The sequence below is a fragment of the Lactuca serriola genome, chromosome 4 (assembly GCF_051521515.1).
Source record: "Lactuca serriola cultivar US96UC23 chromosome 4, Lser_US96UC23_V15, whole genome shotgun sequence".
Taxonomy (NCBI): domain Eukaryota; kingdom Viridiplantae; phylum Streptophyta; class Magnoliopsida; order Asterales; family Asteraceae; genus Lactuca; species Lactuca serriola.
Window position 1 is genome coordinate 112,661,598 of NC_136411.1, and position 144,179 is coordinate 112,805,776.

The window sequence follows — 144,179 nt, forward strand, 5'->3', positions numbered from 1 at the left end:
TAGTGAAGCTTCGGTCAGTAACAAGGAGAAAAAGAAGAAGAAGATTAGGGTGGATGACACAGACAATGAAGATGATGTCTATGCTGAGAATCCTGAAAAGCCTTTTTAGAAGGCAAAGCCCTCTGAGAAAGAGCTGGAAGAAAAATACAAGAAACAACAGGCTGAGCTCAAGCGAAAGCAAAAGGAGGCAGAGCTCCTAGAAAATAAGTCCATGTTTCCTGTCTGGACTATAGATTCGCTTCAAAGGTGTGCTATTGATGAGCCCAGCATACTTTGGCTTGAGCATGTAATGTCATTTGGGCTCGAGAACTCCAAGGATGCACAGATTGACATGCCGATCACACGAAAGGCATTCATCTTTCATTGCTTTAGTTCAACTGCTGCCATTCCTTCTCCAGACCCAAAGGTAGATAGGGATCTGATGGAGTTCTACTTGGAATTTCCTCAACCCCAGTACTTGACCTGGAGTTCGAAGAAGATTACTACTGTCAAGGTTTTGAATCCCTACTCAGCGGGGAAGTTTATTAATGTTAAATTCAAAGTGACTCGAGGCACCGAAGGCTCAGTTCACAACTTCACCCTTGCTGATCTACCGAACCTTAATCCCCACGACTGGATACTCCTCAACAACATTCTTCTGTCAAATCCACGAGAGTACCAACCAATAATTGACCATGTTAAGAGAATGCTTGTGTGCTACTTTCACGAGGTAGTGAAAATGGACCAAGAGATTGCTTCTGCCATTCACAAGCAAACCACGATCAAGACTATGGGCAAAGAAGGAAATGTCAACACTATGGTCAAAGGGAAGATTGATTCGAAGTACCACACTGTTATGTTCATCAAAGGCGAAGGTCAGAAATGCCTGTTCGCTCTCGTTGACAAACACCTCTTCTCAACTTCTTGCCTGGAGCATATCTTGGAGATCATTCAGAGGTGTGATCAGAACAGTGCAGCTGACAAGAAGTTGTTCACTGATATGATGAGGTGGTATATCTAGTTTCGGCAGACACTTCTTGCAATAATTCCTCGTCTGTTCAAAGTAATAAAGACCGTGAAGCCAACACAGAAGAAATAATCTCTCGCCTCATTTGACGCAAAGGGGGAGATTGTTGGGATTATTATGTTGCGTCATGGGCTCGATCCTTAGCCCAGTTTTGATTGTCGGTTTTGGGCCTGTCCAACCGTGCAAGTTTTTGTTCTAGGGTTTAGTATATAAGCTGCATGCATGCAGTCTTAGAGGTTAACGCTTTTGATTATTTTTCTCACTGAGTTTTGTAAATCCTAGCTCACCTCTACAGTGGAAGTTCTTTGTCGAGCTCTGCTGAGGTGTGACTTTGTTGAATCATAAGCACATATTTGATTCTATTCTGTGTTCATACTCTTACTGTGTTTGTCTTGTTTGATTTTCATATACTTATCTGTGAAATATCTAATCGATCTAGAGTTTTAATTCTCTTCAGTCTTCAATGGTTTCTTACCTCCCTCAATATGCATGCTTTCATAGCTGGTTTTTGTTTTACTTATTTTGGTCATAGGTTCATTTATTTAACAACAATAATCACTACCTTTATTGCGGACAACCCCAATTTCTAACATATGATGAGTTAAATCACCTTATTATTGTTATCTACTTATCTTCATATCTGTTTCCACTATGGGGATATTTGATTACTCATAAATGAAATTGATTTTTTCCTTTTAGACAATTCACAGGTAAACTACATCTTGAACCTCTCTTCTATATCCTACTCCTATTTCCAAAGTCAAACATTATAATTTTTTTTATCTATATGTGTTTGTTGATTTTTTGACCAATTGTTTTCTAACAGGGGCATAACCACGCCTAGGTAGATGGTATTTTGGAGATTTTTTTAGAACACCATTAATCAAATGAACTCAAACCTAAGTTGGAGGCAAAGCTAAGCAGATCAAAGACACAAGCAACTACCATATTACAATGAAATATGTAAGACTAAAATTATGGCCTAAATCCAATTTAATATTTTTACATAGATATTTTTCTAGTTTTTTTTTTAGTTTTTGAGCGTAATATCTTCTTCAGTTCTTCTGTTCTTAAAGTTTTTTTATATAACTGGTTGCAATTGTTTGTGTTGGTATATAGGCTAAGGAGGATCTTAATCATATTTTGAGCAAAACACCAAATCAACATGCTTGTTATTCGAGGAAGGATTATGTAGTGCTTGGTTTAGATACAAGGTAACTCTTTTAGTTTAGTTAACATAGTAGCTAGCTTTGGAATTATTATGGATTTTCTATATAAGTGTACATCACAGGTTTTCTATACAAGTGTACATCACAGGTTGAAGATTAGGATGAGAAAAATGTTGAAAGTATGATAATAGACTGTGGTTGTAATATATTAACATGATACAGATGGTTCTGGTGTACAAAAAACCAACATTTTTATAAATAATAAATATCATACCTAAAATGTTTTGCCAAAAACATCAATCATGACCGGATATCATATGATTTAGTCAAATATACACCTTAAATGTATAAAAATGATTTATTTTTCATTTTTGACTTGGTTAACGATCTCATTTCCACAAGAAAATCAAGAAGTTTTTACCACAAATTTTAATAATATGTTATAATTCACCAATAAATAAAATATTGGTTTCTAATTAAATCATTTTTGGGGTAAAATGCAAGGAATTGTGGGTTACTTTTATCGATATTTATGACGTCCTACTTCAAATATAAACGACTTATGTGAATATGTGATTAGAATCTTAATAGGGTCTATGCTTTTTCTAAGTGTTAGTTTCAATTTTTTTAATTACAGTATACGTCCGTTTTGTCGATTAACCAATCTTTTTTATTGTTTTCACATTCATCAAACACCCTTTCAACTTGGTAATTTTACATGCTTCCATTTCTTGCTCAAATCCGTTTATCTTCATGGTTATTTTCACATTAAATACTTTTGTTGGCAGCGAATTTGATATTCTTGTAAAGAAAATGCCAGCTTCTGCTCTTACTGATGTGAATCTGGTATAAGATGGGACAAAACTTGAAGGACAACATGGTGGAAAGAAATACGGACTGCAAGCTTAATAGTGACAATTTTTACAGTTTTCACTCATGATTGTGCAGTACATGCCTATTTAAAACAGTTCATCAAACAATTATTATTTATTGATAAATCAGATATATCTGGTGGTTTGATTGCGACTCCTGATTGGCAAATCAAGTTATACATATAAGCTAACAGTAAAGCTCTGGTTCGAGCCCGGTTAATTAGTGAACCAAGAGGCAAATAGTCTCTGGTAGGTGTGTTTGCATTGTTCGCTTTGGATTCTGTAAAAAAAAGGTTTTGGAAACTATAGGATTTAGAGTTTGAATGATTTGAAATCCATCATATGTGTTTATTTGGTAAGATTTGAAATGAACTGAAGATGTATTTTATAAGGGTTAAAATGCATGAAACAACAATACACTTTCTTTCCTTAGTATCGATAGAAAATCATGTTAGAATATGTAAAGTAACCGACAAAATGTGGCACCCTTATGAGTTTATATGTAAAACAAAGTTTTCGCCGCCCGTCGCATAGCATGGGAGACGGCTAGTGTGTGTGTGTGTATATATATATATATATATATATATATATATATATATATATATATATTAAAGAACTCAGCTCTTATGAATAGTAAACCTGGTGGTTTTTTTGCCATATTTGGTCCATATGTTTACATATTTTTGTTTTATACCCTGGTTTTCATATTTTAAAAATATCATTGGTTGGAGAGTCATGTCTTGACATATTTGGACCAACACTTTGAGGGTTTGTAACTTTAGCCCCGTCACATGTGTCCGCTTACAGGATATCCAGTGGCTATGTGTTTTGGGGTTAACTAATACACCGCCTCAAATAAAGACACCACCTCGAAGCTGCTCACTCCACCGCCAATCTTCTACTACCTTATATCTCAACTCTTCTTTACCTACTTCCTTTACCGCCTTCTTTTTGCTTCCCACTCCCATTTCTAATACTAAAGGCAAAAGTGTACTTTTCAGGGGGTTAGTTTCATCAACCCAAGTTAAATCCACTCATCCATTACCCCTCCTAAAATTCAAGATATGACTAATATGCTTTATAATATAGTATTTTTTATATATATATATACACACACACACACACATATATATATATATATATATATATATATATATATATATATATATATATATATATATTATAAAGCATATTAGTCATATCTTGAATTTTAAGAGGTATAAGATACAAAAAATTTTGTACAAATTATTTATGTAAAAACAAATCATTAATATTTGCCAAATTTTTGAATATTGGAATTAAGGAAGGTTGTTAAGAAATTAGTTTGGAGCAAAATAACAATTTTAAAATATTTAAGTCATCTATATAAATTAATTAACATTTCTTAAACTAGACACCAAAAAAATTAATATACATAAAATGTGTAAACAGGAAATATAATATAAATTCTAAACATAAATATTTTATTTGAAAGTGGTAATTTTTTTATTACATAATAAGTAAGAATAAAATCTAATAATTATTTTCCCGTAAAAAACTATTCGCCAAAAGAGCTATTTATCGACGCTGCTTTGCGCGGGCGTACACATCTAACATATATATATATATATATATATATATATATATATATATATATATATATATATATATATATATATATATATATATATAGACACACACACACACTAGATATGAAACTCATGTATTACACGGGTTTATTAAAAAAAACTTTGGTAACCACAAAGATCATGTTCATAAAAAAATTAGTAACGATTGAGTTTATGACTTTTTGTTAAACCGCATGGACTATTTATGTAATTTGGTCCTAATTAATCTATACTAATAAAATTAATTAATATTAATTCACAAATGAAATATACTATCTACATTAATATACATATACTTTAATTAATATATTAATAGAAAGAGGAATGCAAAAATAGAAACTTATTATGTACATTAGTTAATATATTTATAAAATTAATTAATATGAGGTGGCATTTAATAGGTAAGATTTAAATAAAAAAGAAAAAACTATAAAAATGACAAGTGGATATTAAATAATTCAAAAAAATCTAGAAAATGAAAAGCATCAAAATGAAGGAGAAAATGACTTGTGGCAAAATCATTCTTATTTATTAGGGTACTAGGTGTAAGACTCGTGTATTACACGAGTTTATTAAAACTAAAATTTTAACATCAGTATATAAATATGAAATATTTTATCATGTAATACTTTACATAACATAATGTAATCTTCTGAGAATTTGCAAAAGAAACTAAATTATTTGAAATATTTATGAGAATTTATTACCAAATTAATATGATGATTTTATTTCCTTATAGAACTCATTACAATTTTATGGAATTTTATTTTATGAAAATGGAAATCCTTAAAAAAAGACAAGTGGAAAATAAAATTTCTAAAATTCTCACAAAATGAGAAGTGTCAAAATGAAGGAGAAGATAACATGTGGCAAAAAAATCTTCATTTATTAAAGAGAATATATATATATATATATATATATATATATATATATATATATATTAACTAATATATATATATATATATATATATATATATATATATATATATATATATATATATATATATATATGTGTGTGTGTGTGTGTGTGTGTGTGTGTGTGTACTAGTATGTAACCCGTGAGAACCACAGTTATAAAATTAATTACACTTTCATATTAAAAAATCAAAATTACTAATCAATTATTTTAAAGAAATTATTAATTTAGAAATATTTTTTAGTTATATAAAATTATAATCGTTAATTTAAATAAATTCGTGAAGTTATATCACCTTATAATTTATATTAATTTTATTTTATTTTTTAATATAATATTATTAATCTAATTTAATTAAAGTGAAAAAATTTTAATTTTGAAATTTAAAATTTAATGTAATTAGGATGGGAAATTTAAATTTTGAAATGAATAACTAATATGTTGAAATGTAGCGTGATAGGGACATATAATATTAATGAGGATTCTAATATAATGACATTTGTCAATAGAAAAATAAACCTATTCATTTATTAGAATAAGGATTTATATATAAATATATATATATATATATATATATATATATATATATATATCCGTATGTCTTTGTACGTATGTATGTATGTGTATGTATGTATGCGCTTATATATATGTATGTGTGTAGGTATGTATGTATGCGCTTATGTATATGTATGTGTGTAGGTATGTATGTATGTATATGTGTATGTATATGTATGTGTGTATATGTATGTATGTGTATGTGTGTATATATATGTGTGTATGTGTATGTGTATCTATTTGAATGTGTGTGTATGCATTTGAATGTGTATGTATGTGTGTATGTGTATGTATGTGTGTATGTGTCTATATGTATGCGTATTGAAAATCAAAAGCATTAATAGACATTACAATGTTAAACAATGAAATTAGTAATGAATCTTGAAGGTGCACACGACTTTATAAACGATATTAATAGTTATAAGCTGGTGAAAGTATAAATAATCACGTATACTAGAGGTGTAGAAAAACGAAGCGGAAAAAATAACATTCGGCAGTTGAAAAATAAAAAATAAGAAAAATCCGTAGGAAATTACCACTGGATTTGCGACGGAATTCTGAAGGAAAGCATGTTCCGTAGGCAATCCTTAGGTAAATTTCTACAGATTACCTACGTAATATGCTTTCGTTCATAAATCTGTAGGTAGTCCGTAGGTAATTACCTATGGATTTTTTTTATTTTTGTTTTTTCGGGACCCAAACATCGTTTTTTCCATTTCTTTTTTACACCTCTTACATGATTATTTACACTTTCTCTAACTTATAGTTATTTATATCATTCATAAAGTCGTGTGCACATTCGGGATCCATTACTCGTTTCATGGTTTAACACTATAATGCCTATAATTTCACCAACTTGTGATGAATTATGTTTGTATATGTATATTTATATACATTAATGAGTTGTGGTATATGTGTACGTGTATATGTGTATGTATATTTGTTTGTGAGTATTTATATGTGAATGTACATGACTTTATGGACGATATTAATAGTTATAAGTTTGTAAAAGTATATATAATCATGTATAATAAAGGTGTGAAAAAAAGAAGCAGAAAAACGATATTTGGGCCTCGAAAAAAACAAAAATAAGAACAATCTGTAGCTAATCCTTAGGTAATTACCTCCGAATTTCTAACGGAAAGCATATTCTGTAGGTAATTATGTAACATCTTAAAACTTAAGATAACATTCTTAAATTAATTAAAATATTTAAATAAAGGAGGATTTACATAATTAAATCATTTAAATGATAATCATTACATTAGTCGAGATGAAGTTTGCAAAGTTAAAGGTTGAGATGTTAACATTTAAAAGTTAAGGGACCTAAAGTGTAAATTTAGAAAAAATACGATTGACCAAGGGTTGACTCGCCAAGGTTAAATGATGACGAATGTTAATGATTGGATGGTAAAGGACTCATTATGTCAACCTTTTAAGCAAATGTGAAAAGGAATGGATAAATGGTAAATTTGGCAAAAGATGTAAACTAGAAGGACCAAATATGACAAATCCAAAAATAAGAATGTTTCATCTTCATTTCAGCCAAATAAGAATGATGGTAGGAGAAGATAGGAGTTTGAATGGTGATTCAAGCTCAATAGAAACCCTAGGGGTCGATCTCAATCCTTATTGGTTCATTTGGTGCAAGTTGTAAAGAAATCAAGTGGTTCAAGGTATAATTTCTTCTCATTCAACCTAGAAATTCAAATTTATGAAGTTGGTTGAACCCCAATGTCGAATTTGGTCTTAAATGATGATTAGGGTTGTCCCTTGAGTTGTTTTGATGATACCAATCTCAATCCATTCATCTCATTGATGGATTTAAGGATTTGGGTGAAAACCCTCATGAACCCTAGAAATTCAAATTGGAGATTTCATATTTATATGTTTAGAAGCAATGAATCCAACTGTAATGCTCAAACACATCTATGATAGGAAAATGTTGCATAAACATGGAATTTAGATGGTTTTCTAGAAATTATGATGAAACAATGGAATCCATTGAATATGAGCATTTGATAAGTATATGATACTCATAATCATGAGTTGATACTAACAACATGATTTGAATGCAAAAACTTGGAGACTTGAATGATATCTTGTTGAATTTCTGGAGTATTTGGCCATAAGGGCATTTTGGGAAACTTAGGGATAACTACATGGTGATTGACATCTAAGAGGTGAATGACATTCATGGATATGAATTGAAACTTTAGAGATGGAATTGGAACATAAACATGAAAGATATATTTATCTATAAGTGGTTCTAGTGATTTTTTTAGCCTAAAGGGCAATTTGGGAAACATGGAATGGAATTCAGAATTCCATGGTTAGTTTAAGTACTTGCAATGAGATTAATGGTGGTTTTATCTACTTGACAACACCCAATGATGTATTAAATGATTTAGGAATAAGTCATATTGGTTAAAGAGTGTTTTTGGTCAATTTGAACTCTTAACTATTTCATTTGAGTGTTTGTAAGCATTATGAACTTAGCATTTTGATTGAGGACTTAATGAATTAAGTTGAATGTTTTGACATGATAAAACATTCTCTAGTAGTGCTTGAAGACCTTTATAGATGTTCAAAATGGTTACCTAAAAGACCAAAACCATCTAAGCAAGTTTAAGAGAAAGGTGAGCTTTTGAGGGTGTTTGGGCTGCTACGGGACGTGAACCGCGTGGTCAGGCTCGCGGCCCGTGCACAGACATCAGAGTGCCCGACTAGAGGAAAAATCTGAACATTAGTATTTTCCTCATAACTTTTGCATACGGATTCGGATTTATGCACGGTTTTCGCCTACATTCATATTTTTTCATGAGGAATAATATTAAGCTATAAAATTTAGTATTTGAACCTTTGAGTGGTATTTTGGTCATTTAATGACTTACGTCCATATATGTTGTAGGTAGTGTTTGAAGATGATTACTCTAGGGAAAGGAACTAGAAGAACACTAGCTAACCTACATGTGATTAAGGTGAATACTTGTTGGAATTTTCCCACTTTAAGGTACATGGCAAAAATGTTTTTATGATTATGAAACACTAATGTTGATCTATGAAATGTTTTTAAATGGAAGTGTCAAATGTTTTTGGAAAGGATAATTTGAAAGAATGCCATGAAGGCAAGAATCTTTTTTAAAGAAAAGAATGTTTTCAAAGATCGAATGTTTTAAAAGGGTGTTTGAAATGTTTTGAAACATAGATGCTTTACTTTTGAAATGAGTATTTTGATACTAACATATGAAATGTGTAAAGCTCAAGAAATGAAAAGAATTGAAAAGTAATTGTAACATCCGTAAAAATTCATAAAATATAAACTTTTCAAAACAACCCTTTTTATAAAGAAGTATTTACAAAACCCTTGTTTCCAAAACATTACTTTAAAAATCAGAGCCGCTTTCAACATAGTTTTCAAAACATTCACATTATTAGAGTTTACCAGAAATCATAAGCACAAAAGGCGAAGATGTGTACGGTCACACCTTTGCCTTGACTCGATCCTCAGAAGCACCTGAAACCATAAACCAAAACTGTAAGCACGAAGCTTAGTGAGTTCCCCCAAAATACCAACACACCATAGATAATATATACAACAAACAACATGCATACAGAGCCTTCAACATGTCTGGTCCGCCTCATAGGCCTTCAGTCTATCCGGGCTGCCAAGGGTCTCTTAGCCTTCAGCACTAAGCAAGACCGCCTCATCCCAACCATACACACAAACCATGTCAACAGATAAGCATACATATAACATATCGGTATGAATATCACCGGTTTTGTTGACTGACCGCACAAATCAGTACAGTCTTAACCAAACCACAATACATCACCACATAAGACTGGTAAACATATAGCCGAAACAAATTATAGGCAAATATAACAGATCCCAAAGCATAGAATCAACTTATCTACCAGGATACAGATCTAATAGATAACCATAGTACTCAATCATATGATAAACAAGGATAACAATCCAAAGGGCTGACATTGGTGCCTTCGACTCGAACAACACTGAAAACCTCCGAATGTTGGCTCACGAAGAATCCTGAACTATCACAACAAAACAAACATCCAATTAACATATGGATTATCATCCTTGACTAATGATCCATACTTAGGGTAAATACCCATTTTACCCTTTTCCCCAATTGGCCAAGACCCAAGTCTAACTATTGATCCAAAAGGCCCAAATACCTCAAGGCCTACCATTGGCCCAATTTTCCAAATTGGGTCCAAACTCGTTATTGGGCCTTATCCAAAGGTCCAATCCTCTAATTAGCCTAAAACATACATATCCAGATAGTCCATTAGGGCCCAAGAACTAAAGCCCAAAAGATGGCCCAAAATACGAAGTCCAAATGCAAAAACCGAACAGATGGCGTATGATGGGCGTACCCCAAAGGTATGCAGGGCATACGCAAGCCTCGCATTGACTGCATACAAGGACGCTAACTAAGTATGCGGGGCATACTACTTCCTATGTGGGGCGTACCCTCACAATGCTTAAAACTTCCATAAGTGCTTAATAGATTAAGCACTTAAGCTCAAACTTTAGATCCATAACCCAATAGCACTCTAGAACCATAAATTCTCAAACTTTAATACTTTTGTCATCCAAAAAGGATTAATACATGGTCTTAATCCATTAAGACATCCTACAAAGAACAGGGGACCAAACTAGCTTAAGGGACCACATTTTTATGCCTTAGGATCCATCCTAGGGTCCGAAAGGACAACCCAACATGACCAACACAGAGTGTGACATCCCCAAGTTCACGGCTAGAAAAGAACGATTTGATTATGCTTATTTAAATCTGAGAATTCTTTTCAAAATAGTAATAATGCGGAATTTGTTCACAAAAATATGACAATATCATTATCAAAGCATTTCCGAGGAAATGTATTTCATTTATATTTAAAAACCTTGGCATGTCATGGTCAATATAGCAAGATAAGCATAAACGTAATATTACAGACCTTACAATAGTTTATTATTCTATTGGCCTATTCTCCTTTAAATCTCACTCCAGATTTAAACTCATGACACTTGTGCTCTTATGTCGCTACCTATGAAACAAAGAAACTGAGTGGGTTAGGCTTGGGAAAGCCTGGGGAGCATATAGGGGTTTCAACCCACAATAATTAAATTTATTAATTTCATCAATCAATCAACCCGGTTACCCGTTCCCGTTATCCTAACTTATTGTCCTTAAAGCATCTAAATTAAAGGAGCTAGCCTAAGGATTTTTCATCAGGGTGACAACACCATGTAAGGTATTCCTCAACAATATATTTCAAAATGCAACCATGGGGGGATTGAGTATATCTAGTGAACACTTAGTTCAAAAACACCTACAGGTTGCGAGCCTGACAGTGTTCCACTAGACTGTCTAGAATAGATCGTGGTCGTCAACTATACTTCGCTAGATGACATGATCATCTTAAACATCGAGGCATCTCATCATTTATTTTGTCATCTATATCATCTACCCATCTTTACCCATCATATTTATAGGTACAAAATACATATACAGTTTAAATCGAATAAAACATGTCTATTTGTTCATCCAATATAGATATCAAGAACACAGATAATATGCACACATAGCACGTAAGATTTATTAAATACTTCATATCTATGTGTAAGATGATAGTAACTATGCACTCACTTGACTAGTTAGTGGTTACTAACTATTTTCGTAATCGTCACTATATCACACTTTCTTTATCTGTGACTCCTTGCTCGAAACTTCTAAACTCTAATTTCAAAATTTATGGACCTTCTTTATATTGTTTATATCTTTGGCTATTATCGTTTTCTATCATAAGAATTGCTCAAAGGATACCTCTATTTATGTAAAGGATTTTTTGAATCGCTCGTACAATATCAAAAGATTAGTTACCCACAAAAATTACACGTATAACTTTAATTAATTAGATGTGTACGGACATACTTGAAAGGTTAACATGTATTATTCTTATATTGACTCTAAATTAGAAGGTGTACTATTACTTCTCTTTTATTAACACGTATCATTTTAATTAAAAAAAATATGTACGACCTTTCTTATATTCTTTTTCTTATATTTCTTACACGTATGTTGGTTTGCAATTTACAAATCAGTTATAATTACATTTATGGTCACTCAATTATTCTTGTATTAACATGTACAATATATCTTTCAAGTTATACTATAGTCCCTTAATTATTTATTAATAAAATCATTATACTCCTTATAATAAAATCTTATCCAAATCATTTATAAACAATAGCTAACGTCTTAAAAAGTACTTAATCAATTATTATCAAAAGTGTATAACGGAAAAATTATCAGTTCACTACTTGGGTTCACCCTTAAATGTATTTAGACCAAATACATCTTATAACATATAATTTGTATAGGTTCATTACAATTTTCGTTAAGATTATTTATCCTAAATAATCTTTTTATTTTTAATGTTTGTTTTAGCCATATTTAGAATTTGTTTTACACAAATATTATATTCACATAATTTTTGTCAAATATCCACACATATAACATATACTCGAATAATTATCTTTCACTTATTCTTAAAAGGTTACAATCGTCGACCGACGTAAATTCATATTTTATAAATACACCAAGTAGGAAACACGGACGTTATAATTATCTCCCCCTTAGGATGATTTCGTCCCGGAATCATGCTTCAACAAACAGATGTGGATAACGACTTCTCATGTCACTTTCTGTCTCCCAAGTGAGGTTTGGCCCATTCGTATGATTCCATCGCACCAACACTAATTCGACCATCTTATGTCACAACTTTTTCGTCTTACGGTCAACAATTGCGTCCACCTCCTCAACCAACCTCTTGTTTTCATCATTCCTTAACTCTGAAAGTGGGATCATATCGGGTGCTTCTCCCAAGAACTTTCTCAAATAACAAACATGAAATGTATTATGGATACCTTCCAGTTAAGCTGGCATATCCAACTTATAAGCTTGATTTCCAACTCTATGAAGCACTTTAAATGGTCTAATGAATATTGGAGTCAACTTCCCTTGTTTTCAAAATCTAATTACTCCCTTCCACGGAGAGACTTTGAACAATAACAAATCTCCAACTTCGAAAGTTATTGGTCGTCACTTCTTATCTGCATAGCTCTTTTGATGATTTTGAGGTGCTAACATTTTGTCTCTGATCACCTTCAATTTCTCAGCAGTCTGATGGACAATCTTAGGACCCATAAAATGTTTTTCTCCAGCTTCAAGCCAACAAGATGGCGTACGATACTTCTGTCCATTCAACGCATCATAAGGTGCCATCTTAATGATCGAATGATAACTGTTGTAAGAAAATTCCACTAGTGGTAAGTGCTCATCCCAGTTACCTGGAAATTCCAAAGTACATGCTCGTAACATATCCTCCAATGTTTGAATCGTCATTTCACTCTGACCTTCAGTCTGGGGATGGTAAGCGGTACTTAAACACAGTTTTGTACCCATTTCCTCTTGTATACTTTTCCAAAATCTTGATGTGAAACGACTGTCACGATCCAATACAATCGTTAATGGTACACCATGAAGTCTTACTATCTACTTCACGTAAGCATTTACAAGCTTATCCATAGACCATTTCTCATTGGCTGCTATGAAGTGTGCACTCTTTGTGAAACGATCCATGACTACCCAAATCATGTCGTGACCATTTTCATTCTGGACAGTTTAGTCACAAAATCCATGGTGATGTCTTCCCATTTACCCATGGGTACAGGTAAAGGTTCTAAACACCCATATGCTTTCTGATGTTTTGCTTTAACTCTCGCACATGTTACACACTCGACCATATACTTTGCAACTTCGAGCTTCATCGTCGGCCACCAATTGTAAGGTTTCACATCCCTATACATCTTAGTAGTGCCGGGATGAATTTAGTACATGGTATTGTGAGCTTCTTCCATCAAAAGATCCCTTATTCCTCCCATCTTAGGCACCCAAATCCTATCTTGGAATACCTTCAGTCCTTGATTGTTTGTACCGAACACCAACTTTTTGCCTAAACATTCTTCCTTTCGGTCATTTTTCTCCGACACTTCTTCCTGAGATTTCTTAATGCTTTCCACAATCATTGAGACAACTTCAATTCTTAACGCTCTTGCCATTTTTCTTTCCAAGTTTACCCTTCGACTTAGAGCATTAACTACAATATTTGCTTTACTAGGAAGGTAAAGTATCTCACAGTCGTAATCCTTGAGTAACTGTAGTGAACGTCGTTGTCTCATATTCAATTCCTTTTGATTACAGAGATACTGGAGACTCTTATGGTCAGTAGAAAGTTTACACTCCGTGCCATAAAGATAGTGCCTCCATATCTTTAGTGCGAAAACTACTAGTGCCAACTCCAAGTCATGAGTGGGGTAGTTTAATTCATGGACTTTCAGTTGTCGAGATGCATATGATATTACTTTATCTCTTTGGTTCAGAACACAACCTAGCCCAACTCTAGATGCATCACTATAAACTGCGAAGTCTTCCACTCCATTGGGTAAAGAAATAATTGGTGCTTCACATAACTTCTTCTTTAGCTTCATAAAAGCTTCTTCATGCTTCTCGCTCCATGTGTAGGTAGCTCCTTTATGGGTCAAAGCTATCAATGGGGAAGCTATTGAAGAAAAGCCTTGGATAAACCTTTGGTAATATCCATATAATCCTAGAAAGATTCGAATCTCAGTGGGACTTTTTGGTCGTTCCCATTTCATCACAACTTCAGTCGTTGCTGGATCAACCATAATCCTTCCTGGTTAACCACGTGACCCAAGAATTGGACTTATCTAATCCAAAAATCACATTTTGAGAACTTCGCATACAGTTTCTCGTTCTTCAAAACTTCTAATACTTCTCGATCGCAGGTGCTTGTCATGCTCCTGCTGGCTCTTTGAATAAATCAGAATGTCATCTATGAATATTATCATGGATTTATCGAGGAATGGTTTACAAACCCTGTTCATCAAATCCATAAATGTTGTTGGAGCATTGGTCAGTCCAAACGCCATAACCAAAAACTCATAGTATCCATATCTCGTCCTAAAGGCCGTCTTTTCAGTATCTTGCTCTCTCACCTTCAAATGATGGTACACTGACCTAAGATCAATCTTCGAAAAGTATCTTGCACCTTGAAGCTGATCGAATAGGTCATCAATCCTTGGCAATGGGTATTTATTCTTTATCGTTGATTTGTTCAACTCTCTATAATCTATGCACATCCTTATACTCCCTTCCTTCTTCTTTACGAATAACACCGAAGCTCACCAGGGTGATGAACTAGGTTTAATGAAACCTTTGTCTAACAATTCATGAAGTTACATCATAAGATCCTTCATCTCTGTTGGTGCTAGTCGGTATGGTGCTTTTTCTATTGGTGTGGTTCCTAACAACAAGTCGATACATAATTCTACTTTTCTATTAGGGGGTCGTCCAGGAAGATCTTCTGGAAATACTTCCAGAAAGTCACACATCACTGGTATCTTCTTCACTTCCTTCTTCTCCTTCTTTGCATCGATCACGAATGCCATATATGATGTGCATCTGTTGGACAAACATTTTCTGGCTTTCATCAGGGAAATGATTCCAGAATTTAGTCTATGTTTGTCCCTATACACCATAAATGACTTATTTCCAAGTAGGTTTACTCTCACCATCTTCTTCTTGCATAGTATCTCAGCATCGTTCGCACTAAGCCAATCCATTCCCAGTATGATGTCGAAACTGTTCAACTCAATGGGCAACAACTCCTTGTGGAATTTATTCTCGATCAAGTCAGTGACGATATTTTTAATGCAACCGCTAACACACATGAATTTGCCACTAGCAACTTCTGCAACTAGAGCATTATCAAGTTTATCTATAGTCAATGCTAGTCTTCCACCAAATTTATGTGATATAAAGGAGTAATTTTCTCCAGAATCAAATAGTATATTAGCGGGCAATCCATTTACAAGAAAGGTACCTGAAGCGACATCTGATGCATCCTTTCCTGCTTCTAGGGTCATCTGGAATGCTCTTTCCTTTGGCCTCGGTGGAACAGTAGGACTTGCTGCCTCTTTGTTCTTCGGGCAGTCCTTCACCATATGCCCTTCTTCATTACAACCATAACGCACCCTCTTGCTAGATGTGCACTTATTGGGGTAATGCCCAGTCTTCCCACACGTTTAACAAGTCACTTCCCCGTCACATTTTCCTAAGTGCTTCTTTTTGCAGTTTTTACACCATCTTGCTTCACCTCTTCCTCCTCCAAGTTTCTTGGAACCGGGATTTGAGAATTTGCTTTTCTTGTTGGACCTTAAAGATCCGTCAAACTTCATTTTCTCTCCAACCTTAGCTCTCTCCAGACCCTTTTCCCTTATTTGGGTCTCAACATTCTTAGTTATCCAAATGGCGTCTTTCAAAGTGGTTGCTTGCTTGACCATCGGACCAAAGTCGGCTAGAAATCCATTGGCAAGCGTGTTGACCATGGAGAGTTAAGTTGGAACTAGGTAAGGAACAAGCTTCATCTTCGCCGTAAAACTTTCAGCATACTCGGTGACGCTCATTCTTCCCTTCTTTAGGTTCTGAAATTCGTTGTTGATCTCCAGTAGATCTTGCTCAGAGAAGTACTGCATTTTCAGTTGCACTAAAAAGTCTTATCAATACATCTTGTTAGCTTCTCCCTTGGCCATGGTATCAGCTAGTAGCTGAAGGGTTTTGAGCATTCTAACACTCCTATGGTGTACATGCAACCCTATAAACCTTGGATCTATATTTTCTCTATTATACAGGCAAATATTCTATATTCCAAGGTTTTATCCTAACTAGCATAATATGAAGTAACTATACTACAAGAAACTAGTAGAATGACATACCTTTCGATGGAGCTTGAAGTCTTGAACCTTTAAGAGCCTAGTGCCTCAAGTGTTGCACCTCAAATCGTTCACACAACACCAAGAACCCTTGGAATAACTTGAGAATAAGGATACTTAGGTTCACACTCATGAAATCGGTTTGCCCTCTTTGTGTACACACACTCTAGTGCCTAGCACTTAGCCCCATTTCATGAACCATAGACCTCTTTATATAGTGTGGAGGATTAGGGTTACATTCATCTAAACCCTAATACCCATGACCTTTCATTTCCATAGGATCCATGGGTTAAACACTCCATGGACTATCCATGAAAGCTTATCCCAACCTAAATGAACTTGGCCCACCATATATATATAAGAGTCCATATTTAATTAGTCCCTTTTGGTCACTAATTTAATTCTAAATTAATTCTTGATCAATACTAATTAAATAATATGATTTCATATTAATATATTAAAACTTATAATATATTAATATAAATCACTAGTATCCTTTTTTCTCATTTTGTCTATCCAATTGTTCTGATGCCACGCAACCAAAATGGACCATGCCAAATCGGTTCAAGTACATACCAATTATAGTTATGGACTTAGAGACTAATCCAACAGTCTCCCACTTGGATAAATCTAAAACTATTGTTGCGTATGACTCCAAAACCCGGCTAACAATCATAGCTCTTAAAGCCGTTGTCGAACTTTGACCTAGTCAATAACTTGTCCATTAGATAAGGGATCGTATATTCCTCCATTCTAGATATCATACGGACCGAGACATAGATTATAGTCATTCTCTCTGTCTATTTGTTGTTTCCCGATTTACGATTTATGACGACCGACTAATTGAACAAATCAAATAAGTCCAGGCTTGGCCAAGCACTTAGGGGTGTCATCACTAAATCATCGAGGGGCCCACATATATCACTTTTATCCCTCCAATGGTAAAAGGAATGGATAAACTTCGACTCATATGCTTGTTCTACTACTTGTTGAATCATACACAAAGGCACGTTTTATAACATCAAGTTACCAATGCGTTGGTGTCATCATTAAATCATCGAGGGGCCCACATATATCACATTTATCCCTCCAAGGATAAAAGGAATGGATAAACTTCGACTCATATGCTTGTTCTACTACTTTTTGAATCATACACAAAGGCATGTTTTATAACATCAAGTTACCAATGCATTTTCGTACAATCAATGTATAACCAACTCATAGTCAACAACTCATATCTCTAGGTTTGAAGAATATAAGATATTATCGTCTCATGATCACTCATGATAAAATCCATGAATTGATTCAAATGAGCATAGGTTTAATCCAATACTCAGAACTTATGAGCACTCATGAATATTGTAGTAACTCTTGCTATGTCCAACACCTTAGACATCTACAAGCTAATTTCATGACAGTCTTGCCTTAATACCTAGTTATTCTGGAAGTCAAAACATGCAAAGTGAAACACAAGAATAATACTAATTTAATATGGCCCCAAGCACCTTTGAGAGTAAATAGAACACCTTTTATTTAAACACCATATTGATTACTCATTATTCATTGTATAATGTTTCAAATTTATCAACTTAATACTTGAATTAAAACAATAGTCGTCCCATGCTCCAAACATGTACACTATGTTTTCTAACCAATAGTTATGCCATACACCAAGTATGCACATTATGTTTGTCTATGATCTTTACTTTGTGAAATAGACCAATTGAACATGATTCCAATGATGCTCGTTTCACAGACCCAAATCCTTACCGTAAATGTAAGAATTCCAAATTCCTTCCATTTACTGAAATTTGTTAGATTCTAAACTTATATGCATTGATCCTTTCATAATGACTATGCACAAAGTCACAAAGACTTGTCATCAGACATTACAGAGTATTCCAACGGAGATCATTCCATGGAAACGAAGTTTCAAATTCAAAGTACATTGCTTTGAACATCCTTCTTGCATTAAGTTTCCTAATCTTACACAGATTTAATGAATAACTTCCACCTATGGGAACATTTCCATATCCCATTTTGACTATCACTTCTGAACAAGAGTTGCCTCTTTTCAGGATACGTCAATATGGTTCTCTCCAAAAATTTAATTACACCATACTTCCAACTGTCCCTGAGTAACCAATCTTTGGTAAACCTTAGATTGTCCTTGACAGTTGCTTAATCACTTTAGTCAAATCCGGTTCTAGTACTTTTTCCCTCTTAATGCTATAGGCATTTGGAAAATTTAGAAAGGATAAATATTATAGAACATGTAATCGATCCTATACCCGAAGCATATGCGACACGATTTATGATGTCTCACATAAATACATGATACTAGATCAGTCTTTTGCTGTAATATTTTTATTTGCCATGTTTTCATAATTCGACTATAAAGAGGGATGTCGTAATCATAATCGAATTTTGAGAACGCAATATATATAGAATTTCCTTTAGTTGAACTATTCCAACATAAAATTCATATATATATATATATATATATATATATATATATATATATATATATATATATATATATATGTCCTTGACTAAAGATGATTAAAATCTCAATCTAAGCTTTTAGATGAGAAATGAAGTATAATTTCCTCTTCCTTAATTATAGCAAAAAACCTTTTTCCCAATTGGTACTTTTGTTTTCTATAATTAACATTGCTAACTTGCAACACTTACCATAATTATCATGTTCCCACTAACATGATGATTACTAGCGTAACACTTATGCTCCCACTAGCTTTGACATTTACTCAGAAATCAGTTGGACTTCTAGAAATCAATACTTTATTGACTTTCTTACCAAAGTTCAAATTTCTGATACGAGATGCTTTGATAAAACTTTGTCAAAATCATACACCTTTCCTTAGATAGCTCACATGTGTGTCTAAACAATTTCCAGAACTATGAAAAGGGATGTCGTAATCATAGTCTCACTTCTTTAGACCTTTGACATTTCTCACAAGTCCATGTTAGTGTGCCGGTTAATCACACATGCTCCACTAACGACTTTGAGAATGCAAATATTATAGTTGCTATCCACTTAAACTCTACTTAGTGAAAGCGTTTCTTCACCATCATTTTTATGAATCAGAGAGAAATCTTATGAAACTTAGATTGTATGGAGTATGTGTTCCTATCCATGTGAATTTATCAACACCTTAATCACAAGACATGGTTAGTGACAAATCCAAACTCATATGGACTGAACTTGTGCAATCTTAAATGCTTCCCACCTGGCAGCACAAGGACCTGCCATTGCTTCCAAGTAATTATGCAACCAATTGAGAACTCTCAAAACTCATATGCAAAGCCAACTTTAACTGGAATGGATACAGAAATAGGAATATATCAACACGATAGGTTATAAACCTCAAGTCGTGTGCTAGTGATAAACTATATGTTTTATTCTTGATTGGATCTTGAAACTCTTTCAGGAAATTTTTTAGACTCCCACTGTCTTCTTGACACTTAAGACTCTCTTGCTAAGACCCATTCCATGACAAACAAATATTCAAGAGATGGTGCGGATTCTTATCTAGACAAACACTTCACATAATTGGCCATAGTTGGTCTTTGTTTTATCCAAAACATCACAACTTACCAATTTCAAATGTAGAATGGTAGAACACATTTTACTCTTACATTTGACATGTGTTATAAACCTTCTTTAAGATATGTCACTCAAGTTACAATCTTGGAATATGAATCTAAGAATTGTTTTGGAACGAAGTATGACTCATCTTCTTGATTTAACCATTTCAACAATTCATGATTCCTCTTCTCAGCCATAGGAATGCACTAAGATTTCCTTAGAGGACCAATTGTGATATGGTCTCTTAATCCTTAAGATAATCACAAAACATTGATACTAAAGTACTCTCCTATCTTTTCAGATTTGAGAAACTTTTATCTTTCTGCCTAATTTGATCCTTCTCATTCGTTCCGCCATACATCGAAACTTTTCCAATGTTTCAGAATTATACTTAAACTTGTAAGTATTACCATATTTACTAAACTTTAGTAAATCATGACGAATAGTCTTAACGATCTTTTATGGTGGACCTGACCAGCACACAATCAAGTGTACCCGATCCCTTTGTCCTTCACTTGACTCACATATACACGTGAACAAGGAATTAGTCTTAATTTTCCAAAGATGAAAATTCTCATTCATCATACAACTTGCATGATTCCAAGTTTAGGTCGAATTGAAAACTTGGGCGATGAGAATCTTTCCTTATTTGGTAAATTTAGACACTACCACAAATGAAAGAATCAAATTCATATTTCCATTATTGCTAGAAACGTACAAACATCAATTTTCCATAAATGTCATTGCAAGGAGATATAAAATAAAGTAAAACAAAATTTTATTTATTTATAGATGCGGAAAAAACTTTTTCCTTACAATGCAACTTTAAATGAAAACTATGTTATTACATATTTTCTAACAATCTATCATAACTCCTAAGTAGTAGCTCAAGAATCCGATCTTTGAAATCCATCTTCGTGATTAGATTCAACATACTCTTCCTTTAAGTTTCCTTCCCTTTGCTTGATCCTGCCAAACATCAAAATGTAACCGAGTCACATTTTGTATTAAGAATCATCAATTAGGAATTTAACAGAGTTAGATAGTGGATTTACCTGAAGCAGAGTCAAACTTTCTGATTCTTCCTTCTCTCAGATCTTTCAGGTAGCCAGGGCAGCTTCGCAACCAATTCCCCTTCCTTTTGCAATATAATCATATGGACTCTTTGGTAATGGTACATGGGACTATCTCAGACTTAGCCTTTCTCTTTACCATTTGGTCAACCGAGTTGACTATGGTCGATCCCTTTCCATTAGGAAGTGAAAGCTTTTCTGGATATCCAATGTTACCATTGTCAATGTCCATGGAAGTTTGGGAAGTTGATGTTCTAATTAAATTTGCTTTACCAGTGCTCCAAATCATTGCTGATTCAGCAACATCAAGCAAATAAGTAAGATCATTAAGGGTCATGTCATAGTCTATTACATAGTATTCCTTAAAGAACTCACTATGTGACATAGAAAGTGATTGAAGAACCTAGTCAACAACCAACTTCCTCAATACTTTGACACCCAACTCTCCTGGCTTGTCAATATGTGACTTTATCTCCAAGATGTGAGCACACATAGACCTTGCTTTCCAGTAGGGCTTGAGTGACCTTGAACTATTCAAAAACCTGTGGGTTAGGGAGAATAATTGGAGGAGGTGGAGGTATTGAAGTATGATTTCCAAGATCCAACCACGGGACATCATCTTCATTAGGAAAGCTTGTTCTAAGAGATTTGGGAAGATCATAGTTGTCTGAACCAAACATCTATAATGGGAGAAATTCAAGTTAGTTGATTTAAAGTCCTTAATATAACACCCAATATGAAATATTAAGGCTAGGACCCAACACAATATTTTATAACTTGGAAGAGGGGTGCCGTAATCCAAGATGTAAAATATTTGAAGGTAGGCGAATGACGATTCACCAATTTCCACAATGAAAAACGAAATAGAAATTAGGTTTTAATTGGATTTGAAACTCCTAGATCTTTTGAGATTCATTGAACTTTTCAATGGCATGTTTCAAACTCGATTGTTCCCTTTCAAGCTTCGTGACTGGGATGCCGAGGATCACAAAAAAGGTGTGAATAACCATGCAAATATACTTGGTACCCTTAATATTTATCACTTAATCGATGTGCCAGTTAACCACACGCGCTCCACCGGTCCTATGATAAACATTAAGTTGCCCTTTGTCTACCTTGTTAAATCTAGGCTAGTATGCTGCTTAACCACATGCGCTCTACTACTGACTTAAACAAAGTGCAAAGTGTAATTTCATGGGTTAGAACCAAATTCACATTTTCCTAAAGTAACTAAGATTGGGAATTTATAAAAGGTTTAGTTACTTTATATTTATCATTATACTTATAATGAAGGGAGAATTGTAGTCATGTCCTACCCGTTCGGCTAACGAACCTCCACCAGTCAAGGAAGCAATGGCAGAGAGTGGACACCCATTAAACTGTCATTTTATAAGTAGTAACCTTATACCCCCCTTATAGATCGGCTTCGTGAATGAGACCTACTAACGGTAAGACTGACTTTTTTCTTATACATACATATATATATATATATATATATATATATATATATATATATATATATATATATAATTAACTTATAATACTATAAAGTATTAGAGTTAAATTTGAACTTTTAAAATTCTAAGGGTTTAACTTGGAATTAAAGTATTCATGAGGGGAAACTTTACAGATTCCAAAACTTGAGGGAAAGTTTTGAACTATTCAAAAACTTTTGGATTTTCATAAATTATGAGTTTAATTAATATTTTAACAACTTTAATGAAGAGACTCTTGAACATCCATAACTTGATGACAAGTTATGGAGTTCATTAGACAAAAAGACTCTTCAATTTTGTAACCAATGAATTTTAATGGATCTTTAAAAGAAATGACTTTGGTAATCCATAACTTGAGGACAAATTATGGACTCCATTAAAATACAATTAGATCAAGAATTAACTAACAACCAATTTGCAAATAATTCCTATGATCTACCAAAACTCATAAGTGTATGAACAATCATATCAACAATTTCAAGAATTACCTAAACACACATAAGACTTGAAATTTTGATAAAAACCTTGAAATTGGTTTACCATAATCATTACCACATCAAAAACAAGTTTTATAAGTCCAAAACAGTTTAAGGTAATGATTCTAGACCAATTCCAACCTTAAAACTCGAAGATATGCTGTCAGGGGGTCCAAGGAGTGAATGTAGCCTGATCAACTACATTCTCTCCAAAGTAAAACTAACACACGTCTTGATGAGATCGGGATAGCTAGGGAACCTAAAACTATACCCTTTATCACCAACAAGAGAACGTTTGCTTGGTCTGTACAATAGTCATAGCACCTAGGAATAATGTTAGCATATTTACGTACTCGCGCAGACAGCATGGCTGGTTTTCATCACCCTGGAGACCCCTATTTCCCTAATCAGGGAAACAACGGGTGGCTAGAGGAGGAGGAGCCTGAGGAAGAGCAGCAGGGTATCCAGCTTCATCCGGTCCTAGTAGCTCACGGGATATTTGGGGAGGAACCGGGGGAGAATCCGGGGGAAGCACACGGCGTCAGACCCGACGAATATGTAGACACTGACTACGAATTTGGAGAGATCGACGACGACGACGAGGAAGGTTAGGTCGGGGATCAGGACCCCGTCCCACCATGTGAGAACGAGGCACAGCCAGATCACCCCACTCCGCCAGTGAATCCCCCAAGAGAGAACCGTTCTCTCGAAGCGGAGATCGCCGCACTGCGGCAACAGCTGTATGCTATGGAAGCTCGGGCGGTGCGAGCAGAGCATGAGAGGGACGAGGTTATTGGAGACATGGCAGAGATGGCGCAGCTACTGGCGCAACATTTCGGCATATGACCTCGGCACCACCTCCAGACGCAGCTAATCGCGATTAGGGATGGACTTATCATGGTAGGTCATTAGGAACTATGTTATGTACGTCGGCTCTATGTTTAAGTGACTACACTACTCATGGAGCCGTTATGCTGTCAGATTAGTGTCACTTATGTATGCTCTTATGAGCAAAATTTTCTTGTATTAAACGCGGATGATATTAATAAACTTTTATGTGTTTTGCTATGATATTACAAGTTGTTATGTGTTGAGAAGTTATGGTTGTATGCTTGATGGTAGTAATGTTTAGGTTCGTACCATACATCTAGTTAGTAGGATCACGACCTCACAGAGACCACATACACTCAACATCTCTCCGTTTCATGACAGAAAGATGCCTCGCCGAGCTACTCGCGGAAATCCCGAGCCAACTTCGCCCGAAGTCGACACCACTGCTTTCCAGGCAGCCGTGTCCGCTGCGGTCACCGTAGCTATGGCACAACTTCACCGAGGGAACAACGGAGGAGGCAATGGGCAAGGCTCCGTAAGTTCGAACAACGGGACGAATCAAGGACCCACTAAAACGTGCACCTACAAGGACTTTGCGAACGCTAAACCCCGGACTTTCAACGGCACTGGAGGGGTGATTACCTTGAAGCGATGGATCGAGAAGGTAGAGTCGGTGTTCGAGATATGCGATTGCCCCGAGCAGATGAAGGTGAAGTTCGCGGCCTGCACTTTTGTGGACCAAGCTCTCACTTGGTGGAACGGACACGTGGAAGCTATGACGCTCCCTGTCGCCAACTCTATCCCATGGGCAGAAATGAAAGAAATGTTAATGGCTGAGTACTGCCCCCGAGGCGAAATACAAAAGATGGAGCAGGAACTATGGAACCTCACGGTGCAGAATGCGAACATCGATGCCTACATCTCGAGATTCAGCGAATTATCTCTGTTGTGCCCGGGTATGATCACGTCAGAAGGAAAGAAGGTTGAACGATTCATCTGGGGACTGACATCCCCCATTCAAGGGAATGTGATAGCTGCGAACCCTGAAACGTTTGACAGTGCGAAGAGATTGGCCAAGAGGTTGTACGATCATAACAACAAAAGGGGCGAGAAGCCAGTAGAGACTGAGAAGAAAAAGGAGGGTGATGGCAGGAGAGGGAAGAACCCCAAGAGGAAGGGGCGTCAGGGCCCCGAGACCTCTAAAAAGCAGCAAACAGTGGCAGTTAACGCTGTCACCGCACCGGTTCCAGCCACACCACATGCTCCAGCCTCAGCTGCTTCAAATGCTTCAAGACCCTACTCCGGTAATCTTCCCAGTTGCAATAAGTGTGGCCTCCACCATCACGGCGAATGCAGGGAACTCCATTGCACCAGTTGCAACCGAAGGGGACACACTGCAAGGTTCTGCAGAACGTACCCTCCTCGGAACCAGAGTCAGGGAAACAACCAGAACAACAACAACAACAACAATTACCGCAATAACAACAACACCAATGCCAGCGGCAATAATGCAGGGCCTAGCCACACCTGCTTCGGGTGTGGAAGGACGGGGCATTTCCGCCGAGATTGCCCTAACAACAACTCAGGAAACAGAGGAGCAGGAAGAATGCTGACTATGGGTCAGAGTGATGCAGTTCAGGATCCCGCAGTTGTGACCGGTACGTTCCTCCTAAACCACACTTATGCATGCATCTTATTTGATACCGGAGCGGAGCGAAGTTTCGTGAGCGAGAAGTTTAAACGTTTATTAAAACAACAACCCCAGAAGCTAAATGAAACCTATACGGTGGAAATGGCCAATGGGAAAACCGAATCCACTGGGGAGATCTACACCGGATGTACCCTAACCCTTAACCAGCATGTTTTTCGAATAGACCTAATGCCAGTATCAATTAGGAGTTTCGATGTGATTATCGGCATGGATTGGTTAAGCCCCCACCATGCTGAGATTATGTGCCACGAGAAGGCCATTCGCCTTCGTCTTCCGAATCACGAAACCCTAGTAATTTACGGAGACAAACCCAGTACGAATCTTCGTCTCGTCTCGTGCATCAAAGCACAAAAACATCTGCGAAAGAACAATTTGGCGTTCTTGGCTCACATAGTGAACAGGACCAAAGAAGAAACTAACATCCAAGATATTCCGGTAGCGTGTGAATTTCCGGACGTGTTTCCTGAAGATCTTCCAGGAGTACCCCCAGAGAGACAAGTTGAGTTCCGAATCGACCTTGTTCCAGGAGCGACTCCTCTCGCTAAATCACCATATCGGTTGGCTCCTGCTGAAATGCAGGAATTGTCCAGCCAACTCAGTGAGCTTCTGGACAAGGGATTTATCTGACCTAGCTACTCGCCATGGGGAGCTCCGGTGCTCTTTGTCAAAAAGAAGGACGGATCTTTCAGAATGTGCATCGATTACAAAGAGTTAAATAAACTCACTGTTAAAAACCGCTACCCACTCCCACGAATCGATGATCTATTCGACCAGCTCTAAGGAGCTAGTTATTTCTCCAAAATAGATCTACGATCCGGATACCACCAACTCAAAGTCCGAGAAGAGGATATTCCCAAAAACGCTTTCCGAACCCGCTATGGACATTATGAATTCGTCGTAATGCCCTTCGGTCTAACAAATGCACCTGCCGCATTTATGGACCTAATGAATCGAATCTGTCGACCGTTCCTTGATAACTTCGTCATTGTATTTATCGATGACATCCTCGTCTATTCTCGAAGCAAAGAGGAGCATGGCCAACATCTACGACAAATTCTAGACACTCTGCGATCGGAAAAGCTTTACGCCAAACTCTCCAAGTGTGAGTTCTGGCTTCAGAGTGTGAATTTCCTAGGCCACGTGGTTAGCCAAGACGGAATTCATGTGGACCCTTCTAAGGTCAAAGCTGTGGAAGGATGGGCAACTCCGACTACGCCCACAGAAATTCGTCAGTTCTTAGGCCTAGCAGGCTACTATAGGAGATTCATCCAAAACTTCTCTAAGATCGCCAAGCCGCTTACCTTGCTTACGCAAAAGGGCGTGCCATTCAAGTGGACAGAACGACAAGAGATTGCGTTTCGAACCTTGAAGCAAGCTCTCTGTAGCGCTCCTGTACTATCTCTACCTGAAGGAACGGAAGACTTTTAGTCTACTGTGACGCGTCGAATCAGGGCTTAGGTTGCGTTCTCATGCAACGTGGAAGAGTGATAGCATATGCGTCCCGCCAACTAAAGACGCACGAGGTAAATTACACGACCCATGACCTAGAACTGGGAGCCGTGGTCTTTGCTCTAAAAATTTGGAGGCACTACCTGTACGGTACAAAGTGCACCATCTTCACGGACCACAAGAGCCTCCAGCACATCTTGAATCAGAAGGAGCTGAACATGAGACAGCGAAGATGGGTGGAATTGCTAAACGACTACGAATGCGAGATCAAGTACCATCCAGGTAAAGCCAACGTGGTAGCTGATGCATTAAGTCGGAAGGAGTACGTTAATCGCCGTACAAAAACGCACTCGATAACCATTCAATCTCATCTGGCCACTCAAATTGCATCAGTCCAGTCGGAGGCTATGCAAGCGGAAAATAGAATTAGCGAGGCATTGCGCGGGATGGAAAAGAACCTAGAAGCAAGAGAGAATGGGGTATACTACTTCATGAACCGTATTTGGGTCCCAAAAATCGGAGGATTTAGGGAGACCGTTATGAAGGAAGCCCACAAGACACGATACTCCATTCATCCTGGTTCGGACAAGATGTATTTGGACATTAAACAACACTATTGGTGGCCTAACATGAAGGCGGAAATCGCGACCTATGTTGGTAAGTGCCTTACGTGCGCCAAAGTAAAGGTGGAGTACCAGAAACCCTCAGGATTGTTACAGCAACCGACAATCCCTGAGTGGAAATGGGAGGGGATTTCTATGGACTTCGTGACCAAGCTGCCCAAGACGTCGGACGGACTGGACACCATATGGGTAATAATCGACCGACTGACGAAATTTGCCCATTTCCTACCAATCAAAGAATCCTACAAGATGGAAAGACTGACGCGTTTGTACCTATGAGAAATCGTAAGACTCCATGGAGTGCCAAAATCTATCATCTCGGATAGGGACAATAGGTTCACATCGCGCTTTTGGCAATCACTCCACAAGGCAATGGGAACTCATCTCGATATGAGCACCGCATATCACCCACAAACGGACGGTCAAAGTGAACGAACCATTCAAACGCTTGAAGACATGCTTCGTGCATGTGTGATAGACTTTGGAAAGTCTTGGGATACCCACCTACCGTTGATCGAGTTTTCATATAACAATAGTTACCATTCGAGCATCAAGGTGGCTCCTTTCGAAGCACTGTACGGGCGTAAATGTAGATCACCGTTATGTTGGGCTGAAGTAGGTGACACCCAGCTAGCAAAAACGCATACGTCGAACAGGGCACTAACGGGACCGGAGATCATTCGCGAAACCACAGAAAAGATCGTCCAGATCAGAGCTCGATTACAAGCATCGCGTGACCGACAAAAGAGCTACGCTGATAGACGGCGAAAGCCCTTAGAATTCCAGGTTGGTGATCGAGTATTGTTGAAGGTCTCCCCCTGGAAAGGGGTTATACGTTTCGGAAAATGGGGAAAGCTGAACCCGCGATACATTGGACCTTTCGAAATCGTCGCCCGAATAGGTCCGGTAGCCTACAGGCTACAACTACCCGCGGAGCTAAACGGTGTACACCCCGTGTTTCATGTCTCAAACCTAAAGAAGTGCCTATCAGACGAAACCCTTTTCATTCCTCTTGACGAAATCGAAATCAATGAGAATCTCCTGTTCGTCGAAGAACCAGTCGAAATCATGGACAGGGAGGTGAAGCGTACTAAACAGAGCCGCATCCCGATCGTGAAGGTACGGTGGAACGCAAAGCGTGGGCCAGAATTCACTTGGGAACGCGAAGACCAAATGAAGCAAAAGTACCCTCACCTATTCTAGCATTCTCAAATCTAGCTTTCAAACAGAATTTCGGGACGAAATTCCCTCTAACGGGGGGATGATGTCACAACTGGAAATTTTGTGTCATGTAATCCATACACTCAAGCTAAAGTGAATCAAAAGCTTAAGAACATGTGTAACACCTATGATTATGACTTCAAAAACTTCAATCAAATACATCATACAAAGTACTACAAATAGTCATCAAACAATTGGAGGCCTTAGAAGTCCTTGTTTAAGTCCATTTTGGACTAGGACTCCCTTATTGGATCCAAATGGACCAATAAGCTTCCAACTAGACTATCATGGGCTTAGAACCCTAATTGGGCTCTAATTGGACCCACACTAATTTATTTCAACATTTTGGACCATGTTGGGCCTAGAATGGAATGAATTAAAGCTTTAATACATGAATAACCTTAACTAGTCCAATAAAAATATAAAAATCCTACCACATTCCTTTAGACTTAAAACATACTCAAGATTAACTCTAACATTGGGCTTAGAAGCAAGGGCCCAAAATTTTTCCTTTTTCCTTTCACATTCTCGGCCCAAGGCCCAAATCCAAGAAGATAAGAGGAGAAGTTGACTTTGGATGCCACCTCATTTTTATCCATTGGACATCCATGCATTATATCTCATTCTTCCATGCATATCACTTCAAAGGTCATCTCTTCTTCTCTTCTCTCTCTCACTCTCGGCCATACTCAACACACACACATTCACAAAAATCTCTCAACTCTCTCAAGAAAACTCCTCCCTCCCCACTCAAAAATCTCGAATTTTAGGAAGCATTCAAGAGGAAATTTCCACAAATTCTTCATCTAAGGTAAGATTATGCTTGGATCTATGATTTAGATTCTTTTTGTTATCAAAATCTTTTCCTAATCCATGCAAAAATCATGATCTTACACCCTAGAAACACCTCAAACTCGAGATCTTCAAGGAAAGAGTGCTAAGGCCAAAAATCACCAAGTGTTCTTCCATATTCTCTTCAAAAACCGAAACTACATCCTAAGGTGAGCTTCATACTCCCTATTTTCTGTTTTTATGAGTTTTTCTTTTTTTTTGGGGGGGGGGGGGGGGAATACAAGTGAAAGTGTAGATCTATATGTGTTTTGTATGCTTTGTATGATTTCCATGCTTATATGTGTGTTTTTGTGTGTGTTATAATGTTGGATCTAGCCATAAAATCCCTCAAAACCGAGATATACCTTATGTTAAATGATTTTAGCATCAAACATATTTCTACATACAATGTGTTTCTAGAAAAATAGATACATGGCTTAGTAACAATTTCTTTGGGCTAAAAACACAATTTTTGGACCTAAAATGTGAAAAATACAAAATTAAGGGCCCAAATTGACATATCACGAATTCTGATGGATGAGGTGTGTCAAAACAGTTTCAATAAAACAATTTCTGGAAATATACTCATTTAAAAGATTAAAAACATAAATTATAAGCTTAATGGGCTAAAAATGACATTTTCGGCCCAATGAGGCCCATTATGCGAAATTTTCTGTTTTGGAGGGCCAAAACTGTGTTTTTCTGTAAAACAGTGGACTATAAGTGTTCCAAGTCCTTTTCAAAGGTTTAAAATGCTTTTTAAATTTAAAAAGGACCAAAGTTGCAAAAATTTTACAATTTGGGCCAAAATTGTCAAAATTGCGAAAAAGAAGGGTTATAACCGAGAAAGCTGAAATTTCAGGGACTTAAGCTGTTTTCTATGAAAAATATGCTGGAAAATATTTATTTCAATAATTTTTGGTGTTAAAATGTCAAGAAAATTGATTTAAGGACCAAACCGGAAAGTATTTAAATAAAGGGTTGAAAAAGTAAATTTTACAAACAAGGAGGGGCTGAAAACAGAAAACTTTCAAGGCTAATTCAATACATGCAATTTGACCAAATGATGGTACCACGACTATCGATGAAATACAATACATTACAACACCAAAAGTCGTTGTTAAACGAATTGGTTCGGTCTCGAACCAATAAAAATCCGAAACTACTAACACGACGACACTATGACACTACAACACTACGATCCATACAAATAACGTTTGGGAATTAAATATACATGCGAGTGTGCACAGACGTCTACGCACCATCTTTGTGCCCCAAAAGTGTAAAATCTTGTTTGTTGAGCCTAGCTAGCCCAATGACCTGATCTTAAGGCCCGAAGACCTCTATCTTGCGAAGTGTTGGGTTTTACCGATCCGACACGACGTAACCGGACTTTCAATGGCTTGTATACTACTGGTCCCCAAGGGTCCTTTGGTATCGCTAGTAGAGTCTACCTTTTTATGCGAGGCGGGTCTGGGACCCCTCGTACCTTTTTATCCCCAACCGGCTAATGGAGTCATCGAGGCCTTCGTGTCCTCTTTCTCTTCGGATGTGGGACTACACGTAGTCAGGGCGGTTGGATAACGTGATTAGTACGGACGACGCCTACGGGATCGTTAGTATTGCTATAGACTAGTCGTTTGTGTAACGCGTGTTTGTAGCAGATAATCATGCTCAAAAATAATCCAATGTCGCCTGGTAATGATAACTTCATGCGTTGCAATGGTTTCAATGTAAATTCATGGAATTCAAAGAATTAGGAAAACATCGGGTTTTCCTAGGGTTTTTCAACACATACAGATTCGAAATACATACAACTTCAATAAACAATTTTTACAAGTATAGAAACAAACAAGCATACTTATGGATCTTCACAAACGTTTTCAAAAGCTTCTCTTTTCAGAAAATATCGGATTTTCTGGTGGTTTTCAAACGATACGAAACATTGCTTTTCAAATACAACTTATGAACTCACCAACATTTCATATGTTGACGTTTTTTCAAAATACTTGTATTCTCAAGGAACCAGTGAATCAAAGGAAATCATATTCAGTGATGACTTGCAGATTAATTATGTACGAATCGAACAATTTATTTTGGGGAATGTAATTTTTAAACAATGTACTTCATGTAAACTTTACTGGTTGTACTATATTAATGCATGGTGACGAATGTTGTTACGTTTCATATATATACAACGTTGTGGTATTCAATTGAGTCACGACAGCCCCCGAACGTTTCCGCCGCCTGGTTTGGGGGTGTGACAGGTTGGTATCAGAGCTTTGTTTATAATGAACTAGCATGTCGAGCCACACATTGATATGCAACTATAAACCAAAAAGAGGGACTAACATAACTCTGAACAAAACAAGTAAATAAAACACGCTTGCTTGCATTAGGAATAAGGACCTAACGCCGAATCAAACACAATAATGCTAGTATCTCGGTTAATTCGGAACTGTTCTTAGTGATACCAAGGAGTGAATGTAGCCTGATCAACTACATTCTCTCCAAAGTAAAACTAACACACGTCTTGATGAGATCGGGATAGCTAGGGAACCTAAAACTATACCCTTTATCACCAACAAGAGAACGTTTGCTTGGTCTGTACAATAGTCATAGCACCTAGGAATAATGTTAGCATATTTACGTACTCGCGCAGACAGCATGGCTGGTTTTCATCACCCTGGAGACCCCTATTTCCCTAATCAGGGAAACAACGGGTGGCTAGAGGAGGAGGAGCCTGAGGAAGAGCAGCAGGGTATCCAGCTTCATCCGGTCCTAGTAGCTCACGGGATATTTGGGGAGGAACCGGGGGAGAATCCGGGGGAAGCACACGGCGTCAGACCCGACGAATATGTAGACACTGACTACGAATTTGGAGAGATCGACGACGACGACGAGGAAGGTTAGGTCGGGGATCAGGACCCCGTCCCACCATGTGAGAACGAGGCACAGCCAGATCACCCCACTCCGCCAGTGAATCCCCCAAGAGAGAACCGTTCTCTCGAAGCGGAGATCGCCGCACTGCGGCAACAGCTGTATGCTATGGAAGCTCGGGCGGTGCGAGCAGAGCATGAGAGGGACGAGGTTATTGGAGACATGGCAGAGATGGCGCAGCTACTGGCGCAACATTTCGGCATATGACCTCGGCACCACCTCCAGACGCAGCTCATCGCGATTAGGGATGGACTTATCATGGTAGGTCATTAGGAACTATGTTATGTACGTCGGCTCTATGTTTAAGTGACTACACTACTCATGGAGCCGTTATGCTGTCAGATTAGTGTCACTTATGTATGTTCTTATGAGCAAAATTTTCTTGTATTAAACGCGGATGATATTAATAAACTTTTATGTGTTTTGCTATGATATTACAAGTTGTTATGTGTTGAGAAGTTATGGTTGTATGCTTGATGGTAGTAATGTTTAGGTTCGTACCATACATCTAGTTAGTAGGATCACGACCTCACAGAGACCACATACACTCAACATCTCTCCGTTTCATGACAGAAAGATGCCTCGCCGAGCTACTCGCGGAAATCCCGAGCCAACTTCGCCCGAAGTCGACACCACTGCTTTCCAGGCAGCCGTGTCCGCTGCGGTCACCGTAGCTATGGCACAACTTCACCGAGGGAACAACGGAGGAGGCAATGGGCAAGGCTCCGTAAGTTCGAACAACGGGACGAATCAAGGACCCACTAAAACGTGCACCTACAAGGACTTTGCGAACGCTAAACCCCGGACTTTCAACGGCACTGGAGGGGTGATTACCTTGAAGCGATGGATCGAGAAGGTAGAGTCGGTGTTCGAGATATGCGATTGCCCCGAGCAGATGAAGGTGAAGTTCGCGGCCTGCACTTTTGTGGACCAAGCTCTCACTTGGTGGAACGGACACGTGGAAGCTATGACGCTCCCTGTCGCCAACTCTATCCCATGGGCAGAAATGAAAGAAATGTTAATGGCTGAGTACTGCCCCCGAGGCGAAATACAAAAGATGGAGCAGGAACTATGGAACCTCACGGTGCAGAATGCGAACATCGATGCCTACATCTCGAGATTCAACGAATTATCTCTGTTGTGCCCGGGTATGATCACGTCAGAAGGAAAGAAGGTTGAACGATTCATCTGGGGACTGACATCCCCCATTCAAGGGAATGTGATAGCTGCGAACCCTGAAACGTTTGACAGTGCGAAGAGATTGGCCAAGAGGTTGTACGATCATAACAACAAAAGGGGCGAGAAGCCAGTAGAGACTGAGAAGAAAAAGGAGGGTGATGGCAGGAGAGGGAAGAACCCCAAGAGGAAGGGGCGTCAGGGCCCCGAGACCTCTAAAAAGCAGCAAACAGTGGCAGTTAACGCTGTCACCGCACCGGTTCCAGCCACACCACATGCTCCAGCCTCAGCTGCTTCAAATGCTTCAAGACCCTACTCCGGTAATCTTCCCAGTTGCAATAAGTGTGGCCTCCACCATCACGGCGAATGCAGGGAACTCCATTGCACCAGTTGCAACCGAAGGGGACACACTGCAAGGTTCTGCAGAACGTACCCTCCTCGGAACCAGAGTCAGGGAAACAACCAGAACAACAACAACAACAACAATTACCGCAATAACAACAACACCAATGCCAGCGGCAATAATGCAGGGCCTAGCCACACCTGCTTCGGGTGTGGAAGGACGGGGCATTTCCGCCGAGATTGCCCTAACAACAACTCAGGAAACAGAGGAGCAGGAAGAATGCTGACTATGGGTCAGAGTGATGCAGTTCAGGATCCCGCAGTTGTGACCGGTACGTTCCTCCTAAACCACACTTATGCATGCATCTTATTTGATACCGGAGCGGAGCGAAGTTTCGTGAGCGAGAAGTTTAAACGTTTATTAAAACAACAACCCCAGAAGCTAAATGAAACCTATACGGTGGAAATGGCCAATGGGAAAACCGAATCCACTGGGGAGATCTACACCGGATGTACCCTAACCCTTAACCAGCATGTTTTTCGAATAGACCTAATGCCAGTATCAATTAGGAGTTTCGATGTGATTATCGGCATGGATTGGTTAAGCCCCCACCATGCTGAGATTATGTGCCACGAGAAGGCCATTCGCCTTCGTCTTCCGAATCACGAAACCCTAGTAATTTACGGAGACAAACCCAGTACGAATCTTCGTCTCGTCTCGTGCATCAAAGCACAAAAACATCTGCGAAAGAACAATTTGGCGTTCTTGGCTCACATAGTGAACAGGACCAAAGAAGAAACTAACATCCAAGATATTCCGGTAGCGTGTGAATTTCCGGACGTGTTTCCTGAAGATCTTCCAGGAGTACCCCCAGAGAGACAAGTTGAGTTCCGAATCGACCTTGTTCCAGGAGCGACTCCTCTCGCTAAATCACCATATCGGTTGGCTCCTGCTGAAATGCAGGAATTGTCCAGCCAACTCAGTGAGCTTCTGGACAAGGGATTTATCCGACCTAGCTACTCGCCATGGGGAGCTCCGGTGCTCTTTGTCAAAAAGAAGGACGGATCTTTCAGAATGTGCATCGATTACAGAGAGTTAAATAAACTCACTGTTAAAAACCGCTACCCACTCCCACGAATCGATGATCTATTCGACCAGCTCCAAGGAGCTAGTTATTTCTCCAAAATAGATCTACGATCCGGATACCACCAACTCAAAGTCCGAGAAGAGGATATTCCCAAAAACGCTTTCCGAACCCGCTATGGACATTATGAATTCGTCGTAATGCCCTTCGGTCTAACAAATGCACCTGCCGCATTTATGGACCTAATGAATCGAATCTGTCGACCGTTCCTTGATAACTTCGTCATTGTATTTATCGATGACATCCTCGTCTATTCTCGAAGCAAAGAGGAGCATGGCCAACATCTACGACAAATTCTAGACACTCTGCGATCGGAAAAGCTTTACGCCAAACTCTCCAAGTGTGAGTTCTGGCTTCAGAGTGTGAATTTCCTAGGCCACGTGGTTAGCCAAGACGGAATTCATGTGGACCCTTCTAAGGTCAAAGCTGTGGAAGGATGGGCAACTCCGACTACGCCCACAGAAATTCGTCAGTTCTTAGGCCTAGCAGGCTACTATAGGAGATTCATCCAAAACTTCTCTAAGATCGCCAAGCCGCTTACCTTGCTTACGCAAAAGGGCGTGCCATTCAAGTGGACAGACCGACAAGAGATTGCGTTTCGAACCTTGAAGCAAGCTCTCTGTAGCGCTCCTGTACTATCTCTACCTGAAGGAACGGAAGACTTTTAGTCTACTGTGACGCGTCGAATCAGGGCTTAGGTTGCGTTCTCATGCAACGTGGAAGAGTGATAGCATATGCGTCCCGCCAACTAAAGACGCACGAGGTAAATTACACGACCCATGACCTAGAACTGGGAGCCGTGGTCTTTGCTCTAAAAATTTGGAGGCACTACCTGTACGGTACAAAGTGCACCATCTTCACGGACCACAAGAGCCTCCAGCACATCTTGAATCAGAAGGAGCTGAACATGAGACAGCGAAGATGGGTGGAATTGCTAAACGACTACGAATGCGAGATCAAGTACCATCCAGGTAAAGCCAACGTGGTAGCTGATGCATTAAGTCGGAAGGAGTACGTTAATCGCCGTACAAAAACGCACTCGATAACCATTCAATCTCATCTGGCCACTCAAATTGCATCAGTCCAGTCGGAGGCTATGCAAGCGGAAAATAGAATTAGCGAGGCATTGCGCGGGATGGAAAAGAACCTAGAAGCAAGAGAGAATGGGGTATACTACTTCATGAACCGTATTTGGGTCCCAAAAATCGGAGGATTTAGGGAGACCGTTATGAAGGAAGCCCACAAGACACGATACTCCATTCATCCTGGTTCGGACAAGATGTATTTGGACATTAAACAACACTATTGGTGGCCTAACATGAAGGCGGAAATCGCGACCTATGTTGGTAAGTGCCTTACGTGCGCCAAAGTAAAGGTGGAGTACCAGAAACCCTCAGGATTGTTACAGCAACCGACAATCCCTGAGTGGAAATGGGAGGGGATTTCTATGGACTTCGTGACCAAGCTGCCCAAGACGTCGGACGGACTGGACACCATATGGGTAATAATCGACCGACTGACGAAATTTGCCCATTTCCTACCAATCAAAGAATCCTACAAGATGGAAAGACTGACGCGTTTGTACCTATGAGAAATCGTAAGACTCCATGGAGTGCCAAAATCTATCATCTCGGATAGGGACAGTAGGTTCACATCGCGCTTTTGGCAATCACTCCACAAGGCAATGGGAACTCATCTCGATATGAGCACCGCATATCACCCACAAACGGACGGTCAAAGTGAACGAACCATTCAAACGCTTGAAGACATGCTTCGTGCATGTGTGATAGACTTTGGAAAGTCTTGGGATACCCACCTACCGTTGATCGAGTTTTCATATAACAATAGTTACCATTCGAGCATCAAGGTGGCTCCTTTCGAAGCACTGTACGGGCGTAAATGTAGATCACCGTTATGTTGGGCTGAAGTAGGTGACACCCAGCTAGCAAAAACGCATACGTCGAACAGGGCACTAACGGGACCGGAGATCATTCGCGAAGCCACAGAAAAGATCGTCCAGATCAGAGCTCGATTACAAGCATCGCGTGACCGACAAAAGAGCTACGCTGATAGACGGCGAAAGCCCTTAGAATTCCAGGTTGGTGATCGAGTATTGTTGAAGGTCTCCCCCTGGAAAGGGGTTATACGTTTCGGAAAATGGGGAAAGCTGAACCCGCGATACATTGGACCTTTCGAAATCGTCGCCCGAATAGGTCCGGTAGCCTACAGGCTACAACTACCCGCGGAGCTAAACGGTGTACACCCCGTGTTTCATGTCTCAAACCTAAAGAAGTGCCTATCAGACGAAACCCTTTTCATTCCTCTTGACGAAATCGAAATCAATGAGAATCTCCTGTTCGTCGAAGAACCAGTCGAAATCATGGACAGGGAGGTGAAGCGTACTAAACAGAGCCGCATCCCGATCGTGAAGGTACGGTGGAACGCAAAGCGTGGGCCAGAATTCACTTGGGAACGCGAAGACCAAATGAAGCAAAAGTACCCTCACCTATTCTAGCATTCTCAAATCTAGCTTTCAAACAGAATTTCGGGACGAAATTCCCTCTAACGGGGGGATGATGTCACAACTGGAAATTTTGTGTCATGTAATCCATACACTCAAGCTAAAGTGAATCAAAAGCTTAAGAACATGTGTAACACCTATGATTATGACTTCAAAAACTTCAATCAAATACATCATACAAAGTACTACAAATAGTCATCAAACAATTGGAGGCCTTAGAAGTCCTTGTTTAAGTCCATTTTGGACTAGGACTCCCTTATTGGATCCAAATGGACCAATAAGCTTCCAACTAGACTATCATGGGCTTAGAACCCTAATTGGGCTCTAATTGGACCCACACTAATTTATTTCAACATTTTGGACCATGTTGGGCCTAGAATGGAATGAATTAAAGCTTTAATACATGAATAACCTTAACTAGTCCAATAAAAATATAAAAATCCTACCACATTCCTTTAGACTTAAAACATACTCAAGATTAACTCTAACATTGGGCTTAGAAGCAAGGGCCCAAAATTTTTCCTTTTTCCTTTCACATTCTCGGCCCAAGGCCCAAATCCAAGAAGATAAGAGGAGAAGTTGACTTTGGATGCCACCTCATTTTTATCCATTGGACATCCATGCATTATATCTCATTCTTCCATGCATATCACTTCAAAGGTCATCTCTTCTTCTCTTCTCTCTCTCACTCTCGGCCATACTCAACACACACACATTCACAAAAATCTCTCAACTCTCTCAAGAAAACTCCTCCCTCCCCACTCAAAAATCTCGAATTTTAGGAAGCATTTAAGAGGAAATTTCCACAAATTCTTCATCTAAGGTAAGATTATGCTTGGATCTATGATTTAGATTCTTTTTGTTATCAAAATCTTTTCCTAATCCATGCAAAAATCATGATCTTACACCCTAGAAACACCTCAAACTCGAGATCTTCAAGGAAAGAGTGCTAAGGCCAAAAATCACCAAGTGTTCTTCCATATTCTCTTCAAAAACCGAAACTACATCCTAAGGTGAGCTTCATACTCCCTATTTTCTGTTTTTATGAGTTTTTCTTTTTGGGGGGGGGGGAATACAAGTGAAAGTGTAGATCTATATGTGTTTTGTATGCTTTGTATGATTTCCATGCTTATATGTGTGTTTTTGTGTGTGTTATAATGTTGGATCTAGCCATAAAATCCCTCAAAACCGAGATATACCTTATGTTAAATGATTTTAGCATCAAACATATTTCTACATACAATGTGTTTCTAGAAAAATAGATACATGGCTTAGTAACAATTTCTTTGGGCTAAAAACACAATTTTTGGACCTAAAATGTGAAAAATACAAAATTAAGGGCCCAAATTGACATATCACGAATTCTGATGGATGAGGTGTGTCAAAACAGTTTCAATAAAACAATTTCTGGAAATATACTCATTTAAAGGATTAAAAACATAAATTATAAGCTTAATGCGCTAAAAATGACATTTTCGGCCCAATGAGGCCCATTATGCGAAATTTTCTGTTTTGGAGGGCCAAAACTGTGTTTTTCTGTAAAACAGTGGACTATAAGTGTTCCAAGTCCTTTTCAAAGGTTTAAAATGCTTTTTAAATTTAAAAAGGACCAAAGTTGCAAAAATTTTACAATTTGGGCCAAAATTGTCAAAATTGCGAAAAAGAAGGGTTATAACCGAGAAAACTGAAATTTCAGGGACTTAAGCTGTTTTCTATGAAAAATATGCTGGAAAATATTTATTTCAATAATTTTTGGTGTTAAAATGTCAAGAAAATTGATTTAAGGACCAAACCGGAAAGTATTTAAATAAAGGGTTGAAAAAGTAAATTTTACAAACAAGGAGGGGCTGAAAACAGAAAACTTTCAAGGCTAATTCAATACATGCAATTTGACCAAATGATGGTACCACGACTATCGATGAAATACAATACATTACAACACCAAAAGTCGTTGTTAAACGAATTGGTTCGGTCTCGAACCAATAAAAATCCGAAACTACTAACACGACGACACTATGACACTACAACACTACGATCCATACAAATAACGTTTGGGAATTCAATATACATGCGAGTGTGCACAGACGTCTACGCACCATCTTTGGGCCCCAAAAGTGTAAAATCTTGTTTGTTGAGCCTAGCTAGCCCAATGACCTGATCTTAAGGCCCGAAGACCTCTATCTTACGAAGTGTTGGGTTTTACCGATCCGACACGACGTAACCGGACTTTCAATGGCTTGTATACTACTGGTCCCCAAGGGTCCTTTGGTATCGCTAGTAGAGTCTACCTTTTTATGCGAGGCGGGTCTGGGACCCCTCGTACCTTTTTATCCCCAACCGGCTAATGGAGTCATCGAGGCCTTCGTGTCCTCTTTCTCTTCGGATGTGGGACTACACGTAGTCAGGGCGGTTGGATAACGTGATTAGTACGGACGACGCCTACGGGATCGTTAGTATTGCTATAGACTAGTCGTTTGTGTAACGCGTGTTTGTAGCAGATAATCATGCTCAAAAATAATCCAATGTCGCCTGGTAATGATAACTTCATGCGTTGCAATGGTTTCAATGTAAATTCATGGAATTCAAAGAATTAGGAAAACATCGGGTTTTCCTAGGGTTTTTCAACACATACAGATTCGAAATACATACAACTTCAATAAACAATTTTTACAAGTATAGAAACAAACAAGCATACTTATGGATCTTCACAAACGTTTTCAAAAGCTTCTCTTTTCAGAAAATATCGGATTTTCTGGTGGTTTTCAAACGATACGAAACATTGCTTTTCAAATACAACTTATGAACTCACCAACATTTCATATGTTGACGTTTTTTCAAAATACTTGTATTCTCAAGGAACCAGTGAATCAAAGGAAATCATATTCAGTGATGACTTGCAGATTAATTATGTACGAATCGAACAATTTATTTTGGGGAATGTAATTTTTAAACAATGTACTTCATGTAAACTTTACTGGTTGTACTATATTAATGCATGGTGACGAATGTTGTTACGTTTCATATATATACAACGTTGTGGTATTCAATTGAGTCACGACAGCCCCCGAACGTTTCCGCCGCCTGGTTTGGGGGTGTGACATTTAATTAGTCTCTTTTGATCACTAAATTAATTCTAAATTAATTCTTCATCAATACTAATTAAATAATATGATTTCATATTAATATATTAGAACTTATAATATATTAATATAAATCACTAGTATCCTTTTTTCTCATTTTGTCTATCCAAATATAAATCACTAGTATCCTTTTTTTTCATTTTGTCTATCCAATTGTTCCGATGCCATGCAACCCAAATGGACCATGCCAAATCGGTTCAAATACATACCAATTATAGTTATGGACTTATACACTAATCTAATAGTAGTCTCCACCAGCTCAGTACTCCTGACTTTAACAATGTAATCGCGAGAGCGTTCTTCTATTTGTTGCTGCAACCACAAATTTCAAACACCATCTCAATTTCGGAGATCCAATCCATAACTTCCACCGGCGTTGGGCTTCTAGAAAGACTCGATGGTTTAGATGCCATGAAATCCTTGTACTTGCACCCACCTCCATCGTTTCCTTCACTAGGGTGATTTCTTCTACCCTCTCGTGGCTGAGCTTGACTGACATTCTTGCTATAGTTTTCTTCACCTTATTGTTCCATGTTCACTTTACGTTGTATGATGGGTAAAGTAGGTTCATCCCTATTATCCTGCAACATTTGTCTCATCTCCTCTCTTTGTTCGGCCATCATAGCCCCAATTATTGCTTGAACTCCTTCCATCATGATTGGTTCAGGTGCAGCTGCTACTTTCGGTGCTTCCTAAATCACAAGGTGCTTATTAGCATTAGGATTTCCATTAGCATTTCCGAATTTGCTTCGGGTTCTCGCCATGTTGATCTATACACCAATGTAGGTGAATTTAGATATTTATTTACAATAGACATTTAATCCTCATTGTTTCTCCGTAAACTTACATGTTCGTTCTAATATCGTAGTCGAACGTTTAGAAATTTGAACACATAAAATTTTCAGATCCGTTCAACAACAGACCATAGATCCGATCAAATAGTAGCATATAATGCATCTTTATAGCTATCACATAAATCATTGTGCACATAAAAGCAATTTAGTCATCTTTCCTAAAATAAGCTAGTGCTCGTGTCTAAAATATAACATACACTTATATCATAATCATCTCTTAGCATTCTAATTTTAAGTCTAGAAATTTCCTAAAATTCCTAGTTCTCTTAAACTAATACTCTGTTACCAACAGTGACATCCCCGATTTCGTAGCCAAAAAAGACCGATTTGATTATGTTTATTTAAATTAGAGTATTCTTTTCCAAAAAGTAATAATGCGGAATTTGTTCCCAAAAATATGACAATATCATTATCAAAGCATTTCCGAGGAAATGTATTTCATTTTTATTTAAAAACCTTGGCATGTCATGGTCAATACAACAACATAAGCATAAACGTAATATTACAAGCCTTACAATAGTTTATTATTCTATTGGCCTATTCTCCTTTAAATCTCACTCCAAATTTAAACTCATCACATATCTGCTCTAATGCCGCTAACTGTGAAACAAAGAAACTAAGTGGGTCAGGCTTGGGAAAGCCTGGTGAGCACATAGGGTTTTCAACCCACGATAATTAAATTTATTAATTTCATCAATCAATCAACCCGGTTACCCATTCTTGTTATCCTCACTTTTTGTCTCTAAAGCATCTAAATTAAGGGACTTGGCCTAAGGATTTTTCATCGGGGTGATAACACTACGTAGGGGATTCCTCAACAATATATGTCAAAAAGCAACCATGGGGGGATGGAATACATCTGGTGAACACTTAGTTCAAAAACACCTACAGGCTACGAGCCTGCCAGCGTTCCACTAGACTGTCTAGAATAATTCGTGGTCGTCATCTATCCTTCGCTAGATGACTGGATCATCTTAAACATAGAGGCCTCTCATCATTTATTTCCTTATCTATATCATCTACCCATCATATTTACAGGTACAAAATAGATATACAGTTTAAATATAATAAAACATGTATATTTTGTTCATCCAGTGTAGATATCAAGAACATAGATAATCTGCAAACATAGCACATAATTTTTATTAAATACTTTATATCTACGTGTAAGATGAAAGTAAATATGCACTCACTTGACTAGTTAGTGGTTACTAACTATTTTCGTAATTGTTGCTATATCACGCTTTCTTTATTTATGACTCCTTGCTCGAAAGTTTTGAACTCTAATTATAAAATTTAAGGCCCTTCTTTATATTGTTTATATCTTTGTCTATTATCATTTTCTATCATAAGAATTGCTCAAAGGATACCTCTATTTATTTCAAGGATTTTTTGAATGGCTCGTACAATATCAAAATATTAGTCACCTACAAAAATTACGCGTATAACTTCAATTAATTAGATGTGTATGAACACACTTGAAAGTTTAACACGTATTATTCTTATCTTGACTCTAAATTAGAAGGTGTACTATTACTTCTCTTTTATCAACACATATCATTTTAATTAATAAAATATGTACGACCTTTCTTATATTTATTTTTCTTATATTTCTTACACGTATGTTGGTTTACAATTTATAAATAAATTATAGTTACATTTATGGTCCCTCGGTTATTCTTGTATCAACACAATATGTCCTTCAAGTTATACTATAGTCCCTTAACTATTTATTAATAAAATCATTATACCATTTATAATAAAATCTTATCCAAATCATTTATAAACAATGACTAACATCGTAAAAGGTACTCAATCAATTATTATTGAAAGGGTATAACGGAAAAATTATCGGTTCACAACTTGGGTTCACCCTTAAATGTATTTAGATCAAATACATCTTATAACATATAATTTGTAATTTTAGGTTCGTTACAACTTTCGTTATGATTATTTATCCTAAATAATCTTTTTATTTTTAACATTTGTTTTATCAATATTTATAATTTTTTTACACAAATATTATATTCACATAATATTTGTCAAATGTCCAAGCATATAACATATACTCGAATAATTATCTTTCACTTATTCTTAAAAGGTTACAATCGTCGACTAACGTAAATACATATTTTATAATTACGCCAAGAAAGAAATGCGGGCGTTACACAGAGCATGCACAAATTTGGACTCTTGGGACAAGAAGAATACCAAAATGCAACCAAAACAAGATCTAAACAATCCAAGCATATAGGTAGAAGCTTTATACCTTTTAAAGCTTCCCAAAAAGATGATAATCCCAGATCTACAAGCTTGATTCCTTGCAAGACTCCTTTGATGCACTAACTTCTCTTTTTGGCACATAAAAATCACACTATAAGCTCAAAATGCTCACTATGGGGGTTAGGGTTCTCTCAAAATGGCTAAAGGACTTAGAGGCTAAAAGAGTGAGTCAAAATGACCCATCATGGTACTTAAATACTCCACAAACCCTAAAAGTTAGGGTTTTCACCCGGACAACGTACATATGTGTATGCCCAGCGTACTAGGGCATGCCCTAGTACGCTTAGCGTACTCACATGTACACTCTGCATACTACTCATGCACCAAAATTACCCTCTTGCCACCAGGGCTTCCCATGGCCACTTCTTTCCAAAACAAGGACTAAAAAAGATATAATTGAAACCCAAGGGATGAATTTTAAGTTACTTGAAGGTTGGGGTGTTACAACTCGGGACACTTAAATTCGATTTCGTCCTCGAAATCATTCCTTACCATCCCCGGCAAGCCCGACATCCTGAAGCCACACCCACAACCATGAACATACAACAACCTTCCAAAACCGACTAAACCCCAAAAGAAATCCTTTCAACCTAAAGAAGACGATTCCATAATCCCACGCAGTAACCCAACCCTTCCTTATTTAAAACCTCAAGACTCGAATGGGTCTGACTCCCTGACAGGCCACCTTTACTGAACCAATGCTAAATCCATGACACTTATACATCAACTATCTATTCAACTCCTTATGATAACAATTTCGTGAACACAAAGAGATACCAGACATGGATTTCCTTAACAACCTTAACTGTCGGGAAGATATGCAGCTGCTATAAATTTTAAAACCCCATGACCTGCCCGACCTTCATACCGATAGAACCATCCCAGAGCATAAACACATGAACTAACTCTTGACCCTCTAGCTAATGTCTTTGATATACCGATTCCTTAACTCACATCTCCCTAACTTATAATCCTTTCACGGATACACTCGTGATTCTCGATGCGAGTTCCCACCAGAAGCCATCTTGAAATGACCATCCGTGAAATTTCTCAAAAGTTCTTCCTTAAGGCTGACGCGTCCATGCTTGAATCTACCCCCAGTCCCTGACCGGAGACACCACCAAAATATGCAGAAAAGATCCTCAAAACAAGTTGATAGCGAACCCCTCCCAATCCAAATACATATGATGTACAAAAGAAACCTTAAATAACCTTTGACTCTCTGCCATGCCGTTACCAACCTCCGATCAAACGAGATATGATGATCAATCCAAGAATTTCCGCATTTCATCCAACCCCTAACAACAACTTGTGAAAAATTAGAAATATGACACATACATTCCATAGATCCTTTCTGATACCTGACTGATACCCACAAAAACCCTTGATCTCTCCCTATCCAAACCAACTGATTTATAGGTCTTCCGATCCCTATCATCACGTAAATACTGAGGGTATCACAAACAGCTGAAATGAATAATCATGCCCAACAGGCCCACGACGTATGACTAGAATGCTCCCGATCTCGTACCAACCTTGTCGGCATTGCATCATTCACCCCACATTCAGAGCCTAACGATACTCATCCCCTTCCATTTCCTTATAGGGGCCTAATCAACATCCCACACAACACCAAACGAGCACAAAAATGTTGAAAACTTACCACGCACGATTCCCTTTTTACAGAGCAAGCTGCTATCCAAGCGAAACCTTACAAAACGATGGTCATACACGACCCGAGGATAGGATAATGGTCGAGTTCTTGATTTGATTTGAAGGCCATAATTCAACCAAACCGTGCATATAAGTTGAACCAAACCCAATGCTACCTTGTACAACCCACATATATACACAAAGAATTACCTCCATGTGCACTCCTAGGGAACCCCTAACCTCATGATTGATCGCAACTAGATCCCATACTTGATTGAGGCGGAACAGATTATACCAACACAAAACTAGCTCGAGAAGACTTCCAAAACGATCCTGAAAGTTTCCAAAACCTGAGTCTACTACGAATCAGAATTCCACTTCACCAATGAGGGTAAAAATACCCGAAGACCGAGGGAACATAAACACACTGCATTGGAGGGTAGCTGACGCATTCCTTGATCTATAACTGGCACCACTTGAACCCTTTAGATAATTTCCCTCTAAAAGACGAGCTCAACGATCAATGATCGAGGACACCTTGACACCTACACCAGAGAACCACAAACCTACCTAGAGTTGAACATAACCGCTTTTGGAAAGGGTTCACCGACCAACATCTGTCCAATAAATCTGAAAGCAGCAATCCAAATAGCGAACTGAAAAAACCCTCAATGACTGAGACTCGACCTGAGAATCCCAGATCTTCCCCATTTAGAACTCAAACCACCACCTATTGGTGGTGAAACCAAAGCATAACCCAACCGGCCCAACCAGATGCAACCATACCTGACCACAGAATGAATAACATATGCAGAATAGTTCTCTAAAGACGGATCAGACGAACCCCAAGAGAAACCTACGTTCCAGCTGAAGACCTCTGAATTTCCCAATTATGACCACTTACAAAGCATAAGCAACTAGTGATTTACGATCCAGACATACCTTCCTTGCTTGCAATCCAACTACAATCTGACACCTGGTTTTTCCATCACCCAAGAATACGAGCCCTTGCTTGCATCGCTAAGGTACTCATGCCACATCAATCCATCTACGCACGGTGGTGATGACATACTGTCGCCAACCATTGCGACCAATAGACCCCAAACTGAGAATCTAACCTAACCCGGGAGGTCAAAAGCCTGCCCACTCCTTCTAACTTGGAAAAACTGAAGGGAAAGATCCTTGCCACAGATAACAACAACTTGATCCGACAATCCACTACTTAAATCCTAGATACGATTTCCAAGCTGATCATATCAACCACTTCTTCCCTGAGTCTCCAGGCCCGCGACACCATCTCTAATAAAGCCCTCGAGACTCCCAACCGACATACTCATCTGGGTTTGAACCACTCAACCCACATCCATGTCACCACAGGGGCTTGAACAAACACGAAAACCCATCCTTTCCTGAGCAATCCAATCCAAAATATTGACATATACGGAACCACTGCCTCGAACCATGGTATCCAACTATGCTATCTTCCTTGACCAATCCTTAGATTCCCCAAAATCTTCCTTGAATCGAGTATGGATCCTGTGACTTCAGTAATACTGGCCCAATACTACCTTCCACACCTATCCATACTTTCCTCAAGAATTATCTTAGGTCCTCTACGACCTAGTCACAAAATATTCCTAAAACCTGCTCAACAACGAAGCAACCTCACTAAAGGACTCCTTAGGCTATCCTAGGGTTCCACACTTCTCTGCTATCAGCTAGTGAAGAACTCCTCATAATGTCAATTATGTTGGATTAGTGTCTAAGTCCATAACTATAATTGGTATGTACTTGACCCGATTGGCATGGTCTATTTGGGTTGCATGGCATCGGAACAATTTGGATAGACTTTTGTGAGAAAAGGATAATTATGATTTGTTAATATATTATAAGTTCTAATATATTAATATGAAATCATATTATTTAACTAGTATTAGTCAAGAATTAATTTGGAATTAATTTTGTGATCAAAAGGAGACTAATTAAATATATGGGGATTGATTGTGTAAATCATTCATTCTTATATATGTGGGCTTATGATCCATAGTTCTTCATGTTGGGCTAAACCCATGGATACTCCATGGAGGTTTTAACCCATAAAGCATGAAGAATATGGAAAGACATGAGTTACATGGTGTAACCCTAATAGCCACCATATATAAGGACCCCATGACTCAAGAAATTGGCACTAGTGTGTGTACACATGAGGGCTAGCCGATTTAAGCATAGGAACCTTTTCTCTCAAGTTATTCCAAGTTGTTTGTGATATTGTGTGAACTATTTGAGGTGTCACACTTGAGGCACTAGGCTCTTAAGCTCCATGGAATCAAGCTACATAAAAAGGTATGTCTTCTAACTGGTTTATATTACCCAAGTATCATAGATTGTATGCTAGTTAGGGTAATACCTTGGAAAGTTTAAGTTTGCATGTATAATAAAGAAAACATAGATCCAAAGTGTTTAGGGTTGCATGTACACCATGGAGTTTTAGAATGCTCAAAACCCTTCAAATTAGCCATTCCATGAATACAATCACATGCACAAAGCTCAAATAATCCTTCGAGTAACAGACTCATCCCTACAACGGTTGGACTCAGACAAGAGTTGTGCAACAGGGTCAAATCTGTCACTCTGAGATTATCCAACCTTTTCCACATGTGACTTGACATATTCACTTAATGGCTAACTCACATCACTCCTGAGTCCCACAAAGTACAAAGCAAGCAGCATTCGTGCAAAGGATCCGACTGACACTAGAATGCAATAAAATCTAACAGATCCTCCTATGAAATCCTCAATCTCAGACCCCCAGGATCCTAATCACATCCTCGTCCTAACCCCACTCTATCAAGAGTGGCCGATCATTCCTCACGCTGACCCGTTAAGAACTGATCCCATTCTAAGGAAACTACCGCCTCCTTATACAAAATGATTGGCCGGCTGCTCCCATACGAATTACCATACCACTAATTGCCACACGACTCTCCATTGGTGCTAGACAACTATCGCATGAATACAGTCACATGCCCCACAGTTTAAACAATCTTAGGCTAAAAGATTCAATCCCATAACGATTGGACTCAGACAAGAGCTGCGAAGCAGGACCAAAACCCCTCAGCCTAAGATCCTTTAAACCATGTAGCATGTGACTTAGTGTATCCACTCAATAGCCAATTCACATGCAAAAGAGTCACACAACAGCCAAACAAGGGAACTCTATATGAACTAAGGCATCATATAATCAGGCAATTCTATCATGCAATTCCTTAAGATCCCTATCATATTACTAGCATGCTCTTCTAACATATCACAATATCAAATAACAGTATGGTATTTAGGGGTCTACTTACTGGCTCCGGCTGATCGTACACATCGCATCCTCCTTAAGTAGTTTGAAAACCATTTGAAAATCTTTTTCCTTAGTTTGAGACTGGATTTAGGGGTTGAGTGTTTGAGTCAGTTGAGGTTTGTTCTTATATCACTACAATTGGTATCGGAGCGGGTCTTCAAGATCAAGGTGATTTTTGAAGAACGATTCTTGGTTTGGCAACTTTTGTCGTAATTTGAGCAATTTTGGTGAGTCTCTCACTATGATCTCTCTTAATTTCATTGAAATCGTGCATTACGTTTTTTGATTTGTGATCGTTTGACTCGTTGGATCAAATTTTTTCTTGAAAAACCCATTTGTTGTGATCCAATGATTTTTTGTTGATCAAGGTCCGATCCAATCTCACATTTTGTTGTTCGAAATGATTCTCAATTGAAATTGTTTGTTTAAATCACGATTTTATCCAAAAATTATTTTGATTCATTTTTGGATTTGATATTGGTTATATTCGAAGTCACCCAAAATTCATCTGATTCTTATCATGAGCCCAAATTGAAGCCCAAAAATCAATTAATATGTTACTGTTCATCAATTTTGAGCCCATACATTTGTTTTGATCCAATTTTATCAATCCAGTTCAATAAACTGATAAATCCATTTAAATTGATTTTCCAATTGATTGGCGTTTCTTTACGTCAAATGCTTAAAACTTTTGTACATTGTTCTTAAACTCCCATTTAGTTCAATGAAGTATTGTGTTTCTTTTCATCCAATCATTCTTAAGAATCGATTCTTATTGATTGAGAATTTGAAACTATAAATCAATTTCATATGACTGAATATATGATGAAATCGATTTTTCTATGTTTTCACACATACGTCTTTGATTAAATTTTTGATTTGGATAAAATTCGTCAAGAACTTTGAAATTTCATGAAGAACAAGTTGAAGATTCTTTGTTTGATCTAGAATCGGACAATAGAATCATGAATTTTGTGTTTGTTGATCTTTGACTCCGAAAAGTCAAACTGTGAAAAAGTCAAAGTCAATGATTGTGTGATGAATTGATGAATTGGTAGATGAAATCGATAGATACAAGTTTTTTTTGAGGCTGTGTGTGTCGAAATCAAGTTCAATTTGAGAGTTAATTTTGCAAATTGGTTGATTCTATGTTCTTGATGTTGAACACAGTAGATGAATGTTGTTCGATACTTGGGTTTTGGATTTGGATTTGAAAATCGAATCGTTACAGCTGAGATCGATGTCCAGGAGTCTAAGTCGATTTTGGATGTTGTGGTTTGAATGATTAAAGCGAAGTCTGGGAGATTGGAAGCTTGATCTAAGTCAATGTGCGAAGGGTCAAGGTTTGGATGCTTTGAGAACAAACAGTAGAGTATCTGATTTTGAAGATTGTTGATGTGTTTGGGGTGAATGAAAATCGAATGACGGAAATTTTGTGGTTGATGGTCAAAACATTTGGAGTCTGGGTGTGATTTTGTGTTGACGAAACAATTTTGGAGTTGTGATTTCGATTTTGGAGTCGTTCGATCGAAGTCTTTGGTGTGATGATCGAAAATTTTGATTTGGGAAGAACTGTGTTGATGGACGAAGATTTGGAATCACTTGGGTTAAAAATCAAATGGTTCGCTATTGCTGATTTAGTCGATTGGGTTTAATTTACGATTAGTCGACTGATAACAAATGTTTGGAATCGATGTCTCATATTAACGAAACGAAAATCTACTGGGTTCGTGTAATGAAAAGGCAAGAAGTTTCGTTTAAATGGGTTATGGTTTTGGTGTTCCGATTGAACGAAGGGGGAACGAAGGGGAGAGAGAAAATGATGTTGATGATTTCGTACAAAGTGAACAATGGCTAGAGAACAAGAATTTCATTTAAATGACCTGAAGATTTCGTACAAAGTAAAGTGAAGAATAAAGTTTCGTACGTTTCCTGCGTTAAAACGAAATTGGGAAGATGAAGTTTCATATGAAGAGGAGAGAAAACGTTTCGTACGCTTCCTGCGTTAAAACATAATTAGGGAAGATGAAGTTTCGTACGAAGAGGAGAGAGAAAACGTTTCGTATGCTTCCTATAATTCCGTTAGAATTGAAGAAGAAAGCAAAGTTTTGAATATGACCCTTGACACTTCGTATGTTTTCAGTTTTCACCCAAGCAAATTTTCGTACGAATAAGGAAAAGTTTTGTATGTAATAAAAGAAAAGTGCAGAAGTTTCGAAATCAGCCCTTGAAATTTCGACAGTTTGGCAACAAGTACCCAAATTCGAAAAAGGACTAATTGTGCTGAGAAATTGAAGAAAATATATTTCAGGTCCCTACAGTTTATGCAAATTGACGCTTTCTACCCATCTTTGGAAAAGGGGGAGAATTTTGCATATTTGGCTGTTTTGGGCGCACCGGATCACTGTAGAATTTTAAAATTGACAATTTCTACCCATTTTTGAGAAATTTTGTCAAAGGCGATCCGTGAACGAAGCTAAAAATTGAATATTTTTTGGGTTTTCCGGATTGAAGCACAAAGATTATGCCACATATTAAGGGGAGTTTTGACACGAAAAATTCCAAATAGAGCACGTTCTTTTTCCTTGGGAGTTTTATAATCAAATTTCGATTATAAAAAGGGAGAGAAGTTTATATGGAAATTCGAACTTAAATTTTTCATATTACGAGGATTTGAAGACCAAAGTGATCTTCAAGTTTTGAAGCCTACGGGATGATGTAATTGGAAGTTCGGAAATGATGTAGTCGAAATGGTTTTGGTTTTATTGAAGATTTTTGGGGTGTGCTTTATGCTCAACTTTTGGTGATCAATTTGGAGTTTGAAAAGCGCATGATCATTCGTTGATGCCCGGATTGTATGGTCTCACATCCTAGAGCCCAAATTGAAGAATCATGGAAGAAATGAAGATTGAAGTTTGTTTCGACATGTGTCACCTTTGAGGCTCGAACCGCGTAGTTGCTTAATTTTGGAAGATTTGAAATGGGTCATCCATTCCTAACTTTGAGGGGGAGAATGTTAGGGTGAAAAGTTCTTCATCTATGACTTTGTAGATGGTTTGACTTTTGTAAACTCACTTGCATGTGGTGCATTAGCCTTATGACTAATGAGTTAGTGAGAGTGAGAGAGAGACATGTAAACACCTCTATATATAGTGGGTTCATACCACTTGTAGAGGTGTGCTTGAGAGGTGTAAAAGTGAGAGTGTAAGTGTGTGTTATTTATATAGATGTAGATCTATGTCCCTTTTTATAACACCATACATATTCAATACATCTCTTGAACACCCAAATCACCATGTTCATTGTGAAATATTTAATTTTGCATGCCAAACCATGTTATATAGTCATATCAGTGTTCCTCCATTTCACTTAAACAAAGGCTCTGATACAAACTTGTAACATCCGTAAAAATTCATAAAATATAACCTTTTCAAAACAACCCTTTTTATAAAGAAGTATTTACAAAACCCTTGTTTCCAAATATTACTTTAAAAATCAGAGTCGCTTTCAACATAGTTTTCAAAACATTCACATTATCAGAGTTTCCCAGAAATCATAAGCCCAAAACACGAGGATGTGTACGGTCACGCCTTTGCCTTGAGTCGATCCTCAGAAGCACCTGAAACCATAAACCAAAAATATAAGCATGAAGCTTAGCGAGTTCCCCCAGAATACCAACACACCATACATAACATATACAACAAACATCATGCGTACAAAGCCTTCAGCATGTCTGGTCCGCCTCACAGGCCTTCAGTCTATCTGGGCTGCCATGGGTCTATTGGCCTTCAACACTAAGCAGGACCGCCTCAACCCAACCATATACGCAAACCATTTCGACATATACATAACAGATAAGCATACACATAACATATCGATATGAATATAACTAGGTTTGTTGACTGACCGCACAGAGCAGTACAATCTCAACCCAACCACACTACAGTAACACATATGACTGGTAAACATATAGCCAGAACACATTACATGCATATATTACAGATCTCAAAGCATAGCATCATCTTATCTACCAGGATACAGATCTAACAAATCACCACAGTACTCAATCATATGATAAACCAAGATAACAATCCAAAGGGCCGAAATTGGTGCCTTCAACCTGAAAATACAGTGAGGAGAACTCACCTCACAATGCCGAACAACACTGAAAACCTCCGACTGTTGGCTCACGAAGAATCGCGAACTATCACAACAAAACAAACATCCAATTAACAATTGGATTACCATCCTTGACTAATGACCCATACTTAGGGTAAATACCCATTTTACCATTTTCCCCAATTGGCCAAGATCCAAGTCCAACTATTGATCCAAAAGGGCCTCAAGGCCCACCATTGGCCTAATTTTCCAAATTGGGCCCAAACTCCTTATTGGGCCTTATCCAAAGGTCCAATCCTCTAGTTAGCCCAAAACATAAATATCTAGATAGTCCATTAGGGCCTAAGAACTAAAGCCCAAAAGATGGCCCAAAATACGAATTCCAAATGCAAAAACCGAACAGATGGCATATGTTGGGCGTACCCCAAAGGTACGCAGGGCATATGCGAGCCTCGTATTGACCACATACGGGGACGCTAACTAAGTACACAGGGCATACTACTTCCTACGCGAGGTGTACCCTCACAATTCTTAAAACTTCCATAAGTGCTTAATAGATTAAGCACTTGAGCTCAAACTTTAGATCCATGATCCAATAGCACTATAGAACCATAAAGTTTCAAACTTTAAGACTTTGGTCATCCAAAAGGGGCTTAATACATGGTCTTAATCCATTAAGACCTCCTAAAAAGAGACCAAACTAGCTCAAGGGACAACATTTTTATGCCTTAGGACCCATCCTAGGGTCTGAAAGGACACCCTAACATGATCAACACAAATCATGCACAAAATTGGGACTCTTGGGACAAGAAGAATACCAAAAAGCAACCAAAACAAGATCTAAACAATCCAAGCATAAAGGTAGAAACTTTATACCTTCTAAATCTTTCCAAGAAGATGACAATCCCAGATCTACAAGGTTACTTACTTCCTTGACTCATTTGATGCACTAACCTCTCCTTGTGGCACACAAAAATCACACTATAAGCTCAAGATGCTCACTATGGGGGTTAGGGTTTTCTGAAAACGGCTAAAGGACTAAGAGGCTGAAAGAGTGAGTCAAAACGACCCATCATGGTGCTTAAATACTCCACAAACCCTAAAAGGTACGGTTTTCACTTGGACACACGTACACCCAGCGTACATATGTGTTTGCCCAATGTACTCACATGTACGCCCTGCTTACTACTCATGCACCAAAATTACCCTCTTGCCACTAGGGCTTCCCATGTCCACTTCTTTCCAAACTAAGGACTAAAAAAAGATATAATTGAAACCCAAGGGATGAATTTGAAGTTACTTGAAATCCAGGGTGTTACAGTAATGATAAGAATCAGAAAGTAATGAATAGAAAACTTATCGTGCCATGATACCTCGTAAGAGGCACTAGAGGAATCTATCGGGGTGGTGCCTCCCCTTCACGAGATAGATGTCCTAATGCAAATGATGTCTTTGTAGATTGATTTTTTCTTTCCACCTTGGTCTAGACTTAGGAGTGGTTCCTTTATTGGACGTAGACCCTAAGTATAAAAATGGCAACGATTTAATACCAGAATTAGCCCTTAATTATAAAATAAAATGGAATATGAAAATATGTCTTTTGAAATGAAATGATAAGATATGAAATGAAATGACATGATATTTATGATGCGTATGGATCGAGTTTTCCTTGAAAATTCTTGAAACTAATTTATGGTCTAAAACTATGTTTTGCAAAGATGAAATGTTTTTGATGAAAAAAAGTGATAAATATTTTGGGTCACAAACCCACGTAGCTCACGAGACATTTTTGTCTTACGTATCTCTTTTTAATGTCATGTATTCCAGGTTTAAATTAAGGAGAAAATTGATATATGGAAGTTAGAATACTGAGAGATAGAGAATGGAGTGGAACTTATTAAGTTCCTTATTTAATGTTATTAATGTAATTTGTATTTGTTGGCTATGGTTGTATGATGCTAAATGGTAACACCCAAGGTTTTAACTGTAATTGTTTTTCTGGAACCAATTTTATGTTAAATGGGAGTTAATACCTAAATATTTTTATAACCATAGCATTTGAAAAAGTTTTGAAAATTTTGGTGTGTTACAAATTACATATGGATTACCTACGGAATATGTTTTTTGTCAGAATTTCATCACTAATCCGTAGGTAATTTCCTACAGATTACCTACAGATTTTTCGAGTATCGAATTTTATTTCTTCCGCTTTGTTTTCTTACACCTCTTTTATACATGATTACCTATACTTTCACTAACTTGTAGCTATTAATATTGTTCATAAAGTCATGTGCACGTTCGAGATTCGTTACTCATTTCATTGTTTAAAAATATAATGTCTACTAATATTTGTGGTTTTTGATACACATATATATAGATACATACATACACACACACACACACACACATATATATATATATATATATATATATATATATATACCTACTCACATACACATTCACATAGATACATATACACATACACATATATCTACATACATATTCAAATACACACATACATGTACACATAAACATTCAAATACACCCATATATATATATATATATATATATATATATATATACATATATATAACAAGTTGTATTATTCAGAAGAAGAATTTGAAGATGAAGATGATGATGATAGATGTTTGGAGAATTGTCTTTTCTTGATGATAAGACCATTGTATTTGTTGATGTTAATAGCATTGTGTTTTTTTTTAAACCTTACAATTAAATGTTGTTTTTGTAATGATTTTAGTTTGGACATCCTGTTCTTTTAAAGCTTTTTTTGTCATGATTTATCATTCTTATATTATATATCTGACCATTCTTGTTCTATTAAATACAACATGTCGGGTAATGGATGTAAGGATAAAGGCCATAGTAACAAATCTTTTTCTGGTAGTGCGGGGCATAGGGGAGCTATCCCCTAATTCTACCTACGATCCATGTTATAGGACGCCAATCATACCGATCGGTACCCCGATAGTGACAGGAGTCGTAGGCTCCAACAATCAGGGTGATATTAGTCAACAAACTGACATGGCTGATTCTCTAGTAGACTTGGCCGAGATTCTTTACCGTCGGGATTGAGAAGCGAGATGCCCAACCACCCACAAATGGATTGTATAAACAGATTATAGGACCCAGTCCCCACAAATGTTTTTGAGGACAAGTGGCAATGATGGATTTGAGGACTATTGCTTTGAGGGTGCAGATGTAGAGGCAACCTTTCGGTCGCCACAAACCCCACACACACCACGGGCACCAAACACTTCATCGATTCTGCATCGCTCCGCCTCTAGAAGTCTTTTGGGTCATCATAGCTCTAATGTGAGTGATTTCAACGCCTCTTCATTGCCCCTCATCAAACGAGATGTGGAAAAGTTAGTGTTTTCATCTCTTTTAGTTTGGGGATAAAAAAAACTCTATCGCGCATGTATTCGTCTCTTTTAGGAGAATTTGGATCACCCGTAGGCCCAGTTTAGTGATATTCCCCATGAGGATCTTACACATATGTTTTCACGTTTCTGGGTAATATATTAAATACGTATTGTTGTATCTTATACTCATTTGTTTTTAGTTTTTATTTTATAATTTAGTTTTTATTTTTTACTGACCAAGTATAGGTGGCATTCATAAGAGAATGATAACATATTTGATTCACTCAAGTGTGTCTTCAAGGATAGATACAAAGATAGGGTGAAAGGTATCAGGAGAAAATTTGCCAACATGGTATGAAAAGATGGGAAACCCCTCCATACAAGGTTTTGTAGCTACTATGATGGGATGTATAACTACTGTCCCGAACGCATACCGGAGACTATGTAGCAACGTTTGTGTGATGTAATGGATACAATACATTATTATTTTTTTGTTGAGTTTTGTTTTCCTACTATATATATATATATATATATATATATATATATATATATATATATATATATATATATATATATATATATATATTAGCAACATTTTTCCACAGATAAATGGTAAAGGAATTCAAAAATTGCTCAGCAGAACCACAACACCGCAGATTCTAATGGGTCAACAACAACGCATATTGTGGGTAGTATAGGATTTGACCAGCACCGTAGGAACTTAGTAAGTATCATAATTATAAATTTTATTATTCTTATTTTGTTATAACACTAACTACATTAATTGTACTTTGTCTTTTATGTAGGAAAAGTTGATGGGTAAACCATCTAAACATTATGATGTTTTCATGAAGATGCATGGCACTATTGAGTTAAAGAGAAAACATTTTAAGGGAAATCATGAATGTCTTGAATATTTCTCACAAATGACCAAAGAAGCACAAGTAGCTTATTTTTATCATTTATGCATAGTAATTGTCTCATTTTTTTCTATATGACAATGGTGTTGTTTTGGTAATTTGTAAGTGACGTATTTGCAGGGATTGGTCAACAAATATGGTGAAGATTTTGCAAACCATAAGGATGATGTTGATGTATGGGAGGAAAGTTGGCTTAGAAGAAAAGGAAAGAAAATGGATTCTATCTATGGGATAGGAACATCAAATAAACATATTTTGATTTCTGGGACACCGTCTTCCCAATCCACCCAGTCCACCTAATCGGACAGTACACAATAAGAGGTATGTTGATAATATTAATTAGTTTAATAATAAAAAAGTACGTTTCCATAATTGTTAAAAGTTTGGTAGTGTGTTGATAATATTGATTAAATTGATAATAAACAAAAACATGTTGCTTTTGTGGTTAAAGTTAGGTAGTTTGTTGATAATATTGATTAAATTGATGATAAATAAACATATGTTGCTATTATGGTTAAAAGTTAGGTAGTCTGTTGAGAATATTGACTAAATTGATAATAAACAAAAGTGCATTGCTATTATGGTTAAAAGTTAGGTAGTTTGTTGATAATATTGATTAAATTGAAAATAAACAAAAGTACATTGCTATTATGGTTAAAAGTTAGGTATTTTGTTGATAATATTGATTAAATTGATGATAAACAAAAATGCATTGCTATTGTGGTTAAAAGTTAGGTAGTTTGTTGATAATATTGATTACATTGAAAATAAAGAAAAGTATGTTGCTATAATGGTTAAAAGTTATGTAGTTTGTTGATAATAATAATTAAATTGATAATAAATAAATATATGTCGCTATTATGGTTTAAAAGTTAAGTGTATTGCTATAATTATAAACTGAAATCTATCTCTAAATATTACTAAAAGAGAACCTTTAATTCTAAATTGCAGAAATCAGGGTCATTGATTGTATTTCAATCTTATATCTTCCACCATTGAATTATTTACTGACATCATCTTTGTCAACCCTTTTATTTTTGTCCACAAATTTTATAAAACATATACTACATTTTAAATTAAGAAGTCTATTAATGACAATTAAATCTCACCAAACATAAAATGAATTAAATTAGGAATTATATTAATGACAATTAAATCTCGCCAAAAATAAAATGAATTAAATTAGGAATTTTATTAATTACAATTAAATCTCACCAAAAATAAAATGAAAAAAATGTCTTGCTCCATCCTTCATTACCAGTACCCCTACCCTCTCTCCCTTTTTTCTTTACATAATTTATCTAACCTGCGTTTTTTAGTGGGAAAGAAAATAGGCGAAAGAAGAAATAAAATATATGTGGGCTTCGATCTGTGTAGATTAGTCTTGTGTTTGATCATCATGAAAGAATGAGGAATGATATAGAGATAAATTTCTTTGGATTCTACTTTAATTTGATCGTAGTTTAGATCGATTTTGGGTACGTTTTAGAATATGTTTCTTTTATTCTGTTTCAACTATGAAGTTCCAATCTATAAAACCTTTCGATTTAAGTTTAAATCCATAATGGTTATATTTTCTGAATCTGCTTCTATTTTTGTTCTTATGATTTGTATTGTTGATTTTGATTTTTTAAGTTATAGATATCTGGAGAGCAAAAGGATGGACACAACAACACCGCTACCTCTCATACATTGTTTCGATTTAGAAGATATGTCCACTAGGTAGTGAATTTGTATATGTCGATTTTCTTTTTTACTTTTACATTTTTGTATATGCATTTAGTCAATGATTGTATGGTGGCTTACCAAGTCATGAATGGAAGATATACTCGAGTCAATATCTATAATGCTTTACCCATTTGATCCCTTCCTGGATTTGGAGATGGAATTTAAACCCTTATACCAGTGGGTGATCCACATATTCTACAACTCAGCAAAACCCAATGGTGATATGTGTTTTGATTTATTTAAAAAACATATTTTAAAGATACAAATTGGGCTCTCAGAAATAAGTTATTCACATATCCTTTTTTTTAATAATATAAAAAAACATCTTTTAGACTCAATAGCAAAGAAAAGACAAAGTTTTAGTATACCATATAAATAGATTACATCGATAAATCTGATTGGAAAATGTTTGGGATTGATTAATTTGGGTTAATTAGCATGTTTTTTTGTTAACTTGCGTCTGGGCATGCCGAGGAGCATAGTAAGAACCTTTCACAACCTTATTCTTTTGTTTAACTAGTTTGAGTCTTCTTATTGAGTTTACTTTGTCAAGGATAAATGGGTACACCATACACTCTTGAAAATAGAGTTGGGAACATTGTGAGTATCAATGTTTTCTCAGCAATAAGAGAAGATATTAGTATAAAATTAGCAATATAAATCATTTTTAATTACATAATTATAACTAAACAAAGATATGCGAAGGATTATTTTTATAATTTAAATTGCAATATATAGCATAAAAATCATATGAAATTTTCATTATGTTCCATTCCATGCCTCACAAACATGTTTCGGGAATGGAATTACTTATTCTATTATCTTGCTTTTACAATTACCTATCCATTTCATTTCTTTTTTGTTCCATTCTTTGCAACCTCACATATCTCAAAAAATTAATTCAGAAATCCATCATACAATAGAAAATGTTTTATAAACTCCTATAAGGGAAAAAGAAAGATAAGACTAAATGAGTGTATGGTGTTAATCAAATTATGATGTTCTTTCATCTCTATTTGCATGTTTCTAGCTTGTTTGTAGTATTGTCTATAAAATATTGTTGTTATATTTGAAAGTCCATTTTACCCTTTTCATCTTTTTGTGTGTATATTTTAATCTTTCAGGTTTTTTAGAGTATTTGAGGGACCGTTTCTGCTTGGGAGTGGGGTAAAGTCAAGGGCCCTAAAACTGTAGGGTAGTTGTATTTAGAGCCAATTAAATATTGAATATTTTTGTTGGCATTAATTTCAATAATCATATGTACCTTAGAAGAGATATCATAAGTATAGTTTATTTTTTATAGCGTTTTTTGTATTTTTATTAAATGTTGTACAGGTGATATCTACAAGGTATTGGTATTTTTTTGTTGGCAAGTTATTACGCTATCTAACACCCCAATAATCTATAATATGTGTATAAGATGATGACAATTATTATTTTTTATTGCAGCTTCTCTTCATATTGATTATCCAATGTGGTCTGAGTTCTGGAATGTTGCCACTGAGAGGATTCCACATTATAGGGCGTTGGAATTCATTACAAAACGAGGCATGATTTATATGTCTTATTGGGTATTGATGGAAATATTTAATTCTTGCTCATGTAGATCGATAAGTATTTTATAATATGTTCTTTTAACCTTATATTAGGACATTTTCTGGAAAAAAAAATTGCTTTTAGTATTGAACTTTGAAAGAGAAAAAAAACTTCATACATCGTACTCTTAAAAAAATATTTTTTTTGGATTATTTTTAGTTGATATGGAAAGTTACATTTTTTGTATATTGAAGATCATTTATATGATTGTTTTCTGGAAAAAAAAATATTCATTAATAGCATTAAACTTTGCAAAAAATTTCTTTAATAGCATCGTAGTTTCAAAAAAGGATTTTTTTCGTATTCCTTTTGGCTAATCTAGAAAAGTTTTATTTTTTATGCACATTAGAGCTCATTAATAGGATTTTTTTTGAAAACATTTTGTTAATGGAAAGTGTATTTTTATTTTCTTTCGCATATAGACCATTTATGTAAAAAAAAATATTTCAAATATGGACCATTATGTACTTTTGTTCACAAGTGAACCATTTATATAATATATATATAAATTTAAATGTTATATAGTAGGTCATTAATATGACAATTTTCTAGGGAAAATTTGTTTTTAGTATTGAAATTTGCAAAAAAAAAAAAAAAAAAAAAAAGTTCATTAACGGCATTATACTTAAGAAAAATATTATTTTGGATTATTTTTAGATGATATTGAAACATTTCAAATTTTCCTACATTAAAGCTCGTTTGTAGGACAGTGTTCTGGAAGCAAATTTCATTAATAACGTTGAACTTTGCAAAAAAATCATTAATAGAATCGTACTTTTAAAAAATAACTTTTTGTGGAATTCTTTAACTGTAGGTAGATTCCTTGAATACCTACCTTGATGAACATATGTGGAGAAATCTTTTTGGAAAAAAGATAAAATCCTGATATGACAACCCGAACAAGAAAAAGAAAAACTCAGTTTTGACTAACCCAATTTATTCAAAATCTTGATTCATTTTAGTAGCTTACACACCATTTAGATGCTCTCAAAATAGCATATGAAATAACTTATGTAATAATGCTAAAATGTTATTTGACATGTTTTGTACTTTCTAATGATCATTACTAGGAAACCTTTGAAGGATTTTTTTCCAGAAAAAATGTGATCAATATACAAAACAATGTTGCATATTGAGAACCTAATGTTCATAATTTACTGTAATTAGGTCTTCCTGTAATAGTTGATTGGCCCTACCCAACTATCCCATGCAAGGTAATGGATTTATGTTGTTCTAAATGTGTTAAAATGCTTCACTTAGGTGTTACTCAGCACATGGTTTGCGGACTATCCACATTGATTTCATGATTGAGGCGAACACATCACATCGATCAAGATCAGACCATCAACCATATTAGTGACCCCCACTGAGATTAACAATGTAATTTGAGTAATCATCCAAAACAGGCAATGAAGTTTGAATTGTAGTAAATCTAAAATCAATTCCTAAATTATACATCAAACTTCTAACATTAAACCTTGAACATTTTCAATTAATGTTATCGAGTTGATATGCATTTGATTATTTAGATTTATCGTAAATTGTTTAGCTTCCCCTATTGACTTATGGCGTTAATGTAAAGTTTTACGTTTAACCGTAAACATGAGGCTTTAGTTTGGTTGTCTAACTAATGATTTAGATGAGACAAAAGCATTTGACAAGTGGATTCTTAAAATTAGTGAAGGTAATATTGGTGGCCCTAATGATGGTGAAGTTGAAGTTGAATTTCCAAAAGACGTTGTTGTTCGCTCTACAGGTGACCATATTCATTCAATTGTATCCACCATTTATCCATCATTTGAAAACCATCTTAATGATACATCATATTTTCAGGATAAAGCTATTTTGGTACCTATAAAAGAATTCGATGCTACCAATGACTATATTTTAGGATTGATGAAAGATGAACGGAAAACATATAAGAGTTCAAATTCTTTATGTGAGATAGAGTTACCAAATTTTTTTGAGGAATCAATCTACTCCTCAGTTGTGTTGAATGGTTTTAAGGCATCTAGAATTTCCAACCATAAACTTACACTAAAAATAGATGTTCCAGTCATGCTACTTCGTAATATCGAGCAAACCAAAGGACTATGCAATAGTACTATATTACATATTTTTAAGATTGGAAAACACGTCATTGAAGCCTGAATCATATATGCTAGATTCTTCAATGAGACTACTTATATATCTTGTAGAAAGTTAACTCCGTCTAATAAAAGAATCTCATTCTGTTTTTAACGAAGGAAATTCCCCATAGTTGTTTATTTTGTTACGACCATTAACAAAAGTCAATGACAATAATTATCAAATGTTGGATTATACTTGTGTACGCCCTTCTTCACTCATTGTCAGTTATATGTTTTTTGTTTCTCGCGTCACAAGTGAAAAATGATTGAAGTTACTCATATATGACGAGGAAGGTCATCCAACTAATAAAACAAAAAGTTATGTCTACGAAGAGATCCTTCAACGATTATAGATATTTAGGTGTTCCATTATTTTTTTTTATTTTTTCAGACATTTCAATGTTACCAGTAATGCTAAGTCTGTTTCTCTTACTTTATCTTTTTTTATAGTGTCAATTTTTTAAACATTTATATGTACATTTTTATATGTCTCCCATGTTTTACGCGGGTCATAATCTAGTTGTTATAATAAACTAGAGTACATTGCTAATATTGTTTAACAATTGAATTGTGTTACCATTTTTTTTGGTTCATAAGTTGCGTGCGAAAACTTCTATCATGGAACAACAACAATAACAACAACAACAACAAGTGAAAAAACAAAATAGAAATGGTTATAAGGATGATAAATATGTCTGGACTAGCTACGAAAATCCGTCGCTAAATTGGTCTGTATGTATTCCATATGAAAAAAGATAATTTTAGTCAAACTTGAATTCTGTCGTTAATTCGTAGGAAATCCGTAGCTAATCAATTCCGTAGTTATCCGTAGGAAAAAGTCAATTTAGTTCAAACTCGACCCACATGGGTAATTCATAGGAAATTCGTAGCCATGCCTTTCTGTAGCTATTCCGTAGGAAAATAATCAATTTTAGTCAAACTTCACACCCCCTCGGCAATCTGTAGGCATTTTGTATGAATTCTTTTTCATAGCTAATCCGTAGGTATTATACCTTCGGAAAAACCCATACTTATTCTGTAACTAGTCTGTAGTAAACTCATAGATATAAATTTCCCACAAACATTTATGTTATAGACCTTTTTTCATAGCAATTATATATATATATATATATATATATATATATATATATATATATATATATATATATATATATATATATATAGTATATTACACGAATGGTCCCTATGGTTTAGTGTAATTTGCGCATTTGGTCCCTAACTTCTTTTTTTAACTCGGAAGGTCCCTATTGTTTGTGTTTGTTACGTTTTTGGTCCCTATCTTATCTAAAAAGACTATTTTTGCCTTGATTTTTTAATTTATATTAAATAAACACACCCCAAACCCACCCCATCATCTTACCTTACCTACCCCACCATTTTTTCTATTTAAATAATAGTCTTTTTAGGTAAGACAGGGACCAAGCACGTAACAAAAACAAACAATAAGGATCAAGCGTGTAACAAAAACAAACAATAGGGACCTTCCGAATTAAAAAAATAAGTTAGAGACCAAGCGCGCAAATGACCCCAAACCATAGGGACTATTCATGTAATATATATATATATATATATATATATATATATATATATATATATATATATATATATATATATATATAGGGAAAAGTGAATATACCCTTAAGGGTATATAAGCTTAGGTACCCAAACTCACCATAATACGTCGTTTTGTATCATATAATACATTCTAATTGTACAATGTTCATATAATTTAACTTCTAACTTGATTTACTTCCAAGATTTTTATAAATTACACATTTATCTTTCTCTTACATAATTTTCATTTTCATCTACAATATATATAGAATAATAGGTGTTCGGCAAAAAATGTGATGTAAGAGAAAGATAATACGGAAATTTCGAATATCTTGAAAGTAAATCAACTTAGGGTTGAAGTTTAAGAACATTATAATGAATATATGAAACAAAACGACGTATTATAGTTTGTTCGGGTACCTAAGCTTATATACCCTTAAGGGTATATTCACTTTTCCCATATATATATATATATATATATATATATATATATATATATATATATATATATATATATATATATATATATATATATAGATATATATATATATATATATATATATATATATATATATATATATGTTCAGGTTCATTTGAGACCATTCTAATTTTGTGAGACCGTGAGACCAAATCTAAAAATAATTTTAAAATGCAAAATAAATAGAAAAATCCAAAAATTCTTTTTTTAAATATTATTTTAGGAACTTGAATTAACTAAAAAAAGTAAAATAAAAATAAAAAAAAAATCCCGTTTTTTTTAAAAAATACGTGAAATATTCTAAATACAATATTACACTGACATATTATAAAAAATAATTTTAAAATGCAAAATAAATGGAAAAATCTAAAAATTCTTTTTTTAAATATTATTTTCGGAACTTGAATTAACTAAAAAAATAAAAATAAATAAAAAAAAATTCTTTTTTTTTGAAAAATACGTGAAATATTCTAAATAGAATATTACACTGTACATATTCTAAAAATAATTTTAAAATGCAAAATAAATGGAAAAATCAAAAAATTATTTTTTTAAATATTATTTTCGAAACTTGAATTAACAAAAAAAAAATAAAAAATAAATAAATAAATACGTGTCATGGTCTCACAAAATTAGGTCGTTTCACATGAACCTAACCTTTTATATATATATATATATATATATATATATATATATATATATATATATATATATATATATATATATATATATATATATATATAAAAACGAATATTTAAAAAGTAAATCTTTAAACGGTTTTATAACCATGCCTGCAAAAAGAAAATGTAAAATAAATTGGCAAAACCAATTTGAAAAAAGAAATCTATTTTGTTAGAGCACATAAGATATTTGCTAAATTTCTAACGTTCGTGATATTTTTTATTGAAGTAAAAAAAATACAAATACTTGTTGAACTTAGTTACTGAGAATCTACTCTAATAAATAAAGATTCATTTTGGCACATGTCAATTTCTCATAAGTTTTGACACTTGTCATTTTATGTTATTTTTAAAATAATAATATTCAAATGTTAATTTCTAAGTTTTTTTTTAATTTTTAAAATTAAAAAACCACATAATACATATATCTATATAAGTAAAGTATTAAATATAATAAATAAGATCTTAAATTGCAATAAATATGTTTTTCCTTTCTTATTTTAAAATTTAATTTAAAAAAATACTTAATGTTTATATTTTAATTTTTTTTAATTAACTAATGTAATACATGAGTCTCACACCTAATAAAGATTAAAGCATCATAATTAGTTTGAACTCCGACAATATTTTAGGTATTAGGTTTGATAGAATATGGTTTTCAAATAATTAAATTAATGTAATATTGAACGTTTGTTTGTGGAACGTCATATTTTAACAGCATAAAGTTCGAAAAACATATCTACTCTAATAAATGAAGATCCATTTTGTCACATGTCAATCTCTCATAAGTTTTGACACTTGTCATTCTGTGGTATTTTTAAAATAAATAATATCCACATGTGAATTTCTAAGTTTTTTTAATTTTTAAAATTAAAAAGCCACATAATACATATATCTATATAAGTAAAGTATTAAATGTAATAAATAAGATCTTAAATTGCAATAAATATGTTTTTCCTTCCTTATTTTAAAATTTAATTTAAAAACAATACTTAATGTTTACATTTTGATATTTAATTTTATTTTAATTAACTCATTTAATACATGGGTCTCACACCAAGTAAAGATTAAAGTATCTTAATTAGTTTGAACTCCGACAATATTTTAGGTATTAGGTTTGATAGAATATGATTTTCAAATTATTAAATTAACGTAATATTGAACGTTTGTTTACGGAACGGCATATTTCAACAGCATAAAGTCCAAAAAACATATAACGCTATTGTGACATCCCCAATTTCACGGCCAGAAAAAACCGGTTAGTTTATGCTTTGTTTTATAAAATCAGAGTAAATCCTTTTGATTAAAAAAGTTGCGGAATTTGTTCCCAAAACAAAATATAATAAAATTTATCAAAACGTTTCTCAAAGAGAATGTATTTTCATTAAAAAAAAACTCGGGATGTCATGTTCCGATACAGACCAAAAGCATAAACAATATAAAATAGACCTTTCAACAATTATTTATAACTACTGATCTATAATCCAAAATCTCTCGTCAAGTCCATCAACTTATACCCTTGTGTCATTACCTGTAATGCAAAGAAAACTGAGTGGGTCAAGCTTGAGAGCTTGATGAGCATATAGGGTTTTCAACCCACAATAATACATTTATTATATTCAATTATCAAACAATCAACCCAAATACTCATTCCTATTATCTCCTTTATTTCTTAAGGATTTACCCTAAGAATCAACTATCCTCTATCCATTTATTCCTAAGGAATTGACACAAAGTCCACCACTGTCAAGGTCCAGAAATTATGACTGGTAAACACTTAGTTCAACATACTTAACAAACACCTAGTTCTAACACTCCTAGTGAACAATTAATTCAAAACATCTGGTGAATACTTAGTTCTAAAACACTTAGTGAACACACTCAGTTCAACAACACCAAGTGAACACATCTAGTTCAAAAATACTTAATGAACACATCGAGTCCAAAAATACCAAGTGAACACATAGAGTTCGGAAATACCTAATGAACACATTGAGTTCAAACACCAAGTGAACACAGAGAGTTCAAAAATACCTAATAAACACATTGAGTTCAAACACCAAGTGAACACATAGAGTTCAAAAATACCTAATGAACACATTGATTTCAAACACCAAGTGAACACACAGAGTTCAAAAATACTTAATGAACACATTGAGTTCAAAAATACTTATTATTTCGTCTCACATCAACTATTTCATCTACCCTTGTTCTACCCAGCATATTTGTAGATGCAAACACATATACAGTTTAAATCTTTTAAACATGTATAAAACATTATTTCAACATCTATCTCAAGTAAACAAACAATGTATAAACACCTAGCACACACTTCATAGCAAATATTTCATATCTATGCGGTAGAAGAAAGTGAATATACATTCACACATATAACAACAAAATATACACATAACACGTATTTCGTATAAAATACTTTCGTATTTATGTGTTAGAAGAAAGTAACCACACACTCACTTGGTTAGACGATGCTCGGACAGCACTACAGCTCTAAGAGTAGTATTCTTCGGTGAAATCGGGATCACTTCGCACACCGGGCTTCTCGCGGGCAGAGCTTCGACTCGGAAACTCTTTTCTTCTCGGGTTCTTCGGGCTTCGGGTCTCGGGGTTGATACCGGGGCTTCGGGGTACTTCTTTGCACGTAAATCGAGGTAAAACGGGACAGAGAGAAGAGAAAATAGCAACCCTAAACGACTGGCCCTTCAAATTATTTATAGGGCAAAATCTGCCCTTGCCACGTCGTGGCACCTTTTTCTACGTCGTGGGCTTGATCGTCACTGCATGCGTCATCGCTAGTTGTGTCTGGGGGACTCCAGGAGGTGTCAGAAGACTTGCCATGTCGAGTCACTGCTTGCCACGTCGTGGTATCTGACACAACATTGGGGTTCGCGCCCCGAACTTCAGAAATTCATAACTTTCGCATACGAACTCCGTTTTCGACGTTCTTTATATCGACGCGAAGGTGAGATTATGCTCTACAACTCTCGTTTAGACTCCATTGGCTAATTTTGACTTTATTTTTAATATGTTATAATTATATTACTTATATATTATTTTAAGTAGGTCGGGACAGGAAAATTCCGTTATAAACTCATAACTCCTTCGTCTGAGTTCCGTTTTCGTTTGTCTTTCCGTCGTTGCATTACTATCGATGAGTTCTTCAATTTCATTTAGATTTTTTTGGATAAATATCGCTCTAACGTAAATTCACTATTTATGTTGCGCTGTGTCGTGCCGGTTCTGTCGCGAAATTTCGACAGGTCATAACTTCTTCGTTATAACTCGGATTTCGACGTTCTTTATATATTCGGAAACCTCGTAACATAAACTACATCTTAGTTCATATTACTCCTTCTAAATAATCTTTCCCAAAAAAAGTCATTTTTGACGCTCATTGTCCTTAAATTGACTAGCCCAGATCGACGGGCGTTACAGCTATCACGATAAACGGATTTTCAATCCGAAAATAAGTTATGTTGGATATACATTGGACTAAAACAAATTCATTTAATTGTTTAGATAAAAATAAAACGGTCTCAATTATATATTCAAATTAAATTCATGTGAATTTGAAGTAAAGTTTTATATCTAAATAATATAAAACGGAAAACGTTTGATGTTATAAAACTAAACGAATGGTTTGATGTTATAAAACTAAAAGAATTTTAAGACCGGGAATAGGTCATGTCTAATATATATGTCAATAATATATATTTAAAATTATATCAAATAAATGTATTAATTCGAATTTATATCAAGTTTATATCTATTATAATAAAATTATAACAAAATCAAAATATAATACCTACATTAATCACAAAGAAATAATTAATTAAATTATTAAACTTTTATGGAGAAGTTGGAGCCCTAAAAAAGTAGTTCTGGTCTACTCTAATAAATGAAGATTCATTTTGCCACATGTTAATCTCTCATAAGTTTTGACACTTGTTATTTTATGATATTTTTGAAATAAATAATTTTTAAAAAAATACTTAATGTTTACATTTTGATATTTAATTTTTTTAAATTAACTCAGGTAATAAATGAGTCTCACACCTAGTAAAGATTAAAGTATCATAATTAGTTTGAACTCCGACAATATTTTAGATATTAGGTTTGATATAATATGATTTTCAAATTATTAAATTAACGTAATATTGAACGTTTGTTTATGGAACGGTATATTTCAACAGCATAAAATCCGAAAAACATATAACGCTATCACGATAAACGGATTTTGAAACCAAAAATAAGTTATGTTTGATATACATTGGAATAAAACAAATTCATTTAATTGTTTAGATAAAAATAAAACGGTCTCAATTATATATTCAAATTAAATTCATGTGAATTTGAAGTTAAGTTTCGTATCTAAATAATATAAAACGGAAAACGTTTCATGTTATAAAACTAACCGAATTGTTTGATGTTATAAAACTAAACGAATTTTAAGACCGGGAATAGGTCATGTCTAATATATATCTCAATAATATATATTTAAAATTATATCAAATAAATTTGTTAATTCGAATTTATATCAAGTTTATATCTATTATAATAAAATTATAACAAAATCAAAATATAATACCTACATTAATCACAAAGAAATAATTAATTAAATTATTAAATTTGAAGTTGGAGCCCTAAAAAAGCAGTTCTAGTAAATGGTGGTAAAACTCATGTAATATATGAGTATATGAGTGTAATATACGAGTGGAGAAATAAGTGAGGACAGAAGGAAATACGAGTAACATTCTCTTTATATAGGGCTGCGATTTTATTTATAAACGGTTGAGATTGGGAATTTTACTGTTCACGAAACTTGTAGATTAGTATCTTATAAGATATTTTTTTCAGAATCTGTAACTCCACTAAGAAACATGAGCTATATATCAATGGTTATCAATGGTTAGTAAAACTTGTTCCAGTAGACTATAAAAACATAATTGATTGAGAATAGTGGTCGGCCATATATAACGGTTATTATCAATTGGTGGTCAGCCATATGGAACGTTCTAATCCATCCATGTTCTAAAAGGCTCGTTATGGTCTGCCATTGAAATGTATATAAATTAGATAATAATAGAAAAAATATATAAAATTATTAATATATACAAAATGCCGCTTTAATTCAGGCTTTACAAATGACATGGGTTACCGTGGCTCAAAAAAACATGATGTTTGATATTGCCGCCAAGCCACGTTTTACATTATATAGAACATTGGTTATTATTTATTATATCAAAGTTATTTTAAACTACTAATAGCATGTTTAATTGATGATTTTGTTATAGTTTTATCATAATTTGGTTGAATGGTGATAATAACTAAACATATTGGAGAACATGGTTTTTATTTTGTTCATTTTTATTAATCATTCAATATATATTGAATGGTCATAGTTTAATTTGATTTACTTTTAAATATATTTATCATTTATCTAAAGTTTATAGATAAACAAATATATATACTATCATAATATGTGAATCGTTTGCACTTGAGTGAATGTTTATATTAAAATATGATGTGTTTAAAAAACGATTATTTAAACGAAGGGTTTTATATAACAGTCACATAAATAATGATAAAGTAGTTAAATTAAAAAAATTATAATAAAATTTAAGCATTTTTATATAACAGTCAGATAGATAATGATAAAGTAGTTAAATTAAAAGCAATTATAATAAAATTTAACCATTGAAAAACAATTTAATTAAAAGTCAATAACAAAAAATAATAGATGACAATATTTTTGACCTATGATATAGACGAATCTATACAATTTTAATTTACTTTTATTATATATATTCAATCATCACACCTATTGATATATATTGTGGCTTGTGGGTAGATGTGTTATTCGGTGATTTTAATCGGTTTGGTTGTTTTTATTTTTTCTTTAAATCTTAAAAATAACCATAACCAAACCAAGTAAGGATCATTTTTTGTTAATTCGGTTATGGTTTTTTCATTTCGGTTTATGGGTTAAACCAAATAAAATTTCACATTAAAAAATAAATATTAAACTAAAAAAAACTTTTACCAAATGAAAAAAATACATTAATACATCACATATTATACTTTGCCTTTAACAATATGTTCCCTTAAAGTATTAATGTAATCGTACAAGTTGTAGAGACGAATTTATATAACTTTACTCGTATATGAAGAAGAAAGACATAATCTACGGTGAATTAACATTTGATTAATTAGTTGTTGTTTTTTATACAATATATAAATAATTATAAACTTATAATGGTTAATTATTAAATAATGAGTAATCAAAATCTTTTTTTAGTAACTAATCCATTAATTTAAATATAAAATATTAATGTATAGATACTATAAATATATAAATTAATTAGCTTATTCAACTTTTTTTAGGTTTAATCAAAATAATAAAAATTTAACTAAAAGCAAACCAAATAAGATATCTTTATTCGGTTAACTAAACCGAATTAATCAAATGAATCAACTAAACATCATTTGGTTCGGTTTGGTTATTCCGTTTAGGTTTGTTATCACACCCTTACTTATGATGTATTTTCCCTATTTTGTCAACATTTTCGCATATCATTAGGTACAAGCTCTATATTAACTAATATTACTAATATTCTATTATATTAATTAAGATTGTTAGTATTGTTATTAATATAATATTATAATAATTAAGTTATAATATAATAATATAATGACAAAATTATATTATTTTCTTATAATTAATATTAAATTATGTTAATGTTTTAGTGTAAATTTAGCATATTGTTAAGGTGGGAAAAAATTAATACGTAAATTTTATACGAAACAATGTAATTTTAGGATTAAAGGTGACGTTGATCTAAATAGAAAGATTAATAAGATTCAAAAACATAATGCTGCATGACTACATTGAAAGAATGTAAAGTGGTCTAGATGTTTAGAGGTGTTAAATGGTATTGATGTGAAGTAGGGATTTATTTTTCACTTCGTATAAGACCACTCATGTATATCGACTAGACATTCATTTCAAAAAAGTGTTAGTCATCGTATCATCTCAATTTCTATTTTAAATACAAAAAATATCATCACTCCTAAGGCTATTCAGTAAAGGGTCAACATTTAAAACGGAACGAACCGACTTTTGGACTGGACCGGATTTATAGAAATTAGTGGACCTTGGACCGGTCTGTTAAGGCTTACCAGTTCTAAGTCCAGGCCCGATTCCCGATTTTGGGACGTAAAAATGAGCATTTGGACCGAACCGGGCCGGAACGACTGCATAAATTGATGGACTTTGGACCGGACTTGTTAAGGTGTTCCAGGTCCGATTCCCGGTCCGGTCCGGTTTAAAGGACTAAATACTCATCTCTAATTCATTATGGGCACCGTTAACTACAAATAACATGTACTTCATATAAGTATCACCTCATCACTACACAAAACAACATTAGAATGGTATATCCACCATTACACATCATATTTTTGAATTAAAGTTAAATCAAAATGCTAGACTTTTAATTAAAATAAAAACATTATATATATATATATATATATATATATATATATATATATATATATAGAGAGAGAGAGAGAGAGAGAGAGAGAGAGAGAGAGAAAGAGATATGTTCATTTGTTTAAACTAAGTATTCTGTTATTGTATAGTCAAATGTGGACCAATTATTCTAAAAGGGTATTAATGTAATATTGCAATATAATTTATTTTTTCCCAATTAATTAAACTTTGATTGATATCAATCAAATTCCTAAATATCAGGCTATTAAATATGCATTTATCAACGAAAATAACATATATATATATATATATATATATATATATATATATATATATATATATATATCCTCCTTAATAAATAAAGGTTTTTTTGCCACATGTCAATCTCTCATGAGTTTTGACACTTGTCATTTTGTGGTATTTTTGAAATAAATATTATCCACTTGTCAATTTTTGGTTTGTTTCAATTTTTAAAATTAAAGTCATATACTATACATGTAAAGTATTAAATATCATATATATGATATTAAATTGCAATAAATACGTTTAATCATTTCTTATTTTAAAGTTGTATATTAAAAATATTTTCTATTTACACTTTAATTTAATGTTTAAATTTTTTTTAAATCAACCCGTGTAATACACGGGCCTCACACCTAGTATATATATATCGTATACGTTTCAATCCATTGCAGATTCATAGTTCATCATCTTCAGAGCAGTTTTATTATTCTGATAGTTCGTTAATGGAGGTATGTTGTTCATGGATTTTTTTTTTTTATTTTTGAAGTATCGTTTATCATGTGCATATAAATTTTTGTATATTCATAGTTAAGAATAATCATTTATATGATAAATCTCATATTTGTTCTTTACGATATTCCAGTGATGAAATTCAAGTTTTCAATTTTATTGTTCTCTTTTTCAGAACAAAGATTATATTGATAACAATAAGAATGATTTTTCTGATAATAATGATCTGAATGTCAATCAATGCCAAGTGCATCAAGATCGGAAGAAAATAGGAAGATGTGGGATTTGTTTTGGTATTGTCCATGATAGGAGGAATTATCCTCAAGCAAGGGTTAACTATGATATCCCCAATTTCACAGCCAGAAAAGACCAATTTGTTTATGTGTTGCTTTTAAAAATCAGAGTAATCTTTCAAAGAAAACGGTTGCGGAATTTATTTCCAAAATAAAATATGATAAGAATTTATCAAAGCATATCTTAAAGAAATGTATTTTCATTATATAACAAAATCTCGGGATGTCATGTTCCGATACAGACACATAAGCATAAACAGAACATATATTTTTATACACTAGTGATTTACATCTCCTTTATTCTCTCAGAGAAATATGTCTTCGTATTGATACCTGAGTGGGTCAGGCTTGGGAGCCTGGTGAGCATATAGAATATACAGATCAAACAGGAGCAAAATAAATTTGCTGTTATTATTATCACATATAGTTTTAAAAAATAAGATTGATGTATCATGATACCGTGGTATATGTATGTCTATGTTAAGTTGTACGAGAATATACAGAACAAATGTGTGAAAAATATTTTTATTGTAGATCTTGGTTGTGGTTTTCTCACAGAATAACACGCTTGTGATATTAATTGATTATTTCATATACACGTTTATGTCGTAACAAACCAGAAATCATTTATAAATGCAATTAATTTTTTTTTTAAAAGTTTGCAAAATTAATTTTTTAAAAGTTTAATTTAAAACGCAGGATGTGTTGAAGTCATATATACGCAATTTATTATATTTGGAAGTTGAATATGTCAAATATTTACAATATCATGATGAATAAAACGATTTTGTGTTGATTGTTATCCTTACAATCTTTCTAAAAATTTTAAAAAAACCAAATATTTGATAACAATGAATACAGATATCACACATTTTTAATTACATATCAATTACACAGTTTCTCCTATTTTAATATATACTAAATTGGCTCAAATTTTGTAATATTGCATTTATTTTGCTTTCTCATATCAACTGGTGTTCAATTGTGTTGTTACTTATCTTATGAATGATACAATATCAGCTGGTGACGATCATATTCATGATTAACATGAATTTCCTAAGGAGTATGAAAATTTCGGGTTACGGGATCATGACTCTCTACATAATGTCGAATTTCAAATATCTGAGAGTAGCAATCTAAATTTAGGTGAATTTACTTTATAAGTTTTTAATATGTGGTATTTTGTATAATAATAATGTTGAAATTTTCTATTGTTTTTTGTGTTTTGGCGTAACTTGCACTTGCAAAGATCCAGATCCATTAGAACAAATTCAAGATCACATGTATGACAATTCCGAATATCATTTCGGTGAATCTAGTAATCATAACCCATGTGATGTATTTTAAGTATTTTTTCCTTTTTTATATATATTTACGTATCCATTAAACATACTTTTATTAAAAGATGCAGAAAATGAATTCGAGTTCAATGATAATGAGGTAGATTATACTATAGACGATGATAACATTGAATTTCAGAAATGTTAGTATATGATAAAAAAATTTAATAACCTAGATTAATTCTTTGAAACTTTTTTAAATTTTCTTTTATGCAGAACAATCTCATGTTACACATGATTATGTCTCTCCTGGTGGATCATCGTATTGGATTCCTGTTGTTTCAGACAACATCAAACCTAAAATCAATTCAATTTTTGATTCATATACAGCAACATTATCAATGTATTACAATTATTCATCATTAGCAGGTTTTGATGTCAAGCTTGGACCATTTAGAACAACCGAATCTTGCATTACCACACAACGACATTTGCTATGCAATCGGGAAAGTAAACCAACAACCGCTAAAGTGGATACTTTGGACCCTCAACATAATAAGATTCAAAGAAGGAAAGACTCATTTAGGTGCGCATGCAAAGAAAAAATTGTTGTTATTCTACTACATGGTACTAATAAATATAATGTTGCTGAATTTGTTGAACAACATAATCATATGTTGTTTGGTAAGGACAATACATTTTTGTCTCGTACAAAGAGGAAACTTGATTATTCACAAGAGATGTTTATTCATAACTTGTCAACGCAAAATATTGGTCCATAACTATGCTTGATAACAACCACGTATGCCTGTAAGTTTTATATTAACATATCATGATTAATATTCTAAAAAAATCAATGTTCCAAATAGATCAATAACTATAAATTAAGTCATTCAATTTAAATCAGCAACATCTGCATTTATGTTTTATATTAAACTATCATTTTTTACAATTCTGAAAGAAATATTGTTCTTAATTCTTAGTGAATTTATAGCTTACCTCTTCGTCACCATAATCCATCATCATCCCGTCCAACATATCATCTTCATCAACCATTCCATCATCATCACCAATATCCTCAAAGTTTTCCAGTAACTGCCTACCAAACCCCCCATCACTAATATCCATATTCTTTATTTTTTTCAAGTAAAGAACCAGTAACATTTCTAACAAACGGTAACCTTTTCACTATCTTCAAACCCGTGAACTTCATTCTATATACATACACCAGCTACATAAAAAAAAGATTAAACTTCATTAAGTAATTCATTATACATATTACTGTCATAAAATAAAGTAAATATTTAATATACACAACAATATTACCATCAAAACTAGTATAGGTCCACTGTAATACCATGTCTTATCATCTCTTCTCCATAGTTGTTTTCTGCTTACCAAACAATCTAGGATATACTTGCACCAATCAATTTTAGAGAAGTCCTTTACCAAGACCAACTTATTCACAACATTAATTTGATTTGTACCACTCAAAGTTGATTCAACAAATGTGTTAATGCAAAAGGTCAGGAAATTCAGCCTAAACATAAGACTGTCTTGCTTTGTGTTTTTGATCCTTTTCAGGTATTCTTCACCATTGAAACCTTTTTTTTGTATTGGACTTTCCATTCTTGCAGAACTTCATTATCCTTATCACAACTACTCAACCTCAGAATGTCTTCCCCCGCATTTGGTAAACCCAACATCTCATGCACTGTGTCTTTCGTAATTGTTATGACCATATTTTCTAGAACTAGAAGGCTACTATCTGGATCATACTGATCTAACATATAGTAGTTAAGTAAACCCGGAGTAGTGTCTATGTCAATATGAAGAAGTGAACCAAATCCCATTGACACAATCCTATTTTTCTGTGCGGGTGACATTACTTTCACAGTTGAACTTATCCTTCCAGGAGTCATCCTAGTTGCAAGTCTTCTATAACCTTCTGGATGGTCCTTGCTTATTTTTCTAACCTTCCCCTCCATTGTTTTGATTTTATCATTTTCATGTTCTACTTTTCCTTTCTTTCTTTTTGGATTTTTCTTTGAATGTGCATCTTGCACCACCTTTTTCCTTTCTACAACATCTTCCTTATCTTCCATATCCACACCAATATTAGCCTTTTCATTGTTTTTCTTTAACCCACTAATTCTCTCTATAAAAATCTCATTTAAACCTCTTGGTTTTTTCCTTTCACCACTTGCATCCGACGATTTCTTCTTGTCCTTAACAGGTGTATTTCTATCAGAACCCTTCCTTTTCAGACTTCTAACACTTATGTTGTCAATTTGTATTGTGTCTTTCTTATCTTTGTTAAAATCTGTTATATCACAAAAAAAAAACAATTACTAATCGTATAATACAACTTCAATATAATAATAAACTCTATATTATCCATATCAGAAACATATAGTTGAACTCATTAATTACATGCACTTATTATCTAACTTGTCTTACCACATTCAACATTGTTCTTTCATTGTTCTGATTTTGAAGTTTTTTTCCTCTATTTCTTTGTTTTGCTTGATCCAACAATATTCATATCATTTTGTCCACTTCCGCCACCTTCTGCTTCATTAATTAACAATTAATATATATTGGCTATCAACATTTTCTAAAATTATTGTTGTTTTCCTTCATAAATAAAAAAAATTTAATCTACATGTACGTTGAGTACTGATATTCTGTTTAATGGGTGTTGATCTGGTATGGTAGTTCCTTCTAACCTTTGTTTGGCTTGAAGTATCAACATTAATTGGGACTGGATCAGCTTCTGCAACAACTAATGAAATGAATGATTAACGTTGGTTAATAATAGTTTTCAAAGTAACCAACCATAGTTCATTACTTATAAAAACTAAAAGTATTATACAACTTTTCATTCTGTAAGCATGAAACACAAATCCAAAACATGTTTCTACAAGAATTAAAACCAAATATTAAAAAAAAATTCATCAAACTTCTCAGTAATAAAAACATACACATTTAGTTAATAGCAATCTCCATATTAAACAGTCACATTCCAATCTGTATGACCCCAATATACACTTACTTCTGTTACAATTAAGTAAGCATGTACATACATACCCTAACAATGATTCTATTAGAATTTTAATTTTTAGGACAACATTTTATTAGAATGAACATAGACACACACAAATTTGTTACAATGACTATTTTACAATGATTCTACTTGAATTTTAATTAGTAGGAGTAATTTCTATCAGAATGCTAATACGTATAATGTACACAAACACAATTCTGTTACAGTGCTTCTATTACAATTTTGCTTTTGTTCATTCTGTAAGAACGCAAAAAACATAAGTATAATTTTTATGTTAAAATTAAAACCACATCTTTACTACAATAACACTAAATCCTCACAGATCACAATAACAAATACAGAGAAACAAACACATATACAAAGACCCAATATTAACATTAATTTTTAAAAATTGTGTGAGACTTAGACTTATTTAACCACTACATCCCCTTCACATGTTACACATTCTTTACGAATTTAACACATTTAATTAAACTAATTATGTTAGAATTACATACACACCATACATACAACTAAACTGCAGCATCAAAATAATAGGAATAAAACTACAAATTATAAAAACAAAAATATCAAATTAATTAAAACAATACAACATTATAGTACTAGATTCTATCATAATATAAAGACCTTGAAAGATGTATGCATTTTTTTAAAAATATCTCAAAATAATAGAAAAAATTTCGATAACAAAGAAAACATTAACACCCTAAATTACCACAACAACAACTACGTTCACTCCGTTTTACATAGTTAGTATTCTGGAAGAATGCATTTCAATAACTAACCTTTTACTTCTTACAGAATATCATGTAGTCTGACTTACATCACAACCACAACAACATATCCCTAAACGAAATACAGGACATAAACAACATCGATTCTTGCTGTTACAAAACACAACAAAATACACTATAACAAACACAATTTCTTCAAGAATCACATTACCAATATATGTACAGTAAAAATTTTAATTTTGTGTAGAAAATCCCTAATTTCAGAAAACCCTTAATGAAAAAAATACTCCATTTTTACAGAATTTTGTTATTTGTTACTTAAACGAACTTAACAACCACATGCATCTACTTCATTTTTCAAAAATTCCAAAAGAATGTTCTGTACTCAAACGATTACCTTAAAAAAACTTTAAAAAAATACCTCTAGGCGGAGTAACGAAATCATCATCGTCTTCATCTAGATTTAAAACCGTTGCTTGTGTGCTCTTAAATTTCGATTTGAAAGAACGCGTCCTTGTATTCCTCATTCTACTGCATTTTTTTTTTCGAACGATCACAGTGCACATTCTTTGAACGATCTTCAATACTATAACACTTTATACTAATAAAACAACACAAAGTACCGATATTTTTGGTTGATTATAGAAGATTTGCATTGATTTCGTGTTCCAAAACAGAGGGTAGTGGAGTCCGGACTTATGCGTAGTTGTAGGGATTATGCGGGGGAAGTTATGAAAATGGAGTAGTTTCTTATTTTAATGGAGAGGGCAAATGTACACATATACCCTTCCCGATCATTTTTATTAAATGTGAAGACTTTTTCATTTATTTGAAATCCATTTTATGAAAATCATTTTCATTTAAATATTACATATTTCATTGGCCCACAATGATTAATACAATAACACAATAAATAGTGTTAACAAAATAATCTAAGCCTATATATTAAAAAAATTTTACTTTATGAATAGTAAACTTGTATGTTTTTTTTGTCAATTTTTTCCCTCGTTTTTTAGTCGTTTTGACACTTTTGTTCATTGGAATCAAATTTTTTACATTTTTAGGAACCTTTTAATATTCAAAGTTTTGCCACAACACTTTAAGAAATTGACAACTTTGGTTCCTTTTCTAAAAACTTGCTAATTCTAACCCCTTTAGTTCTTTAGCAATTTTGACACTTTTGGTCCTTACAGTTAAAACTTTTACATTTTTTCATATATACTAAAATAAAAAGTATTTTCATTAAAAATTAAATAAAAAAAAACAATGTCAGAATTAAAAAAAGGTTACGATAATTAAAAGAAAAAATAAAAAAACCAACAATGAAAAATAAAATTAATTCATATTCATATATCTTGCTCAGACGGATTCTTTTATCTCAAAAAACATCTCCAAATTTCCGCCCTCATGGTTATTGGGTTTCATTTTCAAAACCTCCAAATCAACATTTATTCGTAATGATGACTGCATGTCTACGACTTCTCGTTCCACCCGATTCATTATCACAGCCTTATTCTCGTGTAGTTGGACATATCGATCAAATTTCCTTCAAAATGATTGATAATGCTAGAACCTTATTTTTTTAACATAAACTTGAAGCCACTTTCTTTACATTATTTTTTCCTAGCGATCGAGCCCAACATGCAAATAAATGGGTCCAACCCAACATGCAAATAAATGGGTCCCACCCAGCATACAAATAAACAGGCCCATCCCAACATACACATTCAAGAGTCACAAAGACATCTAGCATCCCCCACAATATAGTGATGCATCTGGAGTTGTGTTAGGTTGTGTTCTAACCCAGAGAGACAAAGTAATTACATATGCATCTCGACAACTGAAGGAGCACGAGAAGAACTACCTTATTCATGATCTAGAGTTGGCAGCGGTAGTATTTGCATTAAAGATATGTAGGCATTATCTTTATGGCTTAAATCTGTAAAAGTGTTCATTGATGATATTCTCGTATATTCGAAGATCTAGCAGGAGCATGAAAAACACTTAAGAGAAGTGTTAGAAGTGTTAGAAGTTTTGAAGAAACAGAAACTGTACGTAAAGTTCTCCAAGTGTGATTTTTGGATTCGGGAAGTCCAATTCTTGGGTCATGTGGTTAACCAAGAAGGAATAATGGTTGAACCAGCAAAGATCAAAGCTGTAATGAAGTGGGAACGACCAAAAAGTCCCACTGAGATTCGTAGCTTTCTAGGATTAGTTGGATATTACAAAAGGTTTATCCAAGAATTTTCATTGATAGTTGCTCCCTTAATAGCTTTGGCTCGTAAAGGAGCTACATATACGTGGAGCAAGAAGCACGAAGAAGCTTTCGAGAAGCTAAAGAACAATTTGTGTGAAGAACCGATTCTTTCTTTACCTGACGGAATTGAAGACTTCACAGTTTATAGTGATGCATCTGTAGTTGGATTAGGTTGTATTCTGACCCATAGAGACAAAGTAATTCCATATGCATCTCGACAACTGAAGGAGCACGAGAAGAACTACCCCAATTATGAATAAGAGTTGGCAGCAATAGTATTTGCATTAAAGATATGGAGGCATTATTTTTATGGCACGAAGTGTAAGCTTTACCCTGATCATAATAGTCTCCAATATCTCTTTGATCATTGAATATGAGACAACAACGCTGGTTGGAGTTACTCAAGGACTATGACCGTGAGATACTTTACCATGCTGGTAAAGCGAATGTACCCGTCCTTACTCCTATTGTTGTCGATGACGCTCAAGTCAAACTTGGAGGTGGTCAAATAGCCATGACTATACCTACCAACGATGACATAACCAAGATGGAGAAAGATGAAATTTCTTTCTATGAAATCTCTAGTGGAGTTCCACCTGACAGTTTTGATCTTATCATAAACTGTAAATCGGAAAAAGTAATATGGGATGTTCTTAAAAATCTTTATGAAGGTACAGAGCAAGCTCAAGACAAAAAGTTGACACCTTCTCTAAACGACTTCAATAATTTTAAATCTATTCCTGGTGACAGTCTCGATGACTCCTTCAAAAGATTCAACCACATCGTCACCAAACTCTCAAATGCAGGAATGACTCGTAGTGATCACGAAACAAATCTACAATTTCTAAATGGCCTGGGAAAACAATGGACAATGGCGAAGATGATAGTTTAAGGAGATAGAAAAATAAAAAAATTTCATTATACAAACTTTACGGTGAACTACAATCGCAGGAGTCTACGGTGATGAAGGACTACATGGATCTAGGTGGACCACTCGCCTTAGTCTCCTACTCACCGCAGACTACCAACCCATCTCATCAGTATCATCATACTGTAAAAATACCATATCACACTTCATATGACAACACACTGTAGTCATATGACCTAGAACTACAACACGATGATGAAGAAGCTTTTCAACAAGCATTGGCCCTTGTTAGCCAACGGTTTAACAGACTCCCTCCTCTCAACTACCATAAAAATCTACACTTTACAAGACCTCCATTCAACCGCAACTACTGTCCCCAAAACAAATCCCCTCAAAACTACCCTCAGTCTTCCAGATATCCTAGAAATTTATCCTATTAGCCTCAGTCTCAAAACACACCACTAATGATCTCACACTCCTCTGAAGCATAAAAAAAAACTCTTCAGATAACGTAGAGGATACAGAAGAGAAAAGGAAGGAGGTCTAATATGTCAAAAAAAGTCACAAAGAAAATCATTTTGCTACAGACGGCAAAGCCAATGTCTTGAAGGACAAAGCATTCTATCTTGGAATCGCTCAAGAAGTTGAAGATAAAGAGAATATTGAGAAATCCTTCATGACACAAGTGAGAAGAGACCATCTAGTTTGGTCCTCGGGAGATGAAGATGAAGACAATGAGAATAAAAGCAAAAAAGGCAAGCTATGTCTAGTTGCAAAGGAGAACACTAAAGAGATGAAGAAAAACTACTACTTCATGGCACAGGAAGGAACCATCAGCATCGTTGAATAGATAAAGCTTATGATTCAGTCAAATAATTACTTCATGCATGAATGTGAACCATATCTTGTATAAATTACTCAAACATGTGTTGACATCCTTTCAAACTACAACAATGCCTTAAATGAAAAGAACATAGCGACCCAATAGTTGTACCACTTGAGAGGAAGACTAGATGGCAAAAAGCTCAAAGTCATCATGTTAGAAGCAGACTTAAAACTTGAAAAGGATGCTAGATTGCTTAGTGAAACTCAGTTAGACGTTGCCTGTAATCAATGAGATCTAGCCCAAAATGAACTTGTACACTTAAACAAATTAATAGAAAATATCTTTAATGAAAGTGAAGCAATTAAAAATTTAGTCAATAATGGGACCGTAGACAACACCTATAACTGGGGATGGTCAAGGGTTACAATACTGGAGAGAAATCTTCACCTCAGTTTGGTGTCGAACATCCATATGTCCCACCTGATAGGAACTTTCACTTCCCAATCAATGACAAGACCTATCCCGAAGACATTCAATGTCATTTTGGAAAACTTCACGTCCTAAACAAAACTATGTTGTTGAAGAAATTGTCCCGGAATCCTTAGGACTCTCTTAATATGCAATCCATACCAGTCATTGGATCGATATATCCTGGCTCAGGATCTGACTTGGATGAAAAAATCATTATGGATCAACCAAAAGAATCCCCAAAGCCAAAAGTCCCAGGAAAAGTGAGTACTGCATACACTGCGGTATCTCACTTAACACCACACGTCTCACCGCAGACCTCTGGTAAGTCCATCACTAAGATATAAACTCTTCCCCAGGGAGTAAGATCAGACAAATTCGAGACTAGAAAATGCTCAAAATGTCAAGAAATCTATAGTTTCAATGATACCTCTCCTAGACCCATAATAAAGTCCAAACTCTTTAAAAGCCAAAGACCTAAACCGGACAAATATTTTCAAAATAACTATGCGCAACAACCTTATAAAAGCATATCCAAGTCTTTGTAAAAGTTAAATAAGGAACAAAAAATCACCAGTCCCAAAAAGACTCAAAGTCTCAAAAGGACTGAAAACCCCAAGACTGTCCTATACAAAAACCTGATCAAAAACTCAAGACAATAATGGTTGATAACACTCCTATTATCAACCAAAAGAATAGATAAAAGGTCGAAATAAAATTGAATTAGGAAAAATATATGGTTTATGTTCCTAAACCAAAAACCCATGCAAACAATTTGGATAAATGAAAAGAAATTAACAATTACTACTTATCCACCTGTTAAAAAGCCTGTCATAAAACCCAAAAAGAAGAACTTCTCTTCAAAATGGATATGGATTAAGAAACAAATAAAAAAGAACACATCATCAAAAGTCATAACTAAAACACACACTTTATTATTCAATCTTGTTATAGAGTTTTCGGCCCCAAACAAGTTTGGGTGCCCAAACTAACTATCTGTTAATGTATGCAATGTGCAAGTAGGATCATGAAATTCAATGGTTGATAGATAGCCCCTGCTCCTTGCACATGACAGGAAGGTTGGAATACCTTCGTGACTTTAAGGTAGTCACAAACGATGGTCATGTAACTTTTGGAAATGATGAAAATGGAATCATTCGAGGATATGGTGTCCTAACAAATGGAAACTTCTCAATTCAAAGAGTTGCCTATGTCGAAGGGTTAAAACAAAAGCTCATCAGTGTTGGGAAACTCTGCAGAGTTAGTCATCGCATTGAATTTGATGACCAATATAGCTACATAATGATGAAAGAAAGATCAAGGTGTCTAATCAAATCAAAGACTGTTGGAACAATGTTCCTATTATACATATCTTTAGCCATCGGTAAACCACAACTGTGTTTTCTCTCAAAAGCCATCTCAGAGGTCAGCTGGTTATGGTACATGAAGCTTGCTCACCTTAATTTTTGATACATCAAAAACTTGGTTACCGGGGAGATGGTTAGATGATTGCCTCTTCTCAAATTTGACAATGAAACTTTATAACCTGCTTGTTATGTGGTAAGCAAACCAAAGGAAGTCATCCTCTGATACTTGATTCTTCCATCACTAAACCTTTGGAGTTGCTTCATATAGACCTTTGCGGTCCCTCTACAGTGGCAAGCCTACATCATAAGAAGTACATTCTGGTGATTGTCGACGATTTCACTCGTTTCACATGGGTGTTTTTATTGAGACTAAAATCAGAAACACCGTAGACCTTGATCAACTTCATCAAGGAAATTGAATTACGAATCAAGTTTCCCATTCAAAGAATATGAAGTGACAATGGTACTGAATTTACAAATAAATTACTTAATGACTTCCTGGTGTCAAAAGGCATTAATCACAACTTCTCTGCTCCCTACCCACCCCACCAGAATAGTGTGTAGGAAGACGAAACAGAACACTTGTAGAAGCTTCTAGGTCAATGCTCAACTTTGCAAATTTGGCTCTCTAATTTTGGGCAGAAGAAGTCTCTACAGCTTGCTTTGTACAAAACCAAAGCATCATCAACAAACGTCTTAACAAGACTCCATATGAATGTTTGAACAATCATAAACCAAATGTTTGTTTCTTTCACATTTTTGGTGGCAGGTATTTTGTAGTCAACAACAAAGAACAACTAAGCAAATTTGCACCCAAATCAGAAAAAGGATTATTTTTAGGATATTCAACAAACAAAGTAGCATATAGAGTTCTAATTTGAAGAACAAGAATCATAGAAGAAAGCTTTCACGTGAAATTTGATGATTTATATGTCCGATAGACCAATCCTCTCAATGAAACAAAGTTTATCATGGAGAATGACATACCAATTGAATCTGGACCTCTCAATATCGTAGAAGTCAACTATGAAACACTCTTTGACCCTCCAGAAACTACAAAAACTTTATGAAGTCTTAATCTCTCCTTCTGCACAATTGCAACAGACTGAAGACTCTTCGAACATGACTTCCACCTCTCCGATTGAGGGGGAAAAGCAATCTTTGTAATCCCTCAAATCATGTATCTATCCCAACCATTAAGTTTCCAGTCATAGATGAAGCAATACTAGTTGCTAATAACAATAATACAAGTAGTTCTAAAGAATCTGAAGACTTAGAAGAAAATGTTGAAGAGATAGTGACTGATGAAGTTCCCACGGTTCCCATCACTAACAATGCCTCAATCCAGGGGGAACCATGAACTTTGCAGGGGGAATCTTCATCGTCAATAGAGCAAACCATTCAAGATTAATCTGCAGGATGTTCTTAGACTGAAGATGAACAAGTACAATACATTCAAAGAGAAACTCCTCACGAAATAGAAGACATTTCCTCAAATGTAGATCATCATTCACGTCTACAAATTTGGACAAGAGATCATCCCCCTGAACAGATAATAGGAAGTCCTTCTATAGATATACATACTCACTCTTCTAATGATTTATCTAAGTATTGTCATTATGCAGCTTTCATGTCCTCAACAGAACCCAAAACCATCAAAGCTGCTCTTCTGGACCATGACTGGATTGTTGCAATGAAAGAAGAGCTTGATGAATTCAAAAGAGATAAGGTTTGGAATCTAGTCCTCAAACCAAAAGTGCATACCATAGTTGGAACTCGTTGGGTATTTTGTAACAAGTTAGATGACTTAGGTGTGGTTATTTGAAACAAAGCCCGACTTGTAGCAAACGGTTATAGTCCATTGGAAGGAATCAATTATGACAAAACATATGCTCCAGTTGCAAGGCTAGAGGCCATACGTATCTTCTTGGAGTATACGACACATAAAAATGTCCAAGTACATCAAATGTATGTAAAAAGTTCCTTCCTTAATGGCGAACTGAAAAATGAGGTATACTTAGAGCAACCTCCAGGTTTTGAGAATCATGGTCTTCCTCGTCACTGCTACAAATTAGAAAAAGTTGTTTATAGCTTGAAGCAGGCACCAAGAGCTTGGTACGAAACACTTTCTAAGTTTCTTATCAAATTTGGATACAAGCATGGTGTCATTGATTCTACCCTCTTTTAACATTCAAGTGAAAAGCATTTAATTCTTGTACCAATCTACATGGATGACATCATTTTTGGTTCAACTGATCAAGTTATGGTAGACGACTTTGCCAAGATCTTGACTTGTAAATTTCAAATGAGAATGAACAGAGAGATTAACTTCTTTCTTGGTCTTTAAATCAAGCAAGCCCCTCAAGGAATCTTCATTCATCAATAAAAGTATATTGCAGTGTTTTTAAAGAAATAATCAATGGATAACTGCTCCTCGGTAAAGGTTCGTATAGTATTCGGCTTTAAGATTACCGCAGACTCCACCGGAGAGTCAGTTGACCCAAAAGTATACCAAGAAATTATTGGTTCTCTACCGTACCTAACCGTAACTAGACCGAAAATTATCTTCGCAATAGGTTTATGTGCCATATTTCAAGCTGAACCGAAATTGTCGCATCTGAATGCAGTCAAACAAATTTTCAAATACCTCAAAGGATCTGAAGCTTTAGGTCTCTGGCACCCATCAGGAAACGACTTCAGTCTACAAGACTTTACAGATTCAGACCATTCAAGTTGTTTATTAGACCACAAAAGCACTTCCGGAGGATGACAATTCCTTGGTGGAAGATTAGTGAGTTGGTCTTCAAGAAAACAAAATTGTGTCTCACTCTTCACCACAGAGGTAGAATACGTTGTCATAGGAAGTTGTTGTTCACAAGTCCTCTGAATGAAAACTCAACTCTTGGATTATGGCTATCGAATGTTACGAATACCAATTTATTGTAATTCAAAGAGTGCAGTTGCTATATCACACAATCCAATACAACACTTAAAGACGAAACACACTGAACTACGATATCATTTTCTCAAAGATCATATCTTAAAAGGTAACATCAAACGTATATTTGTTCCATCACATGAAGAAATTACATATGGTTTGACAAAAGCACTTGATTCAACTAAACTTAATGGTTTCTAAGAAATGTTAGGAACGAAGAATCATGATCAACATTTCTTCTTAAAAGGATAAAACCTGAAGACATCTGATCTTCACATCTAACAAATAGATTTTCTTCATTCACCTCATCATATGGTTTTTGAAACATATACATTTGTCCATGATAATTTTTTTTCTTCTTTTAAGATTAACTCCTGAGCACAAATCTCATAAATACCTCCTCGATATCCTCTTACCGAAGAGTATTTATGATTTACGTACTCTACGGATCATTTAATTATTTTTATATCTAACCTCGTGATCAAGTTTCGCTGCAATACTCATGATAACGCAGTCCTAATCAACCGATCTCAATGCAATTCTTTCCTTTCAAGAATATAAAGTCTGTTTTTCCTATTTGGCAATAAATAAAGTTTTTAAGTTTGCTATTTAATGAAGTGGAACATTTAATTTTTACAAAGGAATGTTTTTATTCCATTCATTACATATGTTTGTCACACTTAACGGTAACTTTTTAAACACCAATCCGTTTTTCCTTTTAAAATAAAATAAAAAGAGATTTTTTTTGTTTTCAATAAAAGATTTTCCAAAACACAAATTGAGTTGAATGTTCAAACCCTTACCACCAAGAGACACTTTTTTAAAACGTTTTTACCCACGTCTCTGACAGTTATCCATACGCCACTACCCATGATTACCCATTTCATCCATTTAATGCGCCCACCAAGCATTAAATTCGGGTCTTTTACATATTCATTTTAAAATTAATTATTTTCAAAACCGGATAAAAAACCCTTTACCTTCATGGTTACAACCCGTTTGTGCCATAACACGATGTGTCGATAGGCCTTTGGGACCACGAATTTTATTGGACCAACATGACGTGTTATGTCATGACACGATGTGTTCGTGGATGGTGGGGAAACCCTAATTTTTAGGGTGTTGTACCCTATTTAAAGGCCTTAAGTCCTCATGTTTGGCCTCCTTACCAGCCTTCATTTCGACTAAAACCCTAAAATCGATCCTTAATTCTCTTGGAGGTGTTCTTGAGCTAGTAAGAAGTTCTTAGTGCTCATTTTTGGTTCTTATGAAGGAAGAGGAGATCTGGAAGTTGTCTTGCTTGGTGGAAAGGCTTTGGATCCAGAATCATCTTCCCTTGTGCAAGCTTTCCAGGGTATCAAGTTTGTACCTTGACTTATAGATGCTTATATATCTTCATATTGTGCTTTGTTATGTTTTTGGCCCCTTTTTGGGGTGATGAGTGAGTGAATTCGTTTTAAGGGCTTGTTATTCCAGATCTGAGTTGTATTAGACTCCTTGAGAACAAAGGTGCAAGCTTTATGAGAAAATTTGGTTACATTCATGCATTAAGTCACTTATTAAGTCCCTTTTATGTTTAAGAGCTTCCTTTAGACATGCATAAATGTAAATTTGGTGACTTTATGTGGTTTTCCAACTCAAGGAGGTCAAATTTATGTTTTGGGGCTATGTATTTAAGGGTTAAGTGCTTATTGGTTAATCCTTGTGCTATTAAGCAATGGGGTTTGGGTTTTGGACCCTTTTTGTTAGTCCCTAGGGGGAAAGTTGGAAACTTTAACCTTCTAAATCTCATTTTGGTGGCTTTGGGGCTCTTGGAATCAAAGTAGGCACCTTAATGTGTTAAGCTATCGGAACTCAGGCAAACACGACGTGTTGGCTGGGGTTTTCCCCGACTGCTTGGATGTTGGCGAAGCACAGCGTGTTGTCAAGTCAACACGTAGTGTTGGGTCAAATTGACTGTTGACCTTGACCTTGACTTTTGTCTTTGACCAAGTTTCACCCTAAGGGAGGGTGTTGAGGTATTTTGAGTTATATCTAAGGATTGGTTATTGTTTAGGTGTCGGACAGAGTTGATATTAGGAGTTGGGACCTATTCAACTATCGCTTAGATTCAGAGGTGAGTTTCCTCATTGTGTTTAGCGGGTCGAAGGCACCAATGCTGACCTAAGATCAGTTATGTTAGAATACTTGCAGTATATGTGACACTTGTATATGTTCTTATATGCTTACTGAGCGGGGCCCTATGGTTACTCTATATGCTATTACCAGTTATACTTATATGCATTGTATGTGGGCGGGGACCATTATGCGAGTTAGGGCGGAGCCCGTTATACTCATTGGGTGGGGCCTGTTATGTGAGTTAGGGCATGGTCTGTTATACTCATTGGGTGGGGCCCATTATGCAAGTTAGGATGGGGCCCGTTATACTCATTAGGCGGGGCCTGTTTTGTGATATGTATGTATGGTATGTGATATCTTAGGGAACTCGCTAACCTTTGTGATTACGGTTTTCAGTTTATGTTTTAGGTACTTTCAGTTCCAAGGGGAGGAGCTCGGGATCACTGTATCACACATACCACATGGTTTCCACTTTTGGGATATTACTCTGATTGGAATGATGTTTGATACACTTATTTTCATTCGAGTTGTATGGATAATGTTTTCGAATACGATTTCTATTTAACTTAAAAATGAAATTTTTGGATCATATTTTGGGGATGTTTCAAATTGGTATCAGAGCCTTGGTTTGAGGGATTTGGGCACACTCTTGGGTATGTCTAAACTCAAACTGAGGATTTGGTAAAGTTTTTCGAAAGAAATATATTTCAAGCAAAGGGTTTTTCTAAAACAACAAAGGGTGTGGTGCATGCAATCATTTGAGCTTAAGTAAGTTTTCCCAAAATACCTATACATGTTATCTGATATGCTTCGATTTGTGAATCTATGAATCGCATGCTAGTTAGCGCAAAGGATTTGCTCAGTTTTTTTGCATAATAGAATGCTAGGAGAGATGACTTTGTAAGCCTTTTGTATGATCTTGTAGACTTCCATGCTAGTACTAATCAGTTAGTGATAGGATGACTTGGTTAGGCAATGTTTGAATCTGGTTACTTGATGCTCGAATGTTACTTGCTATGTTCTTTATATGAGTTCTAACTAGCTTTAGCTAACTAGTAAGCAAATATTCTAAGTTGCATATTATGATAACTAAATAATTCGAGAAGGATATGTTTTAACTCTATTGCGCAACTCTTGTTTGAGTCCAACTATTGTTGTGTGAGACCTCTCATTCAAAGAATTATCTAGTTTTTGTAATATTTAATTGTATTCGTGAGCTAGTTAGAGGAAGTTAGTGGGAGTTCATTATGCAGCTAATAGTGGAGAGTTGAGTAGAGTTTGCCCTAGGAAAACCTAGGATGAGATCTAGTGTTGGGAGCTTTATCAGTGAGTGATAATTATGTGGATATAAAGTGACTTGGTTGAGTCAAGGAAATCCTTGAGGAAAGTACATATAGATGTGGGCCCATACTAATGAAAGCAGAGGATTTGTACTCGATTCAAGGAGGGTTGCGATAAAACCATGGAAATTGTGAAGTTGGTGATTCTTTGGATATATATATATATATATATATATATATATATATATATATATATATATATATATATATATATATATATATTGATACATATTTTGATGGTTTAGATGGTCTATTTCAGTTTGGTGATATTGAGAGGCAGACCTATTGGCATTTCTGGTGCTGGGAGAGCTCGGGCTCAAGATTTGGAGCCAGGAAGCTAGATGACCAGACGAGGGAGTTCATCTCTTCTGAGATTACGTGCAACATCCTTGAGTAGACTCCTGTAATATTTGGCTCGGTCAAGGAGGGTATTCTGGAGATTCTAGATGAGCGGTTGAGCGCCTTTCGTGTAGAGGTTATGACATTGGTTGGGATGCGTTATTTGAATTTTAGGGAGTTTTGAAGATGTGGAGCTCCATATTATCACAGGAAAAGGGACCCAATTGCAAGCATGAGGTGGTCACCAGATGTTGCTAACGCCTTCTTTACCAGCCATTGTCCCGAGAGGGACAAAGTCATACTAGCCTCCTGCTTTTTGAAAGACAGGGCGCGAGACTGGTGGGAGGAGGTAGAACGTGTGGTGGTTGATTATGTTGTTTATGTAATGTGTGACAACCCAAAATTTTCCATCCAGTACAGTTAAACAATTCATTAAAAGTCAAACTCGTTTCTGCTATCTTTTAGCACAATTAGGAGTTTGTTTGAGCGTTCTAAGCCTTGTACACTTAAGGAATAAGTGTCGGGGTTTATTTGCTGAATCTATAGCTCAAAGAACAAGTCCGGAACATCTTGACCAGGAGTTCACGGCCACCACATGGGAGTTTACGGCCATAAACTCCATGTGGGCCGTAAACTCCTCCTATAAGGTCAAGTTCTGGCTACTTTGTTCATTCCTTTCCTCCTCTTGGCTCGAATCCTCTCAAGTATCATCCCGATCTTCGTCCTAGATCTTAAAAACTTGTAAGCTTATTGTCTTAACTAGTTGTTATCTTGCATAAACTAGTAATCTTACATGATTTCATCCGTGAAATCATTCCATTTTATAGATCTTCAAGTTCCACCAAGAACACACACTCATGTGCTTGGCCAAAACTGACCATTCAAGCTCCTAGATCATAAGTACTCTTGATCCAACTCATTTTACACTTGGTTTATCAAGTTTAAGACTTATAAAGCATAAGAAATCATAGGATTCAAGGAGTTTACGGCCAAGACATGTTCTTGGGCCATAAACCCCTTTTAAGGGTGCAAATGACACCCTAACACTTTAGTGAGCCTTGGATATTAGCATAGAACCTTACACCATTGAGCTAAGGACTTCATTGCACGAAATGGTACTTCTTACCATGATTTTACGGCCGTAAACTTATGGGTAAGTGGTCCCAGGGCCGTAAACACCATACAAGGCCATTCTTGGACCTTAAACCCACCCAAACACTTGTTTAAAATTTGGAGCACTTAACCACTTAAGCCCTTAGAGTTTTAAGCCCCTTTTGGTGACCATTTGAGAGTTTACATCCAGGAGTTAACTCACCTGGGCCGTAAACTCCAACAAACATGGTCATTGGACCATAAACTCTCGTATGAGGCCTTGCACTCCTTTGTTGCAACCCATTAGCCTCCTAGCACTTGACCAAAGTGTTTTCTTCGCAATAGGATGTTTATACATGTTTAATTAGTGTTATAATCACTAATTGTTTATATACATATGTCTTCATATGTAATTAGGATCATTGTGTGTGTGTGTGTGTCTAAGTCTTCACTTGACACCAAGCACTTGTCTGACACTTCCTTCTGATCCGCTCACTGTAGGTGAGTTCATACCCCTTGAATTAACCTTTTAAATGTTTTTAAATGCTTTATGGGGGTAATACAAGTTGAATCATGCTAGTTATTATATCAATCACATGTGATTAATAACTAACATGCAAATGGATTGACTATACGTTAACTATTTTACCAAACAGATTTCTTCAAATGTTTTTCTTAAACGTTTTTATATGTTTAAAATTGTTTATTATACACTATATGTTTCATTTCAAACTCTTTTACAATTGTGTTTCAAACAAAGGTTTCTTTATACTTAAACTGTTTTATCAAACAAATACTTTCAAACCGTTTTATAAACTGACATCAAGTCGATCTTTTCTTAGATATTAATCTTTCTCAAAGGTTTTACAAAACTTCTTTTATGCTTTTATATTATCAAATACATGCCTATATATGTATAGTTATATAAGTAATGTTTAAAGGACTTAGGAAGGCTAACTCACTCTATTTCCTTTTCCTCGTTGGGATGTGGTTACAGGGTATCGGTTATCTGTCCGAATGTCGTCTAAATATTAGTTATATATCATGTATACATATGTAGACATAAAAGTTTTCCTCAGTCAGTTCAGTACCTTTGGGTAGCAAAGGCATACTTCAGGTTATACACGTACATTGTTAGTAACTATTATAGGTATAGTTAGGAGATACTACTTACCATTCCAAGTACAAGGAATCACACAAGAGTCAGTTCATTCATGAGTCTATACTAATACATTACATGTTACATGAGTACGTTTACATAGATACGCTTACATGAGTACGTTTAGATAGATATGCTTACATGAGTATGTTTACATAGATACGCTTACATGAGTACGTTTACATAGATATGCTTACATGAGTACGTTTACATAGATACTCTTACATGGATACTTTTACGTAGATAATATATGATGAGTTACTATTACATATTATATGTGTAGATACTATTATATAATTCTCCTTCTTATCTTTATTTTGTGATACATTCACATAACCGATGAGATACATTGGACTTAATATCCTAGTAGCAAAGGATACTTTGTGGGACTAACCATTCCTATAACCGCTGTTAGCTACAGAGGTAAATGCACATCTACTGATGTCTACGGTTGATACCATTATAGGTATACTTTAAGGGACTAACTATTCCTACACCCAGCTGTTAGCTACAGAGGTAAATGTACATCTACGGATGTCTACAGTTAACACTGTTAGTTATCCTAGTACAAAAGGATAATACTTAAGCTATTTATATTATTGCCTTCATCTTGTGACACATTCACATAACCGATGAGGTGAATTATATTTGAGTATCCTAGTACCTAAGGATACAATTTCTTATATTAATAATAATAGTAGTACAGTCGGGTCTTGGTAGAAGGCTACTTTCAAAACAGTCGAGTCTTGGTAGAAGACTACTTTCAAAACAGTCGGGTCTTAGTAGAAGACTACTTTCAAAACAGTTAGGTCTTGGTAGAAGATTTCTTTTATACTAATAGGGATCATAGGGATTTCTAGGGCTTTCCAAATGCTTTGAACTACTTACAAACATTTTCATACTTATACGAACTTTATTTCAAAACAATTTCAAGTCTTTCATTAGAAGTTTTACAAATCAAAGACACATTAATACTTATGAATTCACCAGCTTTTTGGCTGATACTCGCTTTCAAAATAACTTGTATTCTCAGGTCACAAATAGACAGGTACGACGACCAGGTTTTGTGAAGACGGAGCAGTCCAGACTCGTCTTTTATTCTGATTATTCATTATGTTGTTGTATATTATGAAAGAACACACTTGTAATTAAAATTATACTACTAATGCAATGGATGATGTTGTTGCTTGTTTACTACTTTGCATTGTTGTGATACTTTACATGACGTCCTCCGCCCCAGAACGTTTCCGCCGTTCTTGGTTTTGGGGTGTGACATAATGACCTGGGACGATTTCTTGACTAGATTTCGAGCTGAGTTTGCACCAGTACTTGAGGTGCAGCAGTTTGCGTGAGAGTTTCAGGATCTCCGCCAAACTACAGAGACGGTGTCTGAGATCACCGCTATGTTCCGAGAGACGGCACTTCTAGTTCCGCAGTATGTGGCAGATGAGGTGTAACATCCCAATCCTCAGGTATGAAATTTAATTCTTAAAACATGTTTTTCCTTAGGAACTCGGCGAGTTAGAAGCCTCAACTCTGCGTATTGAGGTTACTTTTGGCCACGGATATTAATGAACTAACTCGGCGAGTCGAGGTGCCCCAACTTGACGAGTTGGCAGCTAAGAAAGAAACCATAATTTTTAGGGTGTTGCACCCTGTTTAAAGGCCTTAAGTCCCTTGGATGGCCTCCTTACCAGCCTCCTCTGTCCAGAAACCCTAATTTCGTGCATCAACCTCCAAAGTTGAGTGTGTGAGCTTGTGGAGAGCGTGGAGAGTTGAATTTTGGTACTCTTTTGAAGAAGAATTGAAGTTTGAGGTATAGATCCAAAACCTCCCCTCTTGTTGCAGTCTTTTTGAGGTATAAAGTCGACACATTGCTTCCTTATTTCTTAGATCTCTTCCTTGAAAGTTTTATTCTGATTATTGGCTCATTGTCAGATTGTTCAAGGGGTTGAGAATTTCATGAGTTGTCACTTTGGATCTGGCCATTTTGTGGCCTCATTTGGCTTAATGTTGCAAGCTTGATTAGGTTCTAGGCCTCATTTATGCATTAAGTTCTTTATTAATCCTCTGATGAGTTCTAGAGCTTCTTTTGGCATGCATGAACGTAAAGTTGGCAACTTTACTTGGTTTTCCAGCTCCAGGGTACCAGATCTACATTTTGAAGCCGTAGGTTCGTTAAAAGGACTGAATGTGTTAAGTTGGGGAAAAATCGACGAGTTTTCCTGCCAACTTGGTGAGTTGCCTAGGGTTTTCCCGACCTTCTGATTACTGTAGAAATCCGGCGAGTTTGTTTGTGCACTCGACGAGTTGGGTCAACATGGACATTTGACCTTGACCATTGACTTTGACTTTGACCATGGTTAACCAAGCTGAATTTTGAGGGCATTTTGGGTATTTCGGGGTTTTGGTGGAGTTGGTCACATGGTGGTTGTAGGCATTTGATTCGAGAGCTGAGATTTCAGAGTTAGATCTTATCAGTTCAGCACTACTTGTGAGGTGAGTGTTCCTCACTATACTTGTTGGGTCGAAGGCATCTAGGGCGACCCTTTTGGATTGTTATCTTAAAAGGATGATGCCAAGCTTAGCAATCTGTAAGATCTGCCTATTTGTCTGTTGACTGGTTATATGTTTATTTGTTATGTATATGTCGACCTGTTATGTGTGGTTGAGTTGAGACAGTCCATCTTTGTCCCGAAGACCAACAGACCCAAGGCGTCCCGGATGGACTGAAGGCCAATACGGTGTACCAATCACGCCGAAGGCCCGAAGAACATTCCAGATAGGTTGAAGGCCCGAGGTGGTGTGCCAGTCATGTTGAAGGTTCTGTGAGAGTACTAGATAGACTGTAGGCCGGTAGGGAGTCCCAGTCAGACTGAAGGCTCTATATGCATGTTGTTTATTGTGTTATTTTGGTTTTGTGATGTATTGGTATTTTGGGGGAAACTCACTAAGATTTGGGCTTATAGTTTTGGATTATGTTTCAGGTACCTCAAAAGATCGCGGGAAGGCGAAGGCTTGATCGTGCACCTCCTCTTGTTTTGTGTTGTGATTTCTGGGAAAACTCTGATGTTAAACGTCTTTTGAAAACTATATTGTAAACAGATATGAATTCTAGTTGGTTTTAAAAAGTTTAAATTTTTATGAATTTTATGGGTGCTACATGAGGAGATGAAGAAGGCCCGATATCATTAGATGTTAAGGAGTATCATTCGGCAATTCATGAGCCGATCCAACTGCATGATGTTGGAGGATATGATAACACGAGCTAGGGAGAGGGAGATTGATCTGGAGATGGAGAATAAGAGGAAGCCAAATGTTGTGTCGAGTGTTGAGGGTTTGCGCAATAGGCCCAAGGATATTGAGTCGAGAGGGAAGGGCCATCAGGGCCGAGGCCTCTACAGCAAGTGCGGCAGGTCGCACGAGGGGACTTGCAGGATGGGTGGTTCTGGCTGCTTCAAGTGCGGCCAGACTAGTCATATCAGTAGGGATTGTACTGCTAACACGACCATCACCCCGATATCAGATCTGCTTTTCTTTTTGTGCAATCATAGGGGCCACTTGAAAGCCCATTGTCCGAGTTTGGCTGCAGCAGGACCGGTGTCAGCACCCAGTCCTGCAACACTTCGGATTACTAAAGATTGCCAGAGCCGGGCAGATGCGCCTTGGCGAAGAGCAGGGCTTTCTAGTTGATGGTTGGGGAGGCGCGTGTAGCTCCCGATATGGTTACGGGTATGTATCTTATCATTATATCTTTATTTATATCAAATTTCATGCTTATGTTTATCTGTTTTATTTTAGTATCATTCCTCGTGAACGATATTTCTACATTGGTATTGTTTGATTTGGGGGCTACCCAATCGTTTGTATCGCTTGCGCTTAGCAAGAAATTTGCTAGAGCTCCGAGGGAGCTGGATTTTCCTCTAGATGTCGAGATTGTTGATGATAGGTATGTTCGGGTTGCGAGGGTCCATTAGGATTGTACTCTTTAGTTATTCAGCGAGCAGTATCAGGTTGATTTGGTTCCTATTCCTATACGTGGGAACAAGGTTATCGTGCGCATGGATTGGTTGAGCCCTAATGGGGAAGTGATCGACTGTCAGCAACAGTTGGTTCGGGTTCGGACCCTTAGTGTAGGAGAGTTGGTGATTCATGGGGAGAGACCACAACGTGGGCCAATTTTGTGTTCTGCGGCGAGGGCCAGATGTTATCTTTAGCAGAGTTGCTTGCATTATGTCGCCTATGTCATGGATACCTGGAATAAGGGTAAACCGACTGTGGATGATGTGTTGATTATGCGAGATTACCCGAATGTATTCTAGGAAGAATTGATCGGGGTGCCTCCAGAGAGGCACGTTGAGTTCAGAATTGATCTGGTTCCACGTGCGGCTCCGATAGCCAAACCACCGTATCAGTTTGCTGCTCCCGAGATTCAGGAGTTGTCAACATAGTTACAGGAGCAGTTAGAAAAGGGATTTATTCGGCCGAGTAGTTCACCTTGGGGAGTACTAATTCTGTTTTTGAAGAAGAATGATGGGTCTCATCGTGTAACGCCTGCAGATTCGGGCTAGACAATTTAGAGACAATAAGTGTTAAAAATGACTTTTGATAGAAGATTATGTGTTTCATGATTATTATAATATAATAAAATAGGAAAAATCAACCGCGTCGTCCGCAAATCGTAAAAATAAGTGCACCAATATATATATATATATATATATATATATATATATATATATATATATATATATATATATATAGGAAGTACACGTCGTCCCAAGCTCGACAATATAAATTTCATCGAAATCCGAATCCGTATGAATTATATATGATTTTTATAAGATATAAAAGTTAGTCACGCACAAAGAATGTGTGACGTAAAAATCTACGAAGATAATGATTGACTTTTAGCTAATGCCACCAAATAGAAAATCATAGTACTCCTTAAAATAGGAATTTTGAGAAAAAGTATGCCAAAACGGAGTCCGTATGAGAGAATTATGATTTTAGCAAAATCATTTAATGTTATAAAAATATGGACGAAAAATAAAGTCAAAATTAGCCAACAGAGTCTAATCGAAAGTTGTAGATCTTGTTGATAGCTACACGTGGATATAAAGAACGTAAAAAACGGAGTTTGTATGAACTATTTATAAATTATAATAGTATATTTAAGTATTAAAATGAAGTATAAATCATATATACGTATACATATGTATATATCATTAGAAAGGTGTCGACGATGCAGTCGTTATAAGACTAGTGTTGAGTACTTTCGACATTAGTTTAGTACAAATATCGTTAAATATATTTAAAATAGTATTATAAAGGGGTGTTTAGTCGTTTAAATAACTATAAAGTCATTAAGTAACTATAGAGGGTGGTTTTTGAAAATTCAACTACTATAAATAATAGGCTCTAGGCTCTCATATTTCTTGCACCATTCTCTTGATTCAAGAGTCTTTCTCTTCTTATCCCCCAAGCATTTCGGTCCCTCGTGATTCGACTTCTCATTCTGTAGTTTTAGTATAGTAAGGTGAGCGCTGAAGCGCTACAATAATCATTTTAGAAATATTCAACGACGAAGTTGTGATCACGCATAACACGCTTTCTCGCTAAACCACCTGTAACCGAGTTATGCTTACCGTACTTTAAGTATAACTTATGTTTAAGTTCATTATCGTTACTATGAACCTATAAACAATATATGTGTTAAGTATTATAAATTATACAAAGTGTTATTATAATACGTTTTAACTGCTCACGATATGGGTAATTTGGTTTAAAGGGCCATATAGGGTTGTTGGATTTCAGAACAGCTTAAATGCCAAAATGGTCATGCCCTCTGGTGTTTCATGTCTGGCTCCTGTCTGTGCATAGTAGTTGAAAAGTATTGTTTAATACTTATATAATACAAGAAAAACAATATTGCTCGTAGACCTTGAGTTAATGATAAATCTAGACTAATAATTAGTCGCAATAAATATTAGACTAAAATCTAGTAATAATGATACTAAGTTTCATCAAAGGAAAAGACGATTGTTAGAAGCGAAGCACTGCCCGAATTTCGATTCATCAGTTTAACAAGTGAGTACATAGTTACTTTCATCTTACACATAGATATGAAGTATTTAATATAAATTACGTGTTATGTGTGCATATTATTTGTGTTCTTGATATCTATGCTGGATGAACCAAATATACATGTTTTATTTGATTTAAACTGTATATGTATTTTATATCTATAAAAATATTAGCTAAAGATGGTAGATGAATGATGAAAGATGAAAGATGATATAGATGAACATTGGCAGCTGCGCCACAACCTGTAGGTGTTTTTGAACTACGTGTTCACCAGATGTACTCTAAAATTCTTAACAGTTGCGCCTAAAGGATAATATTCGCAGTTGTGCCTAAAGGATAATATTGGCAACTGTGCCTAATAGATAACATCGACAACTATGGACTTAGTGTCTGTTTGATAAACCCTAGCATCGATGGACTTCGTGCCTATTCCTTACGCCAATCCTTAGAAATGAATGAATGAAGAATAGATGATTCTTAGGATAGATCCTTAAGAATAAAGAAGATAATGGGGATTGGGTTAATTGTTTGATGATTAAACATAATAATTATATTATTGTGGGTTGAAAACCCTATGTACTCACCAGGTTTCTCAACCTGACCCACTCAGTTTATTTGTATCACAGGTTGCGATACGAAGATAAATTACGTTGAGAGATTAAAGGAGATGCAAATCATTAGTGTAAATGAATGTAAATTGTTAGTGTAAATGAATGTAAGGTTTGTTTATTCTTATGTTTCTGTATTGACGATGACATCCCAATGATTTAATATAAACAAAATACATTTTTTCGGAAATGCTTTGGTAATATCTTCATCATGTTTTCTGGGAAAAAATTCCACAATATTATTTTTTTAAATTGATACTCTGATTTTAAATAAGCATAAATAAAATTTCTAAAAATGACCACGAATTTTGGGATGTCACAGTTGGTATCAAAGCATTAGTTTAAGCGAACTAGGAGTAAGGATTTATTTCTATACTTAAACTTAGAATGCAAAGCGATAACTATGAGATGAGTGTTTGTTATATTTAGGAAGTATGCCTGAATAGACACGAGCACTAGCTTATTTAGGGGAGATGCCTAAATTGTTTTTATGTGCTAAATGATTTATGTTATAATATGCCTTATATGTGGTATGATGCTATCAGATCTATGGTCTATTGCTGACCAGATCTGGAAATTTTATGTGTTCAAATTTCTAAACATTTAATTATGGTATTAGAACTAGCATATAACTTTTCGGAGTGATAAGGAGATTTATATGTCTATCATAAATAAAGCTTTCCCTATTTCAATTCTTGTCGATACACTGAATATCTACTAGAGTGTATAGATAGAAATGCTGAGAACTCGCAACGGATTAGGAAATGCTAATGGACACCAACAGCCTGAACCACGAGTGATTAAGCGTGCACCAGAGGTAGCAACTGCACCCAAGCCAATCACGATGGCAGGAGTCCAAGCAGTGATTTAGGGTATGACGGTCGAACAAAGGGAGGAAATGAGACAAATGTTGCTAAATAATAAGGATGAACCTACTATTCCCGTTGTGCAGCCCAAGTTGAATGAAGAACTATCAGAGGAGGGAAATTATAGTCGTACAGTGAGTCAAGTTGAACCCCAAGTGGTTAGAAGAAATAACTAAGATGAATAAAGAACTAGCGAGATCCTCTATTACCCGTGAAAGGCCAATGCTCTCAGCCACAAGGCAGTCACGACTCCAATCACAGACATATGTTTGAGGATGATCGTGATTACTTCATTATTGGAGAGGATTCAGGAGGCACAGGTTGAGGCTATGAAGGAAGAGCACTGGAAGAGCGAACGTATTGTAGGATAGGTGGCTTCCTTCGATTATGATAATTGTGGTTTGTTGACTCGGTATTGTCGATTATGGGTTCCATATTAGGGTGGTGTATGTCGGATTCTGATGGAGGAGCTCACAAGTCGAGGTTCCCCATTCATCCCGGGGTGAATAAGATGTATAGGGATCTCGTCTGGATTATTGGTGGCCCTGCATGAAGCGGGATGTGGCATGGTATGTAGAGTGGTGCTTGACTTGTAGGAAAGTCAAGGTCGAGCATCAACGTCCTCACAACATGATGCAGCCGTTGGAGGTTCCCGTATGGAAATGGGAGAACATCACTATGGATATTATCACGAAGCTTCCCAAGACTATGTGCAAAGTGGATTCGATTTAGGTCATTGTGGATCATTTGACCAAGAGCGCACACTTCATTCCAGTTTAGGAGAGTATTTCTATAGAGAAGTTGGACGAGGTTTATATTAGGGAGGTGGTGGGACGTCATGGGGTGTTGGTATCAGTGGTTTCTGGAAGAGATGTTTATTTTACTTCCAGATTTTTGGAAGAGGTTTCATGACGAGTTGGGCACTCGTCTTTAATTAAGTACTACTTTTCATCCGTAGACCTATGGTTAGAGCTAGAGGGCTAACTAGACTCTTGAGGATATGATGCATGCGTGTGTGTTATATTTTAGAGGGAGTTAGGATACGTATCTTCCGTTAGCAAAATTTTCTTATGACAATAGTTATCACGCTGGCATTAATCGACCTTCATTTGAGTTGCTCTACGGGAGAACATGCAGGACCCCGATTTGTTGGGGCGAGGTCGGGCAGTGGGTTATGGGGAGTACCAGGTGGTGCTCAAGACCACTAAGCTGATTCAACAGGTTCGGATCAGGCTTCAGACAACTCAGAGTCGAAAAAGAGTTATACCGACAGGCGTCGTTCAGAATTAGAGATCTAGGTAGGAGATATGGTTCTCCTGAAGGTGTCACCTTGGAAAGTTGTCATCCAATTCAGGAAGCGGGGCAAGTTGGGCCCCATGTATATTGGTTCGTTTAGGGTTTTGGCTCGAGTGGGCCGGGTTATTTACCCTTTGGTTCTTCCAGATGAGCTCGGTCAGATTCATAGCAAGTTTCATGTCTCTCGGCTGCGGAAGTGCTTAGTGGATGATTCCGTAGTGGTACCATTAAAGGATATTCAGGTGGATGACTGCATGAATTAAATTGAGAGATTGGTGGTGATTTTAGATAGGAAATCAAAGACCTTGAGGAATAAGTTTGTTGAACTGGCGAAGGTGCAATGGCAGCATCGAAAGGGATCAGAGTGGACTTGGGAGCCTGAGGACGAGATGAAATACACTAACCAGAGTTATTTGGGGCGGCGAACTTCGAGGGCGAAGTCTGATTCAAGTGGGGGAGATTTGTAACACTCGTTCTCAGTTATGAAATTAATTCCTATATTTTCATGATTCTCTGAGGAGATGGCGTGTTTATGCCATAACACGGCGTGTCAATAGGCCTTTGGGACCTCGAATTTTATTGGATTAACACGGTGTGTTGTTTCATGACATGACGTGTTGGTGGCTAGTGGAGATACCCTAATTTTCAGGGCGTTGTATCCTATTTAAAGGCCTTAAGTCCTCATGGATGGCCTCCTTACCAGCCTCCATTCCCACTAAAACCCTAGTAAGTCCTCTAGTAAGAAGTTCTTCGTGCTCATTTTTGATCCTTGTGAAGGAAGAGGAGATCTTGAAGTTTTCTTGCTTTGGGGAAAGGCTTTGGATCCAGAATCATCTTCCTTTGTGCAAGCTTTCCAAGGTATCAAGTTTGAACCTTGACTTATAGATTCTTAAATCTCTTCATATTGTGCTTTATTTTGTTTTTGACCCCTTTTGGGGGTGATGAGTGAGTGAAGTCATTTTAAGGGCTTGTTATTCTAGATTTGAGTTGTATTGGACTCCTTGAGCACAAAGGTGCAAGCTTTATGAGGAAATTTGGTTACATGCATACATTAAGTCACTTATTAAGTCCCTTTTAAGCTTAAGAGTTTCATTTAGACATGCATGAACATACAGTTGGTAACTTTGCATGGTTTTCCAGCTCAATGACATTAGATCTATGTTTTGGGACTATGTCTTTAAGGGTTAAGTGCTTATTGGTTAATCCTTGTGCAATTAAGCCTTAGGGTATGGGTTTTGGACCCTTTTGGTAGTCCCTAGGGGTAAACTTGGAAAATTTACCCTTCTAAATCTCATTTTGGTCTAGATCTGGTGTTTGGAGCTCTTGAAATTGAAGAAGGCAGCTTAATGTGTTAAGCTATTGGAACTCAGGAAAACACGACGTGTTTGCAAGTCAACGCGACATGTTGGCTGGTGTTATCCCTGAGTGCTTGGATAATGGCAAAACACGGCGTGTTGGGTCCACATGGACTGTTGAACTTGACCTTGACTTTTGTGTTTGACCAAGTTTGACAATAGGGGAGGGTGTTGAGGTATTTTGAGTTATATCTAAGGATTGGTTATTGTTTAGGTGTCCGACATATATGATATTCAAAGTTGGGACCTATTCAACTATTGCTCAGATTCAGAGGTGAGTTTCCTCATTGTGTTTAGTGAGTCAAAGGTACCAATGCCAACTCGAGATCGGTTATATTAGAATACTTGTAGTTTGTGTGACACTTGTATATGTACTTATATGCTTACTTGGCGGGGACCTATGGTTACTCTATATGCCATTACCTGTTATGCTTATATTGATTGTATGTGGTCGGGGCTCGTTATGCGAGTTAGGGCGAGGCCAGTTATACTTATTGGGTTGGGGTCGTTATGCAAGTTAGGGCAGGGCCCGTTATGCAAGTTAGCGTGGGGCTTGTTATACTCATTGGTCGGGACCCGTTTTGTGATATGTATGTATGGTATGTGGTATCTTGGGGAACTCGCTAAGCTTTGTGCTTATGATTTTCAGTTTATGTTTCAGGTACTTCTGGTTCCAAGGGGAAGAGCTCAGGATGAATGCATCGCACACACCATATGGTTTCCACTTTTAGGATATTATTCTGATTGAAATGATATTTGATACACTTATTTTCATTTAAGTTGTATGGATAATGTTTTGGAATACGGTTTTTATTTAAGTTAAAAATGAAATTTTTGGGTTATATTTTGGGGATGTTTCACGATGATCCTGAAATCATCAACTTCATTTTTGCCGATGATTTGACGGCGATGCTCACCAAGGCCAAATTTATTGACTTTATGAATCTCAGGGTACCCGCAAACACCATTTTCAATAGCCCTTCAAATGATGAAGTATTAAAAGCCCTATACCAGATGGGCTATCAATCAAAATTGATAAGGGTTTCCGATTTCAAAAAGGCAAAACTCCTAGCTATGTGGCAATTCATGTGTCACTATCTTATTTGATGCCTTTCCGGCAGAACTAGTGGCACAGACGCCACGGGAAAACAATTTTTGGATCTTCTATGGAGCATCTTAACTGGCAAACCAGTGGATTTGGGGTCAATCTTATGGGATGACTTCTTAACTTATGTTGGAAGGAAGGAACGAAGACAGGGCCTCACTGAAGTTACGTCATCTCGCTTCTGGTCTCAATGCATCAAAGACCTTCATGCAGCTGCCAACATCAGTCTAGGCGTAGACATCAACTTCTTCGTCTACCGTGAGCTCAAAAAGTACTCTCTTCACAAAGATCAATCGGTCTTCTGTGAAATTAGACAGCTTCGATTAGATATTTTGAACGAAGTAGGACTTATGACCCAATTGGTCTCTGACCATATGGAGGCTACGGACAATATTTCACCATATCATTCTACCCCCCCCCCCCAATCTAAAACGATTGACCCAATCCCTACACCCAAAGGAAAACAAAACAAACATATCGCAAAGAAGAAAACCTTAAAAGCTGCTGAAATCACTAAAAATAAGAAGAAAATGTATGTGGTTACTAAACCATCTATCGAGGTTCACAGATCTGAACCTCAGCATACTGCAGACTGTTTAAACGAAGAACTTGCAGATTCTCAATCTCTGATAAGGATGTAAAGAGCTTCGACTACCTCTCCCACTAGTCAAGAGTGTCATAAGGCTCATATCGAAGACTCTCAAAAGTCTTCTGTAGTCACTAGACTCAACGTTGAGTCACCTAAAAAGACCCCACCAATCCAATCTAATTCATCAAGTGAGCCGGCTTCTAGACATTCGATTAGAAACATAACCCAATCAGGATTCTAAGTGGATCCTGATGTCAATCAAACTTCCAAGGTCTCTAAGAGCAAAAAAACAACACATCTTTACCCTACATGAGCTGAACTCCATTTTTTCTTCACTTACACATATACCTCAAATACAATCTGCACCGCAGGGTCCTTTTTCAGTGACCCTTGCCAAAATAGATCTGAGGCCAGACTTGGTTTTAGACCAAGAAAATATGGAAATCATATACCACCAACATTAGTTTCAAGCGAATTAGGCACGAGGAGCCTCATTAGGCAAAAAACTGTGAAACCGGGGGACACCCAAATGGTAACTGGTACGGATTCTCATGTTTCAGGTAACAGTTTGAAAAATTATAGAACAACCTCTGAAGTAGACCTCCAAAAGTTTGAAGCTCATAAACGAGAAATCAAAGCAAGGAAGGAACAATCTCTATTGATCCAACAAAATAGAAAAGAAGCAAATTGTCAAGTGGCATCATACTTAGCTTCACAAATCGTCAACACAAAGAAAGCTCATGATATGGCCCAAACCAGAGCTTGGATGGCGATGATGGTAGAAATTGTCCATAAATCACACATCGTAGAAGGAGCTTAGACTGGAGGTGCTCAAGCTCCCTCTCCCCCTCCATCATCTTCATCAACACCAAAGGATTCATTCCAAGGGAGTACTGAAGTGCGACTCAGCACTGATCCACTCCTTGATCAGAACGATGACAATTATACCAAGGTGAATAAGGAACCAGTGGCCCAAGATTTACTTATTTTCATCGACCTCGAAGAATCTAGTGGATCCAAACACTCTACCTCCAAACTCAAGAAGAAGAAGAAGAAGAAGAAGAAAAAGAAGCAAACTGTAACAAGGAAAGAATTTACTATTCTCCAAAGCAAAATCGATCAAATTCTTTTTGCAGTCCAATCATCCTCCCGACAACAACCCCACTCCACAACTCCTCCACCACATACAATTTCTCTCTCAATATTTCAGTCTCTTGAAGAACGAGTTCTTCACATTAAGGCACGAAAAAAGCTTACCGCCCAAAAACTACTGTAGAAGATTGAACAACGGTTTGCGACTCTTGATGCAAAAAGAAAAAGGGATCATGAAAAGTTCATCAACGAAGTTAAAGCTCTCAAAGAACAACTTCAAAAGGTAACCAAAGAGAAATAACAAAAGACCACTCATTGGATCAATGCAACTCATGATGCCTATGAAGCAGGATATACAGAGCTTCAAGAAACAATCAGAGGTCTTCGGCGATCGGTCACTGCAAAGGAATCTCTCACTAAAACTCTCACTGTCCGCAAATATCTCTCTGAGTACATCAAGAATCCATCCCTGATAACAACAAATGAAGCTAAGGGGAAAAGCAATGTTCCAATTTGCAAGGGTTCTCTCCCAACTAGACGAATTGAAGAAGTTGGTTGAGGAAAAAGCAAAGCCTTCTTCCTTAAAAGAGGGAAAATCAAAGATAGTGGAAATTACCACTACCAAAGAAAGCTCTAAATCCCCCTCTCCCCAAAAACAAAAATCCCCAATTAAATCTCCTCCAAAATACCCTGCAAAAACAACTAAAGAGGAGATGATGTCCTCCGATCACTCCAACGACTCCCCCACCCACATAGAAAATGAAAAGAGACTGGAGAGCTGCCAAACTGGCTGACAAAATCTAGAATGATCATGGAGTCGATACAACCTTTTATGAAAGTATGATCAAATCATGGTTAAATCCATGCCGCAGACTCCTAGATGAAGACTATGTTCCTCATCTCACCTACTCTCCCCCAAGAGAAAACATGTATTGGGACATTCCTTTGTCCCACACTGGGATATACTCCAAGGTATTTAAAGACTTTGATATACAGATTCCTGACTACAAAATATTTCCCATGGAGTTCGAAAGATTAACTCTTTTCCACAACAAGCACGAAAAAGCACATGTGAACGAGATCCGGTCGAACGACATACTGGAGGCTGTCACCAATTATAAGCCAATATCATTTCTCAAAGCTTAATTCTTCTAATATACTTTGGTGCGATTTGGCAAAGAGTATTACAGAACTTTGGCAAACTTCCCAAAGATGAATCCCGAAGAGTTGTTCTTAATTGCAAAAGTCTTCAGTCACAAAATTGAAAAACATCATAAAACGAAGACTCCATACCTAAGGGTTTGCACATATCTTTAATCCCTGCTTGCTGAATTTGCCACTATTGATGCCAAGATTCATCCAGTGTTATAGGAAAAACTAGAACTTCCACCTCTCGAACCCCCACACTTCATCACTGAAGGCATACAAGAACTGACTCTAGGAGCCACCAACAATCCAGACCTCGACATTACTTTTCGCACAGCCAAGGGAGCTCCAAAGAACTTTCTCCCTGCTCAATCCTTCCACCGTTGTAGCAAAAAAAAAGCTAGAATAAATCCTTCTGTTGACTGAAAAATCTAAATACACAACGGAGGAGGTCAAGTTTGAAATTCAAAGAAGAATCAAATGGATATCTCAAGTTAGAAATTCTTAGTGGATCCTGATCAAATTCTTCAAACTCAAGTAGATGGTGAAAGTTGCGAGGTCACTTAGGGGGAAATTGTTAAGACATAAAGTGACCCCTAACAGTTGAAATGAGAAAGCAATACCACAGAGTTAATGATTCCAGGAACCAGAGAGGAGATAAGGCGTATTGAAAAGCATTGTAAATTGTTAAGCTGTCCTGGAGAGGAAAAGTATAAAGATATTGTCATGTCTTTTCAATAATAAAACAATGATCAACTTTATCCTGACATTTTTAGTGGACTACACACATTATTCATGGGCAATATGGCTGCCCAAGCTACTCTTATTTTATAATTTAATGTGTAATGTTTTGCCCTATAAATAGATGATCTTGTTTATCAAATCTAAGTAAGGTATTCCATTTTCGATATCCTTTCTGTGTAATAGTTATATCAATATAGAAATCTCTTTATCAAGATTATCTTCCATATTTAGTTGTTCAACACGTTCTAACTTGGTATTGAATGCATGCTTTATTACGATTCAACTAAAGTGTTATTTACTTGCTTATGTTTTAAGTAAACTTGTCGCTATATCTCTTCCTTATTATTCTTCAATTTAGTTATTGTTGAGCTTCAAGATCCATTAATTCTGCACTTAACTCAATATATTTCAAAGACTAAACCCTTGTTTTACTCAACAATTAGTATCAGAACAGTACATGGAAGATCTAAGCGATTATTTCAATGGAACAACTCCCGATCAACTACTTTCATCTTGTATTTTCGATTTTCATACAAGAATATCTGGGTTCGCAACCGGAAATTTTTATGATGAGTTTTCGATTTTTTAAGTGTTGATTCAAATCTTTTTCAAGCTTTCAAGAATAAATGTTGTTGCTATCTTGTTCATATTTTTGCTGAAAATCCGAGTTTATGAAGCCTTTTATCTTGCTGTTGAAAAAAAAGAAGGAAGAAGATGTTTGTGGTCTAAAACGTGTGAAGATGTTACTCTAGGAATTTAGTTTTCTTTGGAATGAAGACAAATATCTTGTGTGATATGAATAGTGGAGAAGAATTGATCTTTGAAGATGATGCTAGGTAAAATATTTTGAGTTCATACGATGCAACTGGAAAATCTCATGAAGATATGATGCCCCTACATTAACTTTACTGCTGATCATATTTTTCTTGATAAAAGTCTTGAAGGATCTTGAAAGCTACGTCCTCTTACTCTCTTTTAATGAAAGAGTACTTCACCATAAAGTATTACCCATACTTTCTTGACAAATCCCATGTAACAAGCCATCTTCACCCATACTTTTGCTTGAAACCCACACCTCATCCTTACTTTTTGGCTTTATCTCTCATACTTTCTGCTACTTTTTCCTCTTCCCAACACCCCACCTTATCCCCACATGTTGTAGAAATCATTTCCATGAATTAACACGAAGTTATAGCCTCTACGGTATCAATTTTTCTGAAAAAATGGCCTTTTTCGTCGTCACCATGCTCATCCTCGGAGCTCAGTACCGAGGACCAAATATCAGACCGAAGACAAGACCCTACCGAGGAGTTATAGTCCATATCAGACTACTGACTGCTGACCTCGCATACCGGAAACCTCGCATCGAGGACATGTTATTACCCTTCTGTGTACCGAAGACTAAAGTGTGCCTTTCCTTTAGCTCTTCGCAACTCCCTCCGTCCCACTTCCTTCATACCACAAATCTCCTCGCAACACTCTCCTACTCATCGCTACCCCAACCAAACCCGCCTAACCATCCAACCCTCTCACCAGAGACCTCACGTCTTCAGTTCTCCTCGCATCCTACCCTTCTCCACTACCTGCTTAATATCGCAGACCTCCTTCCCTCCTTAGCCATTCCCTCCTCGTCTTCAACACCTCTCACCTAAACCCTCCTCAGTATATCCTCTCATCTCCGCCTCCTTATCATTCCTCCTCTTCTCGTTCCTTCTCAATACCGCAACCCTCCTCCCTCCTCTTCTCAACCTTCCTCTCATTAGCCCTCCCCAGCCAATTTTTTTTCACCCATTTTTTCTCTCGTGTATTTTTATTATTATTTTTGAATATTTTTTCATCCAATTTTTTTTACTTATTTTTTTTAATACCAATTATTTTTTTACACCAATTTTTTTAAAGACCAATTTTTTTTAAAAACTATTATTTTTCTTAAACACCAATTTTTACCATTGCAACCCATGATCTGAAGCACTTTTGTGAAGAATTATTTTTATAAAACTCGATTTATTGTCTTCACAAAAGATATTATTATTGGATATTTATTCAAGCTTCAATCGTTACGATTGATTACTTCTCGCTGAGTATACTAGAAGAGTTTTATTATTCTTTCCATGAGGATTGCCCTTTAATCAAGGTCCGTCGACCAACATTCCTTGGATCAGTGTTTTAGGACCAATGATCCTCCATACTGCAGTCGGACATCATACTCCTCTTCGCAAAGGTGGCACCGCAGTTGCGTCTGATCAACAAAATTGTTTTGCAATCTTCGCTCTACGAAGACTTTTATGACTTGTCGCTCTTGAACTTCGGTTGACGAACCATGTGTCTTGAGCAAATGGACTTTGTTTATTGAAGCCGCTTTAGGAGTTTCGAAACCTCAATTTCTCTACATCAGTATTTCTCAACAGAGCAGAGATTTTTCACGTAAGCGTCTCATTTGTTACTACGGTACTTGTTTGAGCAGTTTTCAATAACAGAATCAATCGGCTACTTATGACCTTGGAAGTATTAATATACTTTCCGTATTGTTTTTTTTATCGAGATCCTTTATACATCTAGGGAGAGCATGTGAAGCTCTTGGTATCGGACACTCTCCATCCTGATTTATTTATTTATTTATTTTTGATATCCTGGCAATGGTTATCAAAAATAGGGAGAGAATATTATGAGCATTCGGATCATTGGTTATTCTTTACAAAGTGTGAATTTTGAAGATATCTGGGAAAAGGAGATCATTTAGTATGTGGTGTGCTAATCGATGTTGGCTTATCATCTACTTGTTTAGTCAAACCGTCGCCATGATGATAGTTATGATTGAAGTTTGAAGTCTGATCCTTGGGCGGATCACTGCAGCTTCTATTCCTAGATCCAGACTTGTTTATTATTCCAACTCTATCACAGGATGTTTTCATGTTGTTAGCAAGTTATTATTTTGAAGAATTTTGGGTATATTATGATTCGAGTACTAGAGATGTTTCAGACTTTTGAAGCCGAAGTGTGACTTGATTACGGGACGTTCAGTTCAAGAGTTATTGGTACACTTTTGAAGTTGATCAGCTTGGTTTATTGATCACATCTGTAGCTTGATGGACTTCATTTCTTAGAAGACTTTGACTACAGAGATTTCATTGCCCAGTTTTAGACATCACGAACACTTCATAGTTTCAGAGACATTTTAACATTTGTTTCTTATTATGTATCATTTTATCTTCGTACTTGCTAGTTGGTTACTATGTATTTTAGCCTTTTATTGCTGTATTTGTATCCCTCATCATTTGCGAGCATTTAAGGAGAGATTGTTGGAGCATGAAAATTATCTACAAATTATGAGTGATAAGTTAGGTTATTTTATTACCCTTTATTGTTTGTAAGTACCTCTGTTATATAAATAGAGAGATAAAGGTAGAGAGATTGGTCTTTTTTTTTAGTGCACCAAATGTGTAGTCTTTTGTATTAGTCAGAAAGAAACTCTCAGCTGGGATCTCTCTAACCGAGGTGTTCTTCATTCTTCATATTGGAAACTATCTTTCTAGTAATATCATTCAATTAATAATCTTATATTCTTCATTTATATTTTTCGTTATTTTTAAATATCAAGATCCTTTTCTTCCGCAACTATTCCATCTTACAAAAAAGTTCCAACAATTATGGTGGCTGTGACTTAGGGTTTAAAGACAAAAAGGAGGGAGAATGAAGGTTTTGCGTGTGGGTTGAGATCTAGAGGAGAGAGTGAGGTATAGGAAGGCAGGGCTTCAAAATTTTAGGTGATATAGTATTCTTCCCTTATCTATTAACAAGGAAGATGCAGGATTCTTAAAAACTTTATAAAACGACGACACTTTTAGGACACACAAAAATGCGTGTCCTAAATCAATCAAACTTTGGGAGATATGAAATTATTTTTAGGTCACACACTTTTGGGTGTCATAAATCCAGTGCATTTCATTATAAAACCATATTTTCTCGTTGTGAGTCGTTAACTATAATTGCTAATATAGAATTTGAATAAAAAGTAAAGAGTGCTTTCCAAAGCCATTGTCGAACTCTGATATAATAAAATGTTGGCCCTTAGATAAGGGATTAACTATTCCTTCATTCAATAAAATTTTGTATGGACATGAGGCATGGGTACAAATCAATCTCGTAGGCCAAGATTCTGTTTCCTGATTTACGATTTATGATGCTAAAATTAGACTACAAATTGTACACACCGGTTTAGTCCGAGCTAGGCCTAGCACATGAATGTCAACATCAAATCACCTAGGTGCCCAAAGATATTGCTTTTCATATTAAAGAAAAATGAACGAATAAAATTTTACTACATAATTATAACCTTTACTCATCATGTTGTACGTGAAACTACGTTTTATAACATCAAGCTATGGATGCATTTTTGTATAACCAAAACACAACAAACTTGCAAACTATAACTAATGTAACTCAGCTTGAAGAGTAAAAGATATTATCGTCTCAAAATTACTTGTGGTTAAGTCCATGAAGTAAGCTCTAATTGTGGGTTTAACCAATACTTAAAATCCCCATTTAAGCACTAATGAGTATAGTAAAAATCTCTATGCCTTGTCCAGTCACTAAGGACAATCTACTAAAACTCCATGATAGTCTTAAATCATTACTTACTTCCCAAAGTATGACCGACTATGGCATTTAGAATAAATTAATTACCCAGGACGAAACATGCAAAATGAAACACAATAATAAACTAATTGTCTACAGTATAATACTTTTGATTATAAATAAATCCATATTATCTAATCACTATATAATTATAGATTTATAAATTTTTGGGGGCAATTGTAAAGCTCGTGTTTCTAGGCTAGGCATTAATATTGACATAATGGTCTAGGTTAACCTTCGTAACTCATTTAAAAGAAATGAAAAGGAATTATGTGACTATTATGTGAAGTATGTGTTTTCTGCTTAATTATTAGGGCTTAATTAATTAAGAATAAAAATAAGCGTCAAAATTAAAGTGTGAGATAAGCCCGATATCTTTACATAAAGTTGTAGTGGTCGAAACAAGGATTTCAGAGATATAAAGAATACCAAAATCCGAGTTATAACGAAGAAGTTATGACCTGTCGAAGTTTCGCGACAAAACCGGCACGGTGCTGAATGTCGTAGAAAAGTGAGTTTTTGATAAACTACTTTTTAGCCTTAGTAATCTAAACGAAAGTCGTAGTATTCGTCAAACCGAGAAGTTCGATAAAAAGAACGCCCAAATCTGACTTCGTATGAGGAAGTTATGATTTTTCAAAGTTTCAGCTTAGCAATAGATAGCTAAAAACTCGAATTTTAGATCGAGCGATTTTAGCCGACACAACCTAAATGAGAATTGAAGGTCTCGTCATTATGAGAACAACGGTAAAAAGTCTGACGAAAACGGACGTCGGATGAAGAAGTTATGAATTTTTAACGGATTGCCTGTCCCGGTCTGTTAAAAATAATAATATAAAATTTAAAGTCAAAATTAGCCGACGAAGTCTAAACGGAAGTTGTAGAGCATAATTTTAGCTACGCGTGCATATAAAGAACGTCAAAAACGGAGCTCGTATGCGAAAGTTATGGATTTTAGAAGTTTTAGCGCAAAAAACGAGAAAATATGCATAGTCACGAGTTGCCACGTCACCCTCGCTGAAAAAAGTGCCACGTGTCCTGCTGAGTCACCAAGCTACTGAGTCATACGAAGCCACGTGTCGGATTCTGATTTTACCGAAGGGAGGTCCAATCCGAGGCTAGCATATGGACCGAACCTCGCACCCTAGCTCCGAGCCTCACATGTGTGATACGACTCCGCGGTCCAATCAGCGAGTGCCACCGAGACCTTCGCACATGCTGACCAGCTGCGCATCGGACACACGCCTCGGTCCACTTAGAAGCTGCCAGCGAGCCCTCACATGCGCAGACCATGTGCGAGCCACCCCCTACGAAGCCTCTCAGCTGTCGGATCAGAAGCTTCTCAGCCGTTGGATCAGGACTTCGGACCCTATAAATAGAGGGGTACCTGCGAAGGCTCTCAGTTACTTTTGGAGTTTTGCCATATTTAGCCCCTCTCTTCATATTTTCTTCATCTTAGAATCCCCCAAAGCCCCGGTATCGGTTGTAAAGCCCGGAATACGCCACGAAGTGCCCGAGAAGCCCGAAAAATTTATTTTTTCGGTTTCAAAGCCCAACTTTTGCAAAGCCCGGTTTCTCAATAAAACTCCCGGTTTTATTAGAAACGATCGTTTTAGGAAACGAATTGTTTCCCGATTATCATCAAATCATGTGAGTGTATAGTCACTTTCATTTTACACATAGATATGAAGTATTTACCTTATAATACATGCTATCTGTAGATATATTAATTGTTTATTTGAGGTGACTGTTGAGTTAACGTTTTATACAAGTTTTAAACTGTATAAGTATTTTTATCTACAAATGTGTTGGGTAGAACATGGGTAGATAGTGATGTGTGATAAAATAAAATTGAGGAGAGGCCTCGATGAGTTTTAAGATCCAGTCATCTAGCAGAGTTTGGATGACGACCACATACTTTCTAGATAGTCCAGTGGGAAACATTAGCAGGTCCGCAACCTGTAGGTGTTAATGAACTGAGAGTGTTCATTCGCTGTACTCCGTCCCCCTCCTGGTTGCCTTTAGGACATGTATGGCTGGGGAAACCCCTTAGCAGTAGTGTCCATCCCGAAGATATTCTTTAGGCTAGGTCCCTTGTGATAAGTGTTTAGGGACATAAAGTAAGGATAACAGGAACGGGTAATCAGGGTTATTGTTGATTGATGAACTTAGTAAGTTTATTATTATTGTGGGTTGAAAACCCTATATGCTTACCAGGCTCCCAAGCCTGACCCACTCAGCTTTTTATGTTACAGGTAGTGGACCCCGAGCATAGTCGGAGGACAATGATGGATTTTTGGATTATAGGCCAGTAGTTGTAAATAACTGTTGAAAGGCTTATAATGTCTTGTTTATGCTTTTGATCTGTATCGGAACATGACATCCCGAGGTTTTGATATGAAATGAAACTATACATTTCTTAAAGAAAGTTTTGATAAACTTTTATCATGTTTTGTTTTGGGAACAAATTCCGCAACATCTTTTAAAAAGATTTCTCTGATTTTATTATAAAAAGCATAAATTAAATCGGTCTTTTCTGGCCGAGAAATTAGCGGATGTCACAGTTGGTATCAGAGCATTAGTTTAAGCGAACTAAGAAATTGTAAAATTTCTAGACTTAAACTTAGAATGCTAAGTGATGATTGTGAGATGAGTGTCTACCATATTTTAGACACGAGCACTAGTTTATTTTAGGAAAGATGCCTAAAATGCCCTTATGTGCTAAATGTTATATGTTTGCCATATATGCCATTATTGTTCGGATCTATGGTCTATTGCCGACCGGATCTGGAAACCTTATGTGTGTAGGATTCTAATTGTACGATTACAAGATTAGAACTAACATGTAAACGTTTTGGAGGGATAAGGGAAATTAAATACCTATCGAGGGTAAAGACCTAAATTCTCCTTATTCGGTATATAGATTGTAATGGCAAGAACTCGTAATGGAGTTGCAAATGAAAACGGAAACAGGGATCAAGAGCCTCAACCTCAAGTAGTTGAGCAAGTACCTGTTGTAGGAGCTGCACCTGAGCCAATGACGATGGCTGGGTTACAAGCAATGATGCAAATGATGTTAGATCGCCAGATGGTGGAGACAAGGCGATTACTACAACAACATAGAGAAGAGACTACGATGCCTGTTGAACAGCCCGTATTGAATGAAGGGCAATCAGTAGGAGGGAACTACAGTGGGACTCTTGGTCAAGCCAACCCACCGATAGTTAGACAAAACAACCAGGATGGAGGAGTTGATGGACGCGGATGCAAATACAAAGATTTCATGGCATCTAAACCACCGTGTCTATCTGGAAGTCCGACACCGGTGGAAGTCATGAATTGGATCTCTGAAATGGAGACGATGTTTGAAAGTTGTGAGTGCAGCAACAAACAAAAGACCGCACTTGCAATTCCTCTATTAAGGTCTGGTGTGATGAACTGGTGGAAGTTACTAGCTAATTCGATGCCCAAGGGAGAAGTTAGTAAGATGTCTTGGGAAGACTTTGTACTACAACTAAAACTACAATACTACTCTGAGCAGGATCTTCTGGAAATTAATAATGAGTTCCAGAATTTAAAGAAGGGAAAGATGAGTGTTACTGAATACGCTGCTAGTTTTACTGAAAAGATGAAGCTTGTTCCTTACCTAGTTCCAACTGAACTCTCTAAGATCAACAAGTTCGCCCTCGGATTACCAGCGGACTTTGGTCCGATGGTTAAGCAAGCAACCACTTTGAAAGCCGCCATATGGGCTGCTAAGAATGTTGAGGTTCAGATCAGAGAGAAGGGTCTGGAGAGGGTGGAAGTTGGTGAAAAGAGAAAATTTGAAGGAACCTTAGGTTCCAGCAAGAGAAGCAAATTTTCTAAGTTTAAGAAGTTTGGAGGAGGAGGAGGTGAAGTGAAGTGGTGTGAGAAGTGCAAGAAAAAGCACTTAGGGAAATGTAGTGAGGAGGTGACTTGCTTCAAATGTGGAAAGACTGGGCATTATGCCAACGTGTGTCCATCCGACAAGAGGGTATGTTTTGAGTGCCATGAAGAAAGGCATGTTTTTAAAGACTGTCCGAAGAGGAAGGATGCTGCAAAGCCCAATCTACCACCAAAGCCGAAGGTGAGAGCCTTTCAGATGACACTTGAGGCTGCGAAAGAAGAAGATCAAGTTATAAAGTAGTAATGTGAATAGTAACAAGTGGTTAGGCCTATTAGAAGCATAGTATAGGGTAAACTTGAACCTTTGTGTAATCGTTTCAAGGAAATAATATAAACCCTGGCTTTGTCATATGATGAATTGAATGACTATGTGAAATTCTTGTATGGTGATTTGGAGAACTGCGAGACAATACTTGGGACGAGTATGAGTAGGTGCGAATGGTAGTAGAGGCCTATACTACCGAAAGCACAGGACTCGTACTTGGATCAGGGAAAGTCACAAGGTTACCAAGGAGCTATTATTTGATTCCGTCTTGTTCTAGTCTGTCGTTACCATCGTTTCGGTAATGACTAAGAAGATGATTGTTATTCCGACCTTAGAGGTCATACTGAATCAAGTCCGACTAAGATGAGTATGTTACATGGTTCAGAGAACAAAGTTTGATGTAACATTTGACTTAAGCCAGAAGATTGAAGTAAAAGATGATTAAAGCGATCAACAGAAGTATCGCACTCATTTTTAAAAAGTTGAGATTTAGGAATAATACATGTTGAACTGTGATTGTATCACATTAAAACATGAAGGAAGGTGTAGTTTGTTCCAAAAAGAAAATTGTCCCAAAGAGATCTGAGTCTAAGTAGTGTAGTATACAATGTGAGATCATTAGAACATGACCCATCGGTCTGTTACAATAAACGAAGGAAAGTACTTATTCCAAGAAAAAGAAGGAGTCCTTAATAAGGATTTATTCTATAACTCGAAGGTTACGATTGAAAGTCCTATGGAGATCTGAAGCTTTTTAGGATTAGCTAGATATTATCACTAAATTATCCAAGGCTTTTCTTAGATCGCGACTCCATTGACAGCTTTGACCCACAAAGGAGCTGTCTATACTTGGAATGAGAAGCATAAGAAGCTTTTGAGAAGTTAAAGAAGACGTTGTGTGAAGCACTGACTCTCTCGTCACCTGACGGAGTTGATGACTTCACAGTTTAAAGCGATTCCTCTGGAGTTGGGTTAGTTTATGTTCTGACCCAAAGGGATAAAGTGATAGTGTGTGCATCAAGGCAATTGAAGGAGCATGAAAAGAACTACCCCACTCACGATTTGGAGTTGGTAGCGGTAGTATTTGCCTTAAAGATATGGAGGCATTATCTTTATGGTACTAAATGCAAACTTTTCACTAATCATAAGAGTCTCCAATATCTCTTTAACCATAAGGAATTGAACATGAGGCAACGACGCTGGCTAGAGTTACTCAAGGACTACGACTGTGAGATACTTTACCACCCTGGTAAAGCAAATGTTGTTGCTGATACTCTCAGTCGGAAGGTAAAGCTTGAAAATAAAAGGCCAAGAGCGTTGAGAATTGAAGTTGTCTCGACAATTGTGGAAAGTATAAAGAAAGCTCAAGAGGAAGCTTTGGAGAAAAATGACCGAAAGAAGGAACGTTTGGGATAAAACGTTGGTGTTTGATATCAACGGTCAAGGACTGGAGGTATTCAAAGATAGGATTTGGGTACCTAGGATGGGAGGAGTAAGAGATATTCTGATGGAAGAAGCTCACAATACCATGTACTCGATTCATCCCGGTAGTACGAAAATGTATAGGGATCTAAAACCCAATTATTGGTGGCCGACGATGAAGCTCGATGTTGCTAAGTATGTGGCCGAGTGTGTAACTTGTGCTAGGGTTAAGGCACAACATCAGAAACCATATGGGAGTTTAGAACCTTTACCCTTACCCATGGGTAAATGGGAAGACATCACCATGGATTTTGTGACTAAACTACCCAAAACAAGGAACGGTCACGACATGATTTGGGTGGTCGTTGATCGCTTCACTAAGAGTGCGCATTTCATAGCAGCCAAAGAGAAATGGTCTATGGATAAACTTACGTGAAGGAAATTGTGAGGTTTCACAGTGTTCCGCTAACAATTGTATCCGATCGTGATAGCCGTTTTACCTCAAGGTTTTGGAGGAGTCTATAAGAGGAATTGGGTACCAAGTTGTGTTTGAATACAGCTTACCATCTGCAAACCGATAGTCAGAGCGAATGAACGCTTCAAACGTTGGAGGATATGCTGAGAGCATGTACCCTAGAATTTCAAGGTATCTGGGATGAACACTTACCTTTAGTAGAATTCACTTATAATAATAGTTTCCAATCAAGCATTAAGATGGCCCCTTATCACGCTTTGTATGGGGAAAAGTCTCGAACGTCATCATGTTGGCTGAAAGCTGGGGAAAAGCAGTTTATGGGACCTAAAATAGTCCATCAGACTGCCGAAAAGTTGTAAGTGACTAGGGAAAAAGATGTTAGCTGCTCAAAAGAGCTATGCTGACGAGAAAAGACAACCGATATCATTCGAAGTTGGAGATTCGGTTTCACTTAAAGTCTCGTCGTGGAAGGGACTTATAAGATTTGGTAGAAGGGGAAAGTTGAGTCCAAAGTTTATTGGACCATTTAAAGTTCTTCAGAGGATCGGGAATCAAGCTTACATGCTAGAATTACCAAAAGAACTAGAGAGTATTCATAACTTCTTTCATGTGTGTTATTTGAGAAAGTTCACGGGAGGTGTGCCCAACATAATTCCCATTTCTGAATTAAGGTTGGATGAAAACAAGAGGTTAATTGGAGAACCTGACGCAATCATTAACCGTAAGACTAAGAAGTTGTAACGTAAGACAGTCGATTTAGTGCATGTACGTTGGAAACATATAAATGGGCCAAATCCCACCTAGGAGACGGAGAGTGACATAGTGAGTCGCTACCCGTAGTTGTTTGTCGTTGTCTGATTCTGGGGACGGAATCATCCTAAGGGGGAGAGAGTTGTAAATCCCGTTTCTCTAGGGTAGGCATTAATATTGACATAATGGTCTAGGTTAACCTTTGTAACTCATTTAGAAGAAATGAAAAGGAATTATGTGAATATTATGTGAATTATGTGTTATCTGCTTAATTATTAGGGCTTAATTAATTAAGAATAAAAATAAGCATCAAAATTAAAGTGTGAGATAAGCCCGATATCTTTACATAAAGTTGTAGTGGTCGAAACAAGGATTTCGGGGATATAAAGAATACCAAAATCCGAGTTATAACGAAGAAGTTATGACCTGTCGAACTTTCGCGACAAAACCGGCACGATGCTAAATGTCGTAAAAAGTGAGTTTCTGATAAACTACTTTTTAGCCTTAGTAATCTAAATGAGAGTCATAGTATTCTTCAAACCGAGAAGTTCGATAAAAAGAACGCCCAAATCTGACTTCGTATGAGGAAGTTACGATTTTTCGAAGTTTCAACTTAGCAGTAAACAGCTAAAAACTCGAATTTTAGATCGAGCGATTTTTAGCCGACACAACCTACACAAGAATTGAAGGTCTCGTCATTAGGAGCACAACGGTAAAAATTTTGACGAAAACGGACGTCGGATGAAGAAGTTACGAATTTTTAACGGATTTCCTGTCCCGGTCTGTTAAAAATAATAATATAAAATTTAAAGTCAGAATTAGCCGACGAAGTCTAAATGGAAGTTGTAGAGCGTAATTTTAGCTACACGTGCATATAAAGAACGTCAAAAATGGAGCTCGTAATTTTAGCTACACGTTCATATTTTCTTCATCTTAGAATCCCCCAAAGCCCCGGTATCGATTGTAAAGCCCGGAATACGCCACGAAGTGCCCGAGAAGCCCGAAAAATTTATTTTTTCGGTTTCGAAGTCCGACTTTTGCATAGCCCAGTTTCTCAATAAAACTTCCGGTTTTATTAGAAACGGTCGTTTTAGGAAACGAATTGCTACCCGATTCTCATCAAATCATGTGAGTGTATAGTCACTTTCATTACTACGTGCTATGTGTAGATATATTAATTGTTTATTCGCGGTGAGTGTTGAGTTAACGTTTTATACAAGTTTTAAACTGTATAAGTATTTTTATCTACAAATGTGTTGGGTAGAACATGGGTAGATAGTGATGTGTGATAAAATAAAATTGAGGAGAGGCCTCGATGAGTTTTGAGATCCAGTCATCTAGCGGAGTTTGGATGACGACCACAAACTTTCTAGACAGTCCAGTGGGAAACATTAGCAGGTCTGCAACCTATAGGTGTTAATTGATGGGTTTAGGCTATAAAAACATCCTATGTGCTCATACAAACCCTAATGCTTGGATCTAGGTTTCTCTATTGTACATGCAAGTTATCCAAGACTATAAACCCTAATTCTAGCATACAAGTAATCATATCAACATAAGAATGGGTTTAAGATATTACCTTGATTGTTATATAGCAATAACAATCCCAAATCCTTCTTCTATTGACTTTAGAAAGCTTAGAGTCACAAATGTCACTCCTCTAATGGTTCACAAACACCAAGAGCAAGAGGATGAAGAGGAGAGAGGATGGAGGCTACCCTAAAACATGTGAAACCCTAGAAGGATGCTTAGCCACGTTTTTGGGTCATAAGGGATCTATATATATAGGAGGCTATTAGGGTTATCTAACAAGGAAACCCTAAATTGGATGCTTAAGCCCTAAGCAACCCATAGATTCCTTTCCTTAAGGCCTTGGACGATTTCTTCTTGGGTTTCCCCATAGAATCCGTCCACTCCTTAATATAAGGCAATCTATAGCCCAAATTGCAATTATCTTATAATTATAATTCCAGTCCCTTAAGTTTAATTAATCTCTTTTAGTCACAAAACTAATTACCAATTAATTATTGACTAATATTAATTAAACAATATGATTTCTCCTTTAATATATTATTCCCATAATATATTAATAAATCATATTTAATCCTTTCTCTCCATAATTCATCCTATCAAGTTGCTTTGGTGAAGGCAACCCAAAAGGACCATGCACCATCGGGTCAAGTACATACCAAAATAGTTATGGACTTAGACACTAATCCAACATTAATGAACTGAGAGTGTTCATTTGTTGTACTCCATCCCCCTCATGGTTGCCTTTAGGACATGTATGGCTGGGGAAACCCCTTAGCAGTAGTGTCCATCCTGATGATATTCTTTAGGCTAGGTCCCTTGTGATAAGTGTTTAGGGACATAAAGTAAGGATAACGGGAACGGGTAATCAGGGTTATTGTTGATTGATGAACTTAGTAAGTTTATTATTATTGTAGGTTGAAAACCTTATATGCTCACCAGGCTCCCAAGCCTGACCCATTCAGCTTTTTATGTTATAGGTAGTGGACCTTGAGCATAGTCGGAGGACAATGAGGGATTTTTGGATTATATACCAGTAGTTGTAAATAACTGTTGAAAGGCTTATAATGTCTTGTTTATGTTTTTAATCTGTATCGGAACATGACATCCCGAGGTTTTGATATGAAATGAAACTATACATTTCTTAAAGAAAGTTTTGATAAACTTCTATCATGTTTTGTTTTGGGAACAAATTCCGCAACATCTTTTAAAAAGATTTCTCTAATTTTATTATAAAAAGCATAAATTAAATCGGTCTTTTCTGGCCGAGAAATTTGGGGATGTCACAGCAATCAACTTAACAACTAAACTTTAATTTATTTCTCATACCTAAGCTCTTACATGCATATCATGGTTTCCATTGGTCATTACAAGTGAATGAATCATCATAAATATAATCATTCTATAACTAGATCTTCATCCTCAACTTTATCTTGGATGTAGTGGAATTTCTTCATTCTATACATTGACCTTATGTGATTTCAAGGATCATTAGTCAGTGTGACCGCCCCTTCACAGAACATTTATAATGGCAATTTGTTACTTCAAACAAATCGAAGGTCAAATATGAAGTTTTTCTAATCCAAGTATGCACCTTGAATACTTCACTTGCAATAAACTAATTCAACTCATATTATTGTGTCTACCACCATCTCCTATACGAAACCTTTCACGTTACCACACTATAGTTCAAAATGAATGTTCATTTAGAACATGAATCATAGTCATCCCTAAAATCCGTGTTACTTTAGCTCTTCTCAATCATGTTCCCTATTATCTACAAGCAGCCAGTCTTTGGAATCTCTTAAATACCTTAAAATGTTCTTGACAGTTATTTAGTGATTGAGTCGAGCAAATTTTACACAATGCTCCAAACATCTGAGACATCTAAACAAGCACTAGTCATATCATACATGATCGATCATTTATCCAAAACATATGGGACTCAACTCATCCTATCATTTTCATGACTAAAACAAAAGACTTTGAGATTCACTCAAGTTCTTGCTATGATGCATATGAACAATCTCTTTCTTGGATTTTTCCTTGTTGAAACTTTTCAACACATTATTCATATATATGCTTTGAATGAATATTATTAAACATCTTGATATCTTCTTTTAGATCTGAAGAGCAAGTATTAATGTCACTTTTCCATGTTTATCATGGAAAAACCATTCCCGAGCTTTTTCAACTTAGGGACAATGTTTTCTCTGAGTAGTATTGTCATTAACATGCACTACCAGGAAGACAACTTCGCTCCCACTAGCTTTGACATGTACTCAAGACTCATCTAGACTTCTAGAATGAAAATATTCTTTGACTCTTGTCACAGAAGCACTATTCTTTCTCCGATGCTTACCAAAATCTATAAATAGACTTTTCAAGCTTACACGCTTTATTTGGATATTTTGTATGTTTAAATTCTTTTAGAATGGTTCATTCATCCTTTGAAAGTTTCATGTTAGGGAAAGCCACTTAAATATCCGTTGATCCATATCTTATTAAGAAGGTAACAATGGTAACAAATAACCAAATAGACCTTTTCTTAGCTACTAGTGAAAATTTTTCCTCATAATCAATTTCTTGAGTCTGAGTGAAACCCATTTCACCATACTAGGATTGAAAGTGTATACATTCCTATCAATGTTAGTCTTCATATTCAAGATCTAATTGCAATCTGTTGTCATAATACTAGGCTTTGGATCAACCACTTTCAAGCTTGGTTATCCTTCATGGACAAAATTTTGATATCCTTGGACCCTTCTCATTGGCAGCCCAAGGGTCCTCCATTCCTTCCTAGTAATTATTAGGCTTATCCAATTGATCAGTTTTATCATTAATCAATGTGTCACCTTCCATAGTAAGATGAAATTCATAAAACTTGGGAGGTGCACTAACTCTACAAGATATGAGAAAAGGTATAGCAACGTCATTCGACTCAACTTGTATTTAACCTTCAATTTCAGAGCTACTACCAGCTATAGGTTCATTGTCGGTCTTATCTCAAATTTCTTCAAGGTTAATATGACTTCAACTAACTTCTTTATATGTATATGTTCTTTCTCTTAATGAACACTCATTTAGAGATATAAGTCCAATATTCTTATGGGTCTTTAAAACAAATATCAAAAGTATTTAGTGAATACTCGACAATTTAACACTTTTCAAATCTTGATTCAAGTTAGTCATTGGTTTTTCATCTAACGAAAGATGTCATAACACCAGACCTAAATTTAAGGTAACTATCCAATTCCACGATTCATATGGTGTCTACAAACCTACTTAGTCAGTTACAAGGTTCAAAACATGCTTTACTATTTCAAGTGTATATTCTTAAAAATGTAATTGGTGGTGAATCATGACTCATCATAGATCGAACCATATAGTATTCGATTCTCCTTTTAGTAACACCATTACATTTGTAACACCCATAAAAATCATGAAAAATTTGAACTTTTAAAACCAATCCACAAATCATCATTGTTTACAAAATAGTTTTCCAAACATGTTTAATATTAGAGCTTTCCCAAAATCATAAATTAAAACACGAGGGGGTATACGATCACGCCTTCGCCTTCCCACGGTCATCTGAGGTACCTGAAACATAACCCAAAACTATAAGCCTAAAGCTTAGTGAGTTCCACCAAAGTACCAACACATAATAAATAACACATATACAATGACAGCATGCAATGGGTCCATAGCTAAAAGACTCGATTACCCCTGATTCCACATCATAAGTCTAGCTTTCCCTCAGGGCCCACAACTTATGTCTGCCTTGCTCCCTGACTAGATCACACATTCACACCTCATACTAAATACCACCAAGCCCTCAGTATGAGTCTGGCATGCCCTACCCGACCCTCAGCACATATCTGGAATGCCCATGAGCCCTTAGTATGAGTCTCACATGCCCTACCTGGCCCTCAGCTCATATCTGGATTGCTCTAGAGTTGTCGGCTACCGCACGGAGCAGTACCACCTCAACCCAATCCACAAAATATGTCGACACATAACAAATACTTGATGGGTTTTGAGCAAAACAACATTCCTATGGTGTTTATGCACACCTTAATGCTTGGATCTAGTTTTTCTATTTGTACATGCAACAATTGTCCAAGACTTGCAAACCCTAATATAGCCTACAACAAAAACGAAAATAACATCTAGTAAACAAGTTAGAAGGATACCTTGATTGTTGCTTGAAGATCTTGAGCTTTTGAGAACCATAGCACCTCAAATGTTGTGCCTCTAATTGATCACAAACACCAAAGCAAGTTGGAGAACAATAGGGAGAGAGGGGAAGGATAAAATCGGCTCTTCAACTCTTCTTAGGGTGTGGTAGCCGAATTCTAGTACCCAATGGTCCTTTATATAGGTGAGCTGCTAGGGTTTCAATCAAAACCCTAATTGGATTGCTTAGGCCTTAAGTAGTCCAAAGGAACCTTCCAGAATGAGGGCTTGGACGAATTCAAGGTGGGCTTCCCTCCTTGATTTCGTCTACCCCTTTCTAAAAGATCCTCAGCCCAAAAACCAATTATCTTATAATTGCAATTCCAGTCCCCTAGGTTCAATTAATATCTTTTGATCACAAAATTAATTTCTTAATTAATTCTTGACCAATATTAATTAACCAATATGATTTCTCTTTTAATATATTATTCATATAATATATCAATAAACCATAATAACCTCTTTCTCCATTATTCATCCAGACAAGTTGCTTCAGTAAAGGCAACCCAAAAGGACCATGCCACAACCGGGTCAAGTACATACCAAATATACTTATGGGCTTAGACATCTAATCCAACAGTCTCCCACTCGGATAAGTCTAATAACTATAAATGCAAGTATGACTTCAAAATCCGGTTAGCAATCGTAGCTCTCAATATCCGCTGTCGAACTCTAACACATCCTATAGATAAGGGATTGTATAATCCTCCATTCTCAAGATATCGTGTGGTCAATCACATGGAACATAGTCATACTTATTGTCCAGCAGTTTGTTTCTCGATCTCTGATTCGTCTGACATTGAACTTAATTGAACACATCAATTTAGTCCTGACCGGGACCGACACATAAGTCAAACCAAAACATCAAGTTACTGACACGTTTCGTCATTATCAATGCATAACCAACTTGCAAAAAATAAACCATATATCTAGGTTTAAAGGCTATATGATATTATCGTCTCACAATCACTCGTGATAAATTCCATGAAGTGATTCAAGTGAGCACGGGTTTAATCCAATACTTAAATCCTATTTCAAGAGCACTCATGAACGTTGCAGCAAACCTTTGCTATGTCTAAATACTTAGACAATCTACAAACTAATTCATGACAGTCTTCTTTCGTACCTACATCCAAAGTATGAACGACTATGGATAGTTTAAATAATCTTATTATTTAGGAAGTCAAAACACACAAAGTGAAACAATAGTAAATAATTGACATAAGAAGGTAACATTACCTATAAATAATACTCCTTTATTTAATCATCCAAAAGTCAATTCCAATTTATCTATTACAAGTTTCTATGGCTATCTAATCACTAAAACTAATATCGTCCTTCAGCCCAATGCTCCGAGCGTGATGCAAGTGCTTAACCCTACTCAGTCCCTTTGGGGATTTGTCGGGTTATCCTCTGGCAATACCCTCTTTACTACGAGGATTCTCTCTTCTACCTGATGTCTAATGAAATGATATTTCGTATCGATAGGCCTGGATCTGCCATGATCCCCCGGTTCCTTGGTTAAGGCAACCGCACCTTCGTTATTGCAGAAAATCTCCATAGACTCCTTTATGGCTGGCACAACTCTAAGGTCTCCGTTGAAGTTCTTCAACCATATTGCCTCCTTTAACGCTTCGCTTGCTGCTATGTATTATGATTCGCACGTTGAATCGGCTACAGTCTCCTGTTTGGAACTTTTCCAAGTCACTGCTCCTCCATTCAGGGTAAATACCCAACCTGACTGAGAGCGGAAGTTATCTCGGTTGGTCTGAAATCTGGCATCACTATACCCTCACACTCTCAAGTCATCACTCCCACTGAGGATAAGAAACCATTCATTAGTCCTCCAAAGGTACTTGTGAATATTCTTCACTGCGGTCCAATGTGCTCTACTAGGGTTCCCTTGATATTTGCTGACCATGCTCAAAGCAAAGGCCATATCAGGGCGAGTACAAGTCATAGCATACATGATCGAGCCAACTACAGAAGCATAAGGTACTCGGCTCATCTCTGCTATCTCGGATTCGGTACTCGGTCTCTGAGTCTTACTCAACCTAGTATTGCTTTGGACTGGTAACTCCCCTTTCTTGGAATTTTCCATACTAAAATGTTTTAGTACCTTATCCAAGTAAGTACTTTGACTAAGTCCTATTAGTCTTTTACTCTTGTTTCTCACTATCCTTATCCCTAGAATATAAGCAACTTCTCTGAGGTCCTTCATAGAGAAGCACTTCCCAAGCCAGGACTTAACTTCCTGTAGGGTTGGGACGTCGTTTCCTATGAGCAGTATGTCATCAACATACAAAACGAGAAAGCTAACTATACCCCCACATGCTTTGACATATACACAGGGCTCATCCTTGCTTCGCAATAAACCAAACTCTTTGACTTTCTCATCGAAATAAAGATTCCATCTGCGAGACACTTGTTTCAATCCATAAATGGGTTTTTCAAGCTTACACACTCTATTAAGGTGCTTTGCATCGGCAAAACCCTCTGGCTGACTCATGTAAACATCTTCAGCCAGCTTCCCATTAAGGAAAACGATTTTGACATCCATCTGCCATATTTCATAATCATGGAATGCAGCTATGGCTAGCATAACCCTTATTGATTTAATCTTCACAACTAGTGAGAAGGTCTCATCATAGTCAACTCCGAGAGTTTGAGTAAATCCCTTCGCAACCAATCACACCATATAAGTGCGTACTTTCCCATCCATGTTGGTCTTCTTCTTGAAGATCCATTTGCACCTGACCGTCTTACGACCCGGTACATTGTCAACCAAGTTCCAAACTTGATTGTCATATATAGATTGAATCTCGCTGCCCATAGCTTCTCTCCACTTTGTAGACTCCAAGCCTGCCTTGGCTTCCTTGTAGCTGTTAGGTTCATCCAAATTTACTAGTGTACTATCACTAATAAACGTATCACCTTCACTTGTTATATGAAAACCATATAACATAGGTGGAACACTAACTCAATTGGAACGTCTAAGAGGTAAGGACTCGTCAATCGGTTCAACAAGAGTTTCCTCCTCGGGTTGAATGCCAACGTTAAAGGTTCCTTCATCGCTTGATTCTTGAAGCTCTTCAAGATCAATTTGCCTCCTACTGTCCTCTTGGCTTATGAGTTCTCGCTCTTGGAAAACCCCTCTCCTCGCAACGAAGGCAACGTTGTCACTCGGTCTATAGAAGAGATATCTAAAGGACTTATGTGGGTAGCCGATGAAAATACACCGCTCACTACGAGGTTCGAGCTTGTCGTGAGTCTCTTGTCTTACGAAATCCTCACAACCCCAAACCTTGATATGTTCCAACGAGGGGGCTTTCCATGTCCACATCTCGTGAGGTGTTTTGGAAACCATCTATGTCGGGACTAGATTAAGGATATGGGTGTTAGTCTCTAATTCATACCCCCAAAATGATATAGGTAACGAAGCACGACTCATCATGGAACGAACCATGTCCAACAAGATTCGATTGCACCTCTCAGCCACACCATTCAACTACGGTGTTCTAGGTGGCGTCAATTACAAAACAATTCCATATTCCTTGTGGTAATCGTGGAATTCAAGACTAAAGTACTCACCTCCTCGATCAGATCAGAGCATCTTAATTTTCCTGCCTAACTGATTCTCCACTTCCTTCTTAAACTCCTTAAACATTTCAAAGGTTTCTGACTTGTGCTTGATTAAGTAGATATACCCATATCTGCTATAAACATCGGTGAAGTCACATAGAAGCAGCTTGCATCCCTTGTGGTGGATCTAAAGGGCCCACATACATCGGTATATATGAGATCCAATAAACCCTCACCCCTTTCACAAGTACCAGTGAAGGGTGACTTGGTCATTTTTCCAAGTAAACAAGACTCGCACACGTCATCGTCCCTAGGGTCGAATGAATCCAACACTCCATCCTTTTGGAGTTGGGCTATCCGGTTCTAGTTGACATATCCAAGACGACAATGCCACAAGCATGCTTTGTCCAAACTATTGGAAAAGTCGATATGCAACACATCATTTCCTAAGTTGCCTACAACTATCACAATTTCATATATACCATTACAAGGCAATGCTTCAAAATAGAAAGAACCATTAAAGAAAGCATTAATAGAACCTTTTTCATTATCAAACGAAAATCTAAAACCTAGTTTATACAAACCATGAAAAGAAATAATGTTTCGTGTCATTTCTGACGAGTAAAAGCAATTATTCAAATCTAAACCTAACCCACTACTAAGCACTAAAGAATAAGCTCTCATCTTGGTGACATGCGACGCTTTCCTATTCCTCATGATCAAGTTTATTTTCCCATGCTCCACATCCCTACTTCTTCTTAGGCCCTGCAAATCAGAACAAATGTGAAAACCACATCTTGTATCAAGGACCCAAGACATAGCATTTGATGAGTTGTTATAATGAATAGTATAAATACCTGACTTCAAGAAGTCATGTATGCATGTATCATATTGCATAATATGATTACTGAAGATGAAGGAAAAACGATATGTGCATATGACGAGTATGAAACCATCCCCGAGACACAACCAACATAAATTAGTAGCGAGGAGTACGTGTATAGGAAAGCGGAGGTATGTAGCAATGAAATATTTCACAATCTTTATATGAACTTGGTAGAACACATTTACGTGATTCAACACATTAATATCAATTTGGATCCCCCGGATGATTTGGAAAACAAGTTCTCAGATGAAGACTTCATGTAGTATGTTTTAGTTATTTTATTTGTGGTTTTTTTAAGATTTTTTTTTTCATTTTTTAAGTTATTTTAATTTTAGTATGTGTTTTCCTTATTTTAATTAATGAAATTTGGTGTATTAATTAAATTAAACTCTAAAAAAAATGTGGCATCACACCTACTTCGTGGCAAAAAGAAACAATACTTTTGAATGACATAGGATGTGGCACCACAAAAAAAATATGGTTTCTATAACACCATTTCTTTGACCCTAATAGGACCATCTATATTTGACATTATGTGTGTAAGATGGTTAAATGTTTACTTTTTCTTATTTTTTTTATCAATCTATGCAATAACCTTTTATTTTCTTACTAATTGATATATCAATGTTTACCTTTTATGGATTTATACAATTATATTTTACCAATTAACCAATTAACCGATTAAATATGTTACCGATAAACTTTGCATCTTCTACAACTTCATATCATTATATATTTCATATTATAGATGGTAGATATTATCCCATAAATATATGCTTAATCCCATATTTGAAGATATATCTATCATACATTCATACTTGACCGAATTTTCAACATTCAAAGTTCCCAAGTGGCTATGTTTTTGCCGTTTTTGAAAAGGTGGCTTAGCCTGTTTTAATTAGAAAGTCTCATGCTTTGCCGGTTATATAGATATAAGAAACTTTGAAAGTTTCCACAATGTTTTAAGTTTGTTTGACCAATGCTTCGATCACAATCTGAAGCCTCCACAGAGATTGAATTCTGGATTGCGTCAGCAAATTATAGGCCTCCACACACACACACACAAAAAAAAAAAATAATAAAAAAAATAAAAAAATGCCAACAACATTGATGTCATTTATTTTTGTATTGTGTATTTAAGCATATAAATATACATCATTTTAAACGTTATTCATTGGAAAATGATACCACTATCACTTGCATAGCTAGAAATAAGGAAAATCATTCAAGGCTAAAGGGAATGATATTACGTTTAACATCTTGTTACATTATAATTATAATTTTTCATGCCACATTTTTTTTTTGAGGTCACAAAGGCTAGAGGGAATGCTATTATTAAAGTTGAAAAAAGACACAGAGTAGTTTGGAAAAAAATAAGGAGTAATGGTATTTTGTTTTAATAAGGTTTATTTTGCAAAAAAAAATAAAAATAAAAAAATAAAAAAAAAAGAGCCAATCAGATTTCAACTTTTCATTCTCTCTTTCATGTAGTTAGCTCCTTAACGAATTGTTCATGACCTGTCCCTTAGCGAGCTGCTGGGGATAGTGTAGCATCTCATAGCGACCTTTTGGTGAGAAAGGTGGCAAGGCCATTCCCTCAACTTTAATAATTATAACCAAATTCCAAAATTCGATTGTTTTATGAGCATTAATGGTTATTATAAGAGATAATGACTTCAAATGGTAATGTATTTTTTGATTTGTAAACATTTTGTTACTTGAGTTTTTTTCGTCCATATTTATCATTTCAACTTGTTAAACTGTACACTTTCAGTTCTTATGACCGACTATTTCAGGTTAACCGGTAAAAATGACTTAACAGGGTAATAAATTTATCACTTCGTACACATCTAGTCTTTAATATTTTTGTACACATTTAGTCTTAATATTTTTTTTTGTAATATAAGTCATTTTATTTTTGTACTCATTCAGTACTTATCAATGATTTCTTTAGGTTTTTCTCACGATATCTTACGTGAGACAATCATTAATGAGATGTTTGAGATTTTTGATGCTTATATTCATCGTGGTCTCGACTACTTGGTTGCTTAATTCATGTGTTCTGAATGTCATAACTTCTTCATACGATATCAGATTTTAACGATTTGTATATCCATACGTTCATATTTTAGTCTACTACAACTTTCGTTTAGATTACTCCCATTAAAAAATAATATATTTGTACTTACGATCTTTATATCCATATGTTTTTTATGAACTCATTTATGGATGTTTTTTTATACAATCGTAAGTGAAAATATATTACATTTTAACGGGAGTAATATTAAGGAAAGTTGTAGTAGACTCAAAACGAACATGTGGATATAAAGATCGTTAAAATATGATATTATATGAAGAAGTTACAACGTTCATAACACAAGACCTAAGCCAAACCATAAGACCTATGCAACCAAACAGTCGATATCCTGACAGACATAAGCATCAACAACCTCAAACACTTCATCAATGATTGTTCCACATAAGATGTCGTGAATAAACCTAAAAAAAAAAATCATTCATAAGTACCGAATGAATACAAAAAAAAAACAAAAAATATTAAGGACTAAATGTGTACAAAAATATTAAGGACTAAATATGTACAAAATGAGAAATATATTACCCTATTAAGTCATTTTTCCAGGCTAACCTGGAGTAACCGGTCATAAGGACTGAATGTGTATAGTTTAACAAGTTGAAGGAGTAAATATGGACTAAAAAAATCTCAGTAACCAAATGTATACAAATCAAAAAATATATTATGCTTTTAAGTCATTATCCCTTATTATAATAGTCAGAGAAAAGAAGATTGTGTCGGTTAGGGGTACAATTTGTTTTACTGATGATGATGAGTCTAATTGCATGTCAGTGGGCAAGGTTTGTATTCAGACGTATTTATTAGAAAATATTCAAGAAATGATTGTGGTGACTTTAAATGGTAAAGACTACCAGGTTTTTTGTAAAGGAGCTGGCCTCATGGGAACTTGATGTAGAAGATAAAGGAAGTTTTATTCAAGATGATGATCAAATGGATAGATTATCTGGTGATGAATCGGGAGAAAATTTAGAAGACGACTGTAACATCTCAAAAATTAAGGGTAAAAATTTCATTTTTTATTATATTCAAAACACTAGAATAATCTTTTCCAAACATCGCAAAACATTTTAATACAAAACATGTATCAGAGTTCATTCCTACGATCACATAATACGGAAAACACGGGTGGATGCATTGCGATCAAGTTGGACCCTTCCCTATCGAACCGTAAGTACCTGAAACCATAAACCACAAACTATAAACACAAAGCTTAGTGAGTTCCCCAAAATACCACATACAACATACAAACACAGATTATCATGCAACATACACATAGTTTTCATGGGCTCCCCCACGGTCTTTATCTAGTATGCCATGGGCTCCCCCCATGGTCTTTAACTGGAAGGTCATGAGCTTTCCCCATGGTCTGATATCCAAATGTCACAGGCTCCTCCCGGGGTCTTCCATGCAAGTATCACAAAGACAACAAGCATACCACATAACACGTAACGGGCCGACATTGGTGCCTTCGACCCATGGATATAGTGAGAAGACTCACCTTGAATACTGAAGCTCACTGAAAGAAATCCCTAGTTGCTGCCCTGCCGGCTTCTCGAGCTATCAATACCAACAACAAACCTAATTAGCAATTGGGTTCCAATCTATAATCCATAATCCTTACTTGGGGCAAAATGACCATTTTACCCCTGACCCAACTTGAACCAAAACTGAGGCCCAAATCCAAAAGATCCACAAAGGCCTATTAATGGCCCAACTTCCAAATTGGGACCCACCCCATATAGGTCTTATCCTAAGCCCATAATTTTATTAATTACAATTCTAATTACCTCAAGTACCGCCTTAGAACAACTTGGTCAGAGACAGGGTCAAAAGTCAAGGTCAACGTCCTGAGTTGACCCAACTCGCAGAGTTGTCCTTCAACTCGCCGTGTTGCTCTATCAATCTACAAAGTTGGGGAATAACCGAACAAACTCGCTGAGTTTATTCATAAACTCACCGAGTTCGCCAGAAACCCACATCCTAATACATTAAGCCGACATTATTGACTCTAAGAGCTTCCCATCTCAAATCTCGACCAATATGAGATCTTAGAAGGGTAAAGTTTCCAACTTTACCCCAAGGAACCACCGAAATGGGTCCAAGCCCAAACCCTAGACTTAAAGGAATGAGGGCTTAACCATAAAACACTTAACACTCAAAGACAAAGCCCCCAATTATAGATTTGATACCCTATAGCTGGAAGATCACGTAAAGTTTCCAACTTTACGCTCATGCATGACTAGGAGAGGCTCAAATGCTCAAACAGGGCTTAATATGGGACTTAAAGAATGCATGAAGCCCTTAAATCCATAAACTTGGCACATTTATGCCAAAGGGGTCCGTGAAAACCCCAGATCTGAAAGAATAAGGCTTTGGGACGTCCTAATCCCAACATCCATCCAACCCGTGACTCAAACATAACCATTAAACCAAAAAGAAAGATCTAAGCATCTAGCCATCAAGATAAGAACTTGATACCTCAAAATCCTTGCAAAATGGATAATGATTTTGGATCCAAGACCTCTCCTACAATCTTAGAAACTTCAAGATCTTCTAACTCCTTCACAATGCACAAAATTGACACCAAACTTCCTTCCAAGGCTCAAATGCTTGACAATTGAGGCTACAAATCGTTTTAGGGTTTTGATAACAATGGAGGCTGATAAGGAGGCCAACCAAAGGAACTTAAGGCCTTTAAATAGGGTGTAACACCCTAGAAATTAGGGTTTTCTTCCCAACCATCAACTCACCGAGTTGAGGCGCCTCAACTCGTCGTGTTGGTCCATTTAATCCTCGCAATTCTTCCATCTTAAACACGTCGAGTTGGTTCCTCCAACTCGCCGAGTTCGACTTGAAATAGGCTTATTCTCAACAATTTCTCTTCAAGATTTTGGGTGTTACAACAACTCGGTGTATGTTGACTATGATCCTAAATATGATGGTTATCAGGAAGGGTTAGTAGAAGAGGTATCAAGTGGAAAATGTTCTTCAGAACAAGGTCAAAAAGTGGGATATTTTTCTAAGGAAATGCAGTAACTGAATCAACCTAAGATAATTGTGTAGGGTTTGTACAAGGGGTGTTTCGGCAACTCCTTGGTAGGTTCCAGTAGAGGTGGAGGTTGATGTCGATCCTGATGATAACAAAGATGGCGTAGATAATCAACAGTCAAATTTTAGGGACAAGTTCAAGGTGATTGGTAGTAATGGAGATGGCTTAGAAACCAACCAAAACTTTTGCAATGATCAGGGATCATACTTGTCCAAAACCCCTAGTTTTTTTGGGGAAAAATTTGAGACTTTGGAATCTTTGAATCAGGGTCGTAGGTCTTTCCAAAACTCTATATCTGATGCGATAAGAACTAGAAGTACAAGTTTTGTTCGTTTTTTACATAAAATGACCCCTAATGTTGAAGAACTTGAATTGAATTCTTGTGATGAGGTGTCAAAGTTTATTGAAGTAGGTGAGGCGTTGGGATATGATGTGGAAAACGCAAAAGCAAATTTGAAGCAAAGACTAATTAGTATGGGTGTTTTATAGGTTTCATTAATTGTATGACCCTTAATATTTGCAAGATTCGTATGTATAAAAAGAGAGGATATGTGATAGAATTGTATGTTAATAACACAGTTAATTTCTTCGGTTTGCAAGAGACTAGAATGACATGTCTTGAGTTGTTTAAAATTCGTTCTATGCATGTAACATCCCAAAAATACAAGCCAAAAATTTCTTTTAAAAACATTACTAACCCATAAATATTAAAACATTTCAATCATACTAAAAGGGTTTTATAACAAATCAGAGTATCTTTTCAAAACACTTGTTCATTTTATCAAAGTAAACATCCCAGGCAAAACTTCCTGGTGTGTGTCATGCGATCATCCCGAGCCCTTCCCTCCGCTACCGGAAGTACCTGAAACCAAAACTGAAAACCGTAAGCACGTAGCTTAGTGCGTTCCCCAACCTACCACATACCATATACGCATAACCAGAAACACATAACCACATACTAGGCCCCCGCCCGCTGCATCGGGCCTTGCCCAGCATCAGGCCCCGCCTGGCATCAGGTCCCACCTGGCATCGATCCCTGCTCGGTATATAGATTTGTCTCCCTTAGGCCATGCCTATCTCCGGGCCTCGCCCGCTACATGCATACATACAATTGGATAGCATACTAGAACATACATAAAGATACTCTAATTGTACCCTGATCTAATGCCTCTCCTAACTTGGGCCCCACCCCTGGTCTGCAACTAAAGTAGTGGAACCCCGTCCATACTCCTACTAGTAGTGAGATACAGGCCCCCGCCCACACTCACATCCTTCCTATCACGGGCCTCGCCCCTACTCTGCTAATATCGAGACATGAAACCCCATCCATACTCAGCTAGTGATGAGATACGAAACCTCGCCCACACTCACCTCCCTACCAGGTATATACTAGTATCACAGAGACACAAGTATAATCGAACATACAACGTAAGAATCTTCCTCGGGATTTCCCCGACATCGGACCCCTAGTCCGGAGACATACTATTATCTAACATACCTCGGGCTTACCTCGACATCGGACCCTCGGTCCAGAACCTATCGTACTGACACATGAAAGAATCACAAAGACCTCTAGTATCCTAACATTCTACGGGCCTCGCCCAACATCGGGTCATAACCCGGAACATATAACAATAAGTGCCTAGGGCTAAGCCCCGGGTCTTCATTCTATACATAAACATAATCATAATGGGCCGGCATTGTGTCCATAGACCCATGCACACAGTGAGGAGACTCACCTCGTACTGCTGAAAACTCGTTGAACACTTCTGACTACTAAGCGGCAACTTCTGAACCGCTGACCCTTAGGCTTCCCGAACTATCAATACCCAAAATAACACTTAGGCCACAATATTCCCAAAATTCAATCCAGGTCAAAGTCAACCTCCAGTTGACTTGACTTGCCGAGTTGATCTACCAACTCGTCGAGTCTATACTCCTCCAACCCCATACAACCCCGACTCCACTCGTCGAGTATAGCAAGAACTTGGCGGTTTCTCCTTCAACCATACAATCGGGACCATCTTCATCTGACTCACCGAATTCGACCTTGAACATGTTGAGTTCATCATTCACATAAGAATCTGTCTAGGCTGTGACTCACCGAGTTGTATGAACAACTCATCAAGTCCATCTTCATAAAATAAGGAGATTGCCTTAGACTCTCCAAGTTCTTCCTTGAACTCATCGAGTACGATGAACTTCATGACCACTATGGACTCAGACTGGCTGAGTCCCTAACCACTCAGCTCATACCCTTTAACAGAAGGATTTTGGGCCAATAACTGGCCTGACTCGCCGAGTCCCACAAGTGACTCACCGAGTCTCCCTATGTCCAACTCTATTCAGATGATTTCAGACAAGCTCAAGGCATCCAAGACCCAGATCTAGCCTCCTAGGGTCAGGATATCACACAAAGCCACTACCTTTGCACCCATACATGGCCCTTTTTGCTCAAAAGGCCAAAACAACTCCTTAAACTTTGCATGGGGAGTTCTAATGGCATAAAGCTTCCACCTTTATGCTTTTACTACACAAGACACTCCTAGATCTGAAAGGATCTGGCTTGGGGACATCCAAATCCCACAAGAAATCACCCTTGGTCCATAAACTTCATAAAAAGGGACATAATGAGATCTAACAAACTAAGGAACTTGATTACCAAAATGAGCAGCGAATGGAGTGAATCTTCTGGATCTAATCCTTCCTCCTTGAACCTCCAACCTTCTTCTTGTTCCTCCAAGCTTCAAGAATGCTCCAAAACTCTCAAAATGACTCACAACTCAAGGGAGGATCTAGGGTTTTCGTTCTGGACTTGAGAGAGTATCAAGGGGGCTGATGAAGGCTATAATGTTCCTTAAATAGGGTGCAAGGCCCGCATTTAGGGTTTTCTCCAAACCTGTCCAACTCGCCGAGTCAGTCTTCTGACTCGTCGAGTAGGTCACTAAACCCGCGACCAAATCACGCTCCTACTCGTCGAGTCACCCGTCTACTCGACGAGTCACTTCCTCATTTGAGGTTTTCTTCTCTTTCTCGGCCTTCTAAATTCAGGGTGTTACAATGCGAGGTAATAATATATTTGAGTTTTCATGTTGTACATCTAGAGGGAAATCAGAGGGAATTCTTTCTGTGTGGGTCCCAAATGCCTTTCAAAAAGAAAGGGTTGTGTGCATTGAAAACATGGTTATAATTGAAGGGAAATGGGATAGAAATAATTTTAAATGCTCTATGGTTAATGTTTACGCATCCTAGGATCCTATTAAAAAACGGCAACTTTGGTACTCTTTGAGATCTGTGTTGAATCGAATTACTGTGGATTTTATGGTTTTTTGGTGATTTTAATGTTTGTGCGGATCGTGGCTCAGAGATTTGGGTTAGTTTTCTATGTGTCGCAAGCTGAGCATTTTGATAAATGTATTTTTGAAGCGGGTTTGGTTGATATCCCTATGGGTGGGAGAAAGTTCACCCGCGTTGACCATTCATGTAGCAAAATGAGTAGGTTGGATCATTCTCTAGTGTCGGAGAATTTCATGGATTCGTTTCCTAATATTTCTTATGTGGTGTTGGAGAGACGGTGGTTAGACCATTGTCCTTTAGTTTTGAAGGAAATGGTGCTTGATTATGGTCCTACATCTTTTAAGTTTTTTAATTTGTGGCTTGAAATGGAGTATTTCTTTGATATTGTGATGTAGGCTTGTCAAGAATTTGAATCGGATGTTGGTTCATCTAAATGTATTTATTTAAAAAATAAACTTAAATGGGTGAAAATATAATTAAGGAGTGGCAGATTAATATGAGGGTGGCAAAAGGAGATCAAAGAAGGGAGTATATTCGGTGCCTTGGAGAAATTGACAAGTTGTTTGATGATGGGGCTGTTACGGATGACTTACTTGTCGAGAGACAACAAGTGCTTCAAAAGGAGATCGAAATTGTTAAAATAGATATGTTAGATTGTGTTCAAAAATCAAAAATTAAATGGGTAGTTGAAGGTGACGAAAACACTAAGTTTTTCATGGTATCTTGAAGCGTACACGAAAACAAATGGCAATTAATGGTGTTTCTATAGACAAGGTGTGGGTGATAGATCCTACGGTGGTCAAGAAAGAGTTTTATGAGTACTATGAAAAAATATTTCATCATTTGAAGAAGCAGATATCAGAGAGGCAGTTTGGTCTTGCGGTAGTGATAGAGCTCCGGGTCTGGATGGTTTTACATTCTGTTTCTTAAAGAAGTTTTAAGATTTATTCAAAGATGATGTTTATGCATTTATGTACGAATTTTATGTTTCAGGTGCACTTCCTCGGGGGTGTAATTCCTCTTTTATTACACTTATTCTGAAGATTGATAATCCTGTGGAGATAAAAGACTATAGAACGATTAGTTTAATTAGGTTGCAATATAAAATTATTTCAAAACTTCTTGCTAATCGGTTGGTGACGGTGATCAATCAGATTGTCATTTAGGTGCAATCTATGTTTTTGAAAGGTAGACAAATACTAGATGGCACTCTATTGGTCAATGAGATTGTCAGATAGGCGAAGTTGAAGAAAAAAAAGACGATGTTGTTTAAAGTAGATTTCCAAAAGGCTTATGATTCGGTTTCTTGGGAGTACTTAGATCGTGTGTTGCATGCTATGGGGTTTGGTGAAAAATGGCTTAATTGGATTCAAGGACATGTATGTCCTACTAGATGCTCGGTCTTGTTAAATGGCAGTCCTACAAATGAGTTTCAAACTTTTAGAGGGTTGAGACAGGGTGACCATATCTCTCATTTTTATTTATTTTAGTCATGGAGGGTTTGCATGTGTGCATGGAGGATGTTAATCATAATTTTGTATTTTAGGGAGTTAAGGTTGGACAGTCAGACATAATTATTTCTCATCTTTTTTGTGTAGATGATGTGATTTTTTTGGAGAATGGGACATTGATAATGTCAAGATGCAAATTCAACTTCTTAGATTGTTTTGTTTGGCTTCGGGGTTGCAAATAAATTTACAAAAATGAAAATTATATGGTGTTATGGTTTCCTCAACGTTTGTTCAACAATTATCTTCTTGCACGGGTTGTAATGCAGATTCGTTCCCTTTTACGTATTTAGGTTTACCGATTAGAGAAAACATGGGGAAAATCCATGCGTGGAATATGGTTTTGGATAGATTCAAAAGCGTCTTTCTACATGGAAATCGTGTATGTTGTCGATCGGTGGTAGATTCAAGTTAGTAAAATCTGTGTTAGGAAGCTTAGGCATTTATTACTTTTCTCTATTTAAGATTCCCGTTTTGATTGCCAATCAATTAGAGGTTTATGAGGTCCAGGCTTTTTGGGGGTGCAGAGGAGCAGAAACGTATTATGCATTGGTTTAATTGAGATGTGGTCTTAAATAATAAAGATTGTGGTGGGTTGTCAATAGTTAGTCTACATGCGTTTAATCATGCTCTTTTATATAAATGGAGTTGGAGATTTTTGCATGGTGGTAATCTCTTGTGGGTCAATCTTTTTAAAAGCATATAAGGTGAGGAGGGGGGGGGGGTTCTATGAATATCAATGTTGTCGGGTGTTTGGGTGGGGGTTGTGAAGCATGTTTTAGACCTTCATGATGTTGCGTTGCTTCCTTATGATTTCTTTAAGAGGAAAGTTAGAAATGGGAATGATACTCGATTTTGGCTTGATATGTGGTGTAGAGATGCGATTCTAAGAGCTCGATTTCCGAGACTCTATGCTTTGGCAGCTCATGGCGATAGTATGGTTAGCGACTACTAGGTTGATCAGAGTTGGCTCTTTACTTGGCATAGACCTCTTGGTGATGGAGCTGATATGTGCACAATTAGTCATATATTTTGTGTTAAATCTTAATACTTTTTCGCTATTTTATTACAAATTATGAACAAAAGATACTTAAATATGTTTAAAATGTATTTGTAGCTTAAAAGATGAGTTCGGAAGCAAAAGGAAGCAGAAAAAGTGATAGGAAGCTCGGGAATTGAAGAAAGAAGAAAGAAAGAAAGAAAAACCTTGAAGAACTCGGCGAGTTGAGTGCCTACTCATCGAGTAGGCTCAGAGATTCGCGATCCAGCAGGAGTCCTTATCGTATACGGATATTAAGTGGTGGACTCGCCGAGTCGGTCTATGGACTCGATGAGTAGCCCTTGTTTTCAGAAACTATATAAAAGACTTTAATTCACGAATTTGGGACCTCTCTCTGGAACTCTTGGGGAGAAAATTGTGATTCAAGTTGTTGCTAAGGCTTTGGAACTCGAAGATCAAGTCTAATCATTTGATTTTGGGGAGATCAAGGCAAATCAACTGTACTCTTTACCTAATGTTTTGTTTAAACTATGTTTTCATCAATTGATTTCGTTTTTGAGTTTTTTCTGCTTTAATCATGAGCTAAAATTCATAACTTTTGTTTAGGATAGATGAATTTATTAATATGGTTTGATTTTATGATTGGATTAATCTAATTAGGTGATTTTGTTTTGTCAAGCTTGTTAAAGAACCTTATGTATTAATTACAACTATTTTCTGTTAATTAACCAACATATTAAGTTGCATGAACATCCCTTAATTGCTAATCTCATATGATTTGTGTGAAAACATTGTTATATGCCTTGGAATAGCAAACGTGAAACTAGGGTTAACTAGAAAATAGGTAAATTAATGTGTGAGCCTTGTGTGACGAACCATCGACAAGAGGTTAATTGAATTAGAAATTTTATTAGCTAATTACAAGTCTTACTTAAGCCGAATAAATAAACTAGGAGATTTATTAGTTTATTCACTTGATCACTGCTTAAATTGATTTGTTTTCTATGGATTAGTAATAGCGAACGTGAGCCTAATCACATTAATCGGTAGCCAATGCTAATTAATCCATTGCACTTGTCAAAAAATCAACCATATGAATAGATGATTCAAAACCTAAACAAAAGTCTTTTCCACTATTGAATTTAGTTGATTTTCATTTGCTTAGTTGTTAGTTGCTTAGTTGAGTACTAGTTAAGTATTTATGTTTCTAGTCTTGCAAAACTAGAGAAAACCCTTTCTTTTATTGTTTGCTTTTAGATAATATTAGTAATTAGCTTAATTGTCGTTCCTTGTATTCGGTGCCCTGCTTGCTAAACTATACCACCAATCGACAGGTTCACTGCCTTTTGTGTGTCTAATTTATATTAAAAAGTATGATTAAAACTAGTTCGTTTCGCACACATCAAGTTTTTGGCGCCCTTGCCGGGGAACGGTTCTAAATTAATTTTGATTGCTAGTGTTATCGATCCTTTGTGTAAGATTTACTTGCACAAAGTTACCGCTTTAGGAAAAATTTTAATTAGGTTTAAGTTTTAGTTTCTTTTCTTTTAGAAATTTCGTTTTAAAATTTTTCTGTTTTACCCATGAACTCGCCGAGTCCAAGGCAAATTTCCAGTTTCGTTTTTCAGTTTATTTTTATTCTTTTTATGCATGTTCTTTTGTTTGTTGTAGATTGTTTATGACCCGTGGATCAAATTCATCCCTGATTCCACCACTTGAAAACCCGGAATCATCATTTCGCAAGAACAAGGACAATACCGAAGAAGTCACCTTTCAAGAGTCTTAAATCAGTTTTTGGCAAAAAGAAGGGAAAGAAAGTGGGGGAATCCAACAACACGAAAGAAAACACCGAGTACTAGACCGAGAGGGAGGAAAGCATTACCGATTTT